At 35.5% G+C, this 109,307-nt stretch overlaps 1 protein-coding gene across 7 annotated transcripts; it reads left to right on the plus strand.

The window, feature by feature from the left end:
• The first annotated feature begins 16,314 nt into the window (after positions 1-16,314).
• Positions 16,315-85,647, plus strand: CASD1 (CAS1 domain containing 1). Of its 7 annotated transcripts, XR_003145656.3 has the most exons (19): positions 36,905-37,170; positions 44,789-44,885; positions 45,451-45,571; positions 53,434-53,478; positions 54,510-54,572; positions 59,093-59,137; positions 59,572-59,695; positions 61,006-61,220; positions 62,834-63,256; positions 64,515-64,604; positions 70,417-70,536; positions 71,510-71,666; positions 73,072-73,151; positions 75,720-75,821; positions 78,148-78,288; positions 78,808-78,885; positions 80,863-80,947; positions 82,634-82,726; positions 84,184-84,229. XR_003145656.3 is itself a non-coding variant. In XM_049093577.1 (18 exons), the coding sequence occupies exons 2-18, from the start codon at positions 44,863-44,865 to the stop codon at positions 84,448-84,450; spliced, it is 2,187 nt and encodes a 728-aa protein (XP_048949534.1). In that variant the 5' UTR covers positions 16,315-16,336; positions 44,789-44,862; the 3' UTR covers positions 84,451-85,647. The 7 variants fall into 7 exon arrangements, 6 of the variants coding, with proteins under 6 accessions (XP_048949534.1, XP_035554556.1, XP_025327116.1 ...); XM_049093577.1 differs by lacking the exons at positions 36,905-37,170; positions 80,863-80,947 and adding an exon at positions 16,315-16,336 and having other exon boundaries at positions 84,184-85,647; XM_035698663.2 differs by lacking the exons at positions 36,905-37,170; positions 80,863-80,947 and adding an exon at positions 36,647-36,742 and having other exon boundaries at positions 84,184-85,647.
• The last annotated feature ends 23,660 nt before the right edge of the window (positions 85,648-109,307 follow it).

Genomic DNA, 109,307 nt, shown 5'->3' on the forward strand with positions numbered 1-109,307 from the left:
CTATCCACCCATAGCTCTAAGATATTTTGTTGTTGGTCTTGACTACCCAATATTCATCTCTCCTACTTATTTGAGTAAATTGCACAGTTTTCCTTGGCAAGCTAATTTTCCACCTCTCAACAACTGATCTGTGTATTTGGGGAGGCATACCATCCTGGTCCTGACCAATCAGAGCCAGGAGATTGGGTGAGGATCACATGACCCAAATTGGTCCCATTACAATGGCTCCTGGGATTTGTGAGGAAATTGCCAGAGAAGACACTTTCTCCCTTCTTCTCTGGACTTGAATGCTGGAGAAGTTAGGTCTAGAGCTACCCAGAGAATAAAGCAAGCCCAGGAGATAGCAGAATGCAGGCAAATGGCAAAACTAGGCCCTGATGATAACATTTGAGTCCTGCAACAAACCATAAGATTTTCTGTTCCATGAGCCAATGTTCTTTTTCTTAAGTTATTTGGAGTTAACCTCCCTTTCAGAGGACATCTATCTAATAGACAAATTTGATTGCTTCTTCTTACCTTGTGACTATTGTGTCCTTTGTGTTTCTGTTCTTTAATTCAGTATATTAGATATTTAACAAAAACACCAAATTTCCTGGACTAAAGCATATTTTTTTTCACACTTTAGGTCCAAAGAAGTAAGTTATGATGTAGCTGAAATTGCCTGCACATTGACAAAACTTATCTACATAAAAGAAGAGCCTTGTATCGAGTTGTGATCTGTTTTTTCAGTGGTATCACACATTATATAGTTACACACTGACTTAAATTCAGATTCCAAATTTTCATTTAAAATGCTTTCAAAATGACTGCATTATGAAATAGCACTGAAATGAAACATTGTGATAGCAGAAGATAAAGATTACCTGGCAAAAGTCATGCAACACAATTAAAGGCAACAGAAATTGCCAAACTTTTTAATAAATCATCAAATTTTCAAAGCTAGGAGAGACTGGGGCAAATAATACATGCTTATAAAGAACCATAGCCGGGCCCCCAATAGTTATCTGTCAGAAATCTTTGGTTGACTTTCAAGAGAGGTTATTTAGCTTCTAGAAATGCTTAATTCAATTACAGATAAAAATAAAGTATGAGTTTAATCAAATAGGCAATGCTTACAAAATCCCAGTGCTCTCCCATGTTATAGTACCAATATGTCAATTCTAAACATGTTAAAGAAGTTAATCCCCTAGGAAGTGTTTTCCATATGACTGTCCATTGATGATAATGATTCAGAAGAGCCTTTAGATTCCAGATTTATAGATTGAATCTTTGTGAAGCCAAAGACATAAAATATCATTGTTTACATAAACTTATTAACATACAGGTACTAAATTTTATTAATAGGTCTGGTTCTAAGATACAGATTAACACATGCTAATATCTCTTCTTCATACATAAAACCAGAGGATAACAGAAAGAAGGAAGGCAAAGGGAAGGGGAATATTAATAAGAAAGGAAACTCTTGGTGGGTGTAAATTTGTGAGGTATCATTGAAAGAAAGACTGGCAGTGATAGCAATGAGCCAAAATTATAGCCATAAGTTTAGGAGGTATCCAGGCATCCATTGTGTGGGAAGTCATCATAACTGTAAGTCATTCTAGGCAAAAAAATCTTTGGGCCCTTGATATCTGGAGCCCAGATATTATGTCAGAGTTGCTGTGCTAAGACACTAAGACAGCCATCCTGAAAGAAAATACTACCCTTGCTATATCCACTTGGTGTTGTATCAGGAGAACTACATCATCCTCACTGGGCACAAATTTGGATACCATTAGGAAACTAATGGTAGCCTAGCATATATGCAGAAGAATTCTGTCATGAAAGTTAAATGTATAAATAAGATTTATTAATCATGTAGCAAACCATGAGAGACTACTAACAAACTCAGCTCCCCAACTCACAAGAAAGAACTTATGCCTGAGGAAATGAGTTAATAGAAAGGTCTCCAAAGAATATTTCATAGGATAGGAGAAATAAAGCAGGGAATGAATCAAATATCTTAAAAGCAAGAACAAGTAGTTATGAAACAAGAATAAATATCAATAAAAAATCAGCTGAAGTTTTTTTAAATGAAAAATATACTCATTAAATTATACAACTTAATAAACAGACTGAATAACATTGTGTTTACTATATAGTAATTGGTGAGCTGTAATATATTGCTGAGGATTTCTTCTAGAACATAAAACAGAGGCTAAGAGATATAAACTCTGGAGGAAATTTTAAGAGACATAGCAGATAGATTCAGAAGTTCTAATATCTGACTTAAAGAATTTTTTAAGAAGAAAGGAAAGACAAACAGGATAGCAATGTTTGGAGAAACAGAGGCAAAGAATTTCTAAGAACTAAGTGACGAGATTCCTTTGTCAAAAGAGTTCACCAAGCGCTACCAGAAAAATAATTCAATAAGAAAAAAACCCAAGTCTAGAAACTTCAGAGTAAAATTTCAGACCATGAAAGATAAGTAAACCTCTCTATTTCTCTTCTTTTTCCTCTACCTAAATGGTTTACTTTCTTCCACTTCTCTTTCTTTGGAGATAGTAGCATGACCAAAGACACAGCGGACAATAGTGGGCCTGGAGCTGACAAAGTGATGTGGGCCATGGCACCAGCAATGTATTCAAGGAGGTGGCAGTAGAGACAGGGGCCAAGTATGCATGAGGACAAGGAAAGGGGAGTAGTGAGGAGGTGACGGTGAAGCTAAAGGCCAAAGATATGGTTCCTGTGGTCAGGAGATTAGCTACATATAGGAGGGTTGAGAGAAAGAATAACCATATTAAGGATACTGGGAGCCAGATTGATCAGTGTTGGAGAAGTGAGTTACAAATATGAAAAGGAGGAAGGCTGGAAAGAGGCCTGAGTTGTTAAAGTGGAATTGGAAGTATTTGTTTGATATATTTATGTGGGTAGATACATAGGTATAGATATGTATATATCATAATACTGTGTATGCATGTTTATATACGCATATATATTTTCTACCTTCTACAAAGAGAGTCTAGGAGCAATGACATTCTAGTAACTAACAATGAATGTAAGTGAGTGCCCAGATCAGATTGAAATAAGTATCTAAATGTCTAAGATAACATAACATTTGCTTATATATATACATATATGCATATTGATGTATACTTATATGCATATAATATATATCATATGTGTTATATGTATATATGTACATACATATCAAAGTATGTGTATATAAGTGCATATATAATATGCACACACACTATATACAGAAAATAAACTTCCTTTTCTAATATAAATAAGAAGTTTGCAACACATAACCATGTGCTACCCACAAAGGAAGGTTCAACAAAGTACAAAAAGAAAAAAAACCCTGATATTATGTACACTATGTTCATTGCCTACATACAATAAAATTAGATATAGAAACTAAAATAGCAGAAAACAAAATAAAAACATAAAATAATAGTAAATGAAACATTTATTTTCTGGTTCTCAAAATTCTCATTAAATGGGTAGAGCATTTCATAATTGATGGTATCTTAAAATTGAGGAAATGTCAGCCCAAATTTCTTATTCAAAATTGCAAAATCCAGAAACTCTGAAAATCTAAACTGATTTTTATATTCATTTGGTAGCAAAAAATAATTTGATCTGAAATCATTGAGTAGCAAAAGCTGATCTAAATTGACAAGAGGCCATTTAAAGACTTTATTCTACTAAGAGTATGGATATTCCTATGTTAGTGACAAAAAAAAATGGATATTTTTGAGTAAACAGTGCTGACCCAGGCCCCTCTGGGAGATAATAAATTCATACCTGGTACATGAATTTTTGGTATTATTCTAAAATCTAAAAATTTTTGAACTCTGAAACACACATCAGACCTCAAGTGGTCCTTATAGGAAATGTGGACTAGTTACAGTATTTCTTCTGCATTCTAAATTACCTAAGAAAAAAGGGTAACTAGGGGAGCTGTTCAGCTCCAATGCCTATTTTTCCAACTCCTAAAGCTTCCCAATTAAGTATTTTTCTGTGGCAAGACTACAATTTTATGGCTATCATAATATGCAAACTTAAACTGTTTAATTTTTTCTTTCTTTTCTTTCATGCGGAAAATGATGAAATGCAAACATTTTCCCTCGCTTAGAGGCAGAGTTTCAATATTAAGAAAAAAAGAACTAATATTTTCATTGTTAATGATTCAACATCCAAGGGTAATGAGCCATCAAAGTTTATTGTGTGGGGGGAAAAAGTCAGGAGAATAAATTCAAAGAAAGGGAAAATGCCAGTGAGGGAAGTCTGAATAGAGAGGAGTGGGTTTTCTACCACCTTCCCCCCATCCCTGGCTAAGAGGATGTTAGAAAGAGGGGAGTAAATGAAAGAGAGTACCAGGAGCCCCAGCAGGCTCAAAGCCCAAGAAAGAGCTTGCTACATGGGGAAGAAACAAGTGGGTAGATCTAATTAAGGACTATTGCCAAGAGCACTATTCCAGTGCCCAGAAAAGAATGGAAGGTGAGTAAGCAGGAACTCTCACTTGAGTGAGAATGTCACTACTTCAACTGATTTTTCTCTTTAGCAAAGATAAAGGACTTAATTAGAACCCAGGGCTTCACCTATTGATTTTAAGCAGGGATGTTGCCTTCTGGGTTATAGGCTTTTACTAATTCCTTACTGAATAACCCATTGAGGAAATCTCCCTCCTGATTATGATACTTCAGGACTTCTCTAAACTCAATATAGGAGAAATAAAATCCTGGACAACTAGTATAGTAATAATGATGGGGAAATCACTCCTTGCATTTCTGCTGCAGGGGAAGGAGTACAGAAAGGAATAATACTTTATTTTGTAAGTAGCCTAAAAGACTATCTTGCATCTGAAGGATTTGCAAACATAACAGCCTATGTTTCTAGCTATCCCAACATCTCTTTATTGATATTTGCTACTAGAAGTGTGGGCAGTTTTAGCTACTGAACCAATCTACAGACTTTGAAATAAAAAGTACAAGAAATCATATTAAAAATAACTGTCATGTACGTAACAAACTAAATGCAAAAACAGATTTTGTATAGGCACTACTAAAACAAACAAAAACAAACTCTAACAACAACAAAACCCTGAGCAACTTCTATAATCTTACAGACTATTTCCTATGTTGACTGGATCTATATCTTAAAACTCACAAAGGAGTCAAGCTCGTATCTTTCACACTTCCATGGACCATCATTCTACCCATTCAGAGATGCCTAAATTACATTAACACCTGAATGCATCTCTTCTTTAAGAATCTCCATAAATGAAAATACAAATAAAAAAACTATAATGAGACATCACCTCACATTTGTCAGAATGGCTAAAATAAAAAACACTAGCAAGGATATGGAGAAAAAGAAACCCTCTTGCACTGCTGGTTGGAATGTAAATTGGTACAGCCACTGTGCAAAACAGTATGGAGGTTACTCAAAAAGTTAAAAATAGAACTACCCTATTATGCCTGGGTGGCTCAGTGGTTGAGGATCTGCCTTTGGCTCAAGGTATGATCCCAGAGTCCTGGGATTGAGCCCCACCCACACTGTGTTCCCTGCATGGAGCCTGCTTCTCCCTCTGCCTGTGTCTCTGCCTTTCTCTCTCTCTCAGTGAGTCTCATGAATAAATAAATCTTTTAAAAAAAATACCTTATGATTCAGTAATTGCACTACTGGGTATTTACCTACAAAATACAAAAACACTAATTCAAAGAAATTCATGCACTCTTATGTTTATAGCACCATTATTTACAATAGTCAAATTATGGAAGCACCCCAAGTGTCCATCAATAGATGAATGAATAAAGAAGGGGTGGAATATTATTCAGCCATAAAAAGAATGAGATCTTGCCACTTACAATGACATGGATAGAGCTAAAGAGTGTTACGCTAAATGACCTAAGTCAGTCAGAGAAAGACAATACTATACGACTTCACTCATGTGGAATTTAAGAAACAAAACAAATAAGCAAAAAAAAAAAAAAAAAAGAGAGAGCGAGAGAGAGAGAGACAAACCAAGAAAGACTCTTACCTATAGAGAACAAACTGATGGTTACCAGAGGGGAGGTGGAAGGGAGAATGGGTGAAATAGGTGATGGGGATGAAGAAGTGCAGTTGTCATAATGAGCACTGTGTGATGCATGGAATTGCTGACTCACTATATTGCACACCTGAAACTAATATAATACTGTATACTCTATTACTACACTGGAATTAAAATAAAATAAAAATAAAAAATAGATAAGAGTTTCCATAAATGAACAAGCACAAGGAAGCATTATGTTAGATGACAACTTTCAAAAGAAGATAAAATCATGACTCTCATATAAATATAAAATTAACATATGTCAAAGGTGTTATTTAACCCATTAATTAAATGAGAGACCCATTACAGTGGGTTCAAAAGGAGACCTCAAAGAAGACACATTCATGAATCTGTAATATTGACACAAATTTGCAAAACTGGCTTTTCCACAGGAGGAAAAATGTTTTCCCTCTATTATACAAAGTTTCTGTATATGTCTACAGACAAAAATTATTTGCATTGTTAGCCATTTTCTACAACTTAACTTTACTCTGTACAGAGTTGTAAAATAGCTTAGAGACAAGATTGCACATTTCTAAAGGCTCAGATAACCCCCAAAGGCTCTAGCACTGTGCTGAATATATAGACAGAAGTCTTCTTGCTTATTCCAAAGTCTTAAATTTCCCTTATAAGTACTACTTGAATGCCATTTTTAAACTGTCACAGCTATTTCTGTAATTCTATAAGTCAAGCTGAGGATTCTGTTTTAAAGGAAATGTTCATCATTCATGTGGATAATAGTCAAGGCTTTTTGATAATTGTCAAAGTATCAATGACAGTGAGTAGGCAGAAATGATTAGTTCCTGTTCTGATACTTACTAGATATACTTACAGTTTGCAAAAACTTAGGCAAGGATAAAGAGAGAGAAAAATATTTTGTCAATCATTACTTTAAAAGTAATGTTCAGTAGAAGAAACATCCTGATAGTCATCAACAGCAATGTCAATAAATATTTTTATATGTGCTGTAAAATTTCCGGGTAGAACGGAGATCAATAGAAGGATTTTCTACTGAGAGAAAATGTAGCAAGCAGCTCAAACTTTATTGGAAACATTATAAAGAGACCTAGCTCATCCAATTGTAATTCCTGAAATACTTTTTGCATTCTAAGACAAACAAAAATATAATGAATTAAATGCTAATGGTAACCAACATATTAACTGTGGATCAACATATTGATATAATAGGGTTTTTCTTGAATATATTATGCATTACATATGCTGAAGTTCCTTATATATAGCAGAAAGGAACCCAACCTGTTTTTACAATTTTAAATTATCACATCTTTGTGTAAATGTTATAGCATTCAACTGGGGAGGGGGGCTGTCTTTAGAATTTATTTGGTACCAAGTCTTTTGGTCAAAAGTAACACCCCAAATTAAGACACCAGAAAGTAACTGACTTTCTTAAAAACATTACTTACTAATATGACAGAATTATATTGCCCCAAAATAGAAGGATTTCCTTATATACTTTTCCAAAGAAAGCTGGGTAACTCTGCTTCCAGCTATTATAGAAAACATACTTCCGAATATTTCTCTTTCCAAAATCAAATATCAAATGCATGCAACAATAGTTTGACAACAGCAGAGAGTCCTGATGGCAGGCAGGACTTGAGAAGCAGCAGTCCTGCAGAAAAGGTAAGCACATGAGGTGAACTTACTTACTGTGCTATTCCCCCTCAAGGCATCTGCAGGTTTGTAGCAGAAACTGATGCTAAACATAAAGACACACCTGGCTTGCAGCACTCTTACTGGACTGAAGAGACAGAATTAAGTAGTTGAGAGCAGCCAATGGGGTTAAGACGAGAAAGAGGAGGAAATACATAAAAGTGATCTTGGAATTCTGCACACAATTTTCCTGAAATGAGTTCACCATCTCCAAAACTGCACATACACAGAGCAAGACTCCCAGAAACCTAGCTGACACAGCAGCATGCTAAAGAGCTAGCCAAAAGCTTTAGTGCTAAAAAAACAAACAAACAAACAAACAAAAACAAAAGCTTTAGTGCTATGGTGGTACTAAGGACATATAGATTATAATTCAGGGATCACAAAAGTAGAAGGGATGTAGGAAATAATCCCATGATACATTTGAGAGCACAGAAAGGCTAGACCCTAGAAATAGGGCTATGTCCTAGGAATAAAGGCAAATTAGAACTAGACCTGTCCCATCAGAGTAGAAAATCCACTCTTGATCAGATCAAGGTGATTTTCCATATATCTCGCTTCCAGTCAAAATGAAATTACATTACCTTTGGGGAAGTACATCATCATCTAAGACCTCCATGATTTTTTGTTCAGGATGTCCAATACTCATCACATACTAATAGGGAAAATAAGAAATTGGAACATATAACAAAAAATTAGGAAATATTTGAGAATAGAAATAGAACTAAAGATGTGTGACCCAGATATTGGAATTCATGTTGGAGACTTTAAAATAACAACATTTAACAGCTACATATTCAGGAATGAAACTGGATGGCTTTCTTACACCATATACAAAAATAAACTCAGAATGAATTAAAGACCTAAATGTGAGACCTGAAACCATAAAACTCCTAGAAGAAAACATAAGCAGTAATTTCTTTGACATTGGTTGTAGAAACATATTTCTAGATATGTCTCCTTGGGCAACACAATCAAAAGCAAAGTTAAACTATTGGACTACATCGAAATATAAAGGTTTTGCACAGCGAAACAAACCATCAACAAAACAAGGTAATCTACCAAATGGAAGAAGATATTTGCATATTGTATATCTGATAAGGGGTTAATATCCAAAATATATAAAGAATTTATACAACTCAATACCAAAAAATCCAATTAAAATGAGCAGAAGACCTGAATAGATATTCTTTCAAAGAAAACATACAGATAACCAACAGACACATGAAAAGATGCTCAACATCACTAGTCATCAGGGAAATGCAAATCAAAACCACAATGAGGTCTCACGTTATATATGTCAGAATGTATAAAAACAAAAACATAAAAAATAACAAATGTTAGAAAGGATGTGGAGAAAAGGGAACCCTCATACACTTTTGTGGGAATGCAAATTAGTACAGCCACTGTGGAAAATAGCATGAAGGTTCCTCAAAAAATTAAAAATAGAATTACTACATGATCCAGTAATTCTACTACTAGGTAAAAAATATATATCTATATTTACATATATTTAAATATACATTTATAAATACATATAAAAAGAAAACACTAATTCAAAGAGATATATGCACTATTTCTTATATTTATTGCTGTGTTATTTAAAAGAGCCAAGACCCGGTGCATGGAGCCTGCTTCTTCCTCTGCCTGTGTCTCTGCCTCTCTCTCTCTCTCTCTGTGACTATCATAAATAAATAAAAATTTAAAAAAAAATAAAATAAATAAAAGAGCCAAGATATGGAAGCAACCTGCATCCATCCATAGATGAATGGATAAAGAAGGTGGGATACAGCTACAGTAGAATATTACTCAGCCATAAAGAAGAGATGATATAGATATAATGGAATATTACTCAGCCACAAAAAAGAATGAGATCTTACCATGTACAACCACAGATTGACCTAGAGGGTATTATGCGAAGTGAAGTAAGTTAGTCAGAGTAAGACAAATACCATATGATTTATTCACATGTGGAATTTAGGACACAAAACAAAGAAAAAAGAGACAAAAAAGACTCTTAAATCTAGAAAACAAACTGGTGGTTGCCAGAAGGGAGGTGAGTGTGGATGGGTGAAATAAAGTGGATTAAGAGCAGAGTGATCGTGAGAGGCACTGAGCAATGTACAGAATTGTTGAATCATAAGACTGTACACCTGCAACTAAAGTAACACTGTATGTTAATTTTACTTCAATAAAATTTGAAAAATAAAATAACAATGCTTAATATATTTGTAAAAATAGAGAAAAAAAGAAAGAATTTACCAAAAGACAGAAATCTACCAAAAAGAATGAAGCAGGAATTGTATAACTGAAAAAGGTAACAAATTAAGAATTCAATACATGAATTTAAAAGCAGATAAAAAGTAAAGATTAATAGTTTAATAACTAGTTTAAAAACTAGAAAACATCCACATGGAAAGTCAGAAAGGAAATTCAATGGGGACAATTCAATGGGGAAAGAATAGTCTTTTTAAAGGTGGCACTGAGACAACCTCATACCCACCTGCAAAAGAATAAAGTTCAACCTATAACTCAAAATTAACTCAAAGTGGATTGTAGCCCTAAATGTGAAGCTAAAGCCATAAAACCTGTAGAAGAAACGTAAGTGTAAATCTTGAAGATCTTAGATTTGGTGATGGTTTTTTAGATATGCCACCAAAGCAGAGGTGACAAAAGAAAATAAATAAGTTGGATTTTATCAAATTAAAATGTACTTTAAATGATATTATCAAGAAAATGGAAAAAAATAAACAACTCCCAAAATGGACAAAAAATATTAACAAATCACATATCTAATGAGAGAGATGCACCCAAAATATGTAAAGAACTCATACAACTCAACAATTAAAAAATAAAATAACCCAATTTTAAAATGGGCCCAGGTTTTCAACACATATTTCTCCAAAGGTCATACAAATGATCAGTAAGTACCTGATGCTCAAAATCATTGGTCAAATATAAATCAAAACTACAATGAGAAACCACCTCCCAGTTATTAACATTTTCAAAATAAAAAGACAGACAACAACAAGTGTTGGTGAGTATGCAGAGAAATGAAAAACTTCAAACTGTTCTGGTGAGACTATAAAATTTTGTAACCATTTTGCAAAAAAGCTTGGCAGTTCCTCAAAAAGTTAAATAGTATTAATATCTGATCTCCTAGTTCCACTTCTAGGTATATATCCAAGAGAATTGAAAATCAACTGATGAATCAATATAAAATTTCGTATATCCATATAATAGAATAGCATTTGGCCATAAAATGAAATGAAATATTTATACATGCTACACCTGGATAAATCTTGAAAGTATCATGCAAAGTCAAAGAAGCCACACAAAGGCCATTATTTTATGTGATTCCATTTGTATGAAATGTCCAAAATTGGCAAATTTATGGTGACAGACAGTTATCAGGGGTTGTGGAGAAAATGGAATATGGACTAGCTGGTAATGGGGAGAGGATTTCTTTCAGGGATGATAAAAATAGTCTAAAATTACATAGTATTTACAACTCCATAAATATATAAAATTAGACAATGTATTTACAACTCTATAAATATAATAAAAGCCACTGGACTGTCATACTTTAAAAGGGTGAATTTTATGGTGTATGAGCTATATCTCAATGAAGCTGTTATAAATGAAATTAAAATTCAAAAACATAACAAAACTGAATGTAGATACATGATTAAAAAAATACTATCAAAAGTTCTTCACTTAGAAGGAAAATTATCTAGCTGGAAGTTTTGTGATATCAGAATTAAGGAAAAGGACCAAAAGTTCAAAATGTAAGTAAATCTAAATTGGTATTAATTGATTTTTAAAAAGCATCTTGTACAGTTTAAAATATATGGAAACCAATATATATCACAGCAGCACAAAAGGGGAGAGTTGATGAAATCAGAATGTTTGCAAGATCCTTTCATTGTCCAAAAACCAGTAAAAGTACTAATTTAAGGTAGATGCTACTTAACGTAGGCAATGAGAATTCAAGGATGCATACTGTAATCTCTACATTAACCACAAAAGAATTTTTACTTTAATTTTTGGGGGTTTTTTAGAGGAGAGAGAGATTTGGGGAGGAGCAGGAGGGAGAGAATCTTAAGCAGGCTTTAAACTCAGGGCAGAACTGGATGCAGGGCTTGATCTCACGACCCTGACATCATGACCTGAGCAAAATCTGGAGTTGGATGCTGAACTGACTGAGCCACTGGGGTGCCCCTGGAAGGAATATTCTTATATGCATTGTTACTACCAACCTAAAAGAAGTAGAAAGAGAGTAATAAAATATACTTATTAATTCAAATAAAGTTAGTGAAGAAGCAAAAGAACCCAAAGGCAAGAGGAATAAAATCAAGCCAACATAGTAAATTTAAACACGAATATGTGACTAATTACTACAGTTCAAGGACAAAGTTGTTCAAGATGGATTTTAAAATCTGTCTGCTGTTTACAAAACAACCACCTTCAAGGTAAGAAAACAAAAGTTGGAGGAAATATATGGAAAAAGAGGTAAAATACAAATACTAGCCGTAAGAGGAGTGTTGTGACTATACTAAAATCCAATAAAGTAATCTTTAAGGCAAAATGTAATAGCTAGAAATAGAGACATAGAAATATAATTTTTAAGCAGTCAATTCAAAAGCACCCTACCACACAGGCATAGTTCATTTTATTGTACTTCCTTTTACTGAGCTTTGAAAAACCCTTAGGGTTCTTTTGGAATTCAGAACATCTTGGATTTTAAAAAACTACAGATACTATCTTCTGTAACAACTCCGTGGGGGGAGAAGAGGGAGGTATAGCTTATAATCAAACATATTAATATTTCTTTAATCATACACACGAATATTCGCACAGAGTGATATAAATATAATCTATAAATTGCCACAGAGTAGCTCATGCCAGATCTGAACCACTTAACCAGTTTTCCATAAGATATGCTATTTCTTCCTCAGCTTTTCAATTTTCGAATCCCAAATAAGGGATCGTGGACCTGTAATAGCAAACACTCAAACTTCATTTATCGTGAGCCAGGAATATACTAAATGCTTTACATCTCAAAATATTTTACCCTGAGAAACACTGTGATTAGCTTCGTTTTACAAATGAGGAAACTGAGGCACAAGGACATTAAGTGATTTACTTAAGTTACCTATCTACTACAGAAGTGCAGAATCAGGATTCTTTTACAGAACTTCCTTCTTATCAATTTGCTATGGTGGCTTTCTGAAGTCTAATTTAAGTCCTAATTACCTGAAAAGCAACACATGTAAAGACCATTCGAAATAACAATTTCTAAATTCAGCTGGAGATCAGTCAGTTTCTGGCCAAAGGGACCATTAGAACTGTAGTAAAACTCCCCTGCTCTGTGTGCATTCTTGCACTGTGAACAGAAATAGAAAACCTTATTCAAAGTACCAATGTGTACAATATCCACCAACATGGGCCGATAACCACATTTTTTTTTCTCTGCCATGCTGGCAGTGAAAGAAATAGCAGGGAGTGAGAAATCGGTGGGGGAGGCAAGCAGAAGGGAAAATAGCATGTGAAAATCAATAGGATCCCAAGTGGGTAGACTTTTGTCATTCCCATGTGTTTATCCTTCTCTTGAGAGAACAGGGTAGCAAGTTGTCTGGGCTTGACAAAAAGTCACATTGCATTGGGTCTCCTCGATCTCTTCTTGAAGAATTATATAAAAGTCACATTAGAATGTTGGTTATTGATTTAGAACATTTCTCACCTCTGATTTGCTCAATGTAGTAAATATAACTTGAAAAGCTTTACCAGAATTTTCTATAACTTAAATTCAACTGCAAAAATACAGTGGCTTCTTTGAGGTCTCTGTGGTAACAATAGCAGATTATTAGCTTTTCTTTCAAAATGAAATGACCAGCATTTTCCAAATTAGATTTCTTTATTTTTTAAGATTTTTTATTTATTCATTTATGAGAGACACAGAGACAGGCAGAGACATAGGCAGAGGGAGAAGCAGGCTCCCTGTAGGGAGCCTGATGCAGGACTCAATCCCAGGACCCCAGGATCATGACCTGAGCCAAAGGCAGACTCTCAACCACTGAGCCGTCCAGGCATCCCTCAAATTAGATTTCTTTATAGATACATAGTAACCATATTCTGTCCAAATATCTTCTGTTTAGGTGATTGGCTCTGCAAGCTAGGGTATAACTGTGGAAAAAATATTTTTTTAATGAGATGTTTTCAATGTTAGTCAAAGAAACAAAGTATTCATTGTGTCCCTGGCCATCCCAGATAGACAAATCTAGGCTGTGTCTGTAGGTTGAAAATCATTTTAATTATATCTCTATATATCCTTGTTGGAAAATCTGCCTTATTTTATACTCTTGTTTTCCTATTCCCATTTCATGCCTTGGGCTCCCACTCCATGTAATCACAGTGTTGGCTCTTACATTTGAAAAACAAGTTTAGGGAGATTAGGTTTGATTCTCCTTGGTGGAAATGCTGGCTTACAGTCATTATATTTATGGTATTCAGGGCACATACAGAAGGTAAAAAACAAAAACAAAAAACAAAAATCTCTAAGAATCAAAGGGTCCAAGAAGTTATTTAATTCTGAAAAAATGTAAAAGCTAGCCTGATCCATCTTGAAAAATCCAAAACATGAATGAGAATATAACAATAAATGAGCCACTCACTTCTAAACCTCAGCCTTGAATGCCATCAAGTATTAAAAAAAAAAAAAAGCATAAGATCAAATGGGCTAAAGTGAAAAAGGACAAAACTATATAGATGAAAGTTTCAAATAACTTAGTAGCGCTTATTATCTCTCTCCCCAAGGGCAGAAGGGCCATTACTGCCGCTGTGGGACAGTGACATATTCTCTTCATTGCTGAATTGAACCAATCTCCTCTCTTATGGGTGATCACAGCAAGGGTAAGTACACTAAGTGAATCAGGAAAAGAGATTGCTGGCGGGGATGTCTGCAGACAAGGCGTGAAAGAGCTCTTCTCTGGGTTTTACCAGGGCAATCACATTATGGGAAGAGAAACTTTCAATCAACTGGGAAGAAAAGGTTATTATCCCGGAAGTCCTCTTTTTTCACCTGATCACAATTAAACATCATGGATTAAGAAGAAAGAAAGTGTCATTTGAACAGCACAGTGGCCAAAGCACCTCAATGAGTACTTTGTTCATTTGATCTCACTTGTGACGTAGATGACTTCCTCCCTCATGACACCGGTGAGACTACAGCAGAGAAGCTGGGTAATTTATCCACCATCACTCTAGCAGTACGTGATAATTTGGGATTCAAACACAAGTCGGATTCTCACCCTAGAACACTTCTTTAGAGGCAGGAATTTGTCTTCCCTTCAGATTTGGTGTCTCTCTCTCCTGGTCCACAACAGGACAAACCTTCCTTGCTTTAGCAGTGGGTTAACAGCCAACTCATTATTTCACAGATTCAGTATTACTCAACCTCATTAAACTCTCAGCCTTCTGAGAATACTTGTGACTTCTATGTTTGCCCATATACAAATTGTACCTATAATCTTAATTTATGCCTTATAAATGACTCCCTAGTAGAGTAAAAGTTAAAAATAGAATTCTCCTGAACTCAGTACATGAAGGATCAAAGTTTCCCCTCAAGCTGGAAATGAGGGAAGTTGACCCTAAAATGGTTAAGCTTGGCTTGTAATAACTAATAACCAAAGATATGAAAGAGAAAAGTTGACTGTGTCCTGCCTGTATTAACAGTTAAAGAATGTTTATTTAACCAATTCCCTTTGTTCTGATTTCATATGCATCAAATAAGTTTCAGGTTATAATTTGGTACTTCGTGTTCAATTATCTACAGAAACAGAATGGACTAGTCATAGACTAGAGTTCTCTGGTTAGTGTGACAACTATATTTCCCATTAAAAATTAATAAATTGGCACTCAATTTTAGATATCAACCTGTGAGCTTGGTTTACATCAAAGTGTCACTGAGAAATGCATCCATCCTCGTTGAGTTGAATAAAACTTCAAAACTTCAAGCCTAGACAAGCTCAGGGCTGGATCATTTGCTGTGACAAATTCACCAAAAGAAAGCCTTCTCACAGGGTTCTGTAAGGTGTCTAGAAAGTCAGCTGCTGGCTTGACCCTGAAACACACTTCTCACAGACTGGGTCTGTCTTCACATTTCTATTACTTCTGTACACTAATGTTAACAATAGTAGCAAATTAATTGTTGGCATCCTTGTCAGCCTTATGTGCAGGAATTTGCCAAAAACAGAACACATTCTTCACAACTAACTGGGGGGAAAATACACTTCAGTTGTTGTCTCATCCCACTTGTGTCAGTTGTCCATTGTCAGTTTTAGGAAGAAAAACAAAATTAAAGAAGGGAGAGTCGATAATAATTGCCTCCTCTCACTACCAAGAACACCAAGCTAATGCACAAAAGATAACACTTAAAAAATATTCCAGACTTACAGGCTTTTTCCAATTTACTATACATGTTTACTTTCCCCGGTTTTGATAAGGAAATACAAGATTTTTTTTCTGTGCAATTTTTCTCTGTCTTGAACATCTGAAAGCAGACAGATTTGCAAATCCATCATCAAGGTAGGATACTGTAAATATATTTTATTCATGTTTACCCATGTTATCTAGAGAGTTGTTTGCTTTCCTACTGTTTCTGGGGAAAAGTGAGAGCTCTACTTCACAGGACTACCACAAACAACAGTAATGTAATTTCATGACAGCCAACATGAAGAAGCACTTCTCTATCAGTTTCTAGATGTATTTTGAATTAAATCAGCCAATATTTATTGAGTCCCTAATATGCGTGCTCAGCACAGAGAAATCCCCAAGTTTATATTCATGAAAATGTTATATTTGAAGGAGGTTTTATGTGTTTATTTGAAATTGTGTTGAGACTGAGACAGAGACTGGTGGGGGTCTTCATTTGTTCTCTCATGTTGCTACCATAAAAAAATGTGTTTTCCTTTTTCTGTGAAAAGTGAAATAATATCTATAAGCCTCAGTTCTAACTCTATTATGGGTGAAGGAAAATTAAAATTTAACTTGAACTCTCTGCCACAGAAGTCCAGTGATCATTAATAGATTCTGAAACTGGTTAACACAGAGATGGCTGCTGCCATGTACAGCCATACAGTCTCGTAGAAAGAAAGTATGCCTCTATTGCTAGAAACTCTAAGCAATATCAACATATGAACCACCCTATTCTAATTCATCAATAAAATGTTGGTGAAAAAGGGAGAAGAAAAAATGTTCTACAAATAATAAATATCCATAACAAAAATATGATTCCTTACCTCTTGTATGAGCCCTTTTTAAATATATTTTTGCACTTATTGTTTCTATAACATAGAAGATGCAATATTTTCTGAATGTGTGAGGAGACTGAGGAACCAAATTCCTCTGCAGCCTGGGACAATGTCCTGGGAATGCATTTTCAGGATGCCTTTGGCAAAAGAAGAAATGCACTGATAAGAACTTGTAATTTTGCTAGGTTTTGGAGAATGGATTGTGCTGAGAGTTACACTGCTGTCTTTCCCATGAGTGAACATAAAACCTCTCGGAGAACTAAAAGGTGCAATGTTGCTGATTAGAAGTAATATTGAAAGTTCCACAGACTGAATTTTGGTGGCTTAGGTATATTTTGCTCTTTGTGTGTATGTGTGGTGGTTGTTGTTGCTTCTTTCTTTCTTTGGTGTAGTGTTTTTAATCTCCCTCCGTTGACCTTACCTCAACTTCTATTTATTTATAAACCTTCTCTATAATTCCAGTGTAAACTAAGCCAGCTTCTCTAGTCTCTGTGATTGAATATGTGTGGGGACAATCATCACCAGCCATTCTACTTCAAGGCACTCTGATGTCCTTTTAAGGGAAGATTTCCCCTTTTGGTGTATGATCATAGTTGGAAAGTAATTGTAGGTGCCTGCCCTGTCAGGTTCCCATCTCTAAGTACAGCTAGAGAGTGGACACATGACCTAATGTCAGCCCCTTGGAGGTTTTCATCTTATACTATGAAGCTGAGCAAGTGAGGCAAGAACAAAACGAATGGTTGACAGTCATATGCAGCAGTGTCAATATACCAGACCGTATGCCATGGTGGTTGTGCTTCCTGCTTCTCTGCCGTTCAAGACTCTCTAGGATAGTCCACGTTCCCATGCCCAGCCCCTTACCTAACCTCCAACTAATTTTGAGAGGCCCCCGATACTTTTTTGAAGTCCATTCAAATTTGCTTCGTCAGTGAGCTTCTGTTGCTCACAAATGATACCCCTTACAAACATACTCTGTAAATCAGCACCTCATTATACACTTTCCCATAATTTTTGTAATTCAGTTTTGTCTCCCCAACAGGATTGTAAGTCACAGAGTGGATATTTACTAAATTCTGAAAATATTAGGATAGAGGGTAACATAAGCTGAAGGGGATTTAAAAAAGAAGTGATAGATGAAGAAACACACTACAGCTAAAGCGATTTGCCGTAGTTCACATACTTAGTAGTGGGATCAGGACTAGAACAAGGATTACCTGCTCTGCTGTTTATTACTATTTCCACCAGAACAAGCTTCCTCCTTGTTCATTAAGTCATTTGGGGGGAAACATTAAGACTAAACCATGAATCATATTCTCAGATAATATTCAAAGAGAATATAACATGCATTCAAACAAGGAGCCCTAAGAGCAGTTATAGAGCACTCTAACAAAACAATAGAACCGCATCAGTCATTTTAGGATGTCATCCCGCAGAGCTAATGGAACACAGGAAATAATTCCCAAGAATGTGCCAAAGAAAGTAATTTCCCATAAGAACCCAAGGAAATATACTCCTATAATGATGACTGCAATAACTGATATACTATTCATAAGCCTTCATTTATCATGAGCTTTATAGAGTTATTTCCATACTGAACAGAAATTTCTCTCTCCGTTTCTTCCATGAGACAGCTGCAATACTTAATGTTCCAGGATTAACCAAAAGGTATCATGTTGGATTCAGAGTGACTATTTGCATAAGTGTTGCAGGGAGAAGTTTAAGAATTGTGCCAAGAGGTCTGTAATTCACATTAGAGAAGAAGCCAGGAACATTGCTGCAAGACAGCCGAGCACACGTCCCTTGCTGTCTGTGCATTCTTTAATGTGGTTACGGAAAAACTGCACTCTAATGAGAGACAATGCATACTGCTCCTGCCAGAGATTTCCATCTCTGGGATTTAGAGATAAATCCAAGAGGAAAGATTTCCTGTTCTGGGATTTAAATCATAGATATCAAAGAACAGAACCTTTAGCTGCCATGTTTTCATTGTTTCCCACACATTTTCTATGTTAACAAATTAATAGTTTGCTTTTTCTTTTGGCATGATTAATATAAACTATTTATAGCTGCATTTTAACCCGTAACTTCAATCTTATAACAAGCAGATATATCATCTAGAATCTAGATGTCAATTATAACTACTTAAGTATGGGCATCCCCCTGATGGGCAAGGATTTAATCCTTGGGTATGAAGAGTTGAATGAGATGAAAACCTGGAGTAACATAAATGAATTTTTTATAACTATCTGGATATAATAGTAGTACTGAGGTCCTAAGAGAACAGATGTAACATGTCTTAGTAGTTTCTTACCTCAGAGACTAGAAGTACTTAGAATTATGTAGTATATGTGATTCATTAAATGAAATTAGGTTAACCAATCTACAGGGAGGCTAGGGCCAAGAAAATGCTTGAAATGTTTTGAGAAAAGCCAAGTTGTCATCAAAATATTTTAACCAAGGCCTACAAGGCCCTCTGTTAGTTGGCCTCTGCCCACTTTGCCAGAAGTATCTTCTATCACCCTTAGCCTCACTTAACTAAACTCTACTCACACTGACCTTATTTCTTGATACTACCTTAGAGCATTGTACACTTTTGTCCCAGAGTTTGGAATGAGTGCCTCTTTCTCATGGATGTCTTCAACCCAAAGAGCTTCCCAGACCACCATAGCTAAGGGAGCTTCCTACTCACTGCCATCTGCTTCAGAGTTACTTTCTACTCAGTCTTCCATCTGCTTCATAGCATTAATACCAAATACAATTATCCCACCCAGTTTGTACTCGAGGGAAAAACATGAACAAAAACAGATGAAAACACATTCTTTTTTTCCAACCATTGCCTTCAACCTTGCACTGTTCAATTTTCCTTTCCTGCCTTTTAACAATAACTCAGGCAGTTCTCAAAGCTGTTGGGTCACTTTCAGTTATTAAAAATCTAGACAAGCTCATTTATAAACCTCAGTCTCATTGTCCTCAGGATTTTTCTTCCCAGCATCTTCCTTCACTACTCCTCTCCAATCCTTCCAATATTAGGGCTTCTGGAATTGGGGATAAAAAGGAAGAAAATATAGCCAAGATCTTATGTAACTGTTTCCTTGTTGGCAGTTCTCTCTTGGTCACTCTCTGGATAACACTATCTAGCCTTTGATGCTTTCCCTGCAGTGAGATTCCAAAGGCTGGTTCCCCAGAAAACTCTGAGGGATCCCTGGCATTTGCAATCCCATTGTGGCTCACTTCTACAAACTTCCCACAGCAGCTACCCTAGTAGTATACCACAAAGTTCTTGGTTGTCAAGACCTCCTCACCAGGTAGGGTTATCAGAAGGTCAACCCATCTACAGTTATAATATATAATATCAATATGAGCTGAGGTGTGTGTGTATATAAACATATATATATGTGTGTATATATGTATATATGTGTGTGTATATATGTATATGTGTGTGTATATATACACACACATATACATATATACACACACACACATATATATACATATATATATACTCTCTCTCACACACACACACACACATATATATATATATTCACCATGCCAAGGTTAGAGGATAGGCTACTTCCCCTCTCTGATTTTGTTTCTGATTTTTTTCCACAATATAGAAATGGCAGAAAGGCTGATCAGTGAGTACATGCATAAGCATTTGACCCAATAGAAAACAAGAGATAGTCTCACTTTCTGCAGATACCCCCAATCTCTATAGATGGCTATCTTGAAGCGTCCCTCCCTCAACTTTTGAGGTTAAACATTCACATGACTTTTAGAGGACACCCCCTCAACTCTGCAAAGCACAGGAGAAACAAATACAGTAGAGGAAAAGCTAAGCACTCTCACTTCAGGCAACTGATTCTTTCTCTCTCTGTCCCCTCTCTAATCCCCTCTAAGAGAGGTGGAATAAAAATGGAAAGGGTAGTTGGCCAGGCTCTTGGAAGAATTACCTAAGCAACTACAGCCTTGAGGGGATGTCTGTCCCCACTTCTTCACTGTTGTCTTCAGAATCTGTGAGTACTCAGCATTTTTTTAACCTCAGATTTGGCTTCTAGCCATCAATCTAAAAGTTTCTAACCAACAAAACAGGTCCTTACTAAGTATCCTATATTAAATTTTACTTATGTATATTTATTTTTTAGCACCTCCCACCAAAGGAAAAGTTTTAAAAGGGCAAGAATGCCCTAATTCATTACCATATCCCCCCAGTCTCTGGTATAGGGCTTGGCACATCTGGGGTGCTGAATATATTAATAGTATAATGATAGAATAATGGAATCTAAGGAAAGTTATAGTTTGGGGGTTTTATTACTCTCCATGTGCAGAACAAGAAAAGGCATCCTAAGACTACAATAGTGAACAGACTAACTGCTGTAACAAGATAGTGACCAAACTGTAACTAGAATCCAAGGTCCCCACACTTTCCTTTTCTTTCTCTCCCCTTCTCTTCCCTTATTCCCCCATCCCTGTTGTCCCTTGTCCCTCTCTCCTTTCCTCCTTCCTTCCCTCCTTTCTTCCTTTTCTTTCTTAAACAAGGAACAAAGCAATAGACTACCTCGTTTCTATGTATGGATAAAGAGAGATTTTATTAAGGTGAAATTTTTGAAATGTTGGGAAACCAGAATAGCAAGTTGATTAATTTAGAGCAGAGATTTAACATAAAACTGAATTTCAAAGGACCTTAAGCTAAGCAAACAGTAATATTTCTACAAACAAGAAACCTGGTGTTCTTCATATCTTTAATTTGAAAAAGATCCATGGTCATATTAATACCTTTCACCCAAACTTTTAGAAGAGAGGATAATATTTCTCCAATTTCCCCTACTTTTTTTTCTTTCTCTCTCTCTCTCTTTGCTTTTACTCAGAATATTCTCTAATCAAATTCACACTGGGAAGAAGAAAACTACTGAGAAATGTCTTCCTCCATTCATTTCAGGACTTTCTCAAATTCCCACCTGATTTTTATATGTAGGTCTACAAATGATTTCTAGTCAAGTGCGTCAGAAAAGGTGATATAGGGGAAGAGAGAGAAAAATAAAACAAGACAAAATCAGAGTCGGAGACAAACCATAAGAGACTCTTAACTATAGGAAACAAACTGAGGGCCACTGGAGGGGAGAAGGGTGGGGGGATGGGGAAAGTAGGTGATGGTCATTAAGGAGGGCACTTGATGTATTGAGCACTAGGTGTTATATAAGACTGATAAATCACTGAATTCTACCTCTGAAACTAACAATAGATTATATATATGCTAATAAATTGAATTTATATATATTTTAAAATATGGTAAAGAAAAAAAAAAAGAAAGAAAAGAAAAGGTGATATATTCTAAGTCAATTCCAAAAGGGAAAGTCAAAGGATTTACCCAGGGGCTATCATGCTGAGCAAGCACACTATTTTTACTTAGATTTCATGACTACTTGAGGGAACCATTAAAATAGGTCTAATGATAATGGAGTGCATGGCAATCTACCCTCTCCCAACCAAAAGCCTCTTTTGACTGTCATGGAACTTAAATTTCTAAAATGATCCCTTGTTAAAATACTTCCTTGATTTTCCCTTCGTTATCTCTAGTGCCACGCTGGTCATTATCCTAGCCCACATGAAGCAACCACTAACCACTTTGGCAATTGCCACACTTGTAATGAATGATTTTTGAATCTTCCTTCCCACTTACACATCTAAACAACTACCAAATTGTATAGTTTCTATTCCTAAAGCACTTCTCAGAGCTGGCTCATTACTTTCTACCATCAGGCCAGTCAATCTCATTGTAGAGGAATATTATGCTTCAACGTAAAAAACAAAACAAACAAATTTAAAAAACCGTACTATTTAGTCATACTGTTCCAAGTATCTGATTCTAGTCTTTGAGTTACTTTATAATTTTGTGAGATATAAATAACCAATAACAATGGATAGTAATTATTTTCTATAATTGTGTAAATTCTGTCTGGTGGAGTCAATAAACTTTCCTCCCTTCCCACCCACCCCCATGAGGCCAGTTTTACCTCCATTTGTACATTTATTTCAATATTCCTGATTTTTGAATCTTTCCTTTTTTTAATATAATTCCCCCTTGAACTTATGACACCTTACCAGTTTCCTAATTCATGAGATAAATAAAATCTTGAACACCTATTAAGCTTTATATCTGTATGAACTTTATGATTTTATCTTTTTAAGAAATATATTTTAAAGTCCAACAACGATACACTGTCACTTCTTAACATTCAAGGTCATCAGTAATATGGCCTCTTTGGCCATCCTACGCCCCATGTAAACTCATCAATACTAAAATAGCCTAAATCTTTGTGAGTATACTGTGGGAGCTTTTATTTCCTTTTGCTAGTTCTTGGCCAAGACTATTCATCTGTTCATGTCTTGTCTAACTCCACAGCTGGACCAGTGAGTACACTGGACCACTGGGCCAATCTTGATTTCATGGTCAAGGAAGTACCCTGTATATATGGAAGTCTGGTTGCTGCACAGCCAAGGAGTTATTCCTCACTGAAAATAGCAGTATTTGGGAATCCAGTTTTATGATCTAATTGCTAGATGATTCTGTCAGGACGTAAGAGATGATAAAGGATCTGTTTTGTTAACCGCTTTTTGTTATCTGATTGCTATGTATGAATTCAGCTCGGTCAAGAAAACATTTTATTCTCACTGAAAGTAGAACATCCCTTTGAGATCTGCTCTTGCAGTTGTCATGGTTCTGTGTTTATTGTTAACCTATGATTGAGGTGGTAAAGCTGCAAGCTCTCAGCAAGTCTGTGCATCTGTAACCGAGAGAAACATAGACCTCTCACTGTGTGTTTGACGTTTTCCTGCCTATTGAGCATATAAATAAATTACAAAGTCTCTCAAATCCAAATTGCTTCAATCTAATAGGTTCATATAGAAAAATAAGCACTTATATAACTCTAATATTCCCAAGTTCCTCAGGAAATTAAAATAAAATGGACATGTAAAACTAGCCTTAAAAATTTCTTACAGAAACCTCAAAGTCAGAAGCAAGTTTGCATAAAAACACAAGTCCATGTAATAAAGTTATATCTTTTACAATCTAGGTGAGTTTGGTAACTTTTGGTTTGAAAACAGCTATCTGATTCTCTACTGGTTTTACCAATGTGATTGTATTGGTTTGCTATCGCTGCATGACAATATTGCCACAAACTTCTAGGCTTAAAGCAATACACATTTATTAACTCACAGTTTCTGTTGATCAATCAAAGCTAAGTTCATTAGGCCTACTGCAGTAAGGGATAACACCACCTTGAGAGATCGTAGTAATGGCTCAAAATGGGGAAATTAGGGGAGGATAATTATAGGGCTCGGGGATCTGGACTTAAGTGGTTGAAGGCAAGTTTGTCAAGACAGAAAACTAATTGACACGGGGGACAGTCCTTGACATAATAGTTTAGGATTGAGAAATATAGCAAGACCAGCTTCTTGACATGAGTCTTAATAAGTAAATGCTTTTTTTATAAGCTACCTATTTGGCCAAGTGAGCAATTTATTATCCTGATAGGAGACAGAGCTGTTTGGCCAGATGAACAAATCATACGGATAAATTGCTTTTCAGGAATTTCCTAAAGCAAACAGTAAAATTGTTTATTAGTTTATATCTTTATCCTCCTGAGCAAGAATTTCCTGGAACAAGTATTAAGTCAAATTGATATGGGGAATCTCAGCTATATGAATACAAAGGATCTAAACTAAATTCTTAAGTTTTAATTCCGATAAATGATTTGCTAAGTTGTAGCATGTACACTTAACCAAGTGATTCACTAATTTAAAATACAAAAACAAGTATATGTGACTAGAGAGTTTTACATGTGTATTCAGGAGTTTTGCCAATGTGCTGAACAGTATATGATACTTCTACATTTCCCTTCCAGTTTTCACTATGAAATATAAATTAGCTAATTTGACTGAAAAGTTATCATCCATACAGGTAATCAAAGGCCAGACCAAAGCAATTGTCACAGAAAACTACAACAGTGAATACAATATAATGGAAGGTGCTTTTGTTTTCAAGGAAAGGAGAGTAGCTTTGTATTAAAAAGTCTGGTTCTTCCACAATGTAAAAGAGGACTGTATGAGACAAATATTTAGTAGATCTAGAAAGTCATAGTCGGGCAGAAAAAAACAAACTATATTTGTCTCAAACTGCAAGCAACAAGTCTGAAAAGAAATAAAATGTATTCAAGTTTTGACAAAGTTCACTCAGTTTTAGTAGATTTATTTGTAAGATAATCTAAAAGCTAGAGCAGGGAGCTCATGAATCCTTTATTGCTAAATATAATGTTAATGCAAAACTAGAATCTGGTTTTCTATATCCTAAACTGACAATTTATCTTGAACTATTTGGCCTCCTCTTAACAAGAGATAGTAAATAGTTATTCTTTCACATTCTCTGTGACCTGTCTGCATGGCAGAAATTCTACATCTCATCAAAATAGTCTTCTGTGTTTTGTGCTGACTTTGTCAAGCCCTTGATTAAAAAGCAACAAAAATACAAAGTTCCTCATTTCTGAAAGATCTAAAATTCCTTTCGATTGTGTCACTTTCTTCTCATTTAGAATATTGTATTGTCACTTTGCCTTAATAGGTAGCCAATGTATTGTTTCTCAGGCACACCTGATCCTGTCATAATAGGTGATCTAAAGTATTCTGATAACTCTTTTGTTTTTACTTTCCCATAATCATATCCAAGATTCAGAAAAAATAAAATTTCAGGACTTTTCTTTATATGTAAAGTTTCTTTAAAAATTTTTAACAAGTGCCCTGGAAGTTCATGAAGATTTGGTCTTTTGCCTTATAAAAGAAATGATGCCCAAAATAGTTGTTTTCTTGACATATTCTATATTTATCGATTAGCTCAACACTACTGTAAGAACTGATCAAAAGAGTGGTCAAATTAAAGGTTAGTTTTATAGGTAGAATAATATTCATATACATGTTTCTGAGATTGTACACTAACAGAATGAATCGAAGGGCCCTGGAGATCTGTCAGTGCTCTCACTGTTCATAATACATTCTTACTCCTGGGAAAAATACTAATCATATTACTACAACAATGTTGTCCTGCACTCAAAAGAGATTGTACTCTCTTCAGTTTTGGCATTGCTCATTACCACAGTGAAATAACCATAATCACTTTGCCTGATGATTTCTATTACCCTCTGATGCTTGCCAGAAGGCACAAAGGTTAAAATTTGTGTCTTCAGCAATGAAGGACAATCCCAGAATTTCACAGAAAGGACTGTATTGTATTCTTTTAATTGTTGATACTTCAACAAATAGGTTCATGAATTGCAACTCTAGAGCATAAAGATAACTTGGCCCACACAGTTATCAGATATACGTGGGAATGAGTTGGGGTTTCCAAGACCCTTTCTACCTCAGAAGCAGATGACTTCAAGAGAGTATACTGATGATCCAAGCTGGAGCAGAAGAAGAAATAAGTACATACTTGAACTAAATGAACTAAATATCATTATAGATATTTGGTTTGGAATACAGATGGCAGGTATTTATCATCTATTTTCTGATAGCTGTATGAAGAAGTCTTTTCTTTGCTTGGTAATTTACCTCTAACTCTCAACATCGAGTGAAACATTTTTAAAATGGCTTCTAACTCTTGGTGCCTCCTTCAGAATTTAAAGCCAAATACAGAGCCTCCTAGGTGGCTCAATCAGTTGAACGTCTACCTTCAGCTCATGTCATAATCTCAGGGTCCTGGGATTGAGCTTGGCATTTGGCTCCCTGCTCAGTGGGGAGTTTGCTTCTCCCTCTGCCCCTCCCCGTGTACTCATGTGCACATTCTCTCTCTCTCTCAAATAAACAAACAAATAAACAAATAAATAAATAAAATATTTAAAAATAAAATAAAATAAAATAAAATAGAGCCAAATATGTGTACTGCGTCTCTATACCTTCCATGAAAATAAAGTTACCTGCATAGGGTCAATAAGAAGCTGTTTTCCTTTAACCAGGTATCAAATTCCTATAAAACATAATGTGTCACCCCAACAGAGAGTTTTTACTGTCTTTAATTGTGACACTGTCACACAAGGTCATAATTGAGAGTCACATTTAAAAATAAGTGACATTTAATCAGTTATAAAAATTCCATTATTAAGGAGTAAATGTACTTTACATGTAAAAGCAAGAAACCATAAAACATACCACCCAAGAACACTGATCTGGTGCCTGTTGCATGGTTAAAGCCTCATAGGTCACCGGCAGCATCAACCACCAGCTGGCCAGGAACTAAAGCATGTTTGGGACTTTGTGTAGGAGTTCTCCAGAATCTACACATAATGAAGATGAAATCTTCATTTTCTGGGGATAGATTTTCTGGGGTTTGGTTTCCTAATCTTGGGACAGAAAAAAAAAAAAAAAAAAGGATGCTTTTTAATGATTGAATCCTATATTCCTTAATGAAGTTATTCAGCAGAATTTAATCATTTGGTCTATATACTTGCTCAATACTGAATGCCCAAGGAGGAACATGTGGTTAGTTAATACCTTTTGCTGAACTATATAAACAAACATAATGAAACCAGACTTCTGTATGTGTAGATCAAAAATAATCTCTAGAGGTTATTTATGATCAAAAGAGTGGACTGTTAAGCAAAATTATTTAAAACTTGGAAATAAAGCAAAAAGATGGGTTGCAGGACCTTTTGATAACATACTGGGGTACTGCTTAACAGACTAAAGGAATGTATCTGTGCTGGACTATTTTCTATTAAACACCTAGTCTCTGTGACATATATCTTAACTTGTAGATATTGACTGGTAGAGAGCAAATTGAAGAACAATTGCTTGTGAATTTACCAGTGACAATGAACTTTGAAGGAAGAAAGAATCTTTTATTGAGCATCCCCTAAGTGTCAAAAACTATACATTACTCATTTAGTCATAAAAACAACCTTGAGTGATAGGTATTATTATCTTCATTTTACAAGTAAGAAAGTTGAAGTTCAACAGGCAAAATGATTTGCTACATTATTTAGCTAGTAAATGGTGAAGCCAGGTGTCAAACTCTGAACATTCTTTCAAAACCTACGCTCTTTTTACATTATTCTACCCCCGTACTATAAACTTTTTTCCTAACGGCCACAAAGTTATACCTGCCACTTCTGCAAACCAAAAATGATACCTAAATGTCACCAAAAAGAAAAATATGCTAGTTAAAAAGGCAGAATTTCATGATGGGAAATATAAGTATATGTTCTGTGTGCATAGAGTAAAAGATCTATGAGTCATCTCCTGCAACCCACTAAGTGTTTAGTTGAAGATTGCTCTTTATCATCTAGCTAGATGGCAATTAGAAGCGTGTGAGACAAAGTATCCCTTAGGAAAAACTGGCTCAAGAATAAATCATTTAAAGTGCTTTACAGACGTTACCTAATACATTTTCACACATCCCTGTGAGCTACACAGCCTCACACAAAAAGCGATTCTAATTTGTTTACAGACCTTCAAAGGTGATATAGCGTAAAGTGGAAGGCCAAGATGCTACTAACAACATTAGACTTACCTGAGGCCTAGGGCAGTTTCGGCCATTTCAGCTGAAACACCACTAAGTTAATTAACCTCTATTGTTTTTCTTAACCTGCTTAATGAAAATGTCAGTACCATTTGGGCCAGAAGGCTGTGAAACCAGGCAGGTCGTTTAGAATTTTTTTCTCTCCTTCAAGCTGCTCCATTCTGATTTGATCAATGGTTAACATCCTTCACCTTAGAAACAGTGGGAGATATTCATATTCTCCTTCCCTAAGGGACAGGGTGCCTTTTAAAAAGCAGTGAACTGTGAATTTCCAGCTAATTTAAACAACTCTTCCACAGAAAGAAGAATTTGTCTTAGCCTCTGAGGAAGACCTAGGGCAAAATAATTGTTACACTCCCATCCCTCTCCCCCTTTATCTTTAAAAACTGTTTACGAAAAAAATGTTGATTCCGCCTGGAAAAAAAAGGTGTGCAACTTGGAACAAAGTGGGAGATGCATTTTTCTGTTTTAGAGAAAGAATATTGAGGGTGGTGGATGAAGCAAATTTTCACACATGAAAATTTAGTACGTACTATATTTTCTGGGTTTTAATTCTTAAACATACTTCAGTGTAAACAAGAAGACACTGAGAACGATGTTATGATAATCTTTCCCAAGCTTGTTGCCACTTGTCTCCCCATGTCAGTAAATGGTCCCTGAAGCCACAAGTTGCTCAAGCCAGAAACAGAAGTCACCCTTGGTTCTCCCTCCTCATCTTCCACATACAATCCATCAGCAAGTGCTGTCTACTTTTAAAGTCTGTCTCCAATCTGTCCACTTTTTTTCTCATTTCCTTTGATTTCACCTTTGTCCAAACCAGTAAAACGAGTGAGGCTCCAAGGGAGTGAAGAACTTTCTCAGAAGTACAGATATTTGAGAACACTACAATCAGCAGAAGGAAAGGAGATAGAAGAGAAGCTGGGAAAGTGGGAGAAAGAGAATACAATTGGGATATGAAGAGAATTTAGTCCAAAAAACCCAGAGACCTGAGGATGACTCTCACACATTTCCTAATCTGAATACAAGGACAGAAGTGAACATAAGGTGCATTAGGGATGTGTTTTGTATATTTAAGTTTATTATATCATGTGAAACTTTTATTTTATACAACTTCCAAATGATTACTGAGAAGATTTTTGTATAATTTTTTTCAAGGTTAAATCTTCCAGACTAATAAGGAAAAAAAAAGGCAACTAAAACATATAATAAAATAATTGAGTAATACTTTAGAATTCTTATTATTTTTTGTATTAGTTTTTGAATACTTGAGTAAACACGAATTGGATATTTGGGTTTTGTTTTGGGTACACTCAACTTGATCAAAGAATCCAAAGGCCAATATTCAAATTCACTGTGATGAAAACAAGTTTTAAATCTACCATAGGAAATTATTCACTTGTTCAGACAAGCCAAAAGTCAGTTTGGAAAATATTTATCTACTCCATAGTCTCAAAAATTCTTATTAGAAAAGTATCTCAATTTTCTCCAGTGTTCTTCATTAAATGGCCTTTAACTTGGATTTAAGAAACATTAATATTTATTAAGTTCAAGGCATATTCATGTATTAAAAGATAATTTTTAAGAGGATATAGTATAACTTTCATACAGATATAAAATGAACATGTGTCAAAGCTTTTATTTAATTCATTATTAATGAAGGAACCAGAAGATATTACAATTGGTTCAAAGGAGAATTAAAAGCACCACACATATATGACATTAGGAATGGAGAAATAAATTTGGTTAACAAATGTAAAACTTCAAAACTGCTCAATATCCACAGAGCAATAATCAACTGAATCCCAATGAGATGCAATTTGCATTTCTATGGACAAAAATCATTTGCATTACTATAAGTATTATATAACTTAGAGCAATGTAAAATAACTCAAAGACAATAAAAGATTCAGAGACCCGATAGAATCAGATAATCTGGACAATGCCTACTTTTCCATTGAAGACAACCACAATATCTTGGATTTCTAAGTCTTTCACAAGTTTTCTACAAATAACACAAAAAGTACTAACTCCCTGTGCCCCAATGCATAAAGTCTAGAAGGAGGGGAATGAAGAAGACAAAGATAAACATAATAACTGAATAGATTATAAAGCACAGTGGGATATATCCCAAGAGACTGGGCTGATAATTTCCCAATACACACAATATGCACAAGTAAAGAAGATATCTGTTCTGATTGGATAGTGTCAGTGCTTGATGCATACTTAAGCACAGACAGAAACAAAGTACTATGAAAAATCAGAGAAAGGAAAGAGTTATATTCCCATAAGGAGCCATGGGCTTACTTCACAGAGGAGGCAAAATGGAACAGACTTTAAAGAGGAAAATTCTTCTGATTCTGTTAATCATTTCACAGACTGCATAGATCAAATCATCACACTGAACATTAGAAATATAAACAGTTGTATCTGTCAATCATACCTCAGTAAAGCTGAAGTGGGGAAAAAAGAAGACAGGTTTTAAACAAGTAGAATGTGAGGTACAGGGAAAGAAGTATTTTAAGCAAAAGGAAGAGTAGGAAAAAAGTTCCTGGCTTGTAGATTGTTAGGATGGTTGAAGGAAAGGAGAGCTAAATAGAAGACACAGCAGTTTAGGCCAAACCACAGACAGCCCTAAATACATTAAGACGCTGGGAATTCTTTGTGTCCAATTGGGAACCCCCAAAGTTTTTAAGCAGGGAAATGATAAAACTATATATAAGTCTCAGACAAATAACTCTATCAGCAATTGGCAAAAAAAGAGATTGAAAAAGTGAGACATTAGAAAACAGAGTCCAGTAGGAATCTATTACAACGGTCGGTTGAAGCCTGAACCAAAGCATTCTGGGGAGAAGGAAGGAGCTTTGAGAAAGCCAGAATAAACAGGATATGGTGATTCACTAAGTAAGTGATTTGGGGTTTTTGACTGTGCACTCAATATTAGTTAAAATTTGATCATGCACCCCTCCAACTAATGTATATTTATTTAGTTACAAAATATGTACTGCTCTACTAATAAATTAATATGATACTTATAATTTGAAAGATTCATATGTGCTTACAAACAGTTTTTGCTCTTAAAAAGAGTGGAGTTTTCATGTTTGGATACTTAATTTCCAAATGTCTTAATTTCCATGGCTTCAGATCAGTAGTAATTCACCTCCAAGCACCACAGATTTAACAGATTTACCACAAGATCTATGGTCTACAATGAGCAAATGTAAATTCTCATTTCAAGCAGTCTTGATAATTTCAAAATTGTCTATGATTTCTTACAGATTTAAGTTGTCCATGTCTGCGTATGTCACAGATGATATATAATCTATGTATATATCTGATATATCTACATGTGTGTGTATATGATAGATATGTGTACTTTTAAAAAACTATGTAATGTAGTCGATGAAGAGCTACATTAGCAGAAGATTCCATTCCATTCTTGTTGGCCAGTGCTTTTATAATTAGAATCATCTTTAATTCCCATTCACCATAGGGATTTTTTTTATGTCACCTTCTATTTTGTGAGTTTAAGTAGATAATACAATCTGTGAACGCATTTGCTAGGCTCATAGGCATAATATGCCTAATGTCAACAAATAAGTGAGCCCCTGTTGATCTCTTCACAAATGTGAATTCCCACGTGCACTTGACATTAGTTTACATATAGACCAATTTAGACTACCAGGGAAGTATTTATATGAAATAATAATAAAATTTAATTTTATTGTAGTTAGGAATGTTGAAATAACTTCCTAGGCCCAAGATGAGCCATTCCTGCCCAGGGATGCCATATCAGCAAACCAAAACTTATCTAAGCTTTATGTCTCTGTAAATGCCCCCCACTTAACCAGAAATGTGGTTACTGATCCCCAAATGCCAGGCTAGTTCTGGGCTGTATACTTATTTCCTTGTTTCTTTTCATTCCAAACAAAGTTGACTATGTGACTCCAGCCTATTAGATATTTTCTCTTTTTACCTTCCTTGGTTCTTTTTTTTTTTTTTTTTTTTTTTTAGCCTATAAAAATTCCTTGCCTTCCATACCATTTTGCAGTTCTGTGAAAGGGGCTATCCATTCCATGCGGTGTTAAGTGAAGTTTGCTTTTATCATCTAATTATCTTTTTAAATCATTCTTAACAGGAATTCACTATAAATGGAAGTTTGAGTACTTTGCTCTGACTATCCAAAGGCTCATCTGTGATCATACCTGCAACTGAAAACCTGTACTTTAGATAAAGCAGTGGAGAAAGATGAGCCAAAGATTAGCAAGCATGACTTGAAGGACAGTAATGTCAATAAACTAAGTGGTAAACATAATAGGATGAATGAGATTATAAGGAAAATAAAACTGATCTCTGACACACTGAGTCTGAGGTTACATAAAGTACTCAATGAAGCTATCCCTGAGATATATGAAAGAGGTCTGGAGCTCATGAGAGGAATCTAAGTTGCATGCACGGATCCGTTGTGATAGTTGAAGCCAACCTGTAACGTAGGTTTGCCAAGAAGCAAAGTAACCAAACAAGAAAACTCTGAAAAGTACTCACTTCCAAGAATTTTAAAAAGCAAGAGGATTCTTCTTGGAGATGCATGAGAAAAGAGAGAGAGAGAAGGCTGTAGTGTCACAGAAGTCAAAAAAGAGAAGATTTTAAGAAAGCAAATATTCCAAAAATGCTGTGCAGAGAAGAAGGATAAAGCTAAGATAAAGACACTGGATTTGGTAATTTAGGATGTAGTTGACATTTGAGCAGTTTAAGTAAAGTAATAGGAGTAGAGGTCATAAGTAGTAAAAAAGAAGAAAGAAAGAGAGAAAGAAGAAAGAAAGAAAGAAAGAAAGAAAGAAAGAAAGAAAGAAAGAAAGAAAGAAAGAAAGAAGAAAGAAAAAGAAAGAAAGAAAGAAAAGAAAAGAAAGAAAAGAAAAGAAAAGAAAAGAAAAGAAAAGAAAAGAAAGGAAAGGAAAGAAAAAGAAAAGAAAAGAAAAGAAAAGAAAAAAGAAAAGAAAAAAGAAAAGAAACAATAACCACTGATTTTTCCTTCAAGAAGTTTGATAGGAAAAAAAAAAAAAAAAAAAGAAGTTTGATAGGGAGAAAAGAGATTGTGTAGTGAATTAAGGAAGGTGTTTTAAACAGAAAACATTGAGCTTATGTGTAGGGCAAACAGTGAAGAGGGATAAACTAAAGGTAGAAATAAAGAAGGGAGACTTATGAGACCGGGTTCCCAAATGAAATAATATACCAAGACACAGATGAAATAGACAGCTTGGGGAAGAGGAAGAAGGAATTTTTCAAGTCAGAAGAGAACTACAGTTACTAATTCCATATTTCAAACTTGCTAAGAGAGATCTTTTTTTTTTTAAATTAATCTTTTTTTTAATTTTTATTTATTTATGATAGTCACAGAGAGAGAGAGAGAGAGAGAGAGAGAGAGACAGGCAGAGGGAGAAGCAGGCTCCATGCACCGGGAGCCCGACGTGGGATTCGATCCCGGGTCTCCAGGATCGCGCCCTGGGCCAAAGGCAGGCGCCAAACCGCTGCGCCACCCAGGGATCCCCGCTAAGAGAGATCTTAAAAAAAAAAAAAAAACAAGCAAAATATCTTGTAACCATGTATGGTGACTGATGTTAACTACACTCATTGTAGTGGTTATTTTGTAATACTGTACATATAAATGTCCAATCATTACTTTGCTCAGCTGAGATAATATGTCAATTATACTATAAAAAAATTAAATCGGTATAAACAGTAATGAATGAATACAGTGAAGCAGAAACAGTTTATACCAGAAGATTCTCACCTCAAAACTGCTCCTCCTACTATTATGGCTGCTCCATTGCGTCTCCTTTTCCCGTCCTCTTTATCTCTATTACCTCCTGTGGTATAATGGGAAGTAGATATTTGGTTAGAAGAAGAAGGAAGAGGAGGAGGAAAGGAGAGGGATAAATATGGTAGTTTCTGTTCTTGCTTCTGTTTTTAAGTAATGCACAGTTGCAAGTGTTCCTATCAGATGGCTTCTCTTTTTATCAGATTATTAGGGGGAAAGGTAACCTGCAAAGCATTAGTAAGCCTTCTGGATGATTGAGGGGCATGCAAATAAACATGGAGCCACTAGTTTTTAACATCACCAGATTTGAGTTTTGAAAAAGTTTAGCCCAGTGAGAGGTATGGCAGAGAGGCAGTCAGATTGGATTTTTGAGGTGGAGTTGAGGTAGATGAGTTAAAGGAATAGGAAATTTAGGCAAGAAGTCAGGGCTTAACCAAGGCAACAACAAGGGGATAGAGAGGAGGTAGCATATTTGAGAGTTTTTTAGAAGGGAGAATGGGAGTGGAGCCAGTGAAGACCTCAAAATCAACTACACTTTCTAGACACTTGTCAGAGAAGAAAAGAGAGATGCAGAAGTAAACACACAGAAACACAGAGTCCATGGATGTATTTCACTAAAAAGAGAAACTTATTGGTGGAAGGGAAACAGCCAGGAGAGAGGGAGAGTTTAAAGAAGACACGGATAGAGGACGATTGACATAGGGATGACTGATGGAGTCATCAACACCCCAAGAAAGGGGGATGGGAAGAGATTTAGAGCAGAGGAGAGGGATTAGCTTTAAACTAGAGGGAAGGAAGAATGAAGTCCACAAGCTATTTACAATATTTCAGAAAGCCTTCTGGAAATTGCAATTAAATAAAATGTCAAGTTTCTTTACTTTTGGCAGGCATTAAATCAACCCTGCGGGCTAACACTGGTTATCACACACTGATCAGAAATTCTAATTTGCTGTTGATGACATCATAGAAATTTCTAGGATGTTATTGGTGGACCATATGCTGTTAGCAGAGTTATTTATCTGTTTTTTACAATATCTGATTTAATTCCTTCAGCATGTGATCAACCCTGGACCAGAAGAGTGACAGCCAAAATTAAGCGACCATTTCCAGGGAACAGTGCCTAGTGTTTGTACACTTATTTAACTTTATTGCTTATTAGCATTACATCCATGACAGTGATGTATGTGATTTCATTTAAGTGACAAAATCTTTCAAGATATGGGGTCCACGGATGAAAACATAATAAAAAGAGTCCTTGGATGAAACGAATTGGGATGACAAGATCTCGATAGTCCCTTCAAATCTAACATTCTATAATTTTAAGAGGGGCTCATAGACACAAGTTCAGGAATGGCTAAATGGGAAAGTTTTAAAGAATACTTGAAAACACCCCACCTAACCAGTGGCTCACTTTAAACAAGGCAAGTAGATAGAAAAGCAATGTAAATAACCATTCCCATCTGGAGGGCAGCTCAGGAGAGACGAGGAAAAAAAAAAAAAAAAAAAGGGAGAGAGAGAGAGGGAGCGAGAGAGCTGAGTGAGGGATAACAAGCGCTTAACAAAAGCAAAAGCATGCTTGCTTTATGGATAACCACAAACATTAACCCACTTCAAGAGCAGGAATGATTGTCATGAGCACACTTTTTAATGTCTGGCGCGCATCCACCTAGCCAGCCCTTACATAAACACAAAGGAAGGGTGGGGGGTCTCCCCCCCCCCCCCAACACCTACACTAAGCTGGGCTCATTCTGTACCTTCTGCTCTGTACTTTGGTGTACCTTCGCCTACTGGAATTGAAGTCTTTGTTTTTTTGTTTTGTTTTAAGTTTGAAGAGAAATGGGCCAAGAGAGTGAGTTTAAGAGTTAAGACTGGTCTTCTTCGTGGGTCGGTGCTAGGGCTAGCAGCAGTTTCAACACCTGGCGAGCAGCTAGGATCAGCAGACTGGACCCCACAGGGTGACCATAAGCCCCCCCCTTCCCCCCCGCCCCGGGACATCACATCCAGCCGGGCAGGTTGGAGGGGGTAGAGAGCTCGGAAAGCCTGTGTTGGGGAGCGAGGGCGTGCAATAAAGTGTATTTGTACCTGGGCTCAGGTAGTGGCCGGTAAGAGAGGAGGAAGCCCCAGGGCTCGCCTGCGGGCCTGCTGCGACCCCCGCCCCCTCTGCTCCTCGTCCCCATGGCCCTGCCGCCGCCGCCGCCCGCCAGCGCCCGTGACCCGGTGACCCCGGAGGGCCGCCCGGGGCCCGTGACCCCCGAGCGCGGGGCATCCGGACCCCCGTCGCAGGCGCAGCCGCTATTAAGGCAGGAGGCTAAAGGGGAGGAGGAGGAAGGGGAGGAGACAGGCGTCCTGGGCGCCTGGGGAACCGGCGCCGCCGGGCAGGGGTGGCGAGGCTGGGGTGAAGCCGCCGAGGCGGCCGCGGCCGAGGCCGAGGAGGGGCAGGTGGCGGCCCGGGGCGCCGCGGCGGCGGGCGCGGGTGGCGGGCGCGGGGGCTGGCGGCGGCTCCTCGCCCGGCTGCGGCGGCGGCGGCCCCAGTGCTGCCCCTGTGCGGCGCCCCTTCCCCGCTCCGCCGCGCACTGTTGTCATGGAGGAACCAAGATGGCGGCTCTGGCCTACAACCTGGGCAAGCGGGAGATCAACCACTACTTCAGCGTGAGGAGCGCCAAGGTGCTGGCGCTGGTGGCCGTGCTGCTCCTCGCGGCGTGCCACCTCGCCTCCCGCCGCTACCGAGGTGAGCGGGCCCTCCCCCTGCCTGGGCCGGCCGGGGGAGGCGGCGACGCGGCGGCGGGAGGCCGCCCCCCTCGCCCGACACACGCCCACGCTCACGCGGTAGCCGCCCGCCGCCCGCCGCCCGCCCGGCCGTCAGTCCGTCCGTCCGTCCGTCCGTCCGTCCGCGCGCCGGGCCGGCGGGGGAGGCGGCGCCCCCACGTGCCCCCAGGCGGCCGCGGGCTGCGGGCCGGGCGCGCCGGGCCGACCGCGCGGACCCCAGTGCGGGCCGCCCCCCTCCCCCTCCCCCTCCCCCCGCCCAGCCGCCCGCCGTGCGGTAGCGGCCGCGGCCCCCGGGCCTGGCGCGGGCTCCCGCCGGGGTCCGGGCTCCCGCGCGAGCTGGGCCGGGGGAGCCGCGTGCGGCAGGTCGGACCCGCGGCCGGAAGGCGGAGGCCGCCCTGCCCTGCACCGGGCCGCGCTGCCGGGAGTTGGGGTCGTCCCTTCTGCGCCCTGGGGTCCGGCTCTTCAGCCTTTGTTGAGGGCGGCCTCCTGCCCGGTGCCGCCGAGCCGAGCTGTTGTTGGACAGCGGCAAGGGCCGCCCCATTTTCCCCTCTGCCGCCTGGGCGACAGCTGGCAAAAGATGCCCTCGGCCAAATGGAGGAGGTGTCACCCAGCCTCTGTGATTCAGAAACGTTTAAAGGGTTCTGGTTGCACACTTTTTTTTTTTTTTTTTTTTTTTTTTTAACAAAGTAAAGGCACTGACTGGGGCAGGTATTTGAAAAGAAGTTATGGGTTGACAGGAGATGAAGGTGGGCAAGGAAATCACGTTGCAAAGCCGTTTGAAAGGAGGCCTTCAGCGTGGGTTTTAAAATCGGTGTAAAGAGGAAAAGGAAATACGACCTCCTTACTTCAGAACGCATGATCTTTCAGTAATCAAGGGATATTTACTTGTCCTTGTTGACTGATTTTTTTTTTCTTTTTAATTTTCTCTGTTAAAATGCCACTAGGAGAGAGGCTGCCAAGCTGAGGGAAATTAATAATGATAGGATCTTTGATTTTTGGCTCTTAGTATTATCGAAGCCATTATCCGGACAGATCTTGGTGACTGTGAGAGTAATGGGTCAAGATGTAACGTGTAATGGACAGGTGCACGTTGAACGCGGATCCCCCTGAACTTCGCACGCACTTTGGCAAAATATCCAGTAAATGGGTACTGGAATCTGAGCTCTGTTCTCTTCCCAGGTGATCTTTCAAAGTGTAGGACATTTTGAGCAGTTTGGCTGCTTTGTTTTCTCCAATTCTTGAGGATGAAAAAAATCTCTAGTATTATACTGGATGAATAGTTCTCTGTCTCTATAGATATACACACTAAATTGACTTCAAAAGATAGACTCTTTATACCCTTTTGACCTTTCTCCTTCAGCCTCCCATAGGTCCCAGCCATATGATCAGGCAGGCCTGGCTTTGGCTCATCTGCAGTGGCTCCAACAGAAGTCAGCCACTTTCCTGTGTGAAGGAAAACCAGCAGTATTGAAGCATTAATTTGTGGTCATTTTGAAGATGATTTTCTAACTATCATTAATCACTTTATGTTAGTTTGGTATAAGATGAGAGTAACTCGATTTTGTCTCTGTGAAGTAGTGAAGATAAATGTCATAACTGGTGCTATAGTGCTAAAGGTAAATAGCTGGTTCCCTCCCTTTTTTATTTTGTGGTTTTTTTTTTCTTATCTCTTGATAAGCTTGGATACTAATTATTATGCTTAGATTATGTATTTCATCCTTTCAAGATCTGTCATCAGCAGGGAAAACAGAATGTCAGATGGAACTGTATGAGTCAGTGTAGCAATCTGGGGTTGTTTGTAAAGCCTCCTCCAGAAGCTAGTCATCAGCTTCCGTAGGTGCTTCATGTCTTCAGTGTGAAGCAGTACACCTGGTGTGTGTACTTACCCAGACTGAATGTCAAGAACTTGACAAACAGAGACTGTTTGGGAAAAATAATGATCCTACCAGGAAGTTTTTAGACATCTTCATGCTTTGGCACAGTCAACCTGAGTGAAATGTAATGCTCTTCACACAAAGATGATGCTATAGTTGAACCACAATACAGTAAATCTTCAGAATAAGAAAGGACTTTAGATTAGATACAGAGGTTTATGCTTATATTAAAATCTTCAACGTGTGGGTGTGTGTACGCTTCAGGCAAGTAGAGTGAATGCAGTTTGAATACACATATTAAAGCATCTCTTGCTTTACAAACCATAGAAAGTAAAGAAAGAATACATAGTACAGAAAGTAAAGCTTGGCAGACACACATGCTACCTTAGAGCACTTATTATATACCAGGTGCTATTCTACTAAGGGTTTTACAGGTTTGAACTCTTTTTGTCTTTACAGCATTCTGGGAGGTAGATGAAATTACCATATTTCATCCTCCATCCCAACCTCCATTTTCAACATTTCTGTAATCAGGATAAATTTTTTAAAACTTTATTGCATGTCAAAGTTTAATTGTTAACATTTTTTTCTAGTTTACATAAAATAACGATGTGTCTTATAATCAGTGGTCTTAGATCCAGCGAATTAGGGTATTATTTACATTTTAAAGATGAGGCATGAGAGGTTAAGTTGCCTAAGGACACACAATTAGGCAGTTATTGAGCTAAGGTTTACAACCCAGTTAGTCGGCCTCGTACCATTAGGTTATAGACTGCCTTTCTCAGAGCTTCTTAGACAGTTGGTGATGTATAGAAGATGGAGTAAGAAAGCATTTTCCAGAGAGACATGGATTAAATCACTTAAAAATACTAATTCAGCCTCACAGTACCCGCTAAGACTTTTCCTTTTCTTTTTCAAATAAAATGACTTTCTAAAAGTTACATGTGTAAAAACTTCAAAATCTGACCAGCTTACTTTTTATTACGTATGTTAATCTTTTTCCTTCTTTCTAAACTTCAGGCTCACAGTCTCAATATGCTTTGCCCTTTTACGTATCTCACCGATACCTGACTTTCTCTGCCTGCAGTGACCTCTCTCCTTAAAAGAAAGACCAGATTTTTCTGTCAGGGTCCGATTCAAATGTCACCACCACCGAAAGAAGAATTAGAAATTCAGTGTTTCTATAGCAATTAGTATGTGCTTAGGTTGTATTGTAATAATTTATATCCATCTTCCACACACAAACTGTCAGCTTCCAAGGGTATTTTATTCATCTTTAAATCATCAGATGTAGTTGAGATTCCTACTCAACACAGAGTAGCAATTCCATAAATAATAATTGGATAACTAGATTTTCAAAGTCCTTATTTCCTTCTGTTTTTCTCCTTTCACTTGGTTCTTTTGGCTTTCATTGAATTCCAAATTCTAATAGTATGTTCTGATCTCAACTTTAGAAATTAGAGGGTTTTTTTAATCATTGATATTACTTTCACATAAAATATTAGAACAACATTTTAAATAATAATCCTATTAACTATATTTTGTCTGAACTTTCCCAATCTCCAACACTACCAGATCACAAAATGTCCATTAATATTGTGATTACAGATTGAAAACATCTTTTCTGTGACAAGAGGCCAGTATCTGTGGCCTTACGGATAGTTCCAATCTGGATACATTTTAATTTTTTAATTGATAAAGTAAAAGTGTCTCAAATGTCTTAATTTTGTTGAAATATAATTCCTTTCTGTCACTAGGCATACTAAATGCAGTTAAATATTATTGCATGTTTTGGAGAAAAGTGAGTTCAAAGCTTCAGAAATTGAAGAAAAAAAGAAGCAACTCTAGGTCTCTTAGCCTTTTCTCTCTTTGCCAGGAAGATCCTGATCTATATGACACCACTTGTCATGTAGGCACTCCTAGTTTGTCAAAAGAAAAATGTAAACGGTGATTCTTTTCAACACAGACCAAAGTGTAACCTTGCTGAATTTTAGCAAAATATTCTACAAATCATGTTAAAAACTTTATGATCTGATATTTTCACAGTTGGTGGTAAGAAACAGATAGCTTTGGTAGGATGATTCAGCCAGTGTAAGGGTGCAGTATGCCAGAGGTATTCTATTCAAAGGGAAATATAAGCTATGATTTATTTAGAACATTAGATGTTTTCTTTAGTTATATTTTGTTTTTTAGCTTTTTTTTTACACGTGTTTATCTTTTTACTTATTTTGTTTGCTTTTAGTACCTATTACAGAAAAAAAATTATGCATAAAAACCTGAGACTTTAGATTAACAAAACAAAATGCTTATGGTTAAGATAATAGAATGAAGAGGAAGACAGGTATTCATCTAGATAATCTTAGTATTGGAGATAGCCGAAGTAGATAATTGTATCCTTTTAGATGTTTTTTTGTTTTTGTTTTTTTTGTGTGTGTGTGTGTGTGTGTGTGTGTGTGTGTTTGTGTGTATTTGGGTTTTTTTGTTTTGTTTTGTTTTTATTGTGTCCCTGGCTTGATTTATCTGAGCACTTGGCAACTTGCATCTCACATTGGTTGTTTTAAACTAGCTATCAAAATATATGAGACAATTGAAAATAATGACTGGGATTTTTTGTTTTCTTTTTGTTTGGGGTTTTTCTAGGTAGATTTTGAAAGGGAAATATATGTGCCAGCAGACATTTATGTATGTTTAGTATACATCATAAAGATGTGGGACTTTATCTTATTTTAACACGTATATTATATTTAGTGATTTGATCCAAAATTACTTCCTTCAAGGAAAAGAGAATTTGTTTTGTTTTGTTTTAGGTTTATTTTATTTTAGGTTTTTATTTCTTCATTTGAGAGAGAGAGAGAATGCATGAGCAGGAAGGACAGAGGGAGAGGGAGAGGAAGAAGCAGACTCCCCACTGAGCAGAGAACCTGTCCAGGGTCTCATCCTAGGATCCTGAGATCATGACCTGAGCCTAAGGGAGAGGCTTTAATCAAGGAAGCCACCCAGGTCCCTCCCCCCCACCCCCCCCACCCCCGCCACCCCTCCCTCTCCCTTCCCTCCTTTTAAAGAACTTGTTTTAGAGTATGGAATTTTGTGGGAGTTTTCTAGATTAGGTTAATTTATTTTCAATCAGATTATAACAGTAGTTGAAAAGATAATAGTAGTTATTGTCACCCCTATATTATTTTTCAGACAAGTATAAAAAAGTCTCTTGCCTTTTTGGTTGTCTAGTTAGCAGTTCTTTTACTTTCCTAACAGTTCTTTATGTTAGATTCTTGCTATTAAAATAGCTGATACAATTTCTGTCTTCTGATGGAACCTCAACCAATATGATACAGAGGCTATCGGTTTCAGATACAAGGATTACCAAAAAAAACTTTGCATCATAAAATACATTAAGAAGGATCATCATCAACTAGCATTCATTAGCAAATTTAAAGTTTCTTTCCTGGAAAGACCAGTAGTTTCTAAATATGATGTTTATAGTGCCTTTTGGTTAGTGGCAATTCCAAATCTGTTTTGTTGGGGCGGAGGTCGAGGGTATGGGGTGAGGGTGTGGGGATTCTAATATGGATTCATCAGTTCAGAGCTTTGTTTCCCATTAGTTGAACTACTGAAGAACAATGTGTGAATAGTAGTATTGAGGAAAAAAAGAAGAAATTTGCACTTTTAAACACATTTTCTGGTGAAGAAAAGACAAGTTATTTTAAGATCTTGGTATTGTACTTCCATTTCCATAAAACCATATTGATAACCCTATAGACACTTAACAAATAACATAATCCCACACACTGAATATTGGTCAAGATGTGTTTCTGTTTCAAGTTCTACTGAAAAGCAAAAATCAAGTAACGATAAGAGAAAGGGAGAAAGAAGAAAAGGAAGAAAAAAAATCCACAGAATTAATACCTAGTTATTTGTAACTTCTTGTAAGTTTTTTAGAAGGTAGATGTTACTGACTTTTTGCTTGGTTTATAGATATGTTTATAAAGAGGTGGAAATGCTATAAATATGGAATTTTCATTCTAATTTTAAACGTTTACTGGATTTTTAATAGGATTTTACTGTAGAACCATTATAAAAGAATGAAGCAGAAGGATTTTTTAGAAAAATAATTGTGTGTTCCTATAGTCCTTTCCTTACTCCTTCTTGATTATTTATGTAACTTAATTTTGTTTTTTAGAACAAGAATTAGTTTTTAATAATTAGAAAGAATTAAGAACTGATTATTTATAGTTTCCTTAGAGGGATGTTATTAAAAAATCTTTGAAATACAAAAGAAAAAAAAAAACCTGCACAGGCTACATATATAATTGCAAAATTTTAATAATTGATATTCTGCTTTTCCTATCCAGTTTTCCTATCCAGTTACTGCACAACAATGCAGTATTTTCACTCTTCCTTCCTGTTCTATTTTAGAATTTATGACACTGAAATAACCGCACTTTCATTATTTATGCATACCTGTCTTGTATTTGTATCACCTTTTATTTGTATGTTGGCCAGATACATGGGTAACCAGCTGAGAAGAGAGATATGTTGTGCTTTAAATGTCTTTGGATTTTCTCTATCCCCTCCCTAAATGGTTCTGTACCATTTTTGTGCTTTAGTGTTCCTCTATCCTGACCTTACCTATTTGTGAAACAAATAGAGCTTGCTGTTGACTGTTAATAAAGAATTAGAGTAATTTAAATGATATGTATATTTTATTGTAACCTCATGGTTATTCTAAATATCTCATTATTCCCTTATCCATTTGACATATATGGATTTTCTTTTAATGCATCCAACTCCCTTTTAAACTCCTTGATCATTTAAGCTAATATCTGATAAAATGGCCAAAGGAAATAGAGGGACCATCTGTCCCGGTTTACAAAGGATTGAGGAGTTTCCCAGGTGTGGAACTTCCTGTATGAAACTGTGACAGCTCCACCCAAAGTGGGAGGAGTTAATTGATCATAAAGGAACACAAGAACATCAAGAGAAGTAGAGAGACTGAATATTAATGACTGTGAAATCTGCATTTGCTATTGATACTGATACCATGTACCTTCAGCCACTATGTAGCTAACGTAGTTTTAAGTCTTATCTTTGTAAATTATAAAAGGATGAGATTTTAGTAAACTCAATAGGAAGTTCTTGAATAAATCTTTTTCTCCGTTTGCACATTTACATAATATGGATAACATACTTCCTCCCAGGGAAGTTGTGAAAATCAGGGAGTAGGTTTATAAAATATCTCCATTACTGCATTTCCAATTGTGCAAATTTATTATACATTATCATAGTTGAGTAAGAAGTAATTTCCAAAGTCTTTTCTCTTATTAAGGAATAAGAATTTCTTTCCCAACTAGGAATGGTAAACAGATATAAAGAGTAGTTTAAGTTTGAGACGATATCCTTAGGAAAAAAATCTTGAAGCAGAAGGAACTGCTAAGAGTGAATATAGCATTTAAGAATTAGGAGTCTCAAAAAAAAAAAAAAAAGAATTAGGAGTCTCATCTATGGGAAGCATCTGTCATTAATGGCTCTTAACTCTTGAATATTAATGTATTGAAATTTACAGTGCTTCTCATGGATGAGTCATATGCACCTAGAAGGTATAGTGAAGCATAGAAAACTTTGTGCTTTCTCATCTCAGAGTTTACATGAGGTCAGATAATCAATATATAAAAATATGACTTGTTGACAACACTTTGTTTAACTGTACAGGCAATGATTCATGTGAATACCTTCTCTCAAGTGGCAGATTTCTTGGAGAGAAAGTTTGGCAACCTCACAGTTGCATGATGCATAAATACAAAATCAGGTAAAGTTTCTTCATCTTGTTGTTTTCTTTTCTAGGATAGGTCTTCATATCTAGTGGAAAGGAGTTAGTGAAACAAAGAAAATACTATATGGTACTTCTCTATATGATGGTAGAGAATTGCTGATGGGAGGTGGAAGGGGGGTAGGAGGTGAGTACAAATGAAGATTCCTGCCAAACGCATTGGGGAAAGAGTTTTGTCCAAGCTTCTTTATTTCAGGTGAGAGAGAACCAGGCCCAAGGCAATAAGTAGCCCTTATGAGTGAAGGACTCTAGCTTTAGGACTTGGAGAGCTACATCATGGAGTTATTCTGAGATAATGGCTATAAAGCACTTAATATACTTAGAGTACCTCTTAAACACTTAATAAATGAGGGCTATAACTACTGATCATTGTATTCAGTTGATCATCAATGGGCTGGTTGGTTAAGCAAACCTGGCCATCTATTTCTAAAGTAACATAACTGTGTGTATGATAATCCTGTACTACTTTCTTCACAAACTGTGTGCTTTGAATTGCCAACGTGCTGATTTTACTTTTTAATTAATGTTTCTTTATTGATTTCAGTGAAGCAAAGAACTGTCTTGTAGATAAACATATCGCATTTGTTGGAGATTCCAGAATTCGTCAGTTGTTTTATTCTTTTGTAAAAATAATCAATCCCCAATTCAAAGAAGAAGGAAATAAGGTAAAACTTATCTATTCTCTTTATTGTTTTAGAAGTTAATCAACTGGTTAATTACAGGAGGATTATGCCTCCCTGCATTAACAAAGAGAACTATAAAAGTTTTACTTTGGTTTTGGGAAAGGTGGAGGGAAAAAAGAATGATAACCATAATGCGGAACATAAGAGAAAGAAGTGGTGGGTAAGGTATTAGTAAACCTTTTATTACCTTAAACTTTGAGTTTCTGGAATAATAAGTTCTTTTGATAGAAAAACTTTTTAGAATTTCTTAGAAAGAAAACTAAGAGCAAATATCCCTTATGCTCCTTTTCATATTTTGCCATATTTCTTTTCAGCCTCTTTTAAAAAGTAAAAATAATCTTGTAATCTTATAATGTACAATTTTATGTCTTCATCTCCCACCCCTTATCATAATTCACCATATTATTATATAATCAATGTAAGCATCTTCATAATGGCAATGTATTATTGAGTACATGTATATATGTATTTTATATATGTAATTTTATATAATTCTCTTTTCTTTTTTAGTTTTCTATTTTTTCTTAATTTTACAGTTTAAAAAAGGACATTCTTGATTACACCTTTGTGTGAAAACTTTGCTTTTTAGATTATTTCTGTAGAATAGAATCTCTGTAATGCAAATATTAAGTTAAAGAATACAAACATTTTAAAAACTACCGATTATATTGCTAAACTATTTTAACTTATACTGTTATTAGCAGTGTCCCATCAGGACCTAATTTTCTGCAGTTTTTCTGGCACTGCGCAATTATGCTGTATACTTAAAATAACAATTTTGTGCTCTTTTTATAGAAAATTCTGATTTTAAAGATATATCTTTCTTTGAAAACTAACAAGAATGGTTCACTGTCTATATATATATATTTGTTAATTAATTTGTTGACTAGTTAATATTTTGTGAATTATCATATCTTTCCTTCTGTACATTTTTAAGTGATACAAAGTTCTTTTTTTTTTTTTTTTTTTTGGGTGATACAAAGTTCTAATCCCTGTCTTTAACTGCATATGATTGGGAGTGGGCAATAGCAAGGAGAGAAAAGTAAAATACAGGAAACTTTAGAATTGTAGAGAGAATAGATCTTGATTTTATGATGAAAATCTGCCTGTTCCCCTCAACTTGTCCTGTGGTAAGGAGTTGAAAAATGAGGGACTTCACAGCTAAGTATCTAGTCACATAATCACTACATCCTCAGGAACTATTCCTTGTGAGAAGAGTCCGTCAAATACTAGCGATTTTGTCCACTAGGAAAGGCAAGTATAGATTTTAAATCTGAATAATGGAAAATGATAAAGTCTGCTTTTCATTTAATTTGGTATCTGTAAATGTATTTTTAATTTGTATTTATACACAAAATTATACAGAAGTGTCGGAATTGTTTAATGACAAGAGGTTATCACTGTTTACAGTAAAAGGCTTTGAATGAACTTGTAGAGAGATTTCTGATTTCAAAGAAACAGTTTTAATATTTCTACACTCAGAATAGTGTGAGTTTCTGAAAATTGGAATAATGGATTTGGCAGCAGTCAGTTGAAAAAAACTATAATGATTTAGTCCACAGCCAAAAGTAGGTAGAATGGAGTACATTGTTTCTGAGCCCTAGTTATAACACTATGTTTCCAATCTTTATTTTCTAGAGGTGCCTAGTTAACCCACAATTACCAAACAAGATACATTTAAATTTATGTGCATTTTCCAAAGAAATAAAGACAGTTTGTCATAGTCTAAAAGAGAAAGTTACTGAGAAACTAGTTCAAATTGCTAGTGGAACATTTGCCAAAATGTATTTTGCTTAGCTCTCTTGTCTGAACACCTTGAAGACAGAGATTATGTATTCTCATTATTATTTTTTAATACATGTCTTGTGCTTCACACAGCCTGATATCTTGTAGAAGCTGATTATTACTATTATTTTAGCATTGTTAGGTTAGCATTGTTAGGGTTTGTTTGGGTAGGATAGGAGTATTGGTAATTCTTTATTTGAATTTTTTTCTTCTCTGTGTTAAAGCAAAAAACCCCCCAAATCTTTTTTTTTTCCCCCCCAAATCTTAAAGAAGCTATAGAGCAGGGCTCTTCTCAAATTCCATTTTGTAGAAGACTAATTCTGCAAGAAGCTCTGGTCATAGAAGTTTGGGCAGAGCTAGATATCCTATCCCCCTTTTAGATGGTTTTAATTTAGGCTACGATATTAAAAAACTTGAGAAGTCTTGCAGAAACAACAACGAAATTTAAAAAAACAACAACAACACATGTTTGTGCTGCTTTCAGCCATAGAGCAAACTAGAGACTCTGGGGGCCCCCTTCTATCTCAAACCAGCTAGATCCTATACTTGCTGATGTATTTCTAGACTTTGAGGAAATGAGAGACGCTCCCCCCAAAAAGGAACAAACCATGAGTTAAAACCAGAGATAAGGAACAATAATAGCAGACACTCAGTAGGTTTAGGCTGGCCTGAAGACAGATGCCAATAGCTGCAGTACTCTGTGTAAAGAAGACTAAGCTTTGGGCCAGCAGATTTCTCAGTGGTAATATTGAAAGCCAGAGGACACTAAAATAATAGCTTTAAGCTTCTGAGAGAAAGGAAATTTCAACCTAGAATTATGTACCTAGCATACAAATGTCTATTCTTGAAATTTAGAACATTTTCAGATAAATAAAAGCAATAAGGGTTTACTGCTGGTTAGATTTATAATAAAGGATTTTCTAAAGGGTAAACAAGGAAGAAGGGAAATAACTTAAGAAAAAAATGATCTGAAATATAAGGAGCAGTGGTTAAAGAAAATCCTAAACATGTACGTGTAAATCCAAACAAAGAGTGTGTATAAAATAAAAATGTCTTTTTACACGTATTGAAGAACTGGCCAAAAATAGCATGTAAGTCAGAGGGACGTGATTATGAAGTTTTCTAATATCCTCTTTATTCTTCAGGGTATTGTTTTACTTTAGAACTTAAGTTAAAGATGATAATAAAATATCAAAAGCAAGAACTAAAAGGATAGAATTAGGGTGCATGAATTCCAAACCAGAAGAAGAAAAATTAAAAAAAAAAAAAATCAAACCCATCTAATGCCAAGTACATGTCCCACACATACATAACCTGCACACACGTATATGCTCATACACGTACATTCATACATACATATACAAAAACGTGTATATGTAAAAATCACTTTTATATATATTCCACATATATTTTTAAAAACCTATGTGTGAGGGAGCTAGAAATTAAAAAGTAAGATAGTAGAAACATTTATAATCAAAATAAGTATGAGTAGTCTAAATTGTCAGCTAAGCACAGATTTTCAGGTTGGTTTTAAAAAGAACTTTCTGCTGCTTAAAAAAGATATCTAAAACAAAAGAATATGGAAGGTTTTAATTAAAAATGAGAAAAGATTTACTAGACAAATGCTTATTAGAGAAAGATAAGTCATATTAATATAAGACCGAATAGATTGTAACACTAAGATTTTTAAACTCGTGGGCGTGAAATAAATTAACCTTAAAATGTGTAAAGCAAAATTAATATGATTACAGTGAAGGGTTGACAAATCCTCCATCAAGGTGAGAGAATTGTTCACTGCTCATGCATTTAATGATAGGACAAGCAAAATTACTAAGCATATAGTTGACTATCAACATGCTAATTTTATGAACTTAAACTCAAAGAATACACTAAAAAATCAGAGAACATATTTTTCTCAAAGCACACTTGGAATCTTTTTTGACAAAGTATTAGGCCATTAAGCAAGCATCAATAACATCAGAGAATTGGTATCATTTCTTCTCTGTTAGATAAGTTCCTTTATATCTAACTTAACCTGATACAAATTCTAGAAGCCTATAGTAAATGTTCCTAATGGTGAAATGTTAGACATATTTATGTTAAGTTCAAAGAGACGACAAGGATGTCCACTATTGTTGCTTCTATTCAACATTGTATTAGAGGTCCTTACCCAAGGAAAGATAAAGATGTAAAGACTGGAGGGATACAGACTCAGAATTTCATATGGTGCAATTATCTACAAAGAAAACTCCAAAGAATCTATAGATAATTACTAGATGTAATAAAAAGTTTAACAAGATAGCATCTATTGAGATGTAACATACAAAAATGAATTGTAGTAACTCAATAAAGCTGTTAAAAATGAGTTGCTTATCTACACACCAGGAATATAGAGTTCAAAGTCATTTAAAAAATACTGTGTAGAATAGTTAACAAAAACCATAGCGTACATAGGAATAAGTCTAGCAAATGTGTGGAAGGTCTGTATGTAGAAAAACCATAAAACTTTATGCAAGCACCATTTAAAATGATAAAATTAAATGGGAGATATACACTATATTCTGGAATGGGAAGAATCTATATTGTAAGGATGTCAGTTATTCCTAAATTGATCCATAGGTTCGGTGTAATTCAAATAAAATCCCAGCAGGATTTGTTATGGAATTTTACCAGTTGATTCTAAAATTTATGTGGAAGGGCAGCAGACCAAGAATAACCACAACAGGTCTAAAAAACAAGGTGAAAAAGACTTATTTTCCATTATCAAGATTTATTTTAATTCTGTCATAATTAAGACAGTATGCAATTGGTAGAGCTAAACAAAGAAACCAATGGAACATGATAGCTTTAAAATTAACATGTGGGGCACTTGGGTGGCTCAAGCGTCTGGCTCTTGATTTTGGCTCAGGGTCATGAGACTGAACCCCTCATGACAAAAAAAAAGTGAAATTGGAACCCCTTATCTCACATCAAGTAAAATCGTTTCTAGATAAATTTAGACTTATATATGGAAGCTAAAATTTTTAAACCTTTAGCAAAACAAAACAAAGCAAAGCAAAACAAAAAAAAATCTCAGGGAAATATCTTCATTACTTCAAGTAGGGAAAAGTTTCCTACATAAAGTGCTAACCATAAAATAAAAGATGGATAAATTCACATACATTAATCTTAAGAGTAAGATAATCTGTTCATTAAAAGATACCTTACAGAAGAAAAGACAAGCTATGAACCAGAAGATACATACAAGAGATAAAAGGACTCACAAATTAATAAAATAAAAAAATAAAAAGACAACCCAATAGAAAACAAGAGAGGAAAGGCATGACCAGGCATTTCACAGAAGAGGAAACATAAATCCCAGTATAAATCTGAAAGATGCTTAAGTTCATTAGTAATCTGGGAAATTTAAATGAAGATGGTAGTAAGATACCATTATAGACTTAGTTCGGTGACAGAAATTAAATTTTACAATGGCAAAAAATATGGAGTCTGACAAGATTTATTAAAGACTGTATCTCAAACTATTGGTAAGAGTATAAATTGTTACAAACAGTTCAGAAAATAACTTCTCATGTGAGGGTGAACCTTTATAGCCTGTGAACCTATAGAACTATTATTAAGGAAACTTATTATTACTCATTTATTAAGAAACAGATACAAGAGGTAACTTTCAGTGTTTATAATCTAGATTTGGTGCATTGTATCAACTGACCTAGAGTCTACAAAAATAGTAAATACAATATTTTATATATATAAATAAAATAAATTGATGTAGGAAACTTTTAAAAGGTCAGAAGGCATTCTAGATTATAAGAGACTTGATAACTAAATACCTGATTTTAATTGAATTCTAGATTAAAATAGAAGACCTATGGGGAGGATGTTATTAGGAAATGAGGGAAATTTGAACAAAGACTGTATATTAGATTAATGTTTTATTAATGTCATTTCTTAGGTGGGATTATAGTATTGCAGTTATGTAAGAGAATGTTTATGTTCTTAGGAAATACTTGCTTTGTGTGTTTAAGGGTGAAGTGTTATGTCTGCAGCTTACTTTCATATGGTTCAGTAAAGGAAAAACTGTGTATGTCTGTGCAGAGAGAGACAAAAAAACTAGTGTAGAAAACATAAACAATTGATAAAGGGTGGTTGGGGTGCTCATAATTTTGTCAGTTTTGCTCTAAGTTTGACATTTTTCTTTTCTTTTTTTTTTAAGTTTGACATTTTTCAAAATTGAAAGTTGGAGAGAAAGCCAATTACATGAAACAATGTAACATTTAAGGATGCATACGCATGTGACGAAACTATATAATAAAAGAGAAAACAAAATATAAAAAAAAATTCAATGTAGCTTTTCCTTTGGGTGAAGCAAGGAATTAAGGAGAGGTCCATACAGGTCACTGTGTTGGTAGTGCTCTGATTTGTGCCATGGACTTGAGCACTTATTTATTTTTACTGTGCTTTGTGACTTACATATGTGACATATTCTTTTATATATATCAAATGTTACATTAAAATGGTGTAAAGAAAGAGTGTCTGGGTGGCTCAGTCGGTTAAGTGTCTGCCTTTTGCTCAGGTCATGATCCAGGGTCCTGAGATGGAGCCCTGCACTGGGCTTCCTGCTCAGTGGGGAGCCTGCTTCTCCCTCTAGCTCTCCCTCTGCCTGCTTCTCCCCTGCTCTGTCAAATGAATAAATGAATGAATGAATGAGTGAATGAATGAATAAATAAATAAATAAAATCTTTAAAAAAATAAGTAAAATGGTAAAAGAAAAGAGAGAGATTGAGTTGAATTAACTGAGCTATGCAAAAGGAGCAAAAAGTTCATGATGCATTATTTCTCTGAAGAAGAATCTTAAGGAGATTGGGATGGGATAGGAGGAAGAAACACATGTGTGATTTTGTTTGACCCAGTATTTCCAAGATTTATTTGACCAAAGGAAACTTTTTCCATAGAACACACCTTAAGGTAGTATTGGTCCCAAGAGTCCTTTTAGGAAATGATGCTTGAATTTTAAAAGTTAGCCTGCTGATTAAAGCAAGGCTTGTTTCAGAGATATAAATATAAATACTGTTTGGTTAAATTAATGAAGACATTTCAACCTTGGTTTTAGGAAGAGAATTAGCTTCTTTATTTGACCACCTCCACCCCCCACCCCCCAGCCTTGATTTTTAACTCTGAAAGGATTTCTATTCTTTATATGGAACACTTGGTTACAAGAGGTTGTCTCCAAACTTTGTTTTTTCCTTCAGCTGGACCACATATGTACGGTTTCAAAGCGAAACTCAAAATAACCTAGAGGCATATATATGTGCACTCCTGTTCAGACAGGACTGGTAACTAGTATGCTGGTGAGCACGGACTCGATGTTGCTGCAGCAACAAACCACTCTACAATCTTAACAAGTTTTTTCCTCACATAGTGCTGCATGTTGTAGGTGGACTGGCAAGAGGCTTTGCTCTATGTGGCTATTCAGGGATTCCTGTTTGTTGGAATTTATACCATCTTCTAGTTGTATCATTTGGAACATTCTCCTTCTGCAGTCTGGCATTAGGTGAAGCCAGAGACTAGAAAATTGCCCTGGGAAGTGGGAGGTGACCCACATCACTTTTAAATATGTAACATTGGCCAGAACTAGTTATGTGCTTCTGTCTAATAGTGAGGGCCAGGTTGGGGTGGGGGTGAGGGGTTAGGAGGACCAGGACTCAGGAATTGCAGAGGAGCAATCCATCCCTGCTATAGATAATGATACTAGGACTAAAGTGGAGTGTGGGAACCTTGGCAAAAAGATAATTTCTGTAGGCATGTTTACATATCTGCTTGTTTGAAGTTGAGGTTTTATCGTTGAACTATATCTTAGATATTAAAAATCACATATTAACAATGTAGTATCACTTATTTTTTGGTATTCTATGCAGGTCTTTTTCCCTTCAGGTTGAATGTAGACAATTGAGGTGTGGAGCATAAATAAATCAACAAAAGCAGCTAAAGGGAGAATTATTGACATAAAATTAATTTATACATTAATATTTGTCTGTTCTGTCTTTTTTTAATGACAGCATGGAAACATTCCTTTTGAAGACAAGATTGCATCAGTTAAAGTGGTAAGTTCATGTAATAGTAAGCTAAATGTTGTGTTGGAACTATATTCGTTGGCTAATTTATTTGTAGGTCAGCTAATGCTTTGTGTATACTAGATATATTTCAGTGTATTTAGAATAGGTAAGAATAGTTCAAATGATTGAATAAATGTTTGCACTGTTTTGTGTAGTAAAACGGAGAATTTGGTCTCATTTTTTTTAGTCCAGAAAAAAAATAATCTTTATGTTAATTTGAAACTAGTAGGTGTTCAGGATTAATATTCATAAGAGAATACATGTGAATTTTCTGAATTCCTAGTTGCAGTGACTTCTAGATACTCAGAATACAGTGGGGATCAAGACAAAGATGTCCTAGACCTAGTGGATTTTGCGAGTCATTATAGTTCTCTACATACATTAAATGTGGAATAAGGATGGTAAAAAGGAAAAAGTGGAGCATTAGGAATGTACAAAACAAGGAATTAAAAATAGTTTCCTCCTTGAGGAAGAAATATTTCAACTGAAGCTTCAAGGGTCAGCAGGAGCAAGTTAGGCTCAGTGGAAGAGTTTTATGAGCATTGTAGACAGAACAGCATGTGCAAAGTCCTGGAGAAAAAGAAGCACATAGAACATTCCAGGAGCTGAACAAGAACCAAGAGGGTACTTAGAGTGAGGGAGAAAGTGGCAGGAGAAAAGGCAGAAGAATGTCTTGGTAGAGGCCAGATCCTATACCTCTTTAGTAGTGTTAAGGACTTTGGAATTTATTCTGAGGGCCATAGAAAGTCCTTGAATATTTAAGCAAGAATGTGGCAAGATCAGATTTAAATTTTTAAAAGATTACTACAGAGAGTAATTTAGAGGAAAGCAGAAGAGGATACAAGCAGAAGTATCTGAGATAGGAGTGGAGATGTTGCAGACAAGTGGTGATGTGCTCTAGGTCCTCTGTAAGACAGAGCTTTGTGTTTATTTTTATTTGTGTGTGTGTGTGTGTGTTTATTTTGAATGGCAGATAGAAGTTTCTTTGACGTTTGATTTTCTTATGTTTCTTTTTTTAGGATTTTTTGTGGCATCCAGAAGTTAATGGTTCCATGAAACAGTGTATCAAAGTGTGGACGGAGGTCTGTATTTGAAAATATAGGCCTTTCTGGTTTTAAGCAACCAAACTTAAAAAGCTCATGAACATGCATTGTTTTTCTCACTTACTCACCTGCCCCACTCTTCTGTACTTTATGCCAACCTTCTTAATAGTGACTGAATTGTGCTGGATTGAACCTGTCACTTTACTGAGAAGAGGGAGTTTTGATCCAGTACCTTTGCTGCCACCACTCTGACCCTACAGCAGTTATGTTTATAGCATGCTTTCCAGACAGAATTTTCTGTTACTGCTGTAGCCCAGTTAATTCAAACCCAAGTCATCTTCCTAGTACAACATACATTATTTTGAGTGTTTTCCCATGTTGTCCTTCAGACTCATGCCCAACTTCTTAAGAAACCTTTTTTGTTGTTAAATAGCCTGTTTTCTTCCCTTTATTCATTACATTTGGGACCGAAAAGTCAAGCCTGGTGTATTTTGGCTTGTAATGTTCGGAGATAAATTAGATATAAGGACTAGCATGCTATTAACCTTGAAAACCCCTAAGTCCTCACAAGTCTATTCTAGAATCTCCATAGTAGTCTCCATATAGCTCTTGGTCTGTCCTTTAATTAAACCTCTATTCTTTCCTAGAGGTGTTTGCATTCAGGATGGATAAAACAATATTCAATTTTGTTTATTTTGTTTTTTTAAATACTTGTGCCACAACGGTATTTTTCTTTGCTTCTTTTCACATTACATGTTTAGTACTCAACCACTTCATACACCAAATAAGCTTCTATAGTCAACATTTCTAATTTTGTTTCTTTGACAAAATGTGTTTAAGTTTTCAAAAAACAATGTAGACAACTTCTGGAATTCAACTTTCTGGAAAATTGCAGTCTCACGTAATTGTATTTTGTTTTTGTTATGTTCATTGCAGAAGTGTAGAATAATGTTACATGTGTATTTCAAATGATTTAAACATATGTTTTATATTTGTGCTGGACCTGAAAGTGTATCCATTAAGGTAGTAGAAATTCACAGTTAAATAAACATCAGTGTAGCATAATTTACAGGTCCTGCAAAATCACAGAAGACCTTTATTATTTACTTACCTGGAGATATATTGCATATCCAGATTTTCGGTTCTTATAATTTGCTAAAACTAGTTTTTGGAGCTTAGCTTCTGTTGTAAAATTCCATATGACTATTAGGAGAAAGGAAAGATTCAACTTATTTAGGGAGATGGCCGTGTCATTACCTAAGATTGAATAGTTGATTGATGTATTTAAAGGGTAAGTATATGGGCAGCCCCGGTGGCTCAGCGGTTTAGCGCCACCTTCAGGGCGCTATCCTGGAGACCTGGGATTGAGTCCCACGTCAGGCTCCCTGCTTGGAGCCTGCTTCTCCTCTGCTCCCCCCTCCCCCAATAAATAAATAAAATCTTAAAAAAATAAAGAGTAAGTATGTATACATGTAGTTATGTATTTATTTTTGACTGTTTTCGTAGTAAGCTGCTAGATCCAGAGATACAATGATCCATATTTTTATGATTTTTATGTAATATTGCTAGCTTTATACTGGGTATTAGGAGTGTGGCTAGAAATTAACCTCAGTCTCAAACCTCAAAAAATTTGTAATATCTAGTAGATAGTGACTTTCTGATGAATAATAAGATGGTAATATGAAGAGTAACTACAGAATGAGCACAAAAGACTATAAAAGCACCATGGATAGAGGCACCTAGCATGGGGCTTGGTTAGGTGATGGTTTAAGCGAGCTTTACAGAGGAGGTAATATTTCCAGAAGAACTGTGGGCTTAAAAAGATAAACTCATGAACTGAAATAGTATTATTGAAGCCTACAGGCATAAAAACAACATTGAATTAGACAACTCTACTGTGATTCAACAGATATTTATTAATCACCTGCCATTTTCTAGGTACTAGTCTAAAAACTGCTGATACTCTGGTTAACTTAATTGAGTTCCTCTCCTCAAAGAACTTCCAGATGAGTAGCAGATTAATTAATTAAGAAAGTAAGATGACGAGTACCAAAATTGGGGGGAAGGATAGGGTGGTATAGCAAGATTAGAGAGTAGACACTAACTGTAAGTTTTCAAAACTAGTTTTGAGATAAAGTGATCTTAAGGGTGAGGGCCTGGTATGAGAAAGGAGGGTTGTTTCATGCACAGGAAATAGCATATGCAAAGATACTGAAGATAGAGCATAGCCCATTCAGGGAATCTTACCAGCAGTTTTAGTGTGGCTGGAGCTTGAATTCAAAGTGCTTCTTTAATTATGTTTGGTTTTGGCTGTTAACTCCATGTGCCTCATTTGGGGAGAGAGTTGATAAGAGGTGAGGTAAGCAGATACTAGATTATGAATAGTATCCTAAGCTCTCTTTGGTATGGTACAGATTTGCTCTATCTATCTATCTATCCATCCATCCATCCATCCATCTATCCATCCATTTTTATGTTACTTCTAAATACATCGCAGTTTATTTACTAAAAGTAAGAATATTGGATTGAATTTATCTTGAGGGTAATGAGAACCTCTGAAAGGTTTAAAAAGAGAATGATAACATATAGTGGGGTAGTCGTGGAAAATTAGGCTAAACTGTGAAGAAACCAACAATTTAGACTTAATTCTGTAGATGAGTAGTAGTCATGAAGAAGTCAGGGCCTCTCAGGTGGGATTTGGAGAATCTGGGTATGGTGTGAAGTGATATGTGAAGTTACTGGAATAGAAGATATTGAATAGGCAAAGAGTTTAGAGACTAAGAGAAGAAGGCTCAGTAATGGAACAATAAAAAAAAAACTTGAGAAGGGGCAGCAAAAGGGGGAAGAGGAAAAGCAGGAGAATAACTAATGTAGCACACAGAGGAGGAAAGTGTCTTTAAAAAGTAGACAATCAGAAGTATCACTTTAGGAACTAGACAGGGTAGAATTAAGCTAACAGTGTGGGGGATCCAGAGTTCCTTCATGGGAACGTGAAGCCCCAAATCCAAACACAATCAATTGAGGGATAAGTGAAAGATAAAGGAAATTATCATAGCGAGGGCAAAATGCTCTTCCAGGTAACCTGTTGGCTAACAGTGTGAGAGGGAAGGATTTGAGAGTGAGGCAGGATCGAAGGAACACTTTTTTGAGGATAAAGATGATTTAACATTTTATAGATGGGGTAAGGAAGGAGGCTAGAGCATGAAGACAAGATTAATGAGAGTTGGAGATCAGTTATTCATGGGTATAGCCCTGGATGTAGAGTGAGGCAGCAGAAACACAGAGTAAGTATTAGCTACTAAGAGGAGTAGGGAGATAGTTCTTGACTCTGTGACTTAAGGAAGATAGGCTGGATGAGGTGGTAAAGATGGAAGAAGGAAGGCTAGAGCACACAAGCCATGTAAACTCTGTTTTCTCTATGAAGTTTGAGAATTAAAGGTTATATTGAAAGTGAGAAGGAAGACAAGAGGGACCTATAGAAGGGAAATAAGTCTTGGGATAACCAGTGTGAAGAATGAGAAAAGGTGCCACCTAGAGATGAAGAAAAAGTTTCACTAAAATAACAGTGTAAAATGAAGCATGCTAGACTGAAAATGAGAATATCTATGAAGGAAATTATTGTTATTCTTTTTCTTCACTTTCATAATCTTCTATACTAGCACATATTACTTTTATAATGAGACAATATCTGTCATTTTTATAGATGAGTCAGATTTTTTCCTAATCAGATTTCTTGCTTATTTTTAATTGTTCCTTATGGACATGATTATAATATCAGGTCTTTGATGTTGTGGAAAGTACACTTCAGGGGTCATAAGGCTTAAGTTCTGGCTTTGTCCCGAAACAGGCCTCGGCAATACCCTATAAACTTTTCTGAGTCTGTATGCTTAATTTTATAAGGATGTATAATATCTTCTTGCCTGTGTCACAAGTGGCAAGAATCTATATTAAAATGAGCTAATTTAAGATAATTTAATAAATTACTAAGTACTATATATTTGGTGGTATTAGTAATAGTACAATTTGCATTTGGTGAGGATTTCTACCAAATTTCCTCTGGGGTTTTTTTGTTTCATTTTGTTTTGTTTTGTTTGGACAGTGTAGTCTATAATAATACTGGATTTTGCTTTCTCAAAGATGACATTCTTTGTATTTTATTTAACATTTATACCATGTACCCTCTAGGTTTCCCTGAATATTTTTTAATTTACTGAAATAATATGCTTGAGCTTTACTCTAAACAGTTTACTCAGAATTCAGAACAATATTAGGCCATATTAGATTTTAGTGATGTGTTTTCTTTTTTTTTTCTTTTTTTTTAAGAACATCAAAGAATTAAACATACCAGCTTCATGGCATCCTGTTAACCACATAACCATATAAGGCTTTAGGTACTGGATGTTCCATCTAGTTATAACAAGAATCCAGTAAGAAACTCTATAAAATTAAAATGCATTTAGAAGAAAAAACTTAAATTTAAGGCAAAAAGTAAGTCATGTCACTTATATTAATTCCCTTAACTGGATAGAACACTATTATAAAGATTTTTCTTTATTTAGGATTCTGTTGCAAAACCCCATGTGATTGTAGCAGGAGCTGCCACAGTAAGTTATTATCTGTATTCTTACATAATGATTTTTGTTTCATACTTAAGGACATGCTAAGAAACAGTTAACTTATGTTAAATAGAATTCTTGATTGTACTTCTATTTCAATTCCCATTTCTATTATAATTAATGAGGCTGATGAATTTTCATGAAGAAATCTGAGTGAACTTCGTAAACTTGGTGTTAAATGTCAATATTATTTTATATCTAAAATTACATTCTTTTAACTCAATGTTATACATTGAGTGTCTAATTTTACATTAGCTTTTTCTAATTGCCTTCATAGATTTCATGAAATAATTTGACTAATTTTTATTCTAATGTTGAATAAAAATGGGAATTATCTTAAAATAATAACGTCTGCTACAATAGAGCAAATTATAATTTTTCTGTGATAAATACTGAATTAATGCCTAATTTTTACTTCTTAGTGGTCTATCAAGATTCACAATGGTAGCAACGAAGCGCTTTCCCAATATAAAATGAACATTACCTCCATAGCCCCACTTTTAGAAAAACTGGCAAAGACTAGTGATGTTTATTGGGTCTTACAAGGTAAGGAATGAGTAATGAACAAATGTCATTTTGTATATATTCTGAGGGATGAGTTTTTATTGTTTCCTGTTTCAAGAAGCAAAATTACTCCTTTATGAAAATAAATCTTGAAATACGGTTTGTAAAATTAGAATAAATTTGAGTTATTTGCTTTCCTTTTTTGAACTTTAGGAGTGGACAGACTAATAAATAAAATAAATAAAAATAAATAATAAATAAGAATATCCCTCAAGGTCGGGACGCCTGGGTGGCTCAGTGGTTGAGCGTCTGCATTTGGCTCAGGGCATGATCCCAGGGTCCAGGATCAAGTCCCACCTCAGGCTTCCTGTGAGGAGCCTGCTTCTCTCTCTGCCTATGTCTCTGCCTCTCTCTGTGTGTCTCTCATGAATATATAAATAAAATCTTAAAAAAAAAAAATCCCTTAAGGAGCCTCCGCATACAAAAAGGCTGCAGAATATAACAAAGAGAATAAGTTCTCAAAGGCAAATGAGATGTTTAGCTCTTTTTTCTTTTTATTTCTTACAAAATATATTTATTGTAATTGGGGAAATATAAAATTATTAAGTCTGTTTCATAACATTAGACCTATTGGAAGTAAATGTACTTTGGAATTAACAATATATTTCTATCATACCATCTAGCTTATACTTGGTAATGAAATTCTTTAAGAGAAAGTTGACATTAGATCAAGTCATTTCAGGAGTTTATTAAATGTCCATTATTTAATGCCTAGCATAATATGATATCGCCTTGGATATTTTAGCAACTCAACCTGCTTGTTAGAAATTCTTATGATTATTTCCAAATTGAATGTCAAGTTGAATGGAACAACAGAGTGGTGATAATCTGTTCCGTATATTATTTACAGACTCATTGTTAACCTTTTTCTTACTAAAATGAGAAAAAACTAAATTATTTATGGTAAGTGATAAGGGACCTTGATCCTCAATAATATTACTTCCTAACTATGTCAAGAAAGCAGTGACAGTAGAAAAGAAAAGATTGACTGCTACTCTTAATTAGGCATTCTTCCCCAATCCAGTTTTAAATTCCCATTGCCCAGTAGAACTCAATATCCCCAAATTTTAAACTCTTAATACATACTAGAACATAAAAATGTTTCCTTAAAGCTGTGTATGTAAGAGGAAAAAAAGGGATAAAAGTTCTTTAAATTTGAAGGAGATACTGATTCAAAGCATTGGAACCGTAACAACAAAATATGAAATGCAATCAACTAACTTGCATGATCGCAATTTCTACTGATAGGGACTTTTTAAATGTGTTTTAAAAAATATGTGTTTCATGTGCAGATCCTGTTTATGAAGATCTATTAAGTGAAAATAGGAAAATGATCACTAACGAGAAGATAGATGCCTACAATGAAGCTGCAGTCAGTATTTTGAATAGTAGCACCAGAAATTCTAAATCAAATGTTAAGATGTTTAGTGTTTCCAAATTAATTGCTCAAGAAACCATCATGGAATCTTTGGATGGCTTACATCTCCCTGAATCAAGCAGAGAAACTGTAAGAATTCTTGTATTTGTCAGAATATAGAAACTATAATATCTTATTGGTTATAGCTATACATCACTATAATATGGTTAACAAATTATTTATTTTATTCCAGTCTTAATTACTTGTAGTTATTCTGTCTAAGCATATATCTATAAATAATTTTGCTTTCCATCTCCTCGCTGAATATAAAAGAGGGAAAGAGGTTATGGAAGGGAGGAAATGAAGCTTCATTTATTGAGTGCTAATCACTATTAATATACCTTATCTCCTAAGAAGCTTATACGTTCTCAGCACACTCATGTTTAAAAACTATTACTTTATGTTCTCTTTGCCTTAAACCTTAAATTTATAACATTAAGCTTCTGTGAAGAGCACATTTTTAACATATGTAGGATCATTTTTATTATTTCCTTATAGTCCTTATACCCTAAGTATTATTCAAGGTATGTAGTAGTTACTGCACAAATCCAGATAGATGGATGGAAAGGGATTTTAGGTTAAATAAAGAGAACTGCATAGTTGTAACTTTTCACACACAGTAGAATAGATATTATGTAGTTAATGTTTTCTTATAAAGCAGTGATTCTTAATCTTTTTGAAGAGCACATAACCTCTATAAATATTCAGTAAAAGGCAATGATTCTGTTCCTGACATGTAGAAAAATGCATGTTTGCATAAACACACACATGGTTCTCCATATGCTTTAAGGGGCTTTTTGGACACCCCCCGGAACTGTTTAAGAAGCTAGGTTGGAGTTTGTAGGCTAGTATCTTCAAGAGTGCCAGATACAGAACTTCCTGAAGTCACAGGGCTAAAAGGATGAGATTTTCTAAATAGTTGAGTATTTTGAATGCTTAGGCTTAAGTAATCATTTTAGAGTTCCAAAATTCCCTAAACTATAAAATTTTTATAAAACTAGATTTGACTGAATTTTCAACTAGACAATCTTGGCAGCTTGTCTAGAAGATTTTTATTATACTGAAACCATGTTGAAGAGTCCACATTTTATTTGACATTGGAAATCTTAAAACTTTAGACCCGTAAGTGGTCCATAAACTGTAAACCAAATGAAAAGCGAATCACAAATATTGTTAGCTAAGAATTAGTGATTTTTTTGGCAGACATAATTTTACATCTTTTTTTTTTTAAAATACCTAAAGACTAGGACTCTATCTTAAGTATCCTTGGTATCTTCTGTGTTGAAAGTCTGCTAATTAGAATTCTTTGGGCTTTGACATCTGTCCGTATTTTTTTCACCAAAGGTCATGGCCCATTAGCAACCATGAAATCAGTATTTTTTTTAAAGAATAGAATAGAAAAATGTTAGTGTGCATTCCAAATAGTAAGGGTAGATATTGTTTGCTGTATATGTGTTCTGGGTCACATTACAAAATGAATCGTTCATTTTGGATCATAGTCCAGGAAGTTTGAAAAACCCTGAACTGGCTATTACAGCTTGAAGGAATATCATTATTTGCATGAGTGTTTGGGAAATGGTAGCAAAAAAGTACAAAGGCATTTTGGTTTCAGTGCTGAAAAGTCAGTAGTATTCACAAGAGAAAATCTAATGCAAGATATATTACTGACAAGATAATAACCAAATAACTTGATTTGTTCACAGAGTGCAATGATTCTTATGAACGTGTATTGCAATAAGATTTTGAAGCCTGTAGATGGTTCCTGTTGTCAGCCTCGGCCTCCTCTTACTCTCATCCAGAAGCTAGCTGCTTGTTTTTTCACTTTATCTATTATCGGATATTTAATTTTTTATGTAATCCATCGTAATGCTCACCGGAAGAATAAGCCATGTACTGATTTGGAAAGTGGAGAGGAAAAGAAAAATATTATCAATACCCCTGTGTCTCCATTAGAAATACTTTTACAGTCTTTCTGCAAACTTGGCCTGATAATGGCTTATTTCTATATGTGTGACCGTGCGAATCTATTTATGAAGGAAAACAAATTTTATACACATTCAACTTTCTTTATTCCAATTATCTACATCTTGGTTTTGGGAGTATTTTACAATGAAAATACTAAGGAGGTAAGAGTCGTTTCCTTTTTAGCTCATGTTATCCTTTATATCTCACTATAAACTCTGGATTAAATAAATAATATCATTTTTCATGCCAAAATATTCAAATATGTATATAGAAGACAAAGGGATATTGTAGTTGTACTTTGCCTGGTGGACTCTTAACAGTTGCCTTTTTGAAACAGCTTGGAAAAAGTTCAGAGTCACGTGAAGATAATTGAAAGTTGATAAATAATGATCTGTGAAAAGATGTCATAACTTAGTGTTATTTGTCTGTTTAAGGATGGAGAAAGTGGAGGTACTTCCGATTTTATAATGGTCTGCAAAAATGAGATATTATTATCTATATAAGGTTAAAAAAATAAGTGAAAACATAATTAAAAAATGCCTATATTGCAAATTTTGTATTTGTATATTTAAACAGCCAGAGATTGTATATATACAAATTCGAATGTACATAATAATGTGGGCACTGCTTACAATATTCTGAATTTACTATTTTAGAATTACTGTTAATTGCTCACAGTGTTAGTGTAACTTCTTTATAAGGCATGATTTATTTGAATTCATAAACTCTACTGTAAGAAATAACTCTTATATGAGGATGACTAATCAGTTTTTTCATCTCCAGTGAGAATATCCTTGGGAAAATAAACTATAATAATAGACCCTTTTTTCACAATAAAGTGTAAGAGAACTGTAAGGTCTTTTCTAACTGAAACTCTAAGATTTTTTTTTAATTATAAAATGCCATTTTTTAGCTTTACAAACATATCTGTCATAGTTTAAATGTACTCTTAATATAAAACCATAGGTAGCAACTTAAATATTTAAAATCTCTCTTAGGGGATCCCTGGGTGGCGCAGCGGTTTGGCGCCTGCCTTTGGCCCAGGGCGCGATCCTGGAGACCCGGGATCGAGTCCCACGTCGGGCTCCCGGTGCATGGAGCCTGCTTCTCCCTCTGCCTGTGCCTCTGCCTCTCTCTCTCTGTGACTATCATAAATAAATAAACATTTAAAAAAAGAAAAAGAAAAGAAACTTAAAAAAAATCTCTCTTAATTTATATTAATTTTCAAATTCATGTTATATCTTAAATAGCTTTATTATATCTTTTATCAAATCAAATGCCAATCTTTGTTTTTCCCCCCAAGGTTCTTTTGACAGAAGCATTAGCTTTATATCCTATAAGAAAAATTTACTTAATAATAGCTTTATAATGAATTTTTTTTATAATGAATTTTAAAACAGACTTTGGTTCTTTCCACAGACTAAAGTGTTAAATAGAGAACAAACAGATGAATGGAAAGGCTGGATGCAACTTGTGATTCTGATTTATCATATCTCTGGAGCAAGTACAGTAAGTATTTTGAATTTAAGTTCAGAAATCATAGGAAATGGTGGGACTTTACTGTTGCTTTCAGGGCTTTCAGGGCATCACCTCTTTTGTGTTTTATATTCTCCACCATTTAGAGAACCATTTTATTTCCCACCCAGTCTTTATTCCTTAACCATTCTTCTCCTACCACCTGACTCTTTGAGAATATATAGTTTTAAGGCAATAATTTATTTGTCATACCTTGCCTTAATTTTAATTTATAGAAACAGCTGATAACCTAAGAGAAATAATACTCTTATTAATACTCTTAGGTATTATTTCATGCCACCCTGTAGGACAGCTAATGTAAACTCAGGAAAAAACTATATAGATGCAAAGGATTTCAAATAGGCAAGTTACTATCAAAAGAAATCAAAATAGATGATTATATTTACATTCTGTTCTTACTTGCATTTTAGGACGTTTGGCCAACTATTTTTACTCCTTTATAGTTTAAAACCTTAGACCTTCTCTTGCCTCAGTATTTACAGAACTCCGGTGCTAATGGATTGACCATTGTACCACCCATGTGCCCTCTTTCCTAAATATTACGTCCTCCATGAACTGGAGGACCATTTCTTTGCTCATCTATTGCCTTCGGTACATGGACAAAATCATTTTTTCCTTCTCCCAGGAATTAAAAGTCGGAATTCTCATGGTCTCAGAATACCTTGGATTTGTCAGGGGTAGAAAAAATGTATCCCCAGTTGTAATATTCCAGGTACATTGCAGTTAAGGTCAGCTTTTGAGGGTGAACTTAGGTATCTAATAACCGCTTTTCATGCAAGCTTTACAGTGAAGATACAAACTAATTTCTATAAAACATGTTTTAAAAATTTAAGAAACTCATTCATAATTATGGAACTACCTGTTTTTTTATTGCCTTTGCTTACATAAGGCACACATCTGTAAATAATATTTGAATCAATGATAAATTGAGATAGGAGGGAAGTATTGTCCAGACAGAAATATTTTGAAATTTCCATAGCAGCAGTTAAGGTTTTTTTCTCTAACAATTTTTCTTTAACAGGTATCTCTAACAATTTGAAAATAGTATTATTCTTCATTGAGTCTTTTAATCATTTCCAAAAATTGTCAGTGATTTTATGGATGGTTTGTTTGAAGGGCAGCAGATAAAAGAATGAAGTATAATTTATAATTTATACGGAAATTATATGGCTATGATACATATATATGTGGCAGCAATGAAATTCTCGTAATGCTGCAGCTGAAGGGGACCTTGTGCATTCAGGTGGTTACAAAAGATCCCAGACAATAGAAGAGATCCAAGGCAAGGAGAGATGAGGATAGTAAGTAAGACTTAGTTTATGAGCCCAGTTCAGAATTTGGAGGATATATTTGTCAGATTCTCTAAAAAGTAAGTAGAGATGAATATTGAATCCTAGAAATCTCTCTGACATATGAATAAAGATTAGATTAATTTGAGAGGGAAAAATGGCTTTGTTTTAAGAAAATGCCACTTAGAGACATAATTAATTGCTGACATATTAAAGGGTGATACTCCTATTAAAAAAATCAGATAGAAAGAATTAATGGCAGATTAAGTTCCTCAATTCACTGGTTCCAGAAAGAATTTGGATCATAAAAAGATGAAGGCAATTTGGCATTCTATTATAATCATTTGCTAAGCTAGCATTCTAATTCTAATATATCTTAGACTACATCCCAGTATATCCTAAATTGCAATTTAAAAAAAAATCCCTGTTCTGGAAGGACATACTTTTCATTAACAGATCATTTGTTATGATTAATTAACATATTCCTGTTCTTTTATATAATAGGATTTTGTGGTTAAAAATTACCTGTATCTACATTGGCAAAGCATTATAAGAATGGGTTATAACGTTTTTTGGGACTTGATTCTTGGATATTTGAAGGATTACCCTCATTAAAAACATTTTAACTGCCATGGTTATTTTAATTATCTAATCTTAATGTTTTTTATTTTGAGTGAAATATGTTAAACTTTAGTTGTGCCATGTTTCTATACCAAAATAGAAACTATAAAAAATTACAGAGAATTATTAAAATAATCTGGATGGTCTGGCAGATTGCAGTTGTTGGTATAAACATTACTTTAAAACATAATTTATAGAAAATATGGATAAAGTACTGTGAATTTAATATGGAGAGTACAGTGAGTTGGGTTTATGCAGTAGATGATTTTGTGTTCTACTGTGGGGTTTTTTTTTTCCCTTTGGGAGTTTTTTTTTTTTTAAGATTTTATTTATTTATTCATAAGAGACACAGAGAGGCAGAGATACAGGCAGAGGGAGAAGCAGGCTCCATGCAAGGAGCCTGATGTGGGACTCGATCCCGGGTCTCCAGGATCACGCCCTGGGCCGAAAACAGGCGCCAAACCGCTGAGCCACCCAGGGATCCCCTCCTTTGGGAGTTTTTAAGCAACTTTCATAAAACAATCTGAATAAAAGATCTTGAGGGAAAATTTGTGGGACTAGAAAAAGACCAGAATCAGAAGCATCTAGCTATTATAATTTCAGTTGGAATTCCAAATATATTTTAATACTAAAGTTTTGTTGTAATACTTGACTCATGAAAGATAAAAAGAAAAATAATTTGGATGAAAGGAGACTAAAGAGGAATGACAGCTAAGTGCAATGTATGATCTTTGATTCAAGATTGTTGTAAAAGGGGCACCTGGGTGGCTCAGTGGTTGAGCGTCTGCCTTTGGCTTAGACCAAATCCTGCATTGGGCTCCCCAGAGGGAGCCTGCTTTGCCCTCTGCCTGTGTCTCTGCCTCTCTCTCTGTGTCTCTGCCTCTCTCTCTGTGTCTCTCATGAATAAATAAATAAAATCTTTAAAACAATTACTAAAAAAAATTTTTTTAAACCATAAAGAATGTTACTGGGACAATCAGGGATATTTGAATACAGATTGTACAATAGATTCTGTTATTTCATATTAAATCTGGGGGATGATAATGATAATATGGTCATAATGGTCATATAAGAAACTATTCTTAGAAGACACTTGCTAAAATATTTAGGAATGATGTCATGTAGTCTGCCACGTTCTTTAAAATGGATCAGCATGGTATATGGGTGTCCATTGTAGTATTCTTGCAACTTTTCTGTGGGTTTAAATTATGTTAAAATAAAAACTTGGAAGAAGTATTACATGTAATAATGCAACATTGGCAGGTACTTGGCAGATTATTATGATAGTGTTTAATTTAAATGAATAGTATTTTCTATTTAAATGTAATAACCAGGTCTTAACTCTGTAGGTCCAGCCCCAGTCTTGAAGGGATTTCAAAGCATGTTTTATGGACATGGTTAATGTAACTGGGAATAGTTAGCCTAGGTTTGACAGCTGTCAAATACTTGTGGAACAATCAGATAAAAGAGTGATAAGTGTGTACAAATGACTCTAGAGTTAGACTCCTCATTTTGGAAGCCGCTAGCCCCATGTGGCTGTTGAGCACTTGAAATATAGCTGGTTGGAATTGAGATGTGCTGGTTGGGATTGAGATTAAAGACATACCAGTTAAATATGATTCATTGTGGTAAATGCATACTAAGTTCAAAAAATTAGTGTAAAAAATATAAAATATTTTACTACATGCTTATTACATGTTGAAATGATAATATTTTGGATATATTCAGTTAAATAATGTTATATTAATTAAAATTAGTTTCACTTGATTCTTTTAGCTTTTTAAATATTCTGGTAGCCATATTAAAAATGTACTATGTGGCTCTTATTTTATTTTGATTGCATATCACTGTCCTTGAAAGCTGAAGTTGGTAGCTTTTAGGCAGAGTTAAACTTCTCAACTTTTCTTGAAAAGGAACTTTATGATAGTGAATGATCATCTGAAAATGGAATGGAATGCCTTGGGAATTTGTATGTTTTCTGCTATTAAAAAGTATTCAAGGGGGCACCTCAGTGGCTCAGTCAGTTAAACATCCAGCTCTTGATTTTGGCTCAGGTCATGGTCTCAGGGTTATGAGATCAAGCCCTGTGTCAGGGTCCTCAGTGGGGTGTGGAACCTGCTGGAGATTCTTTCTCGCCCTCTCCCAGTGCTCCACCTTTCCCCACACTCTAAAAAAAAAGCGTTTAGGTACTTGAAGGGAATATTTTAGAGTGTTTTCAAGAGTAAGTTAAGAGGCTTAGATTTGATAAATCCTGAGGTTAATATGACGTATCCTACCTTCATCATCACTGTGATTCTAGTATGTTACACCTTCATTGAAAATTTCTGATTTAATAAGACATTTAAAAAGAACTAATGATGAAGGGCAATAAATAAAAATATTTATATAATAAATAAAAACTATGATAGATTGTCCATGCTTTAAGAATATCAAAGAGGGAAAAATTACTTTCATCTGAGAGTAAAGACAGGAAATTTTGAACAGTGCTCTAAAGAAGAACAGGATTTGAATAAGCAAAATATGGTCTCAAGAACAACATTCCGGGGTAGAATAAACAGATAAACAAAGGAAATGTGACAAGGAGGCACAGGAAGGACCAATTTAGGAGACAGAGAATCTTAACAGTTTAACTAGAGTGGAGGCAGTATTGAAGGATTTATAATCTATTATAAATTCAGGGGTTTTTATCTTCTCAGAAAAGGAAAAGATGTGTTCAAGGGTGCATGCAAGGATATATACAAAAGATGCATACATTCAAGAACTTATAAAATCTATTTAGGGTGTCTACTTGATTGTTTTTTTCCTGCAAAGTATCACTTGGGAAAGACACATTAACCTGAAGTAGCCATAAGCAGTGTCAGTCCTGGATAATTACAGAGGTGATCAGATGAGTCTATAAAATAGAAGCCAAAAAAATTTTTATATAGATTTAGTAATTATCCCTGAAAGAATGGTTTTATAATTGCAAGGGTTGGACTTCACTGAATAAGGCTTTTAAAGATCATTTTAAAAAACAGGGCACAAGTTGTGTTGTGGAGATCGTGAATATACATGTAATGGACCAATGGCTGATGGACAGAGTGAATGGCAGTGTTCAGGGTTATGAAAATTAGGACTTATAAATGAGGCAGTTTTCCAGTGATTCCCATAAAATGTGGATCAGAAATGTGTTACATTTCATTTAACTTTGGAGTGAAGCTAGGATGCTCTGGAAAACCATTGTAAATGATTCTCAGGGTTTGGTCACGATGTAACATTGATGTGGGAGAGTAGGATAAAATTGTTTTATAAAAAAATTATTTTATAAATCAAAAGTGGGAGGAAAATAATATTCCTAAGCTATGTTTGCATATGTTTTTACTATATATATTTTTGCTAAATAACTATATATTGTAAGTAGTTATATGACAATTTACAAATCTAGAATGTGTATTTGAGGGGGCCAAAAATGTGGGATTTTTGTTATGTTTTTCATCTTCTGATTGGGAAAATGTGAAATCTGCAGTTACCTTGTATTCATCATATCTGGTGACTAATAATTATGATATCATATATTAATTCTTAGTGGAGGAAATGTACAGAGTGTTTCACATTTATTAACTCCTGCATTCCTCATAAGAACTTTATTTTGCAGTTTAGAAAACTCAGACTTAGTTAGCTAGTAAGTGGCAGAACCAAAATTTGAATGAGGTCTGATTCCAAAGTCTACATTTTTTTTAACTCTTGCTATGCTGCCTAAGTTTTGAAAATAAATCTTTTTATTGACCTCATGCCAACAAGTAACAATGACCATTGTCTTGATTAAATGTATTGGTTATGACAACTCAAAGTATAGTTAGTGTCAACATATTTTACCTATTTATTTTTGTCAACAGTTTTTGCCTGTGTATATGCATATCCGGGTTCTAGTTGCTGCATACCTATTTCAGACAGGGTACGGGCATTTCTCATACTTTTGGATCAAAGGAGACTTTGGAATTCATAGAGTCTGTCAGGTAGGAATGTATTCAGTTTTCTTTTTCATTTTGGTGCAGAAATATAAATATGGTCATTATAAGGACTCAGATAATTTGAATTTATGAAATTACACTCTAAAGTTGTGTTATCTCTGTGTTCTGTGGTTAATAATTTGAGATAAATAATTTATTACTGAGGGAAGAGAAAATGTAATTTAGATGAGTGTCTAATAAAAGCACTAGTACACAAGGGACAACATTGCTAATTCACTTCAGTTTTGTAGAAATGTACAGTTACCTAGGATTATTGTAATATGTTTTCTTTAAGAAGAAGATTAATACTTATTAAGTTTCTACCTTGTGCTGGGCACTTTTTGATTATTAGTATGTTTATCCCTCATTACAATCCACAGTTGTGATCTTCATGTTTACAGAAAGAACACTGAGGCTTAGAGAGGTTAAATAATTTGCCTGTGGTCACATAGTAAGTGGTACAGCTCTGATATCAATCTGCTCAAATTCTGTGTTCTGTGAATGACATCACACTGTCTGAAATGACGGTTTCAGGGGTCCCAAAGACACTTTTTAATTTGAGTAATATTATTTTGTATCTATGACAACTCTCAATTTAATCCTAACTGGGGTAAATCAACATCAAACAGATGAAATGGACACCCTTTGGTTGAAGTAATCTAATCTCTGCTTATAAACTGTAGCCGTAGGAAGGAGGCTTATGATTCTTTCCCCACATTTAACAAGATGGCACTTGTAGCCAGAGGACAGCTCAGGCTGGTGGTTTGCTTGGATTTAGTTAATATAATGATGCATAAATATTTTATATTCAACTCTTTACAGTGATTGTAGAACAAATGTAATTTTAAGGATTAGTAAGATATACTTGTACATTTATTACTTTTGTCTTAAATAAATGTTTATGCTGTATCAGAGAAAATCTATCTTTGTTCTTCATGCATACCTGGAATGAAAACCATTTTCTTCTCCTTTTTAATAGGTCTTATTTCGTCTCAATTTCCTGGTAGTGGTGTTATGTATAGTAATGGATCGACCTTATCAATTCTATTACTTTGTCCCCTTGGTCACTGTATGGTTCATGGTCATATATGTTACTCTGGCACTATGGCCACAAATAATCCAAAAAAAAGCAAACGGTAAATATGCTCTCTTAAATATAAATATATCCTTTGAATGCACTAAATTTCTTTTTAGTTGTTAAAGGCTTTTATTGAGACATAGGCAGTTAAATTTATGTGTAGTGTTTGTTGACATTTAAAACTTTGTTCTTAAACTCTGCTTTGAAAATGTTATAGCTAATTCAACTAATACAACAGGGCAGATGAACAGTTTGCATGTATATTGTATGTGCGTTTTCTTTTTTTTAATTCCCCCCCCCAAAAAAAAATGGCCACAGTTTTCAAACTGTCTTATACAGAGCAGGAGGATGAGTACTAGAAGAGAGAAGAGCAAGCCAAATAGGGTTCCAGGACTCTACATCCTTCTTCAGTCTTTGATAGCTCTGCTTTATTTGATTTTTTACATTATTAAGAATTTGGGGCAAGCATTCATTTGCAAAAAGGCTTTTGGTGTTAGCCCAGCATAAGAGCACTAATATAATTTATCTTCTAGATAATCCTTTACACAGTTAGTGTCACCCTGTTGTACACAAAGGATACCCAAGTTCCCGGAGGGTCATCACCTTCAAACTCCACACAGCCAATTACTGATAATGTTCAGAGTGAGGCCGCACTCATTTATCTTAATACTTTTTTCCCCTCAAGATCATATCATTGAAATAGAAGTTTCCCTCTTTTGGAAAAAATCAAAGTTGTTATTTTTAATAATTTTTAACTTAACTCTTTTAACCAAATACTGTATATCAGAAATATTTTCCACTGGCCTCCATAATAATGTCAAATAACTTTTTCAGGAAAGAGTTGAATTCCAACCTTTAATCAAGTCCATGAATGTCTTTGAACAGCCTCTGTAGCTTAATCCCTTGACACCAACCTCACGTATTAATCAAATGAAATAAATATATATGTAAACTATGAACACATAACTTAAAATATGCCTATGGTAAAATACATCTTAAGGTTAAACCCTGATCCATTAGAGAGTTCTCAAGCTCTCCCCTTGGAACTTGAATGTTTAAGCAGTATTACCAAGGTATATTCAACATGAGTGTTAGAATTATATGATAAGTTTTGTTCCAAATTTTGTACTAACTTTGAATAATAAACAGGTGTAGTTGAATCCAGGAGGTTTTTTTTTTTTTTTTTTTTTCAGGAGGTATTTTCAGATATATTTACAGTGGATAAACAGGAGATACGGAGGGTTTCAGGTGTAGGTTGTGGCCTCTTTCCTAGCAAGGATGCTCTATCTTTTCCTTTGCCCTTCTTATAATTTATATCACTTACATATATCTTATGTATCCTGTGTGCAGCCCTCAATTATTCTAAGAACTGTGCAGGGTATTGATATGTTATGTAGAGACTATTAATATGTTTTCTAATGTAAATTTATACTTTTTAGTAAATTAAATATTTTCTCTCTTAGGAAATTGTTTCTGGCATTTTGGCTTACTGTTGAAACTAGCCTTCTTGCTGTTATGTATATGTTTTTTGGCATATTCTCAGGTTTGTACAGTCTTTTCAGTTTATATTTTGTTCTATTTTATTTTAAAGTTCAAGTCTATTAAAGTATGTGAGAAGAGTCAGAGCTTTTTTTTAGCTTCATTTTTTAATGACTGTAATAAAAGTGTCACTCTGTAGTTGACTACTCAGTGTAGTTCTTTTGAGACCTATCTACTTTTGTTACCACTGTTTTTGTTGTAAGAGCAATTTGAAGCTCTTCCTCTGGCAATTGTTCAAAATCCATTTTACTTGACTTTGATCAATCAGACGTTTATTGAATGCCTCTTATAAGACACTGCTCTAAGTGGAGATCAAAATTCTCTTGACAGAATTTGCAACTTGGTTTGTGCATTATTCATTGCATCAAAAGTGTTACTTGATTTTTCCATAACTGCATAGAGTAAAATTTTGGCAGTTAGTAAAACCAACTTAGGAGCAAATGGGTTTGCATATATGTAAGTATGTTGAATTTAATAAATTTTTTGGATATTTTCTTATTTCTACTGTTTTATCCCCCATTATGATGGTTGAGATCTTCTCAGCTACTTTAGCAAGGTGACAAACTGCTATCTGCTGGTCCGTCATCAGGTAGACATATTGTTTGGGCAGCATGATATTTATAACAAAATATTTTAATTTGAATGCCTATAGTTGTGACATATTCTGCAGTTTGCTCCCATCTCTAGTGTTCCCCATCTTGGACTTAATCTGTGTCAGGTGCAAATGCCATATAAACATTGTGTGTGTGTGAGTGTGTGCGTGTATGTGTGTGTGTATACGTGCATGTGTGATCCTATAAAGCTGGTTTTTGTTTGTTTGTTTTGTAGACTTTCATACTTATTTTCATACTTAGAAGTAAAGCATTTTTATTTCTGCCTAACCTCCAGGGTTTTTTACAGGAGATTTATAAAATAATAAGGAAATGATAGCAAATGTATAAAGAAATAGCCAGGTAACTGGAACAGCTATTTGACATTTACTTATTAAAATTCCAAACACTCTGCAGTACATATGAGGGAGAGAAGGGAAGGTGAACCACAGGTTCAATAAAAAGACTAAGAAGGTTTCCCCAGTTTTGGATCAGTGCACTTGGGGGAAAAAAAAAGTATGTGGCCCAGAGTAGCCCAGTGTCTTGTACAAAATGAATGCTCACTGGGATCCCTGGGTGGCGCAGCGGTTTAGCGCCTGTCTTTGGCCCAGGGCGCGATCCTGGAGACCCGGGATCAAATCCCACATCGGGCTCCCGGTGCATGGAGCCTGCTTCTCCCTCTGCCTGTGTCTCTGCCTCTCTCTCTCTCTCTCTCTCTCTATCATAAATAAAAAAAAAACAAAAAAACAAAAAAAAAAAAAACAAAACAAAATGAATGCTCACTAAATATTTTGCCCAAATTAAATATTTGTTAAGAAACAGATTTTTGTTTGTTAAGAAACAAATTTTTAATCAGAAATAATATTTAAATGATAAATGCATCACATATATATGATCTCTTAAGACCATGTAACTCTTATAGATACTATATATTTCTGTTTCATATCGGTATTGTATTTATATTTTTGTATTTCATATCACTATATATATGATCTGTAAGTACTTTATATTGCAACCCTTGGTAAGAATCATCCTGTTTTCTGAGGAATACATTTTGACCTCTATTTAATAAACTATAAATATTTAAAATTCTTAAATGGTTAAATGGAGAATATTGCATTTTATTAAGATAATAAGGTTTCAGCATTACCTAAAATACAATGTTATTTTCTTTCTTTCTTTTCTTTTCTTTTTTTTTTTTGGTTTTTAATAGCCTTTTCAAAATTGTTATGTTACATTTTTTTTGCTGTGGCATTAGGTCTAATAATGGAGCTTTCCTTAATAGAGTTTGTTGCCGTTCTTTAGTCTGGAAATTGAAGTTTTTGTTCTCTACTTTGAAAGACTTCATTAATGTGCAGGAATGCACCCAAGACTTCTGCCCCTTCATTCCCAGATTTTCCAGGCTTGTCAGATTAATAAGAGGGTACCATTCACTAACTTGACCACAGTAAAATTGTAAACTTTGTTTCAAAGGCTAGTAATGGCATTTGGGTATGGTTGATTGAGTAAGGTGACTAATTCAGAGGATTCTTTTAACTCAAATGGTTAATTAGAGATTATTGAGGACATTTAGAGAAAGAAAAACTGTATTTTAACCTTAACTATCATTCTTTAGAATATTGATATCCTATTGGCTGAGGTCTTTTGTATTTTGGTATTTTGATTAGTAAATATTAGCTGTTTTGTGTACTAGATTAAAAACCTTAAATGGAAGAATTTTCCAGTTACTAGCTTACTTTTTTTTTTTTATTTTGCAATCTCTGTAACCTTTCATGTGCAGTAAAATAAGTTACCAGAAAGTTTTAAAAGTCATATATGTTAGCCTTTATTAAAATAAATTTCTTTTCAAATGAAAAAGAATTTTTAAATTGTGAATGACTCTTATATAATCATAACTTTAGAAAACTATAATTTATAATAGAATTAGAAAACAAGTATTGACTTGTACCATCTTAATTTGTGTTCTGGATTCCTTTTCTCAGGGTGCATTTGAGAAGATCTTTTCTCTTTGGCCATTGTCCAAGTGTTTTGAACTGAAAGGGAATGTATATGAATGGTGGTTCAGATGGAGGTTAGACCGTTACGTATGTATTTACCTTGTGATCCTTTGCCATTTCAAAATATACTTTTAAAAATTATTTGGAAAATTATTTAGTTTTGGAATAAGGAAGCATGTTGACTTGATAAATTAAAGCAGCCCTACTCCTCCTGTTTTTTTTTTATAGCAGAGAAAGGGTATGCATGGATATTTATATCAGCAGGAAAACTCTCTAAAAATGCTGTCTATAAAAAGGCCTTTGTTTGAGTCCTAATTTTGACTTATAAATGATCCCTCATAGGGGTGCCTGGCTGGCTTAGTTGGTAGAGCGTGCAGCTCTTGATCCCTGGGTCATGAATTCAAGCCCCACATTGGGTGTAAAGATTAGTTAAATAAACTTAAAAAAATGATCCCTCGTGTATATGCTTCAGCCATACAATACAATATTTATTGAGCCACCAGGCTTCTAAGCCTTACAATCTAGTATAAATCCCAAGACTACTGCTTATAATTAGGTGCTAAGTTATGCAGTGTGGATTTTGTGGTAGAAGCGTGCAGAGAAGAGATACCAGTGTCATGGGTCAGTCCATAAATTAATCTTAAAGGAAAGTTAAGATTCAACTGGCCAAGAAAATATAAAACATCTAGCACAGCATTTGGAGAATAATGGACAATGATTAAATAATAATTACATCTCTTCTCTCCACTTTTCCTTCCATATTACACTCATCCTTTGTTTCATTCAACAAATCTTTTCTTTTTTTTTTTTTTTTAACAAATCTTTTCTTAATGCCTATTCTATGCCATTTCTGGTTTTCAATACCTATGTACTTTCCAGTGTACTACATGGCATTTCAAAACCACATATGACTAAAAAGCTTTGCTAAAATCTTGATATCAAATAACTTTAAATTCTCAACTTTGTCATTAGAGCAGTGTACTATGATATGATAGTTCATGTTAAGTCCTTGTTTAAAAAAGAGAAGCTTTGAGGTGACACCTAGGTGGTTCAGTCAGTTAAGTGTCTAACCCTTGGCTTCCAGTTCAAGTGGTGGTCTCAGGGTAAGAGGAGGGCTCAGCAGGGAGTCTGCTTGGAGATTCTCTCCCTCTGCCAACCCACCTCTCCCACTGCCATGTGCATACTCAGGCATGTGTGCTCGCTCACTCTCTCTTCTTCCCTCTCTCTAAAAAATAAATCTTAAAAAAAATAGGTAGCAGCTTTATGTGCTTTCTGGTCCACTGTATTTTTTTTCCTTTGCATTCTTGTGTGTATATGCTTCTTTTTAAAAGCATGATCTTGGTGCTGTTAGTGTTAATTTATTTGATTGAAAGTATCAATATAAAATGTGTTTTATTTTGGTTTAGTATTTAAGTTTTATATGTTTCCATAATAGTTCTATTAATTATTTTTGTTATTCTTTTTTAATTACAGTATAGTTGACATAGTGTTATATTAGTTTTAGGTGTACAATATAATGATTCAGCAACTTCATACATTACTCAGTGCTCATCATGATATGTGTACTCTTAATCCTAATCCCCTGTTCCACCCATCCTCCAACTCACCTCCCCTCTGATAATCATCAGTTTGTTCTCTGTAGTTAAGAGTCTGTTTTGATTTATCTCCTTTTCTTTGTTTGTTTATTTTGTTTCTTAAATTATACATATGAGTGAAATCATATGGTATTTGTCTTTTCGGATTGACTTATTTCACTTAGTATCGTACCCTCTAGATCCACCCATGTTGTTGCAAATTCATTCTTTGTATGGCTCAGTAATATTCCATTGTGTATATATACTGCTTCTTTTTCCATTCATCAGTCAGTAGACACTTGGGCTGTTTCCATAATTTGGCTAGTGTAGATAATGTTGCTGTAAACATTGGGGTGCATGTATCTTTTTGCATTAGTGTTTTTCATTCTCTGGGTAAATATCAGTAGTGGAATTACTGGAGAAAAGTTCTACTTTTAATTTTTTGAGGAACCTCTATACTGTTTTCCACTGTGGTTGTCCCAGTTTGCATTCCCACCAACAATACAAAAGGGTTCCTTTTTTCTCAATGACACTTATTTTTTTGTGTTTTCATCATTATTTTAAAATTATCTTTATTTCTTTGCTTGCTGCTGAGACTGCTCAAAATGAACCAGCTTATCTCATATTGTTGCAAGAGCGGTTTGCTGTCCTATTGCAGATTGTTTCTAACAATCATTGACTTTATGTCATTTCTTGAAGTTTAAGTCCTTCATAGAAACTTCCAACCTTTAAGCTTTTAACCTACTTACTTTAGTACTTATTGTCCTCCTTTACCAAATATTTATGCTATTTATTGAAAAGTTGCTATTTAAAACAAATTTTCTCTTCTTATTTTTCAGGTAGTCTTTCATGGAATGTTGTTTGCTTTCATCTATCTGGCTTTACAGAAGCGTCAAGTACTTTCTGAAGGAAAGGGTGAACCTCTTTTTTCAAACAAAATTTCAAATTTTTTATTGTTTATTTCAGTAGTTTCTTTCTTGGTAAGTTTCAAAATGTAATCTTGTAATTTTTCAAAGTCCTAAATGTATAGAAAATTAACTTTAGGCAATAGGAATTTAGTCAATTGTTTTTAATAAATAAAATCTTTACTTCAAAATTCTTTTTCTCTGTATTTTTCTAATTGAACATAGATGCTAAGGCAATATATAAGTTTAATAAGAAGAATAATTGAGAACTCAGTGAAATAGAAATTTTCAAAGTTGTAATAGGGAAAAAATGTAACATAAGGTATTTAACAGAAAGAGCCATCACTGCCTCATGATCACTGTTTCCAGAAAAGCACAGACCTATGCTCTTCTCTCTCTGCTTTCTTTTATTTGAGCAGTTGAACAAACCATAGCAAGTGAAGACCAAATGAGTGAGCAGTTTTTACTGAAGCTTTTTAAATAGCATAATGGAATATAATGTTATAAACAAAAAAACATGTAAAGATCCTGAGAAAGCTGCCTTATTTAGGCATAACTGTTTTCATGAACTGATCCATGTGTTTTTTGTTTTAGACCTATTCCATCTGGGCTAGCAGTTGTAAAAACAAAGCAGAGTGCAATGAACTCCACCCATCTGTATCTGTGGTACAGGTAATTATCTTGATTTAGGAAAAAAAATTTTCTTAATTCTCATTAAGAATACAGTCTTTACAGGCAGTATGATTTGAGATCAAACTATAAAATATAGGTATATTACTTAATCTTCCTAAGCCCTACCATCCTTTATTGTACAGGGACTTTAAAATCTCTTTTAAAGGATTGTTATACTAAATGTATAGAAATGATTGGTATTGGTCACTTAGTGGGCACTTAGAAAATGTCAGTTCTCCTCATATTTGCTTTGTTTTCATTTACTCATATTTATTTACTTAATCATTATTAATGTGTTAAGTACTATGCTATAAGTACACATACATGTGTAAGAAGTTCCATGTTAAGATGCATACAGCTCCTGCTCTCATGGAATGAACAGTCTGATAGATATATGGACCAGTAAACATTCATTCATTTAACATTTTTTATTCATTTAACAAATACTTGATACCTACTATGCACTAGATATGCTGGGAAGATACAGAGGTAACCAAATCAGACTTGGTTCCTACCCTTCCAGAGCCTTCATTCTTTTATTACAGATAGTAATCATATAATCACCATGTAATTAGAAATAGTAGTACATGGTGCTACAAGAGAATATAATGAGGGGATATGACCTAGTTGGAATTGACGCAAGGCGTGGTCAGGGACAGAAATTATTTCCCTGAGAAAATTAAGTTGAGAATGGAGGGATGCAGGCAGACAGCAAGAACTCAGACCCTGTAGGGGAAGGGAGCATACTTACATTCAGAGAATTTGAGGAAGGCTGTTCGAGCTACATCTCAGAGAGCTAGGGTTGAGAGAACTATGTGGTAGTGACCAGGAAGTGGGCAGAGGCAAGGAGTATCTCAAATCAGATTGATGGTTTGCAGAGATACCTCTGACTGCAGGTGGTGACAGGACATTTGACAGTGTGCTGCTAGTTCAGCACGGGTGCTTTGGTAATATGTGGGACTTCTTCCTGACCCATCTTGGTATCAGAGCAGGATTCTTGGAGATAGCAGTGTCTAAGCTGACACCCAAAAAATGAGTAGTGCGGCCAACAGAAGCAGGGATACTTTCTAGAGGAGCTTCTCTTAGGTCTTATGTTCTCTTCAGTGCCGGAACTGTTTTGTTCCTCTTAAACGTCTATATAGTTAGCAGAACCCAGCGTGTGACAGACTCTTGAAATACAATTGATAATGAAATTTTAAACATTATACTGATGTAGCATTTTTATGTCTTCTGTAGACAGTAGCAGTGCTTCCCAATAACTTTTTGCGTTTCATATCTGATATCACTTCTGTTACTGATGATGGAAGGGAGGTGTTACCATTCACTGTGCACCAGTACGGAACAATATAAAGAGAGCTAAGTGGATAGACATAGAATAATACCACACGAGCACTCCTGAGCCTATCATCTTCCTTGCCGGTCGCCACCCTTCACACACTCCTATTCCCTTAGTACTTTTTCAGTGAGGGCCTTAACTCCTCTGTTGCGGAATGAAAGAATGGACTGGGAGCACAAATTGAAGCAAGTGCTAATTTCATTGGCAGCTATTTCTTTTCAAGGTCACTAGCTTCCTGTTGTAAAAGTAAGAGCATCCAGAAAGCCCCAAATTTTACATCCTTATCACATTTCACTCTTATTCTCAGATACCAACAGGTGGTGTAGGTGTGAGGGTGTGGGTGGATATGATCATTAATAATTTATATATGATTATATATTCTTAGCGTACTTATCTAAGGGGGTTTCTTAAGATTTTAACGTGTACAAGATTCCCAGTGTTGTTCTGTTAGAAAGTATTTTTCCAGCCTGACCCAGCAGAAAGCTTAAGGATCAATCCTTTTTTTAAAATTCAGGTAACAATTAACAGTGTTTATTAGTTTCCTCTGTACAGTGTAATAGTTCAACAATAGTTCATATATTTCTCAGTGCTCATCAAGATAAGTATACTCTTAATCCCTTTTATCTATTTCACTCTTATAGATCAATCCTTGAATCCTGACCTTTTAGTTTGCCCATCAGTCTGGATAGAAATTTGCAGAAAGGCTTGCTGTAGAACAGCATACAGGTGATTAACCATAAATAATGTATATTAAGTCCTAGCATAGTACCCAGCAAGTTACAAATGCTGAACAAATTTTAAGTGTTGTTATTATTTCTTTATCAAGTTAATAAAGATGACTCCCTAGACCCCAGCTGTCTTCTCCATGGCTATCATTTCTTTGATTTTTCTATTCCCCTAATCATATTGTTTACTAAGTGTATGACGAAACACAGACTGGAATATGCTAAAGAAATAAGTACACATTGAGAAAGGGTAGATTAAACTCAGTAAAAAGGAAAGTGATTTGCTTAGGGCTATTCCTAGATTTTCTGCTGCTCAGACTAGTGATTTGTATGTATCTGTGTCATTCTTTCTAGCATTTTACAGTTTGTGCAATACTTTAATTATAAAAACTCATTAAATGGTTTGTGTTTAAGGGATTTATTTATTTATCCCATCTTTATGATTTTTACCATTTATGTATACCGCCTGTGCTATTAATTACCTAATATGTTTCTTTAATGGCTCACATTGCATGCTATGATAAGTACCTTATATATGTTTTCCTATCTAATGTTCACATCAACCTTCAAAGTAAATCTTATCCCTCTTTGTATGGATGAGGAAACAGACCTAAGGGAGTAAAGTACTTTGCCTTAAATCCCTGGACTAATACAAGGCAAAGGCCAGATTCAAACTTGAGTTTCTTTGATGCTACTCTCCATGAAGATCACCCAACTTAATAGTACCTGAGTATTTCACTTTGGTTCCTTTTTCCCCAGTGATAAAGTGACCCACAAATCTCCTACTCACTCATCCTGTATGCATCCCAGAGGGCTCTTCCTGAAGCCTTAGACCAATGCCCATAGTGATGAACACTGAATATGGGATTTTCCTCTGAAGTGTGAATAGATTTTTCAATCTTTCTATGAGAAAGTTTTTGAAAGGTATTTGTGAAAGTGTAAACAGTTTTTTCTTTACAATTTCTTCCTTATAAAGAGAATAGGTTCTAAAGAGAGTTCTTTGCTTGGTAAAGTAGTTACTGAATGTAACACTGAATTAGAGGTCTAGAAAATTCAGGATTGTTCCACCTGGTACAAAAGGATGAGGGAGAGTGGTGAAGGCCAGGTGCTCAAAAGTTGGAGATTGTCATTAGGGAGAAGAAATCAAAAGGGAAAATATATGACATGTGAATGCATTTCAAGATGTCATTTTCCTGACTATACAGAGCAAACATGAGGACATCTTAAAAGTCATACCATTTCTCATATTTACGTAGCTGTTAAGTGGAAGGAGGCTTTTGAGGAATACAAGAGGGGGTTGTTATGTGGCCACCAATAAGGCAGATACTTTATGGAAGACACCAAATTGTATCATGGGATTTTTTGATTTTTGCTTCACAAAATATGATATCCTTTTTTTCTGCACAGAAGGCCTCACGTGGATTTATAATTTTTCAAATACACATAAAATTGTTCAGCCATGTACTACCTAAAATCTGCACTGATACGGAGTATACAGACCACATGTTGAGAAATCTAGCTTGGACAGACTCTAGAACAAAATTAACTTGCTGAAACTTTCTCTATTGAAAAAAAAACATTGTGTATGTATCAAATTCAAGAACATAGATAATAAAGTTATCACTTGAAGGAAAGCAATTGCTTTTAGTAAATAGATTATTTATTTTGCTTTGTGGTTTTTCCTTAGATTCTAGCTTTCATCCTAATAAGGAATATCCCTGGATATGCCCGTTCCGTTTATAGCTCATTTTTTGCTTGGTTTGGAAAAATTTCATTAGAGGTTGGTACATTAATATTTTATTCTTTCCTACACAGTCAAGTGTTACGTGTGTGTGTATATATAAGTCCAAAATATATTCTTTTTATATCAAAGCTATGTTATTTATGGAAACACAGAAAAGAAACTCAGAACTTTCAACAGCAATAGAGTAGTATATTTTTAAAGCCATATTTAAATGACTAGAAATAGATGACTTTCAAATATTCTTTATATTGTCTTAAGCTTTTAAGCACAACTAAGAAGCTGAGATCAGGAAAGAAAAAGTTAAACAAATATAAATGAAGACAAGCTGAGGGGATTTTGATTTGTTTTTCATCTCCATAATTAAATATTACTGAATTTAGTTTATCAATACTTATCCTAATAGAACTCACCCTTATGACTGGAAATTTCGGGAAATTTTTTAAACGTGATTACATTTTGTATGCAGTACTGAGTATGACTTACTTAAAACCTTAAACTAGGTTTTAAAAAACATTCTGAATATTCTGAGCTCTATTAGTCAAAGTAGGACATTTTAGAGCAGTAGAATTCATATCATAATCATAAAAGATACATTTTAGAGTATAAGATTTATTAAGTTGTCCTTAAAATAGAGAAAATAAATTTTCCTTTGAGTTCTTTAATAAATGTTATTTTGTTGTCTCATAAGTGGGACTGAATAGAATTTAGAATTATTAATCAAGAATAACTTACCAAACCATTCAATAGATAAAGGAATGCTTATTGTGACATCTCCATAATATTTGGAGCGTGAGAGTTTTTATCAACTTTAGTGAATGCATTTATAATTCAGTATTTCTAGAAAAAGTACCAAAATTGTATAGTTTCCTATTTGAAAGGTAGCTTATAAGCATTTTTCTACTCTCTGCTATTTTAAGCCAATGTGATGAAAGAACCACATTTGTAATCATAATCAAAAGTTGCAGTGGTGTCCTCTAATATGTATACTCATATTGAAGTTGAAATATGCTTTAGAAACATGAGATGCAGTTGAAAACATTTCTCTGGCCATGCAGAGCAAACTTGAGGGCATCTTAAAACCCATACCATTTTCTGCTTACATATCCACATGCAGAAATATATTCACAAATATATATAAATATGGATTATGTGTGTGCACACACGTGTAGTGATTCTTTATTTGGGGTCTAAATACCAGAATCCAGAAAGCCTTCTGTCAGCTGTCTTTTGTGTCACGCAAAAAAAAAAAAAAAAAAAAAAGTTTTTTAAAGTTACAAGGTTCCTATTTCATTTCTTGGGGACTTTGAAGCAGTACTTCAAGTAGGAGTTCTGAAGAGTAGACTGCAATAGACTTTTCGGGACCAACAGTGAAACAGAAGTATATGGTTTGGAAAAAGTCTCTTAACATAATTATGCAATGACATGTTTAGGCAAAACTGTGATATAGTTGTGGACCCTCTGGGCATATCTAACTTTAAATACTTTCCTTCCAGCTATTTATTTGCCAATATCACATATGGCTGGCAGCCGACACAAGAGGCATCTTGGTACTCATACCTGGAAACCCTATGCTCAACATCATTGTCAGCACTTTCATATTTGTTTGTGTGGCACACGAAATTTCTCAGATCACTAATGATCTTGCACAGATTATTATTCCTAAAGATAATTCGTCTCTGTTGAAAAGGTTGGCATGTATAGCTGCATTTTTTTGTGGACTCCTCATCTTATCGTCGATTCAAGACAAATCAAGACATTAGGTTACTAAAATCCTAAGAAACTTAAACTCTCCAGGCTAATTTTGTGTCTGCCTAGAGGAGAAATGCATCTATCTGGAGATATAAATGTATATGTAAATTAAAAACTTGTTTGGCAAGAGGACAGCTCAGTGGCGTCTGTTGAACATGTGTGGTTGTATATAGTGGAAATGTACATCTCCAATGTGAAATACCGAAAAAAAATTGAAGCAGAGTGCATTGTATAGGATTGCATGTGAAATGTCTTTTCTACTGGATCTATATATCCATTTATAAATCATTTTAAGTTAACATGAAGGCAGGGAAATAATTACGTTTCCAGTAAAAACATAATTTAATTAGCTTAGTGGCACCACTGAGTGTTTTGATATTTACTAAATTTGTGGTAATAAGATTATCTATATTATCTATCTGTATTCATCATGGAACTTCCTACTTAGCTGAAAACTTTCTTACTCAAGAATGACTGCAGTATTGTTTTCTTACCATAAGTGCAATGATGTGGGACGATAAACAAGTATGCCTTTAATTTATATATGTTCACGTTCTGATGTTAGCTGTTTCCTGACATGATTTTTCTTCCCAGCCTTGGTTTTTCAGGTATACCTACATCTTTGTACCCTTTGTCTCACAGAGTTGTTCTAGGCTCTGTGACAGGGTTTTGTCACTGTTGTTGCTTCTTTTTATAAAAGGCCAAATTTTCTTTCCAATCCAGACATCCATCTGTTTCCTTTCCTTAAGCTATACCAATGTAATACCAGTTACCCTGTGGATCCATCTAGTATGTTTTCCTCCAACTCATTAATTTCTCTCTTATTTCCAATGTTTGGAAAGCTCTTTATAATCATCGTAGTATTTCCTATTACTCCCTCCCTGCTATTTTAAAAAGAAATATTTATCAGTCTAACTTGTGCAGTGTAGTAAAGATTCAAGCTGTTGACGGAGATGTATAGTCCTAAGTAGAATTTTAAGTAACTGGGTGACAATGGGCATATGTGTTTTTCATTTTGTCTTGTTACAAGCTAACTGTTAGAGGTATAAATTTATTTATCTGTTGTACAGATTTGACTATAATGTTTAATGTCTGAAAGATTGCACTTGTTTGCTCTTATTGTGCGTGGGATAAAGTATATTTTCTGTTCCTGGTATATGAATATATGGAGTAATTTAAACAGTAAATAAACATTCTGTGGATGCTTATTTTTGTATTGGCAAAGTATCAATTAAACTGTATGTGTCCTTTTTTTAAAAAAAAAATCTGGATCCATCAATGATTGGTTCAAATTTCTAATGCACTTCAGCTTAAATTGACTTCCTCAAATGCTCAGTGTGGAGGGAGAGGTCCGCGTGAGAGTCCAATAAGGACGCCTTCGTTAGCATCAGAGGGCATCCTGCCTTTCTACCCAGGAAGTCTAAGCACTGTGGTTCGTTAGTGGTCTTGCTTGAAGATCTAAAAAATTTAATTATCATTTCCTTAGTACCGGATTTATGTGCTAGTGGTATCTTCCGATTAGTTGTGGAATAATTCTCAGACAAAAATGTGTGTTCTTTCCTTTTCTCCCTTCTTCTGCCCTTACTTAATCTTTTGACATTTCCCAGATAGACAATTGTAATGATTCATTGCTCTGCCTCCTAGACTGCAGCCTTATAAGTAAAGAATAGTATAGTTATAAATCAAAAACTTCCCAAGTACCATGATCACATTATTCTTGCTGGTGTGGCTTGCCAATGAGTAGAGTGCATTTTAATTTAGTTTGTAAGTTTTATCACCCAAAAAAGATTCTTCTCGATGAAACAATTGAAAAAGAAAGATGACCAGTATTTCTCTGTTTTTTGGATGCACTTACGTCTTCCAATAGTGATACCCAATGAATATGTTTTCTCTCCTATTCAGACTCGAACCTAACACCTAACTAACAAGCCCTTTCTTCCTCATGTGCTCTCATTTAGTATGTCCTACTGTTTTAGTTATAGTTATATGTAATAATTACAGTGTAGTGCATTTAATTAAAGTATATTCTATCTACATTTAATTTTTTAATGAGTCTTTATGGGTAAGAGGTTACTGTGGTCGAAGTTGCCATAAGGAGAGCATCTATCTATGGTGTATGTTTTGAAACCTTTTCTGCATTGATTCAGATTCTGACTAGCATGGCTCATCCATACCATTCTTCAGAAAAAGATATTTAATGGAATATTTCGACCACTAAAATTGAGATAAAACCACAGAGGTTCTCTAGACTTAGATTTTCTCTACTATAAATCGCACTAAGATATCTACCACTGGGGTTCAAAAGGGACTTGCTGACTCAAATCTGCCACAATCTTTCCATGTTTCCTTTGCCAAATTTTCCCATTTTTATGGAGAGCCAACCCAGCATTGAAAAGTCAGAGCCTTGATCTAAAACCATTCACTGTACCTATAAGCTAAGGTCCTATGATTTGCTTTAGGTGCTGGTGTAAAATAACATTTGCACCCTACCATTCCATTGTAAGATATATTAACCAGTTACAATTTTAAAGGTGAGTGAATTTTTTTCTCCACAAATGCTTTTTTATTTCGAATGTTAGTATAGGAAGCATGTAAGTGGGGGATCCCTGGGTGGTTCAGCAGTTTGGCACCTGCCTTTGGCCCGGGGAGCGATCCTGGAGTCCTGGGGGGGTCGGGTCCCATGTCGGGCTCCCGGCATGGAGCCTGCCTCTCCCTCTCCCTCTGCCTGTGTCTCTGTCTCTCTCTATGTCTATCATAAATAAATAAAATCTTAAAAAAAAAGGAAGCATGTAAGCGTAGTAAAATTAATAATAAGCATATCTGTGTTTACTTTTTTTACTAGATGGTAAACATTAAGGCTCTATAAATAAGTAAACAACCAATAGGAGTGAGGGCAGAACCTTCATCTATAGATACTCAAATAAAAACCAGTTCTTCAAAGAATGTGCAATTTCTAGAACAATGCCTTGCTCCCTTCAGGTTGTCCCTCCCACCTTGAGGTTGGGACTTTTAACAAACCTTGGGAGAGATAGGTTGGAATTTTTATGTTGAGCTGTTAATTAAAATGCTACTATGCTATAATTTTTTTAACCTACAAAAATGGTAGTTTCATATGGTTCATCCTCACAGCATCCCTTTTGTAAAAATAAAGTAACTCAGGTAGTTATCTTCAGAACTGATCCTGACAACTACTTCAAGGATTCCAAAATTCCAGTTTTATTTAGGGTGATTTTGAGGGTTGGTGAAAACTTAAGATATGCCTATTTGAAACGCTCCATTAAATCTATATTTGTCTTTCTTTGAATGAAATCCCTTTTACTGGCTTGTACGGATTAGAAATATTTTGTATTTTTTAAAAGTTAGGCCTATAAAGTAATATAAACAAGAGTCTATTTTCCAAAAGTAGAGTTGATATTGTGAACTGTAAAATATCTAATGGTTTAATTAGAAATAATTTATTTAACTGATTTCTTATTTATAAAATACTTTTAAAATACCATTCCAGAGTATAAAAATGGGATAGATGAACATTTTAAAAGGAAATTTGAAAAAAAAAAAAAAAAAAAGAAAAAAAAAAGAAAAAGAAAAGGAAATTTGTGGTAACCTAGAGGTATTTTTGTCTTGCATAGGGCAAAATCCTCAGGCATAAAAGTAATTATTATAAAATATTTTAAAATTCAGCTGGTTTTATTAGCTTTTACTCCTTATTGAGAAAACATTTGAGGGAATTTTCTAATAATAAAGTCACTAAAAAGAAAACTATTAACAAGACTTTGTTTTTTAATTCTACAGCTATTGCAGATGGATTATTTAATCCTTTTACTCTCCATTGCCAAAATAACAAAGCTGGAATTAGCTGATGGTAAAAGCTCTCTATGTTTATCACCTCATCTCTTAATATGAATTCCAACCAGGCCAGTCTTACTGTTCCCCAAATATCATACTTTTCTTTTTTTCCCACTCTTTTCATCTACCAAAATCCAACTTATTTTAAGAATTAAGAATTTAAAAATTTGAACTCCACCATCTCTGAAAACTACTTTCATTTTCTTATTTTTTCTTTTCTTTCTTTCTTTCTTTCTTTTTTTTTTTTTTTTAACTATTCTAGCACTAATTACCTGGTCCTATTATTTTATCATTTCTTCCATTTCTCCAGTAAGGTTTCAACTCCAGGGTTAAGATAATATTTCTTATGGGTGGAGTAAAGAGGCTTAACCATCAACTAAGGGATTCTGGTTTTATTTCTCCCATCTTAAAAACAAAACTCCTCTTTATCTCTAGTGTTCCCAAAACTACTACCTAATTTATTTTCTTCTTCAGACCTGAGCTGCTCTTGTCAAGATCAATGAGAACCTCTGTATTGCTAAATCCAATGATCAATTCTCAATCTTCACCCTACTTGACCTATGGGCAGTATTTGACACAGTTGATTATTGCCTCCCTGTTCAACCACCTTCACTATGCTTCCAGGACGTCATCATTTCCTGTTTTCTCCCCTTCTCAATAGCCATTCCTTCAGTCTTGTTCCTTGGATCCTCTACACACCCTCAACCTCTAAATAGTTCCCCAAAACTCAGACCTCAGCCCTCCACATTCACTTCTTAAGAAATACCACCCAGTCACACGACTTTAAATACTATCTATATTCTGAGGACTACCAAATTTATATTTTCAGTCTACGTCTCTTCCCTACAATTCAGACTCAGATATCCAACTGCCTACTTAACATTTCCCTTTGAATATCTAAAACACATATCAAACTTAAGAAGTCAAAACCTAAACTAAGCTTCCCCTCTACCGGCCACAAAAACACCGCCGTCTTTCTCTTCCAATAAATGGCAACTATATCCTTCATCTTGCTCAGATAAACAATTTTGACTCTTTTTTTCTTATACCTTTCCATCATGAATTTTAGTAAATCTTGTCAGCTTCATTTTCAAAATATACCCATAACTCAGTGATTCAACCACTTCATCACCTCCAGTGTGATCACCCTTTTCCAAAACCTCCACCAGCTCTTTCCTGGAATATTGTCATGGCTTCTTTTTTTGCACCAAGTTATGACATGCTTACACATTTTACTTATCTTTTTTTTTTTTTTTTTTTTTTTTTTTTAATTTTCCATCCCTCCCCATTAGGACATGATTTTTCTGAGGACAGAGATTTTTCTGCTTTATTCACCACAGTATCCCCAACTCTCAGAACAATGCCCATCTCTCAGGTATTTGCTGGTTGAATTCATGAATGCTGCAAAAAAATGGTGTTAAATACTAACCCCATTCAAGGCAGGTGGGCAGTCATGCAAAGGTAAGGCAGCTGGGAGAAAACCTTTTCCTTAGAAATTTAGATAGGAGCCTAAAGATATACTCTATTTGGCTATTAGAATGTTAATTTGCCTAAAGTTAAAAAAAAAAATGTAATGTACTCATGCAGCCAGATAAATAGTGACTGCAGCAGGATAAAGGCCTTTCTGATCTCCAGTGCAACTACCTACAGAGCTGAGCCCCAGACATACCATACAGACCATAAGTCTTCTACTCACTGTGGATCCAGCCTATCATGCCTCATTTTCTTGCTTTATGCTGGGATGTCAATGGCTATTTACCATTACTCTTATACTATTATTTTTCTTGTAGTAGAGAATTATTTCTTTGGACTCATATCTCTATTGGAAGCAGGAAAATGAAAAGATAAACTAAGAAAGCCATGTATTTTAAAAAGAGAGAGATTGTGCTTTTTGTGGAAGTCAAAAATATTCCTCTGTGTTTAATAGGCAAAATGTAACTGTGTCAAAGAATACAATTTAAAAACCATTATGAAATAAACTAAACTAAAAACCATTGCCAGTACTTAGAAATGTATATGTGAGTGCCAGTATAAATAAAATAAGATTAATGAATTAAATGAGCCTGGCATTTCCATAGGACTTGATTTTAAATGAAAAATTTAAAAATAATAATGCTGTGAAATTCATATATATATTAAGTGAAAAAAATTGCATCAAAACATTTAACAGATGGTAACTTTTAAAAGCATATCCACTGAATGTAGCAGAAATTACATGCCAAAAGAAATAAGCAGAAATTATATGCCAAAAAGAAATAGGCTTTTGAAAATAGGCGGCTAACTGGGAAAACTCTTATTTTCCTCAGTGAATCAAGATATAGCTGAGAACTTACAGAAAAATTTATGAAAATTTCATTTGTGACATTTTCTAATGCATCTGAGAGCCCAGGTATCAACAATGCCACCCACTTAAATATATTTATGTGTTTTTTCAGATAAAATTCTAAGGTTACCAAATAACTCAGAAACATATTTAGGTTAATTATTGATCAATTGGCTCGAAAAAAATCTTAAAGTTTGATATAGGCTAGTATTAAAATTAATAAAGTTATAATTAATAAGCATGTTAATAAAGTGCTGTTGTGATGATCTATGGACTTACAAAAGTGAAACAAATTAGTTTCAAAAGGACCTAGAACTTAAGCTTTCATTCCCTGGAAATGACTTTATGCTAAAATTTTAGGATGCATTCTGGACACAGTTGTTTATATCACAAACAGGATATGTTCCATGGTTTGTGGTACAGACAGGTTAGTGTATTGCTTAATAAATTGGATGTGCCACATGGGAGTCTGCTATATTACGGGGTTTTGGGTAACATTGCACCCACAAAGGTTTGGAAATTTTTAAAGAAATTTATTTCTTCACATCATTCAAGAGAAAATGACCCCCTTCACTTAGCTGCAAAGACTGGAATAAAAATGTTCCATCTTAATTGGAAATTCAACCCATTTTACCAGTTTGAATATTTCTCTGCAAAGACGTTCAAAACTGATTGTGTAAATGTATTACTTAATTTGTTCTTTCTTAGGATAATTGTGATTTGGGGAAACTTATTTGTCAAGGAAATGTTTTGGTACATCTCCTTATGCTAAAAATGGTTTCCAGAGAAAGAAGTGGTGACAACTACATTCTGAAAGTTGTAAGGTTGAAGACTAAATTCTAGAAATTCTTTTTCTTAATTTTAATTCTGGCTTTAAATCTTACAAGAATTTAATAACACTTTTTGTTTGACCTTTCCATGATAATGATGATAGTAAAAATGAGGAGACACAAGTGGAAGTTATGTGACTGCCATTTAATACGGTCCCAGAACCAAAATATGACAAATACCTGAATTCTACATATACATGAAGAATAGTTGCCTTAAAATATAAATACTATTATAAATACTATTATTTTATTCATGTTCAAAAGTAACAATTACAAAGAATTTGAGAGACTATAAAACTGAATGAAACAACATACCCCTTATCTTTAGAAGATTCAAAGGTAAAATTGCACTGAATATCACAATGGAAAATCTGACATTTTACATCTTAGTAAAAAATGGTATCAAGATTCTTATCCCAAGAAAGAAAAATATCCTAATTAAATTTATTTTCCCTTTATTTTCAAATTTAAAATATCTCCAATATTATAAATGTTTGTCATATTAAAGGCTTATACAGTGAAAATAAAGCTCAATTCAGTATCTGGCAGTTTCTCTTTTTTTTCTTTTTTTTTTTTAATTCTTAGCCCTCTTCATAGCCTGTGTGTCGTCGCAGTAAGTATTGGAATTTTGACTATAGCTTTTTCATAACCGAGCCAGTTAATGTTGTGTTGTTTTGTTTTGTTTTGTTTGACAAGTCATCAGGTCGAAGTCCTTCTAATAAAAGGAATAGATTCTCCTCTGAAACTACATGAGATTGGTTTCAGAAGATACATAATGTCTGAAGGGGCAAGATGTGTTTCTCCGAGGTAACTCAGGAGAAAACAGTGACAACCATCTATGGTATAGAAAAAAACAAACTAGAACTTAAGAAGCCATCTCTTTTCCTTGCTTCCTTCCATCTCATGTCCACCTCAGGACACTATCGCTGGGAGAGAAAAAGTGATGGAAAAACATGTAGTTGAAGTCTGAGGGGCCCTGAACTTTCAAAATATACACACACACATACAAAGGACATGGAGCTGGAGCCCTTTCTTAGAGACTACAAAATTTATAATGGAAGCTGTAAAGAACACGGGCAAGAATATCCAAGAAATGAGAAGGGTAGGACTCAGACAATTGGATATTTAGACATATCATTAAGTTATTGTTACATCAGTATGGAATAGTAAATGCAAGAATATATAGATTAATGGACAGAATAACCAGCACAGAAACATTTTAATTCAGAAGACACTAGGATAAGGTGATAGTTTGATTTCACATTACTAGGGAAAGGTAGAAATAGTCTTTAAATAGTCCCAAGGCAATTGCTTAACTATGGGTATGGGAACAGTGGACTCCCGTTCTTACTCTATAGACCAAAAGACCTTAGAAATGAGTAACAGGTTTAAAGACATAAGAAGTAGAAAATAAAAGCGAATATCTCAAGATGAGAAAAGACCCATTAAGGATAAAGCAAAAGGTAAAATCAGAATTCCTACATCCCATTACATAAAAATTTAAAACCAATATAGCAAAAGTCATAAATAGAAAAAGTACAAGCTGGAAAATTTTTGGAATATGAGTATTTGACAAAAAAGGGACATCCTGAGAATATACAGAGCTCCTAAAGTTTAGAAAAGCCAAGATATTTTCCAAATTTCAGTTGGTTCCTTAATTAATTCTATACAGAAGGTCACTTCATTCAGCTACCTTGACGTACATTACTCAAATAATTTAGCTTGGAAGAACATCAGGAAATCACAGTACTCAAAGCTAGGCTTTTTGGATGGAGGTTTTTTGGGAGGTGGGGGTTGGGGGTTAATGGTCACTATGTTTAGTTATGCCTTCTTTACACATTTTCCAGACTACTATTCATTAAGACTAGGTTATATTGAGCAGAAATTTGGAACCTAACGGCCCATCTGTCTGTGAGAGTACACATCCAATGTTGTTGTTGTTTTCCTAAAGAGAATCTTGGCTAGACTCTATAGAATTCCCTCAGAAACTGCTGATCATTAGACTTAAATTTCCCCAAAAGATGTCGCTCCTACACTAACTAGTTCAATGTCCTATTTTTTTCAATGTCCACTTTTTTCCTAGATTCCTGGAACAGCTGAACTTCAGGTGTAGGATATGCAGCATTGAACTCCCAGCTACCTACTATCTGTCAGCTGTGGGTTTGAAGCACAGGATTTATAAAGGAACATTAAGAATTTGTTCTTTACCACTTCCTCGGATCCTTTAAAATGTACCCCCGAGTTAAGTGAGGCAAGCACCTAGCAAAGACCACCTGTACAGTGTTTTCCCTAGGTACCCCTAGAATCTCTCTTCGTGAAGTCATTGGTCAGCGTTGCAGGACACGCTACAAAACAGTTATATGAAATTCATCATTGTGTCAACTCTAAGAATGTTGTTGATTATGTTACACAATGGCCTCTTTATGTGGACTCTCAAGAGTTATTTCGTTCTGGCCTTAGACTGGACTATTGATGCTTCTCCTGAGCAGTTCATCTGCTGCTATCTTATGGACACTGTGAGTAGGCTATTCCCACTTGCTGATAAAAAGCTAGAGCTAAATTTGTGCTTCATCCCCCAAAACAGGGCGCTTTGGCCTTCATTATTATTAGCCTCCTTCTTGGCCCCTTTCTCCTTCTCATCTGACTGTATTTTGTTACATATGTTATATATATAACTATATGTTATCTGACTATATTTTGTCCAGCCCAGTAAGCTTTCTCACACGCTTTTTGGAAGAAGACAGTGTAATGGTCATAAGTATTTCTTCAGACCACACCAGCCAGATGAGCAATAGTGGCACCCAGGACAGCTCATAAAATATCCCAATAGCAAGCATTCACCGTTCTCTGTACCTTTTCATAAAAACAGGGCTCCTCCTCCAATTCCCTCCACATTGTTTCTCCCTCTCAGCCAATGCTCTTTCCTCTTTTTTTTTTTTTTAAGTTTACCAGAAATTCTAGTGGTATCTGTGCTCATTCCTTCCCTAACTACCAATTTTGTTTCCCTTTCAGAGTAACTACTCTGAGGACCAAAAGCCAGACCACAGACTCAAGTTGTTGGTACACATTTGTTCGAGGCACAGGGCAGTGACCGCTTCTGTGGACACTTGCTTCTTACCACCCAACATCATGATCCCACCCAGAGCATCCGGCCCCAGCCAGTGGCTTTATAAATTATAAATTGAATCAGAGACTCTTTCCCCACTAGAATGTGGTTTCAACTGCCCGCCCCCCCTTTTCTTTATATCCCAGAGGATGTTGGAGAATTCAAGAAAATTACTCTATTTCTTGTGGCATTAGTCTTCCTGGCCCTTCAGAAAAATTTGAGACACCCTAACATATGCTGATGCTCAGAAGGAGATTAAAGGTAACCCCACCCTACATACAGAGCTTGGGGGAAAATATCAGTGTTACCCTCAGGGGAGCTCTAACCCGTGGATGCTCCTTCTGTGATCTCTGATGAAGTGAGTGGTCACCCTTAGCAGAAAAGAGAGTGGCAAGAAGGAGCATGGAAGTCAGAGATGTTAGGGAGACCACTCAAGATAGGAGGTTATCCTGAAACTAATGTAACTTTGTGTATTGATTATACGCAAACAAATAAGTAAATAATAGGAAAGTGCGAAACAGCATATATGGTATGCTACATTTGGAAGCAAGAAACCAAAATAAAACCAACATATCTATGTTGTGGGGAAGAAAAGGAAATTATACTACTTCCCCTCTTCCCCCTCTTTTCCACATTTCCAAAAAGGATTTCCACATCTCCTATGCAAAAGTCAGAATAGGCCTCTCTGAGGAGATATTTAAGCTCTGAGAAACTCTGTCATAACACAGCTAAGGAATTCTTTGTGGGAAAGCAATTTTTTTTTGTTGGGCCAATAGGAGAATCATAATTTGTTTTTTTCTGCTTTCAATTTTGTTCTTAATAAAATGTCTATTTTATCCATATGTGAACTTAAAGACTTATCTCTTTCTTGGTGATCTTCAGGCATCCTTTGTAAAATAAGGATGATAACGCCTTGTCTAATGCTGCAAATATTTCCCCCAGTGGCCATTTGTCTTCTATTTTGACTGATTATATTTTTTTTTACATAAAAATGTTCAAGCTCAAAATTTATTGGTCGTATTGATTACTCTCTTTCCCTCAAACCATGATGCATTTGGGACACCTGTGAAAGGATGGAAATTTGAGTAAAAGGAGCGTCCGCTTGTATGAAACTCTGAGAAATTCTCAGCCAGGCTGTGAGATGCCCCAGAGCAAAATTACACATTCAGAGGAATCCTGCGTCGGAGAGGAATAGCCTGGTCAATGACCCCTGCCCTGCTCGTTGTTGGCTGGGAGCAGCCCGGGGAGATTGAGGACCTCTCCCTGAACAGAGGAGTGGATACAAAAGTGTGGTATCTGCAGACTGTTTATTATCCTCTGCACATCAGCTTCTCTTGAAGGGAGATGGGAACAGGACACTTCCACAGCTGTCACAGCTCACTCCTGGTGTTGTGCACAAATACATCATTTTCATGGGCCGCTTTTTCTGAAGGTAAGTTTTTAACAGCTCAATAAGATAAGCTTGCGACCCTGTCTGTGCAGTTAGCCTTCTGGACACAACTGATTGTCCAATCTCCTTCCTCCATCATCAGTTTTAAATCCCACTTCCCCTTAGCTATGCAGCTCTTGGTGGCTTACCTAGAATTAGGATCCAGACTCTCCTTCTGGAAGGGTCTCCGAGCTCTTGGTAATCACACTCGGCAGGTTGAGATTGATGCACTTGTTCATTCACAGTCCCAGGAGGACAAGAGAGTAGTGAGCAGAACCTAAGTGGATCACCTCACTTCCAGACACATTCTTCCCATCTGTCATTGTGTAAAAGTAGCCCTATCTCCAATGGCTGATCAGGAGCATTTGCCTCTTCCAAAATGGTGATTCTTTTTCTTGCATGCTGGATTTCACGGTCGATTTTTCTGAAGTGAGATCTGAGCAGCTCACCTCCAAGCCACCCCAAAAATGATGAGGGAAGTATTTGCATATAATAATAATAATAATAATAATAATAATAATAATAATAAAAACCCAGAAATGTACAATTAAATTCATGTGAAAACCAGAAGAAAAAAATGGGAATGGAGTCATTTACAGGTATATGAGAATTCATAATTTAGTGAACATAGAATTTTAAATAAGCCAGAAAAGGAGAGAAAAATACAATGTAATTTTTATCTGAAGTTAGTTTAAAACATATAAATAAAAAGGAAAGCAAAATACATATGATTGTAATATCCATTGTAAAAAAGAAATATTTCTCTTGGTCAAAAGAAATGCCATAAATAAATCAAATGGAAAATTTTAAAAAGTATTTAAAAAACTAATAGACCTACTTTAAATATTCTTATATAAAGAACTCTTACAATTTTTTTTTTTTGAAACAAGATTTTCTCCAACTTATGGCTGGTTTATAGTTTACAATTCCATATAGTACATCACTTCATTCCATTACTTTGGACTACTTTACCTAAATTGTTTAACTTGGAGGGTACATCAGGAAGCAACACTGCTCAAAGCTGGTCATTCTATGGGAGCTTTATTAAGTTTTTCCTTTTTCCTCTTTTTTTTTTTTTTTTTAATGTGAGCAGTGGGCTTTTGGTTATGCCTTCCTTAAACATTTTACGGAACAAAATTATTGAGTCTGTGCTATATGGAGCAGAAATTTGGTTCCTCAATAGTCCATCTGTTGTGATTAAGAGCAAATTCCAAGCTTTTTCCCGAGGAGCATCTTACCAGGTCATTACTGCCCACAGTGTGGCACTCTGGCGGTTCTTCCGGCTTTCCATATGCAGAGAAAAATGTTTCCCTCACCCTAGTTCTCCTGTCGATTCATGTCTAAATTTGTCCTTGCAATCAAACAAACAAAATAGCTGCAGCCCAGATATTGCCAGAGGGGGTTTACATGTCATACTTTTTCTGCTAACTCTAATTTTTAGTCTTACTACTTGCATCCAATTTCATATTATTCTATTACTCTTCATTGTCGTGATTTCCTTTTCCCTCTTCTAATGTGTTGCAATCGCCTAGTTTTTATTTTCCTACTGATTTAAGCCTTTTATCCCCCGCTTCTACCATTCCAGTGGTTATCTTTAATTCTTCCCTCAGAGTTCTAATATTATCTGATCGGGGACATGTAAGAAGAACAGGCGTATTATTGGAACAAAAATCGCAATGGTCCATCACTTCCCGCACGAAGCATGTGCATACTTCTTTTTTGGCAAGATCTAGCCTCGAAAATACCAATGGAGTTATAAGGGGAGATCGGAAAGAAGACACCAGAGGGTTGGCAAGCGTCTCTCCCAGCATTCTGGTCATCTTTAAAATACCAGGGGAGATATGTGGAGATAACAGAAATAGGAATGTATACTGGCGCCAGCCATGTCCTCTAGTTTCCTCTTTCAAGGTCAACTGCCCTCACGATAATTCCTTTTATGTGTTTATTTTTGAGTAGGAAATAAATGTAGATAATTCAAAAGTCAAAAAAGATTAGAGGCAGAGCGCGAAAACTTTTCCTTTTTCTCCGCAGTCTCTTATCCATCAAATTCTCACAACTACCTGTGGCTGGTACTCACTAGCTTCTTCTGGATTCTTGCAAAGTTCCTTTACATAGTACAAAGAAATAGAAATATATACTCCTATTTTGCTTTCTTTAGTATAAAATACACCATATGATTCAGGTTGCTGTACTTTTTTTTCCCCACTTCATAATATTCCTTTGGAGAGATTTCCCTACCAATGCATAGTTTCCCCAATTCTTTGTTATCACTGTCTTGCCACCAGTCCACCAACCCCTCACTGATTCCTGTGTTTATCCATCATTCTCTTATTAATGAGTTCCAACCTATTACTGCTACAAATAATAATATGGTGAGTAGCTTTTTATTTATATATTGTTTTTCAGCAATCTAAGTATGTATGTAAGTTCCCAGATGTGGGATTACTGGATCATAGGGTATATACATTTTTCATTTGGTATTTACAGCAAGATCGCAGGGCAGCCCGGGGTGCTCAGCGGTTTAGTGCCGCCTTCAGCCCAGGGCATGATCCTGGAGTCCTGGGATCCAGTCCCACGTCGGGCTCCCTGCATGGGGCCTGCTTCTCCCTCTGCCTGTGTCTCTGCCTCTCTCTCTCTCTCTCTCCCTCTCTCTCTCTCTCTCTCATGAATAAATAAAGTCTTAAAAAAATCCTTACAGCAAGATTGCCATTCTTAGGAACCCCAACAATTTATATGTCTGACCAGCAATGCATTAGTGCTTGTCTTCTGCAGTCCCACGCCCTCAACAGTGTATCATCTTGCATCTTGTCATATATTTAAAAGCAATTAATATTTCCATTTTTGTGAACACTCTGCTTATACTGTCTGCCCATTTATCTATTGTTAGTCCTTTTCTTGTCAACCCTGAAGAATTCATTATATGTTTGGGAGATTAGCCCTGTGTCTATGACATGAGATACAAATACTTTTTCTCAGTCTGTCTTTGCTTTGTTTATGGTGTTTTTGCTTTGTAAAAGTTTTTTTATATATAGAGAGATTTTGTCAGTCCTTTCTTTTATGACTTCTGGGTTTGAATAGTTTTTGAATAGTTAGAGATTTCCTCACTCCAAAGTGATAAAGGAAATTACTTGTATTTTATTTTTGATACCTTATGATGTGAGGTAGGGATCCAACTTAATTTTTTTCAGGTAACTACCTATTGCTAATACTATTTATTAAAGAGTCCATCTTTTCCATCATTGACTTGACATGCTACCTATAAGACATACTAAATTTATTCATTTGTATGGGACAATTTATGTACTTTTTACTCTGAATCAATAGCTATTCATTCAGCAGCCTCACACAGTTTTAATTATAGAGGTTTTATCATGTTATGTCATAATATGTTATAATATGGTTTTATGTCTAGTGAAGTACCTATTGCTCTTTTATTAATCAGATTTTTTAGTGATTCTTGTTTGTTTTTCCAAATGAAATTTAGAATCAGCTTGTCTGTTTTTTTTTTTTTTAAACCTATTAGTATCTATATTGGAATCACACTCACTTCACAAAGCAATTTAGGATAAACAATATCCTTTGGTTATAGTTTTGGTCCAAAACTATTACATGCCTTTCCATTTGCATAAATTGTCTTTTACATCAGGCGGTGGCACATTAAAGTTTCTATTCAGGTAAGACTTGCTTTCTTCCAGTTAGGTTCATTCTTGGATGTTTTCTCTTTTTGATGACAGTTCTAAGTGAGGTCTTTTCTATCACTGTAGCTTCTAACTAGTAATTGTATATGAAGATGTGTCTATATTAAGTCTACATCTCCTCTATCTTAGGGAATTTTCTTAAGATTTTATTTTATTTTATTTATTTATTTGAGAGAGAGAGCACAGTGGGGGTTGGGGCAGAGGGAGAGGGAGGGGGAGAATCCTCAAGCAAACTTCCGTTGAGCATGGAGCCCAACTCGGGGCTTAATCCCAGGACCCTGAGACCATGACCTGAGGTGAAGTCACACTTAACTGAGTGAGCCACCCAGGCACCCTAGAGAATTTTTTATTACTCATTTGTAACAGTTTGTCCAGTTGATTCTTCAAGGTTTTCAAGTTTACAATCATATCATCTTTACATATTGATAGTTCAGCCTGCTTCTCTCATTATTTTCTGCCTCTAATGCCTTTATTATCTTATTATGACATTTGTTTCTTGTCATCTTTATGTTGTCTTGTCATGAGCCTTCAAGTAAGATATTCCTGATATCAGAGTGCCTGTAGTGTTCCACAAGGCTGACTGGATAGGTCATATTAAGGAAGTAGCAATCAAATGTTCATTTAGTGTATTTTGGGACCAAAATTAGAGTTTAGGGCAGCCCGGGTGGCTCAGCGGTTTAGCGCAGCCTTCAGCCCCCAGCGTGATCCTGGAGACCCGGGATCGAGTCCCACATTGGGATCCCTGTGTGGGGCCTGCTTCTCCCTCTGCCTGCGCGTCTGCCTCTCTCTCTCTCTCTCTCTGTGTCTCTCGTGAATAAATGAATTTTTTAAAAATTAGAATTTAAATTTTGTCAAATGACTTTACAGCTTCTATAGAGATGATCACCTCATTTTCTTCTCAGGTCAATTAAGATATTAAACATTTTATAATATAAAAATATATTAAATATTACAGATGCATTTGCATCTTTTCATATGCTTACTGGCCATTTGTATCTCTTTGGAGAAATGTCTATTCAAGTCCTTTGGCCACTTTGAATTGTGCTGTTTGGGTTTTTTTGTTGTTAAGTTGTAGTTCTTTACAAATTTTGGGCATTAATCCTTTATGGCATATAATTTGCAAATGTTTTCTCCCATTCTGTGAGCTGTCTTTTCAACCTTTAGGTAGTGTCATTTGATGCACAGAAGTGTGTCATTTTGATGAAGCTATATTTCTAAGAGTTTTATAATTTTAGATATCAGTTCAGATCTTTGATCCATTTTGTGATTTTTATTTTTGTGATATTTCGAATTTATAGCAATTAAAAACAAATCAATGACTGCTATCTGTATCCAAAGCTTCCTTCTTTTAAAAACAAGCATCTATTGTGATGCCTGGGTGGCTCAGTGGTTGAGTGTGTCTGCCTTCGGCTCAGGGCCACATCAGGCTTCCTGCATGGAGCCTGCTTCCCCCTCTGCCACTGTTTCTACCTCTGTCTCTCATAAATAAATAAATAAAATCTTAAATAAAAACCCACAAGTGTCTATTATATTTATCAAATCTGTGTGTTACCATTCTACTTTGAGTTGTGGGAGTGGAGCTAGTTACAGTTTCAGTATGTGTCTCCATATCCAAAGAAGCCATCCAAGGAGAAGTATCTGAACCTGATGGACTTTAAATACTTTAAGTCTGTTTGAATGACAATTTGGAGTCTTGAAAGAGGTTTAGTGTATTTTGCATGTGGAAAGAATATAAATAATCAGGACCAGTGTGTAGTAGATCGATCACACTAATGGCCCCCCCTTAATAGGCACCCCATAGTCACAGTCTGCCTCATTATCTTATATTCTTTTCCCACTCCAATTTAGACCTCTGCCAGTTTACTTACTTCGACTAATGGGATATCAGCAAATGTGTCACAAAGAGCGGCTTGAAAGAAGCTTCACATTGTCTGCTAATATCTTGTATGATTTATACTCTTTTGTGTTTCTGCCATGCCATGAGAATGTGTCCATGCCAGCCAATTAAATGAGATTAAGTTGGAGGAAACCAAGTTCTCCCATCATCCCAACTGAGGTCATCCTAGATGAGCCAGTAGTTAGCTGGACATATGAGGAAATCCAGCTGAGATTAGAAGATACTTTATTTATTTATTTATTTATTTATTTATTTATTTATTTATTTATTTATTTATGATAGTCCCACACACAGAGAGAGAGAGGCAGAGGCATAGGCAGAGGGAGAAGCAGGCTCCATGCACCGGGAGCCCGACGTGGGATTCGATCCCGGGTCTCCAGGATCACGCCTTGGGCCAAAGGCAGGCGCTAAACCGCTGCGCCACCCAGGGTTCCCAAGATTGGAAGATACTTCTAATCAAACCCAGTCGAAACAGTTGACCCAAGCAAATGAAAAAAATACTTATTACTTGGGGCAGGGGAGGTGTTACACAGCAAAGTTGTAGCAGACAAATGACACATCAAGAAATAAGTTACATAGTATAATCTAGTTGAAAGGTATATCTCCCATCCCATTTTTTATTTTTAGCACTTGGCATTTCTTACAAAATAGACTTTATAGGCTTGTGAGTCACTCTGATGCAGTTTGTGGACATGAGAGATCAGAGCTATTTTAACAAAGACCTTAGGTCTCTAATCCATGATTATCATTTATCAAGATGTGGCATCAATGCACATCGCTATGTCTCGCTGGGAATTCCAGGAACAATCAATAAAGACTCTTCTATTTCAATGACTCTGATTTCTTGGCTTGGCCTAGTAGCTCATGATGTCAAATTCAAATCTCTGAATGCAAAGAGGAAGCAATTTTAAGTATTCATTTCTATTTCTGATCATTTTCAGAGATGAGCTATCACCACAGATAAATTAGGGCATAATTCTATTTGCTTTTGAAATGTGTTTGCTCCCCTGTTTGGTTTGTCTAAGATAGCCCTGTGTTACACATTCACCTGAAACAAGACCCCTGAACTTCATTATCTTTATCCATGGCAGACCTTTGAACACTTTGCACTGATATAGACATTACCAAGCACTAGTATACATACTAGTTAACATTTTACTAATACTCTCTGTTATAGCCAATAAAATTTGTTTTAGAGGCTTGCTACAAACTTATATACACAAAAATTTGGCACATGGCAGTGAAAATTCCTGAGATGGCACATCCACCCTGCTCTTTGCCCTGGTATGAGACAGCCTTTGTAGCTAGAAAAAGTTCAAGACTAAACTCTTAACTCAATCTTTAAGATATTCTTTGCCCAACCTTCTCAAACTCAATAAATGGATCAAAAATATACTCAGAAAGTAAGGCCCTAACTCTAGAAGTCATCTTGATTCCTCCTTCCCCCCACATTGCCAATCTGTCAGCAAATCCTATCAATTCTGTGCCCCTTAATATTTCTCAAAGACAAACAATTCTGGCCATTTCTTCATCCCTGTTATATTCCTGAACAGTTGCTCTTTTCCCTGCATCAATTTCTTGCCTTTTTATCTGTTCTTCATATTTTAGTTAGCATGCTATTTTTAAGAATTTTTATTTTGAGATTAATTTCAGATTTGCAAAAACTTTTAAATATAGTACCACTGTTCCCATATACTCAAATTTACAAAATGTTAATATTTTACCAACTTGTTTCATCATGTCTATCTATATATCCACTCATGTCTCTAGCTATACGATTTATTTTCTAAAAGAGCTGAGATATACAGCCCAACATCACATTTTACCTTTGGTTGTAATGTCACTTTTGTCTGTTTAAATCTGGAGTTCCTCAGTCTGTATCTCCATGAGCTCGATAGTTTTGAAGAGTAAGGCCGGTTAGTTTGTAGAATGTCTCTAAATTTTATATTGTCATATTTAGATTCAGGGCAGGCATTTTGGGCAGTAATATCGCAGAAACGGTGGTTCTTGTTGGTATACCATATCCGGAGACACATTAGATCAATTGTCCCATTACTGGTGATAGTAACTTGGATCATTTGGTTAAAGTAGTGTTTTCCAGTTATTTTCACAGTAGAGTGATGGGTTTCCCCATGCCAATGCTAAAGGACAGTGATCAAAGCAGGATCTCAAAGAGATATTTGCACATGTTCATTGCCCCATTACTTAAAATAGCCAAGAGGTAGAAGAAACCCAAATGTCCATTAATAGACAAATGGATAAAGGAAACATAACATAGACATACAATTAAATATTATAGCAGTTTAACAAGGAAGGAAATGCTGTCACAAGCTGTAATATGGTTGAACCTCAAAGACATTCTGGTAAGTGAACTAAGCCAGTTATAGAAGGACAGATACTGTATGACTCCTCTCATATGAAGCAGCTAAAGTAGTCAAAATCAGAGAAACAAAAAGTAGAAAGATGGTTGCCAGGGGCTGGTGAAAAGGGGAGGATGAATTGGTGTTTAATGGGTATATACAGTGTATATTAGTCTATAACGAGTTCAATTTTGCAAAATGAAAAATTTCTAGAGATCTATTGCACAACAATGTGAAGGTACTTAGCATTTGTATGTATACTTAAAATGGTTAAAATGATAAATTTAATGTTATCTTGGGTTTTTTTTATACCACAATAAAAAAAGATAGCCAGAACATTATGGGAAAAAAGTGTTTATCGTCACTGGTAATCACAGAAATATTGATTAGAACTAATACCAGAAATGAGTATTACTATTTTTGTCATATTTGCCAACCTGTTTTTGCATAGGTTGGGATGTACATTGGTTTTATGTTCTTGAAAGCAATAAACATATTAAACATGGGGCAAGGGGAAGGATATATCGAAGTCCTAACTTCTAACACCTCAGAATGTGAACTTATTTGGAAATAGGGTTATTGTAGATGTAATTACTTAAGAAGTCACATTGGGTCAGCCCTTAATCCAATTTGACTGGTGTCTTTCTAAGAAGAGGAGACACTGACACACAAGGGGAGAATGCCATGTGATCACAGAGGCAGAGCTCAAAGGGCTGCCACTGCAAGCCAAGGAATGCCAAGGATTGCCAGCAAACCACCAGAAACTAGGAAGAAAAAAGGAAAGATTTTCCCCTGAGGTTGCCTTGCTGACACATTGATTTCAGATTGCTAGCCTCTCCTACTATTCTAAGACACCCAGATTATGGTATTCTACAGCAGCAGCCCTCGGAAACTAATATAGTAATTCATTACTACCTTGTAAGGAGATATTTGGAGACTATGTAAATATCCTATTTTATCATAGAGATAGAAGAAGCTTACACATCTTTATAGTTTCTAGCTCTATCCACTGAAGGACTTAAAAAAAAATGATACCCAGGGGCACGGGTATGCGGAGTCGGCTTCTCTCCTTCTCCCTCTCCCCCCGCCACTCCCCCTGTGTGTCTGTCTTTCCTCTCTCTAAAAAAATAAATGAACAAATAAATCTTTAAAAAAACAGAAGCAATGGTGCCCAGGTCTTGGTTTCCATATAATTATCTTTTTATGATTCTTGTGTGAAACAGTTGCTTCTGTGGTCATCACAAAATGATCCCACCGTATTTTCTGCATCAGTTGGCATTCTACCTGTAAGGTACACTTTTCATTCTCATCAATTCATTCGTTTACTCATTCATTTATATCAGTATAGTTTCAGGGATCTTATTTTACCTATAGATTATAATACATTACTGTATTTATTTTGTTAACCAAATTCTCATATTTGGCTGGTGTGAGCTGAGCCCCTTCTAGCTCACTCCTGAATTCTCCTGATAATTGTCCATTATTCTTTTTCCTGTTTTCTGGGTTCTGGGCTCATCTATACTTTCTCTTCTGAAGCCCTGAAATCAGCCATCTTGTCAAGAAGCCCTGGCTCCTAGAAATCAAAATATGAGTGCTAGGTTTTGTGGGATATTATTACTTCTGGGTCCTCTCAGTGGATAGAACTAGGAAATGTATTGTTCTGTTAGACCAATTTATCTCAATCTTTTCTCATTGTTTTACCACTTAATTTGCTTTAGACACACACATGGAACCCCACATTTAGGTAATAAAAAGCTTATTATATAAACATCATATGAAAATTAAACATTACATTTATAAAAATTAGTATAAGTCCACAATACATTTCTGGAAACTCTTGGGACCACATCAATTTTGGACCACTGAATTTTTTCTGGATTTCATAAATCTTACATTATGTAACATACTCAGTAGGGTAAGGGCAATACCATGTAACAAAATTTTAATGTTTCCATAGCAAAGCATCACACCAAGTGGGATTAAGAAAGATAAAATAAACCTCCTCATTTCTGTGCAGGTCAGATTCTACCATTAGATAGATTTGCTATAAACTTTAGAAGAAATTGAAATCTTAGGATTTGGGAATTGCAGATAAGGGATTGTGAATCTATAATCATATTCTTTTCTACAAGAATTTAATGCAATATTTCTCCAAGATTTGTGTATCTAGCTTGCTATTATATCTACTCCATTTCTTTGTAGTAGTTGTTTTTATTTCCAACTGAAAATTCTAATTCACCATTTAGGTCATTGGGATGATAGAACTGTTTATTCATGTAATTATATCCTTCATTGTTATATACATTGATTAGTTTATAATCACTAATCACATGTTTTGCCCAGTCAACATGTGTGGCAAAACAATGCTCATGTTTACTACATGTTTAAGCCATTTCCTCTTCCTAAGTACACAGGAAGACTACATTTCCCAACATCCACAGAAATTACCTTTGGAGAACATGACAATACCGGGTAATATAGATGAAAGTGAGGGAAGCCATTTTGAAGCCCAGCTCTGAAAGACATCCCATGTGACCCTTCAACTCTTTCCTTTCCCACAGAAATCCTGGACACCATGTGTTCCAGATCATACAGCATACAAGATGGAGGAAGACGGATCTGTGATATGAGTGAATAGTGTTTCATTGTGTTAAACCACTGTGATTTCTGGGATATTTTTGTCACATCAGCACAGCTCACAAAATAATTCTTCCCCAAATGAAAATCCATCCTCTCCTGGCATGAGTTTTCAGTGTAGAGCAAAAAGCTCATCAAGCTTTTTGAACGTCATGTATATCACAAGTTGACTTATATGCTGTATGTCAATGATTTCATCCCACTGCAAACTGAAATGTCAACTACTAAGTTCAAATGATGGTAACTGCCTTTTAACATTGCGTATCAACGATATTGTGCAAAATCCAGCAGTGTCCCTTGCTTGATGAAGAAATCCTACTAACAGTTTGTTTAGCTTTCTTTTCTCACCTTGAGTTTTCATAATATCTCTCAGGGTTATTCCCTGTCCCAGGGTTTTCTCCAGAGCACCAAGATCTTCCTCAGTCCACTCACAGCCAAAGCCCAGGAATACAGGAGAGTTAGTGACCCCTGGAGTAACTCAGCTGCAAGATAGTGATTCTGTGAATGTAAGTCTAAATCTCTTGTCATTTTGAAGGGAAATTCTGAGGTGGATTCTACAGAGTTCATTAGAGGATCCCCAGTAGAACAGAGTTCTGCTTTCCAGAATAATAGCCAGATCCACAACATACTCTGTGTTGGCTTTCCTTCTGAACTTCCTAGACTCCTTAATCTTTCTGCTTCCATATTCTGGCTTCTTGGGATCATCCCCAAATTTACAACCTGTTTTGGGGAAACCAAACTAATTCAAAATTTCCTTTGTATTGCCACCTTTTGTGAATTTGCTCTATAAAAGCAATCAATAGATTCCCAGTTGATTAGAAAGGAATTACATATTGTTTGAAAATGGTGCAAAAATAAATAGCACACTAGTTACTGAGGTGGTAACTAGCGAACAGATTTCTGATTCAATAAAATCCACTTTTAAGAAGGACACTTTTCTGTTTTGGCTTCATGTATGTGGAATCTTCACCAAAAAATCATGTACTTTAGGACACAGAGACTTATATTCTATATTTGTAATGGAGCTCTAATCGGCTCTTATTACTATTTTGAATTGAAGGCAAATCTTCAGTCCATGATGGAGATCTGACCTCTCTAAAAGGAAAGCAGGTGGAGAGGAAACAAGATTCAGTAAGGAGGTCATCCAACTGCAATGCAAACCTGAGGGTCTCAGCCAACCTACCCAGGAGCTCTAGAGTAAAGTTTTTCCATTAGAGGAGTCCTAGGCCCTGGTACTGACAACATGCTCAGCCATGGATGGAGGGTGGCTGCCCAGGAGAAGCGTTTCTGTGTTCAAAGGTCAAGGCAGATCCTGAAGGTGCTAACAGCTGGTAGCTGGCAGTTAACCACCCTTTTTGCAGCTGAATGGCAAATTCTTTCCTGAAGGAAGTTCCAAGCAGCACACCCCCATGGTTGCCACAGTTTTACAAATATAAACATCAGTTCCAAAACTACATGGTAAATTACCTAAGATGAACTATAGTCTATTATTGAATGTAAAGTGAGATGATCTGACCAAAGAAATCTGTGTAGTACATCTACACCATTTAAAAATGTAAGATTTATTAATAAAGTCGTAAAATGTCTACAAAAATCATACTATTACATTTTAATTCTGTGAAATGTGAATAAAATACCATCCCTGCCTTTCTCTGACCATTAGATTCTGGCAAATACCCAACTTTATATACTTTATCTTTTTGCTAGCTATTGGAGGAATAACTGTAACACAAATTTTGGCTGACCTCTGAACGTTTGGGTGATACTAAAGGCCAGATTTCTCATCAACTTCATGACTACACTGAATACCTAACCCATATGACTTACTAATTATATCATCAGTCCAGACCTCTACTTTGAGCTTCAAATTAACCGACCTTGCTTGGTTTTCTGAAAGGTACTTTGCCTAAAACTGAACTCATATTGTTTTCTTCAATTTTAGTTCTATCCAGTAACTTCTATCACAATGGGCAACACTGTCATTTGACAAAAACAAAAACAAATCCCCAGAAAACCACAAAACATCAGAATTAGCCCCTTTCTTTTACTGAACACCACTTCTAAAGTATCGACATACCAACAACTAGTTTTTTTATCGCCTAAATAGCTCTTGAATCTGTCCATTTCTCACCACCTTTTGCATCTTTAGCCTAATCAAAGCTATTATTTCTCTGATTGCCTTTAACAGCCTACTAGTTGGTCTAGCCATACTCACTCCACTCACCTACTCTATGGAAGAGCTGGATTGTATAAAAATGCAAGAGATGACATCATAGCCCTCCTCCTTAAAACCCTTCAGACTGGGATCCCTGGGTGGCGCAGCGGTTTAGCGCCTGCCTTTGGCCCAGGGCGCGATCCTGGAGACCCGGGATCGAATCCCACGTCGGGCTCCCGGTGCATGGAGCCTGCTTCTCCCTCTGCCTGTGTCTCTGCCTCTCTCTCTCTCTCTCTCTCTCTCTGTGACTATCATAAATAAATAAAAAAAAAACCCTTCAGACTTTACTTGTCTGCCTTTCAAGTCATGCAATGGCTTGGTCCTGCTTAACTCTTGGTTCTCACCCTCCTCCACACTTTCCCAACATCTTCTTCCTATTGTCCACACTCCAGCTGCACTGGACTTTCTGATAGAACTCTGTATTTACTACGATCTCTTCTCCCAATAGAATTTAGATAGATATTCTCTTTTCTCCACCTCAAATACTCTTTTTCACACCACTTCATCTAATGAGTTTTCATTCCTCC

Source organism: Canis lupus, chromosome 14 (genome assembly GCF_003254725.2).
Source record: "Canis lupus dingo isolate Sandy chromosome 14, ASM325472v2, whole genome shotgun sequence".
Lineage (NCBI taxonomy): Eukaryota > Metazoa > Chordata > Mammalia > Carnivora > Canidae > Canis > Canis lupus.

What these genes read in the sequence shown, in the direction of transcription:
- CASD1 (XM_025471331.3), top strand. Translation starts at nt 37,038, where the DNA reads ATGGCGGCTCTGGCCTACAACCTGGGCAAGCGGGAGATCAACCACTAC. An exon ending in AATCCAAAAAAAAGCAAACG is followed by an intron (nt 71,667 to 73,071) that starts GTAAATATGCTC and finishes TTTCTCTCTTAG; the next exon opens with GAAATTGTTTCTGGCATTTT. An exon ending in TTTCAGTAGTTTCTTTCTTG is followed by an intron (nt 78,289 to 78,807) that starts GTAAGTTTCAAA and finishes TTTTTGTTTTAG; the next exon opens with ACCTATTCCATCTGGGCTAG.